Raw genomic sequence first — 141,417 nt, 5'->3', positions numbered from 1 at the left:
GTGGCTGTGGGGGTTGGGGGGGTGGGGGAGATTAAAATGATAGGTAGACCAGCAGATGTGGACAGTAAGGCAGAACAGAAGACAAGCTGACGAAGTGAGGAAATGAGTTAGTCGCTGAATCCAGGCCAGATAATGGAGGCAAACATAAGTGGAGCACAAATCACATTCTGACAATTACAATTAAACCAACGAATTGAACTATAAACCCATTTCAAGATGAACAACTGAATACTGTGATGTATACTGCCATAAGGCGGTTGTAGTGGTAGCGTGGCCGAGCGGTCTAAGGCGCTGGATTTAGGCTCCAGTCTCTTCGGAGGCGTGGGTTCGAATCCCACCGCTGCCAGCCGGCATTTTCTGCAATTACTGTTGTTCTGCAGCTTAGAACTGAAGTTTATTATTTGTATCACTTTTGCGAGAGACACTGTGTCGTATTCATTTTACTTCCATTGAAACTAAAATTAGTTACTGAAACGGCTTCCTTAGCTGTCAATGAACTACTGGTTTGTAACCCCCTGTTCCGATCTGAATTTGCTGCTCTCTGCTGGGGCAGCGACAGTGGTGCTGGAATGATTTCCAAGTTGTCGAGATCGGCCTGGATCTTCATCCTAGTGACTCCCCAGTGGCAACTTACAGGTCAACAATACTTCCTGCTTGGAGAAAGTGAGGACTGCAGATGCTGGAGATCAGAGCTGAAAAAGGGTTGCTGGAAAAGTGCAGCAGATCAGGCAGCATCCAAGGAACAGGAGAATCGACGTTTCGGGGATTCCTGAAGAAGGGCTCATGCCCGAAACGTCGATTCTCCTGCTCCCTGGATGCTGCCTGACCTGCCGTGCATTGCCAGCAACACATTTTCAATACTTCCTGTTTGTCGATTTCTGTCTAAGCCCTAGACCAAATAAAAGGTATTAAATAAAACAAAAAACTGCGAGTGCTTAAGATAAGAAGCAAAAATAGCAATTGCCGGAGGAACTCAGCACCTGCGGAGAGAAGGGAAAGTTGACGTTTGGAGTCACTAACTCGAAAAGTTAACTCTGCTGCCAGACCTAATGAAGGGTTTTTGCTCGAAACGTCGATTCTCCAGCTCCTCGGATGCTGTCTGACCTGCTGTGCTCTTCCAGCACCACTCTGATCTTGACTCTGATCTCCAGCATTTGCAGTCCTCACTTCCGCCCTGCTGCCAGACCTGCTGAGATTCTTCAGCAATTCTGTTTTTGTTCAAACTGGTTGTAGGTACTTCTCCAGCTTGTCTCTATGATCAATGGGTCCAAAGTCAGAAGTCAGGTGACGAAGAAGCAGCTCTTCTTAAAGCTTGTGATTTCACATAAACCTGTTGAACTATAACCTGGTACCGAGTGGCCTCTAACCTTGTCCACCCCAGCCCCAACACTGGCCCCTCGACATTCTCTGCTGGAGTTTAGAAGACAAGAGACGATTTAATTGAATCATGTGAGATCCCGAGGGGTATTAACCAGACGGATATGCAAAGAATGTTTCTACTTGTGGGAGAACGGAGACATAGGGGTCACTGGTCAAAAATAAGGAGTCCACCATTTAAAACAAATGTGACTTTTTTCTCCCTCTTTCGGAGGTCGTGAGTTTCCCTTAGAATGGAATGGATGCAGAATCTTTGAACTTTTAAGGATGAGTTGGATACATTCTTAAACAAGGCATTGAAAGGTATTCAGGGGCATGGAGGGATATGGATTTGAGGTGACAATCAAAACTGCGATTATCCTCAGTGGGCGAGTAGGGTCGAGGGACCTACTTCCTGCTGGTATATTTGAGATCAGCGGTACAAGCTCGGACAATACCTTGAAAGGGGTTGTGTCCCCATTATTTGACCTGAATGTTCTCTGACGTTAAATATGGGGCGCAGCTAATTTCAGCTCAATGTATCCGATCAGGCATATAGCGTGTTTGTAACTAATGTAGGTTTATAATTTTCATGCTGGCTATAATACAAGCTGCTATTTATACCAAGAAAGAGTTTGTGCTTCGAACTGAACGCAAAATATATTTTTCTGAAATCCACGTTCACATTAGGAAAACTCAACACTGGCAGCGGTGGGATTCGAACCCACGCCCCCGAAGAGACTGGAGCCTTAATCCAGCGCCTTAGACCGCTCGGCCACGCTACCGTATAAGAAACAAGAGTATCTGTTTCAACATTGGAGAAATGCATGTTCAGTATCTGTATGGAGACAGACTGACTAGACTGGGATTATCTCCGAGGAGAAACTGAGGACTGCAGATCCTGGAGATCAAAGTCAAGGATGTGGTGTTGGAAAAACACAACAGGTCAGGCAACATCCGAGGGGCAGAAGAATCAACGTTTCGGTCAAAAGCCCTTCATCAAGAAAGAAGCTTGTGAGCCCGGGGTGGAGAGATAAATGGGAGGGGGAATGGGGGCGGTGTTAGCTTAATTGAAGTAACATCAAATATTTCACTTGGCAGGGAATTCCATAGATTAACAACCCTCTGGGTGAAGAAGTTCCTTCTCAATTCAGTCCTAAATTTGCTCCCTCTAATCTTGAGGCTATGCCCTCTTGTCCTAGTTTCACCTGCCAGTGGAAGTATCCTCTCTACTTCTATCTTCTCTATTCCATTCATAATATTATATGTTTCCATACGATCTCCCCTCATTCTTCTAAATTCCAACACATATAATCCCAGTCTAGAGTGTGACGCTGGAAAAGTACAGCAGGTCAGGTGCAAGGGTCAAGAGAATCGACGTTTTGGGCAAAAGCCCTTCATCAGGAATGAGGCTGGTGAGCCCAGGGGGTGGAGAGATAAATGGTAGGAGGGGTGAGTCTGAAGGGAAGGTAGCTGAGAGTGCAATAGGTGGATGGAGTTGGGGGAGCAGATTTAAGACCAAATTGAGAAGGAAGTTCTTCACCCATGGGGTTGTTAAACTATGGAATTCCTTGCCCAGTGAAGTAGTTGGTGCCACTTCAATAAATGTTTTTAAAGCTATGATAGATATTTTTTGAACAATAAAAGAATTAAGGGGTATGGTGAGAGCGTGGGTAAGTGGAGTTGTTGTCCACAAAAAGGTCAGCCATGATCTTATTGAATGGCGGAGCAGGTTCGAAGGGGCTACTCCCGCTCCTAGTTTTTATGTTTTAATGTATATGTTTGAATTACAGTAAAAAGTGGTAGTTGAATCAAACGATTCTCAGTGATTCGTTCCTTCAAACATTACTCCACCATCCCCAGAAAATTACTCGGTTTTGTTCGATGAGGGAAAGGGGACAGGATAGCGAGGAGCAGACAGCAGCAGCATTTTATTTAACATAAGGGTATGGAAGCTGTTAGTTTAGAGCAGAGAGCCTGACACAATCTGTTTGTGGTGCCATCATTGTCACGGCCCTTCTGTAAGGGCGCGTGTGTACCAGATTGATGCCAGCTTTTAAATGTGATATCCATAAAATGTAAGAGCAAAAATAGGCCATTCAGCCCATTGAGTCTGCTCCATCATTCAATAGGATAATGGCTGATCTGATCATCCTCTACTTTCCTGCCTTTTTCCCTACAACCTCGGATTCCCCTTATTGATTAAAAATCTGTCTCTCAGCTTTGAATATACTTGATGACACAGTCTTGACAGCTCTCTGCGGTGAAGAGTTCCACAAACTCACTACTCTCTGACAGAAAAGAAATTATCGCCATCTCTGTTTTAAGTGGGCCATCCCTTATTATGAGAGATTATGTCCCCTAGTCTCATCACCCTGCCTTGCCCCCTAAAAAGTTTGTACTTTTCAATAAGGTCGCTCTTCTAAACTCCAAAGAGTACAGACCAAAATTGCACAACCTCTCCTCAGAAAACACTCCCTTCATATGCAGGATCACCTGAACAAATCTTCTCTGGTCTACCCCCAGTGTCAGTATCATCGTTGCATAGATGGGGGGAGAAAACAAACACCACAATGAGATTTCAGATCATACTCCGAGATCATTAGTCCAGTTTACTAGTTTAGTAACATTATCACCTTTCCCACACAGATGACAAGCAATATCTATTGCCAAAAAGAGAAAATCTAAGTATCGCCCTATGACCTTTCCATCACTAAATTCCCCCACAATCAACATCTAAGGGTTACCATTGACCAGAAAGTGAACTGGACCAGTCACATAAATCCAGTGGCTACAAGAGCAGGTCAGAGGAATCTTGAGCAAGTAACTCACCTCCTGATTTCTCAAATCCTTGACCATTATCTACAAGACATGTGATGGAATAACACACCCCCACCCCTTCTCCCCATGCCCACCAGTTGGTTGCAGTTGCAACCACGCAAGTAGCTCAACACCATCCAGGACAAAGCAACCCACTAGATTAGCACTACATTCACAATCACCCATACCCTCCACCACTGACACAAGGTGGCAGCAGTGTATACTATCTACAAGATGCACTGCAAAGACTCACGAAGCCTCCTTAGTAATACCTTCCAAACCCACAACCATTTCCATCTAGAAGGGACAAGGACAGCATATATATGGAAACACCACCCCCTGCAAGGTCCCCCCAAGCCACGCACCATTCTGATTTGCAAATACATTCCTATTCTTTCAGGGTCTCTGGGTCAAAATCCTGGAACTCATTCTCATAACAGCCTTGTGGATGTATTACACCCCACAGACTGCAGTTGTTCAAAAACCAGTACACTACCACTTTTATAGGGGGCAATTAGGGACAGCAATGAATGCTGCTCCAGCTGGCAACACTGGCATCCCATGAAAGAATGCTAATTGGAGATTTGATCCTATTTGGGGGTAGATTTGGGATTGGCTATATGTCAGACCTGCATTTGGCAGTGATTTCAAGAGCAATAGGACATCGAACCACAGAATTAGGGCAATTAGTCCTTTGTATACCTGCTATGCATGTATTTCAAAAGTCAATTGTGCCAGCATTATACTGTTGTATTGATAAAGAATACTGTCAGAAACAATTCTTTTCAAAGAACAAAAAAACAAAGAAGAAAGAAAATTTACAGCCTAGGAACATGCTCTTCAGCCCTTCAAGCCTATGCCAATCCAAATCCATCATCAAAACCTATCACCCAATTCTTAAGGATCAGCATCCCTTTGCTCCTACCTGCTTATGCATCTGTCCACACATCCCTTAAATGAATCTACCGTGCCTGCCTATACTACCTTGCTGGCAACACGTTCCAGGCACCTACCAACCTCTGTGTAAAGTACTTTCGGCATGTATTCCACCTTAACCTTTTCTCATCGCGACTTGAACACATGATTGAATCCTTCACCCTGGGAGAAACCTTATCTCTACCCACCCTGTCTATACCCTTCATGATTTTGTAAACCTCAATCAGGTCCTCCCTCAATCTCCTTTCTTCTAGTGAAAACAAACCTAACCTACTCAACTTCCCTTCATAGCTAGCATCTTCCATACCAGGCAACATCCTCAAAAACCTTCTCTGCACCCTCTCCAAATTATCCACATCCTTTTGGTAATGTGGCGAACAGAACTGTACACAGTATTCTAAATGCAACCGAACCAAAGCCTTGTACAATTTTAATATGACCTGTCAGCTCTTATACTCAATACCCCATCCGATGAAGGCAAGCATACCATATTCCTTCTTGACCACTCTATCCACCTGTGCAGCCACCTTCAGGATACAATGGACCTGTACTCCCAGATCTCTCTGCTCATTAACTTTTCTCAAGGCTCTTCCATTTACAGAATAGTTTGCTGTAGAATTAGAGCTTCCAACATTCAAATAAAGGCCCGTTCCTCCCTAACAGCTGGAAATCCAATGTCCCAGTGTTTTACTTGTGGGAAAAAAATCACTACATTCATAGTTCTGGGTGTTACTCTACCCAGAGTTCTGCTCAACAGACAGTTCACTGTGATTTAGTCCTTTAACCCTCTCCAGGGTTCCCATAACACCAAAGAAAACTCCCTTCCGTCAGTGACTTTCTTTGTATCACTTTTCATCAAGCCATCTCTTCATTCTTTCTCAAGAACTGGTGACAGACTGTTTCACAAGGACAATAGTACCATGTTGCAATCTTGGAGCTTTGCTCCATTTTCTGAAAGTTGCTGCTTATCTCTTTTTCAATATTGATGAAACCAAGGAATCAGGAAGGGTTACGTGCTACAAGACTGGTTTAATTTGCTGTCTCAAAATCATTTCAAATGCCTCCAAGGCTGGGGGAGTAGGAAAGATGTCAAACTTGAAAGGGTTCAGAAAAGATTTACAAAGATGTTGCCAGGGTTGGAGGGTTTGAGCTACAGGGAGAGGCTGAATGGTCTGGGGCTGTTTCCCTGGAGCATCGGAGGCTGATGGGTTGTTGATTTTATAGAGGTGAGTGAATTTATAGAGGTTTATAAAATCATGAGGGGTAAGGAGAGACAAGGTCTTTCCCCAGTGTAGCAGTGTCCAATCCAGAAGGAAAGAGGGGAAAGATTTTAAAAGGGACCTAAGAAACAACTCTCACACAGACAAGATGTGTGTATGTAGTGAGCTGCCAGAGGAAGTGGTGGAGGTTGATACAATGATAACATTTCAAATACATCTGGATGGAGACATGAATAGGAAGGGTTTAGAGGGATATGGGCCAAGTGCTGGCAAATGGGACTAGATTGGGTTGGGATATCTGGTTGGCATGGACGAGTTATACCGAAGGGTCTGTTTTCCATGTTGTACAACTCTAAAGGTGGGATTTAGTGGTTTCAAACTAAGCTGCTTTCACTCTTTTTCTACAAGGGGGATTGATGGTGTCTGAGTCAGTGTCTCCTGGAAACAGCTCACGGGTGCAGCGTGAGTAGTACATCTTGCTGATGTGACAAGCAGACACTGGACAGCATTGGATTCCAGATCTCGCTCCTGCGTGATGTGGAGCGGGGAATACGTCTGCAGCTGAGACTCCTGTCTTGAATGGGTCAGAAAAATGTATCCAGATGTGGCTGCAAAATGTAAATAGAAGATATGAAGAAAGAAATTTAAAAAGATATGAAGAGAGATAAAATGGAAAGAGAACACGGCAAATAAAAGAACAGAGAAAGAAAACGGAAGATAAAGAGATAGAGGAGGGTGTAAAGAGAGAGAGATAGTGAGAGCTTGGTCCGGGGGGGGGGGGGTGGCTGGCGAATGCCAGTCGGCCCGCCCTATCCGTGATATAACCCATCCCTCTCCAGTTTCCCCACCTCCAACTCCCTGGACTGTTTAGTTCCCTCTGGTTCCGGGCATCCCGCCTATTGTACCAGTTCCTTCTAATTAACGCCATATGTTTTTTTTAAAAGAAAAACCTTTATCATTTTAAAACGGCGCCCTCCCGTTATTAAAATCGCCCAGTTGAGAACGAGCGTTAATTATCAATGGACCACTGATCCGAGTAATCCTCTCCCCGAGAACTGACCGAGATTTACGGGGAGGGGGTGGTGAGGCTTGTCACAAATCAAAGGTGAACTTTTTATAAAGAAAATAAAACAGTAAGAGATTTCGCCAAGATAAACTCTAAACTTTAAACCATTGGGAAGGAGTATCTCTCGGTATTTTCTTCTGAACTGGAACATAACACATTTCAAAGTTACAGGTTCAATTGCGCAGTTTCTAATTGTTCGAGAAATAATATTATTCTAAAAATAATACAGGCCCTTGTTTAAGCGGAAGTTCGCTCCTGGCTAAGCCGGTTGTATACGGAAATGAAACTCTTCCAATTCAGACCCTAATCCTTTCCAATCGCGGTGGTCAGACATCCAGGAAAGTGAGCGAATGCTGCTGCCTCTTTTGTGAGAGGGCGGCAGATTAAAAAAGCAATAAAAGTTAAAAGGAGCCAAATCCGATTCTGGCTCTTTGGAGACTCATTCGACGCGGTTAATCCGTGAGTTTGAAGCAGGAGCACAGACTGTAACTTGGCCCAGGGTCGCCGGCAGCAGGGGGTGGCCGCACCACTGCAGCACCCAGTTATAACATGGGAATTTAATTATATCTCAAAGAGAACTGTCTCGCCTCCCGCCCAGAAGGGACACAGGAGGCTCCTGAAAGCCAGGATTAATTTCAGAGATAACTTTGAGCTCTGCGCAGAGAGGGATAGTGAGTGCTCAACAGTGGTGCATAGGCAGAGCCAGAAATAGAGAGAAGGGCAGACATACATTGAGTGTGAATAGTATATGGAAGGCTAGATGGGATTACAGAGATAAGGAGGGTGTAGGGACTGGAGGAGGTTGCAGAGATAGGGAGGGATGAACGAGTTAGAACATAGAACATTACCATGCAGCCCCCGATGTTGCGCTGACCAGTGGAACCAATGTGAAGCCTACACTATTCCATTTTCATCCATATGTTTATCCAATGACTGTTTAAATGCCCTTAAATGCAAGCAGGGCATTCCTCGCACCCAGTGCTCTCTGAGTAAAGAAACTACCACTGACATTGGTCCTATATCTATCACTCCCCCTTAATTTAAAGGTACGTCCCCTTGTGCTAGCCATCACCATCCGAGGAAAAAGGCTTTCACTGTTCACCCTATCTAACCCTCTGATTATTTTATATGTCTCAATAAAGTTACCTCTCAATCTTCTCTCTAACAAAAACAGCCTCAAGTCCCTCAGCCTTTCCTTGCAAGACTTCCCTCCATACCAGGCAACATCCTGGTAACTCTCCTCTGCACCCTTTCCAAAGCTTCCACATCTTCCTATAATGCAGTGACCAGAAATGTACGCAATACTCCAAGTGCTGCCGCATCAGAGTTTGGTACAGCCGCAACATAACCTCATGGCTCCAAAACTCAATCCTTCTCCCAATAAAAGCTAACACACCGTATACCTTCTAATAACCCTATCAACCTGGATGGCAATTTTCAGGGATCTGTGCACATGGACACTGAGATCTCTCAGCTCATATACACTACCAAGAATCATACCATTAGCCCAGTACTCTGCATTCCTGTTACTCCTTTCAAAGTGAATCACCTCACACTTTTCCACACTAAACTCCATTTGCCATCTCTCGCCCAGCTCTGCAGCTTATCTATGTCCCTCTATAATGTGCAAAATCCACAACTCCACTGACCTTCGTGTCATCCACAAATTTACTAGCCCATCTTTCTACACCCTCATCCAGGTCATTTATAAAAATGACAAACAGCAGTGCCCCCAAAACAGATCCTTGCAGTACACCACTAGTAACTAGACTCCAGGATGAACCCTTCACCCTTTGTCTTCTTACAGTTAGCCAATTTCTGATCCAAACCACTAAATCACCCTCAATCCTATGCCTCCATGATGCAATAGTCTACCATGTGTCACCTTATCAAATGCCTTACTGAAATCCATATACACCACATCAACTGCTTTACCCTCATCCACCTGTTTGGTCACCATCTCAAAGAACTCAATAAGGTTTGTGAGGCATGACCTACCCTTCACAAAACCATGTTGACTTAATCAACTTATTCTTCTCTGGACAATTAGAAACCCTATATCTTATAATCTTTTCCAACACCTTACCCACAGCCGAATTAAGGCTTACTGGTCTATCATTGCCAGGATTGTCTCTACTCCCTTTCTTGAACAAGGGACAACATTTGCTATCCTCCAGTCTTCTGGCTCTATTGACAACATAAAGATCAAAGCCAAAGGCTTTGCGATCTCCTCCCTGGCTTCCCAGGGGATCTTAGGATAAATCCCATCTGGCCCAGGGGACTTAGCTATTTTCACACTTTCCAAAATTGCTAACACCTCCTCCTTGTGAACCTCAATCCTATCTAGTCTAGTAGCCTGTACCTCAGTATTGTCCTTGACAACATTGTCCTTTTCAAGTGTGAATACTGACGTAAAATATTCATTTAGCACATCCCCGATCTCCTCTAACACTATGCACGACTTCCCACTCCTGTCCTTGATTGGCTCTAATCTTTCTCTGGTCATTCTTTTATTCCTGATAATATCTATAGAAAACTTTAGGGTTTTCCTTGATCCTACCTGCCAAAGACTTCTCATGTCATCTTCTGGCTCTTCTTAGCTCTCTCTTTAGGTCTTTCCTGGCTAACTTGTAACTCTCAAGTGCCCTAACTGAGCCTTCACATCTCATCTGGAAATAAGCTTTCTTCTTCCTCTTGACAAAAGATTCAACCTCTTTATGAAACAATGGCTCCCTCGCTTGGCTACTTCCTCCCTGCCTGACAGGTACATACTTATCAAGGAGATGCAGTAGCTGTTCCTTGAATAAGCTCCACATTTCAATTGTGCCCATTCCCTGCAGTTTCCTTCCCCATCCTATGCACCCTAAATCTTGCCTAATCACATCATAATTGCCTTTTCCCCAGCTATAACTCTTGCTCTGTGATATATAACTATCCCTTTCTATCACTAAAGTAAACATAACTAAATTGTGGTCACTATCACCGAAGTGCTCAACTACCTCCAAATCTTAACACCTGGCCAGGTTCATTACCCAATACCAAATCCAATGTGGCCTTGCCCCTTGTTGTCTTATCTGCATACAGTGAGAAAGTGAGGACTTTCAGTTGAGAACACTTCGACTACTCCTCCCACTCCGCCAAGTCCTGGGTCTCCTCCATCACCATCCCCTCACCACCCGATGCCTGGAGGAACAATGCCTCATCTTCTGCCTTGGAACCTTCCAACTACACAGCATCAATGTGAATTTCACCGGTTTCCTCATTTCCCCAGCCCCACTTTATTACAGTTCCAACCTTACAACTTGGCACAACCCTCTTGAACTGTCTGACCTGTCCATCTTCCTTCCCACCCATCTGCTCCACCCTCCTCTCTGACCTATCACCATTGCCCCCACCTTCATCTACCTATTGCACTCTCAGCTACCTTTCCCCCAGCCCCAATCCCCACCTCCATTTATCTCTCCACCCCCTCCACTCACAAGCCTCCTGAAGGGCTCTTGCCCAAAATGTCAATTCTCCTGCTCCTCAGATGCAGCCTGACCTGCTGTGTTTTTCCAGCACCCCACTCTCGATTCTTGTCAGGAAACCATCCTGCACACATTGGACAAAAACTGACCCATCTAAAGTACTCAAATTATAGTATTTCCAGTCAATATTTGGAAAGTTAAAGACCCCCCATAGCAACTACCCTGTTACTCTTGCTCCTATTCAGAGCTGGAGGAGGTTACAGAGGTAGGAAAAATGTCGGGGCTGGAGGAGGTGACTGAGATAGCGAGGGATTAGGGGCTGGAGGAGGTTACAGAGATATGCACGAATTTGGGGGAAAAAGGAATTTTAAACTTGAAAGATTTGTGTTGCCTCAAATTGAGAAAGAATTTGGGAGTGAAATGGAGTGATGTGGAGTAGTCTGCTTTTGGGAATATAACATATATTAAGGGATTGTGTGGAGAATGTGAAGGTATTAAAGTGGTAAAAATTTCTGTTTTAAAACAGATTTTTACTACGTCTTTGTGGAAATAAGGTCAAGAGGGTAAGTGGCACTGTTGATTACAGAAAGTCAATTGATTTTGGAAAGTAGCCAAACAAAACATTTGGTGAAATATGATATGGGGTTTATTGCCCTTAATTGATGGAAATCCTGACTTTGAAAGAGACTAAACTGCCTGTTCTGGTAATCCAGGAATCATTTTTCTGTTTTCTGTTTTGGGAATCTTGGCGATCTAAGAAGGAGGAGGGGTTAGAAAGCTGTTCAAAGCTGCAGAAGCACCGCAACACTGTCCTGTACTCGTCCAGTCTCTTGGGTATTTGGTAACGGGATAAAGTCTCTCTTGACGACCTGGCTGGCAAACCCTGTGAACATTGTCCAAGGGAGTGAACCCAGCTAGCTGCAGCCGCTTCCAGGTTGTCACTCAGCTCATCAGCAGGACAGTCCTCAGTCTGTGTAACATATGAAGGTTTCTCTCAGCTCCAGGTGAGGTACTCATAGATCATCGTCAAAGCCGCCTCTCCAATCAGATTCCACCGGCTCTTTAACTCTGTAAACGGAGTGCGATAAGGCAAGTAAAAGGTAGATAGAATCTCCCGCTGTTTCCGGGGCAACAGGTGGGGGTGAAATATAAATCGGGGAGGATGTTGACTTTATGGGCTTGGCCTTTACAACAGCGTCATTTTGAGTGTTATAAACCGAAAGCCACAGATCACTGGAGTAAATGCGAAATTGCTGGCGATTTTCTGGCTACAAACCAGAAACAATTTTATTTTAAAAAAAGAGATGAGGTTCATAAACGACTCGACAGAGGTCGACTGTAAACCAAGAAAGAGTTTAAGGAGTTGAATTGGAAACGTTCAAAGCGAGACTCGGTGCTGTTGCAGTCAATGGAACAGACCTGGGCAGTTCTCCCCAGTGTCCTGACCAGTATTTATCCCTCAGTACAACATGTTGTACATTCAAATATCATGAACTTTTGATGATCAAAAGTCAAAAGCTATGACAGTGGGTGTTAAACGAAAATCAGATCAGTCACCATCTTATTGAATGACGAAAAACCTCGAGGGACAGAATAGCCGGCTGCTTTCCTTATGATGTTAGGAACTGCACATAAACATAAACATAATTAACCATTAAATGCTTTGAGATATTCTGAGCTGAAGCTGGCTGACATTTTTAAAAATGTACTGAGTGGTCCTTAGACTTACTTGCTGCTTGTGGCTGTCATTAAATCAAAGACTGGCTCATTCCATTTCCCAGAACTAAACTTTATTCATAACATTTAGGAAGATACCTTAACTAACAGTTCAAATTAGACGTGACATACAGTGCAAACTCTGAGTTATCGGAGATTCTTCTCCACACTCACAAGGACAGCCACTATATCCACTTCCAGTGAGACACACTGCCCTGAGCATTTTACGTGCTACCCCACTATACCACAGAAGCATCTTAGACAGCGGATTTTCCCTCTTGAACCTTGCAATGAGCCAGACACATCAAGAGTTTTGTACACCCAAAGAGCAGTGGGTTTCAGATAAGCCAAACCACATCTTTCATTGAGCAGATCTCAATCCAAACTAGTGAATACTACCTGCTCAATGAAAGATGTGGTTTGGCTTATCTGAAACCCACTGCTCTTTGGGTGTACAAAACTCTTGATGTGTCTGGGCAAAAGCCCTTCATCAGGAATAAGGCAGAGTGCCTGAAGGGTGGAGAGATAAATGAGAGGGGGGTGGGGTGGGGAGAAAGTAGCATAGAGTACAATAGGTGAGTGGGGGAGGGGATGAGGGTGATAGGTCAGAGAGGAGAGTGGGGGAAGGTAGCAAAGAGTACAATGGGAGAATGGGGGTGGGAATGAAGGTGATAGGTCAGAGAGGAAGGTGGAGTGGATTGGTGGAAATGAAGATAGACAGGTAGGGCAAGTCATGGGGACAGTGCTGAGCTGGAAGTTTGGAACTGGGGTGAGATGGAGGAAGGGGAAATGAGGAAACTGGTGAAGTCCACACTGATGCCCTGGGGTTGAAGTGTTCCGAGGCGGAAGATGAGGCGTTCTTCCTCCAGCCGTCTGGTGGTGAGGGAGCGGCGGTGAAGGAGGCCCAGGACCTGCATGTCCTCGGCAGAGTGGGAGGGGGAGTTGAAATGTTGGGCCACAGGGCAGTGTGGTTGATTGGTGTGAGTGTCCCAGAGATGTTCCCTAAAGCGCTCTGCTAGAAGGGGTCCAGTCTCCCCAATGTAGAGGAGACTGCATCGGGAGCAACGGTTACAATAAATTATATTGGTGGATGTGCAGGTAAAACTTTGATGGAGGTGGAAGGCTCCTTTGGGGCCTTGGATGGAGGTGAGGGAGGAGGTGTGGGCACAGGTTTTACAGTTCCTGCGGTGGCTGGGGAAGGTGCCAGGAAGGGAGGGTGGGTTGTTGGGGGGTGTGGACCTGATCAGGTAGTCACGGAGGGAACGGTCTTTGCGGAAGGCGGAAAGGGGTGGGGAGGTAACTATATCCCTGGTGTTGGGGTCCGTTTGGAGATGGCAGAAATGTCGTTGGATGGTTTGGTTTATGCGAAGGTTGGTAGGGTGGAAGGTGAGCACCAGGGGGGTTCTGCCCTTGTTACAGTTGGATGGGTGGGGTCTGAGGGCGGAGGTGCAGGATGTGGATGAGATGCATTGGAGGGCATCTTTAACCACATGGGAAGGGAAATTGTGGTCTCTAAAGAAGGAGGCCATCTGGTGTGTTCTGTGGTGGAACTGGTCCTCCTGGGAGCAGATACGGCGGAGGCGGAGGAATTGGGAGTACGGGATGGCATTTTTGCAAGAGGTAGGGTGGGAAGAGGTGTAATCCAGGTAGCTGTGGGAGTCGGTGGGTTTGTAATAAATGTTGGTGTCAAGTCGGTGCGCAATCTCCCCTTGTCTGCGTGGGTTTCCTCCCACAGTCCAAAGATGTGCAGCTTAGGTGAATTGGCCATGCTATGTTGCCCATAGTGTAGGTAGGTGCATTAGCCAGGGGTAAATATAGGATAATAGGGTAGGGGAATGGGTCTGGGCAGGTTACTCTTTTGAGGGTCGGTGTGGACTTGTTAGGCCGAAGGGATTCTAGTCTGTGGTGTCTCCCCTTTGGAAGGCCACACAGAGTCCTGTATGATGGAGCTTTGTTTACTAGACTGACTTTGCAAAAACACAGTGAGGTAGAAGATTGAAAATGCTCTCTTTCCTAGCTAGTGAGGAGACAATGATCACAGTGAGGAAGGATGTGCTTCTCACTGCCTGATGGATTTGTGGTTAGAAGTATTTTTCAGCATTTCATTTACTATCAGCACTGTCTGACTGATTAGTATGTTTAGTAAAACCACAACTGACCTTTCCCTAAAAGGTTACAGGGAGAACGCAGAGGAATGGAGTTGAGAAACTTATCAGCCATGATTGAATGGCAGAGCAAACTCAATGGGCTGAATGGTCTAATTTCTGCTCCTATGTCTTATGGTCTTAAAACTATATTCAAGTTTTTAAAAAGTACATCATATAACCAAAGTTGACATCAGAGAAAGTGCAAAATGAATCAGTTTAATCAGATTATTTATGTAACTGACTACATTTACAATTACAGTCAATACTTGCAATGTTCATTACATGTTAAACATACAACTCAAGAGTTCACAGCTTCCAACCACAACGTACAAGTTCTGAAGGGCTTTAAAGAGTGTTCTTTCCTAATTGTTGTCCCAGACTCCAGTCCATCCCTAAACGTGAAATCCTGGACTTGGGAATGTGCCAGTCAGCAAAATCCAATTGTGGACAGCTCATTACTCTCGGTTTTTGACAGATCACATAGAATAATTCTTGATTTAATAATCATCCATCCGGTCATCTTGATGTCGCCCCCTGGGAATATCCCACATAGCACAGAGCCTTGCATCATGAAGATGATTACAATAAATGAACAGTATTGTACCTTTCTCCAGGCTGGCTTTGCAGAGGCATGTTGCAGAACAATGTGGATAAAGGTTTCTGAATCACCTCAAGGGCAACCTGTAGAGTGAATGGCCTCACATTTGGAAAAATAGGACTTCCTATGTCCAGCCAAACTAGATTCTGGTTCTTGTTTCCAAAATCTGATAAGGCTTTCTGACAAATGACTTTGACTTTCTGCTCACAGAACCATGTTACAGGATCCACCATCTCCTTTAACTCCCAAGATACGGAGAACATGAAATGAAAACTAATGCCTTGTGGATTTGTGGTCAAAGATGTTTTTTTCTCTGCAAGGGTTAGGTGGAATAACACAGTTCAAATTCATGGCTTGTTCTGCTACAACATGGCTAGATTCATCCTTCACAATACTAGGGATGGGTAGCACATGGTGAGACTGAGTGTTTGTAGACTCTGGGTCTATGGCCAGCTTGATGCAAATCCCCCACTTGCACCCAAAGCTGACCATCAGAATGAGGATGACATTTACCTCTTTGTCTGGAGGTAGATGTAGCATCTCCCTGACAGGTTGTCCAGACAAAGTAAAACATGGTGAGGGTGATCCTCAGAATGCTGAAGCCAGATCTGTACCATGTCCAACAACAATTGAGCTTCTTTACCACAATGGAAAGGGACTGCTGTTTCTGCACTGCCCACCTTTCTACTCCCTTGGTGACAGGATAATATGCACTAATCGGGAATGTAGGACCAATCTGAAATGACAAATTAAGAAGGCTAAAAGGAGTCAAGAAATATATTTAGCAAACAGGATTAGGGAAAATCCCAAAGCCTTTTTTTCATATATAAGCAGCAAGAGGGTAACTAGAGAAAGGGTTGACCCACTCAGGGACAAAGGAGGAAAGTTATGCATGGAATCAGAGAAAATGGGTGAGATTCTTAACGAGTACTTTGCATCGGTATTCACCGAGGAGAGGGACATGACGGATGTTGAGATTAGGGATAGATGTTTGATTACTCTAGGTCAAGTCAGCATAAGGAGGGAGGAATAGTTGGTTGTTCTAAAACGCATTAAGATGGACAAGTCCCTAGTCCAGATGGGATCTATCCCAGGTTACTGAGGGAAGTGAGAGTGGAAATAGCTGGGTCATTAACAGATATCTTTGCAGCATCCTTGAACATGGATGAGGTCCCAGACAACTGGAAAATTGCTGATGTCATCCCCTTGTTTAAGAAGGGCAGCAGGGATACTCCAGTTACTTATAGACCAGTGAGCCTGTGGTAGGGAAGCTGCTGGAGAAGATACTGAGGGATAGGATTTATTCCCATCTGGAAGAAAATGGGCTTATCAGTGATAGGCAGCATGACTTTGAGCAGGGAAGGTCATGTCTTACCAACTTAGTAGAATTCTTTGAGGAATTGACAAAGTTGATTGATGAGGGAAGGGCTGTAGATATCATATACATGAACTCCAGTAAGGCTTTTGATAAGGTTCCCTGGCAGACTGATGGAGAAGGTGAAGTTGCATGGGGTTCATGGGGTACTGGTGAGATGGATAGAGAACTGGCATTTAGCAGGAGACAGAGAGTAGTAGTGGAAGGGAGTTTCTCAAAATGAAGTCCTGCGACCAGTGATGTTCCACAGGGATCCGTGCTGGGACCACTGTTGTTTTTGTATACATAAATGATTTGAAGGAAGGCATAGGTGATCTGATTAGCCAGTTTGCAAATGACACTAAGATTGGTGGAGTAACAGATAGTGAAGGGGACTGTTAGTGAATACAGCAGAATATAGATAGATTGGCGAGTTGGGCAGAGTAATGGCTGATAGAGTTCAATCAGAACAAATGCGAGATCATGCATCTTAGAATATCCAATTCAAGAGCGAACTACACAGTAAACGGAAAAGTCTTGGGGTAAAATGATGCACAGAGAGGTCTAAGTGTTCAGATCCATTGTTCCCTGAAGGTGGCAATGCAGATCAATTGAGTGGTCAAGAAGGCATACGGCATGCTTTCCTTCATTGAATGGGGTATCGAGTACAAGAGGAGGTCATGTTACAGTTTTTGATTAGATTAGATTAGATTCCCTACAGTGTGGAAACAGCCCTTCAGCCCAACAAGTCCACACTGATCCTCTGAAGAGTAACCCACCCAGACCCATTTCCCTCTGACTAACACTATGGACAATTTAGCATTGTCAATTCACCTGACCTGCACATCTTTCGACTGTGTGAGGAAACCAGAGCACCCGGGTAAATCCCATGCAGACACAGGGAGAATGTGTAAACTCCACACAGTCACCCAAGGCTGGAATCGAACCTGGGACCCTGGTGGTGTGAGGCAGCAGTGCTAATCACTGAGCCACCGTGCCATCCTCTTTGGTTCAGCCACGTTTGGAAAACTGCGTATAGTTCTGGTGCCACATTACCAAAACAATGTGGATGCATTGGAGAGGGTACAGAGGAGGTTCACCAGGATGTTGCCTGGTATGGACGGCATTTGATTTGAAGAGAGGTTAAACAGATTAGGATTATTTTCATCAGAAAGACAAAGATTGAGGGGGGACCTGATTGAGGCCTATAAAATCATGAAAGGTGTAAACAGGGTGGGATAGCAAGAAGCTTTTTCCCAGAGTGGGTACTCGATTACTAGGGGTCACAAGTTTTAGTGAGAGGGGAAAAGTCTAGAAGAGATATATGTGGAAAATTCTTTATGCAGAGATTGGTGGGTGCCTGGAATGCATTGCCAGCAGAGGTGGGCACGATAGCATCAATTAAGATGTATCTAGACAGATACATGAATGGACAGGGAGCAAAGGGATACAGATCCTTAGAAAATAGGAAACAGGTTTAGATAGAGGATCTGGATCGGTGCAGGCTTGGACAGCTGAAGAGTGTGTTCCTGTGCTGTAATTTTCTTTGTTCTTTATTAACCAGGGGAATATATTATGGGGAACAAAGAAATGGCAGAAGAATTAAATGGGTACTTCAGATCTGTGTTCACTGGGGAAGACACAAGCAATCTCCCTGAGGTAACAGTGGCTGAAGGACCTGAACTTACGGGAATTTATATTTGCCAGGATTTGGTGTTGGAGAGACAGTTAGGTCTGAAGGTTGATAAGTCCTGATGGTCTACATCCCAGGGTACTGAAGGAGGTGGCTCGGGAAATCGTGGATGTGTTGGTGATTATTTTCCAGAGTTCGATAAGATTCTGGGTCGGTTCCTGAGGATTGGAGGGTGGCTAATGTTATACCACTTTTTAAGAAAGGTGGGAGAGAGAAAGCAGGAAATTATAGACCAGTTAGTCTGACCTCAGTGGTGGGAAAGATGCTGGAGTCTATTATAAAGGATGAAAATACAGCACTGAAAGGTCTGTTTCCATGCTGTACATCTCTATGACTCTATGACTCGAAGAAGGTGATGGAATGGGGCTTCTGAGACCAGGGCTGGCTAGTTTTCTTTTGGTTTCCTTTCTTCTTTTTGCCCCTCTTCTTTAAAATCTTTTATTTAATTTCACTTATCTCATGGTGAAGAGCTTGGTCTCAGCATTGACAGCAGTGAGTGGGCCCAGCAGCGCAGATGCATGGCAGCAGTGGAAGGGAGGTTGGGCTCCTGGAGGTTGCTGCTTTGGGAAGACGTTTGGGTTTCTGGTAGTGTCTGCATCCAGCACAAATTCATGGAGGGGGCATTGGAGCCAAGTTTGGGCCCAATACAGGACCTGGCAGCAGCTGCTTTGGTGAGGTGGGCGTGAAGTGAACTCATCATGGGAAGCAGAATAGAGATTGGGCTGGTGCAATATCTGAATTGGTGAGGTTCAGCATGGATTGATAATGGCAGGGTATTGGTGGAGGCAAGATGGCGCCAAAAAGAGCAAACTACTTTCCTTTCCTTCCAGCAACAGCAGCACAGTGAAAGGGAATCTGGCTAGCCTTTGTCTCTCTTGAGGAGAAAGTGAGGAGTGCAGATGCTGGAGATCAGAGCTAAAAATGTGTTGCTGGAAAAGCACAGCAGGTCAGGCAGCATCCAAGGAGCAGGAGAATTGACGTTTCGGGCATCAGCCTTTCTTCAGGAATAAGGAAAGTGTGTCCAGCAGGCTAAGATAAAAGGTAGAGAGGAGAGACTTGGGGGAGTACATCTGGATAGTAGTAACAGGATAGGACAGAGTCGGCATGGATTTATGAAGGGGAAATCATGCTCGACTAATCTTCTTGAATTTTTTGAGGATGTAACTCTGAAGATGGATGAGGGAGATCCAGTAGATGTAGTGTACCTGGACTTTCAGAAAGCATTTGATACAAGTCCCACACAGGAGGTTAGTGAGTAAAATTAGGTTGCATGGTATTGGGGGGCAAAGTACTAGATTGGATTGAAAATTAGTTGGCTGATAGGAAACAAAAGAGTAGTGATAAACGGCTCCATTTCGGAATGGCAGGCAGTGACCAGTGGGGTACTGCAGGGATCCGTGCTGGGACCGCAGCTTTTTACAATATATGTTAATGATATAGAACATAGAACATAGAACATAGAACAATACAGCACAGAACAGGCCCTTCAGCCCACGATGTTGTGCCGAACTTCTAACCTAGATTAAGCACCCATCCAAATGCCGCTTAAAGGTCGCCAATGATTCTGACTCTACCACTCCCACGGGCAGCACATTCCATGCCCCCACCACCCTCTGGGTAAAGAACCCACCCCTGACATCTCCCCTATACCTTCCACCCTTCACCTTAAATTTATGTCCCCTTGTAACACTCTGTTGTACCCGGGGAAAAAGTTTCTGACTGTCTACTCTATCTATTCCTCTGATCATCTTATAAACCTCTATCAAGTCACCCCTCATCCTTCGCCGTTCCAACGAGAAAAGGCCGAGAACTCTCAACCTATCCTCATACGACCTACTCTCCATTCCAGGCAACATCCTGGTAAATCTTCTCTGCACCCTCTCCAAAGCTTCCACATCTTTCCTAAAGTGAGGTGACCAGAACTGTACACAGTACTCCAAATGTGGCCTAACCAAAGTCCTGTACAGCTGCAACATCACTTCACGACTCTTGAATTCAATCCCTCTGCTAATGAACGATAATACTCCATAGGCCTTCTTACAAACTCTATCCACCTGAGTGGCAACCTTCAAAGATATAGAAGATGGTATCAGCAATAACATTAGCAAATTTGCTGATGATACAAAGGATGATACAACCACAAGGGATGAACTCAGATTTCTCGTTTCCTCATTTCCCCTCCCCCCACCTTGTCTCAGTCAAATCCCTCGAACTCAGCACCGCCTTCCTAACCTGCAATCTTCTTCCTGACCTCTCCGCCCCCACCCCACTCCAGCTTATCACCCTCACCTTGACCTTCTTCCACCTATCGCATTCCCAATGCCCCTCCCCCAAGTCCCTCCTCCCTACCTTTTATCTTAGCCTGCTGGACACACTCTCCTCATTCCTGAAGAAGGGCTCATGCCCGAAACGTCGATTCTCCTGCTCCTTGGATGCTGCCTGACCTGCTGCGCTTTTCCAGCAATGCATTTTCAGCTTTGTCTCTCTTGATCCTTGACTACCTCAGCTATCTATATTTACTCTTCAAACCAAAGCCAATATCTTGTCGAGAGACAGACAGAGACAGACAGAGATTCACACCTATGGCTGGGATTCATACCTGGCACTGTGAGGCAGCAATGCTAAACACTGAGCCAGTGTGTCATCCTGGTTGGGGGGTAAGGAGTAAACAGCCAATTATTTGAAACAGATATGATCCACAGTTTTGGGTCAATTTCATCTGACATTTATGAAATATGCATCATTGTTTTATATAATCAGATGTGTGATTGTATAGCCACTGGCATAAAGTTAACAGTGCAACTTACATCTTACAAAAAGAACCATATCTTAATTATATTTTGTAGAACATTTATTTCAAAATGATCAAGTGAAGATAACAGAAAGCAGATTACATTCAGAACACATTTCTTTGTCTGCAAAGGTGCAAAGGCATCTTGATCAATTTTGTACAGTGAATCCAAAAAGACATCATAAAAACATTATTCAGTAAACATGAAAGCTTCAACAGTTGGAGTTATTCTGTCACCAATTCATAATTCTCATCGAAGCATATATTCTGCACAATAACCCCAAACTAAAAATATTAAGTTAAAACATATCAGAAGGAAAGCAGAATGTTTGTGGATCCCCACAATGGCTCAATAGATGTCATTTTACCTACTTTACAAATGATTTTCAAAAGTAATGCCTTTCTGTTTGGACTGAATGAAACATCCATATCTGTTACAGTCACCAGTCCCTCCAAACTGCACTCCAAACTAGAAATAAAACCATGTATCCTTATCCCATCCACTCAAACATAATCTGGTTTAGAAAGTATTTGAGCACCCATTGAAACAATAAGGCACGACTCAGGCCAACTTGCTAACGCAAGTTAATGAATTTCCAAATATCAAACATGACCCTTAATTCAGCTTGATATTGAAATCAGACATTTCCACTTATCATGCTCCCAGTTAAATGAAAGTATCATTTAATTCTAAAGATTTCTTAGAAATCTTAAGGCCAAAACACTCTGAGAACAACATTCACACATTCTTCTCCCAAATTCACATATTGCATTGAGCACCACTCAAAGTCACAGGATGGCCTTCACTGAACAGATCAGCTGATCCAGACTGTTGCATTTCATAAGAACCAAACACTGGTGCAAGTGTCAGATAATCTGGCAAAGATACATCATTTTGTACTGGATTCCAGTTATTTGGGTTCATTTGGAAGTCCTGAGTAGAAACAATCAGTTCTCTCCCAACTGTCCCCATGTTAAAAGAAGATGAAACTTGGTGACATTCTGAGGGAGGGTAACTTGTGGATGTAGCAATGCATTGAATGTCCTCCTTGATTGATGGAGATTGGTGAATTCTGACAGCTGGGAATCCCATTCCTGATCTCGAAATCTGATTCCGGAAACTCAAAGACTGTGTGCCAGGGATCATAAGGCATTCTTTGTGAAAGTTGCCAAAATTGGGGTCTGAGCATTGAGCTGGTGGAAAGTTCTGGAAATATGAAGAAACAGGTGGATATTGAAGATCTCTACGGATTGGAGAAGACTGTACAATGTCCACAATCGGATGCTCCATGGAGGTTCGATGCCTCCTATACGATATAGCTTGGCCACTGGAGAAAACAGACTGTTGCTGGGAGCTGATAAGATGGGGCTTTGTTACAGTAGGTGTTAGTCCTCGAGTCAGGGGGCAGGTCTGGAATGAGAAACAAGACATCAATTGTGTGTCTGTAGAGCTAGTTAAATGCCATAGACAATGGGAAACAGTAGTATAAAGGGAATAGTTTAAGTGAGTTGGGACCCTATAAGAAGTCAATCAATCATCCACTGTAAATAATGGTTCAAGAAAGCAACTCACCACCTTCAAGGCCAAGGGATGGGAATATACATTGGCTGAGCCAATGACACCCATGCCACAAGTGAATAAGAATAAAAAAAAATTATGAACCAACCGTAGGATGTTTAATCATAGAATGGTTGGAACACAAGTCATATTCTGTGTTGGAAGCCACTTCACCTATCTCTGCAAAGGGAACTCACGTAATCTACCCAACCATGCAAATGTTTTGGCATTCAGGTGGTTTTCTCATTCAGTTTTGAAAGCGGAGATTTAAATTGGATCCCCCACCACATACACAGTTGATTCTTGATCCTAAACACCTCGTTGAGTATAGGAGTTGGGAATGTCATTTTGCGGCTAGAGAAAAGTGGTTAGGCCACTTTTGGAATATTGCATGCAATTCTGGTCTCCTTCCTACTGGAAGTTGTGAAACTTAAAAGGGTTCAGAAAATAAAAAAGTTACAAAGATGTTGCCAGGGTTGGAGGATTTGAGCTAGAGGGAGAGGCTGAATAGGCTGGGGCTGTTTTCTGTGGAGCATCAGACCCTGAAGGGTGACCTTAGAGGTTTTTAAAATCATGAGGGGCATGGATAGGATAAATAGACAGTCTTTTTCCAGGGGTGTGGGAATACAAAACTAGAGGTCATAGGTTTAGGGCAAGAGGGGAAAGATATAAGAGGGACCTAAGGACCAACATTTTCACGTAGAGGGTTGTGCATGTATGGTATGAGTTGCCAGAGGAAGTGGTCAAGGCCGGTACAATTACAAGATCCAAAAGCATCTGGATGGGTATATGAATAGGAAGTGTTTAGAGGGACATGGGCCGGGTGTTGGCAAGTGACACTAGATTAGGTTGAGATATCTGCTCGGCGTGGACGGGTTGGACGCTATGACTTGTTATGCAGGCTAGAAGATGAAGGAGCAACCAAATCGCATTGAATCTACTTCATCATTCAATGAGATTGTGGCTGATTGGATAATCTTCAATTTTACTTTCCTGCATTTTCCCCATAACCCTCAATTTTTTTTTAAACTAATTAAAACTCTGAAAATGTTTTGTTCTATATTTACCATAAATAAATTACATCTTTCTCAACACTTCCGCCAACAAGAAGCAGTGACTCTACCCTCCACAATATCCACAACTCCACCAACCTTCATGTCATCGGCAAACTTACTAACTCCCCCCTGCCACTTTCTCAAAGTCATTTTTATAAAGCACAAAGAGCAGAGATCCCAGAACTAATCCCCATGGAACACCACTGGTCACCAAGCTCCAGGCTGAATACTTTCCATCTACCACCACCCTCTGTCTTCTATGGACCAGCCAATTCTGTATCCAGACAGACAAGTTTCCCTGTATCCCAAGCCTCCTTACTTTCTGAATGAACCTACCATGGGGAACCTTATGAAATGCCTTGCTAAAATCCATATACACCACATGCACTGCTCTACCTTCAATGTATTGTCTCATCCTCAAAGAACTCATTAAAAAGGTTTGAGAGACATGACCCACCCCTCAAGGCCATGCTGACTACCTCTAATCAAATAGTTTTCCAAGAAATAGTAAATCCTGTTTCTCAGAATCCTCTTCAATACTTTGCCCACCATGGACACAAGACTGACTGGTCTGTATTCCCAGAATTATCCCTACCCCCTTCCTTGAATAAGGGAACAACAACATTTGCCACCTTCCAATCATCTGGCACTATTCCAGTGGACAATGAGGATGCAAAGATCAGCGCCTTTGGCGCTGCAATCTCTTCCCTCACTTCCTGTAGTAACCTCGGGTATATCCCGTCTGCACAGGAATTTATCTATCCTTACATTTTTCAAACTTTTCGGTACATGGTCCTTCCGAACATCAACCTGTTCGAGTCTGTTTCATGCTGTCCTCAGAAACATCATGGTTCCTCTCAGCAGTGAATACTGAAGCAAAGTATTCATTAACGACCTCACTTAGCTCCTCCGATTCCAGGCACAAGTTCCCTCTACTATCCCTGATTGGCCCGACCCTCACTCTGGCCATCCTCTGGTTTCTCATAGAAGTGTAGAACACCTTGGGATTTTCCTTAATTCTACCTGCTAAAGCTTTTTCCACATTCCCTTCTAGCTCTCCCAAGTCAATTTTCAGTTCCTTCCTGGCTACCTTGTAACCCTCTAAAGCCCTGTCTGATTCTTGCCACCTCAAGCTTACACAAGTTTCCTTCTTCCTCTTGAAGAGATGTTCCACATTCCTGGTCACCCAAGGTTCCTTCAACCTATCATCCCTTCCTTGCCTCAGTGGGACAAACCTATCTAGCACTTGCAGCAAGTGCTCCCAAAACAACCGTCATTTCTATTGTGCATTTTCCTGAGAACATCTGTCCCCAGTTTAGGCACCTCAGTTCCTGCCTAATAGCATTGTAATTCCCCATGCCTCAGTTAAATACTTTCCCATACCATCTGCTCCTAGCCCTCTCCCTGACAATAGTAAAGATCAGGGAGTTGTGATCACTATTATCAAAATGCTCTCCCGATAGATCTGACCTCTGGCATGGTTCATTGCCAAGCGTCAAATCCAATATGGCCTCCTCTCTTGTCAGCCTATTCTATATATCGCATCAGGAACCCTTCCTGGACACACATGACAAAACCTATTCCATCCAAACTATTTGGACTTAATTTAGGAGGAGCCAGTGTTGGACTGGGGTGGACAAAGTTAAAAATCACAATACCTTGTTATATTCCAAACACATTGAAGGCACTAGCTTTCAATGCACTGCTTCATCAGGTGATTGACCAAGAAGCAGCACTTTGAAAGCTAGTACCTTCAAATAGACCTGTTGGACTATAACCTGGTATTGTGTTACTTGAACTAAGTAAGGTCCAATCAATGTTAGGAAAATTAAAGCCACCAGTGACAACAACCCCATTACTTCTGCACCTTTCCAAAATCTGCCTCCCAATCTGCTCCTCCGTGTCTCAGTTGCTATCGGGTGATCTGTAGAAAACACTCAAAGTGACTGCTCCTCTCCCGTTTCTGACTTGCACCCATACGGACTCTGTAGACAAACCCTCCCCAACGACCTCCCTTTCTGCAGCTAGGATACTATCCCTGATTAGCAATGCCACTCCTCCACCTCTTTCCCACCCACCCCCCCCCCCAACTGTTACTTTTGAAACATCTAAACCCTGTACCATTAAAACAACCATTCCTGCCCCTGTGATAGCTAACGTTCTGTAATGACCACAACATTAATAGTTCCAAGTACAGATCCATCCACTTCCTCCCACACCAGCCCTGTAGCCACATGTTTATCTACACTCACTCTCTGTTCCTAGCCTCACTAGCACATGGCACCAGTAGCAATCTTGAGATTATTACTCTGCTTCTCCTACCTTCCTGCTTCCAACCGGACTCCCTATATTCTCTTTTCAGCTCCTCCTCCCTTTCCCTACCTATGCCATTGGTACCAATGTGTACCACGACTTCTGGCTGCTCTCCCTTCCCCTTAAGAATCCTGTAGACTAGAATTTGGATGCAGAGTACAGGGTTAAAGGCAGGATTCTTGACAGTGTGGAGGAACAGAATAGATCTTGGGGTCCATGTCCATAGATCCCTCAAAGTTGCCACCCAAGTTGATACAGTTGTTCAGAATGTTTATTGTGTGTTGCCTTTCATTAACGGGGTTAGGGTTAAGAGCCCTGGTTAGACCATATTTGGAATATTATGTTCTGTTCTGGTCACCTCATTATAAGAAGGGCGTGGAAGATTTGGAGGGTGCAGAGGAGATTTCCCTGGATACTACCTGGATTGGAGGGTGTGTCTTATGAAGAAAGGTTGAGGAAGCTAGGGTTTTTCTCATTGGAACAAAGAATGATGAGAGGTGACTTGATAGAGATGTAGAAGATGTTGAGGCATAGATTGAGTGGATAGCCAGAGACTCTTTCCCTTGGTGGAAATGTCTATCATAAGGGGGCATCATTTTAAAGGTAATTAGAGGAAGGTTTAGGGGAGATGTCAGAGGTAGGATCTTTACACAGAGTGCTGGGTGCATGGATTGCACTGCCAGTAGTGGGAAGAGTCAAGTACGTTAGGGACATTTAAGCAACTCAGATAGGCAATTGGATGATTGTAAAATGAAGCGAATGTGGGTTTGTCTGATCTTAGTAGGATAAAAGACCAGCACAACATAGAGAGTTGAAGGGCCTGTACTGTACTGTGCTGTTCTATGTTGTTCAGACTAGACTGCTAGAATGATTTTGAACACCCATACCAAATCTCCTTTCCAAACAACCTCAGATTCTTTAACCTCTCTCTAGTTTCTCATCATTAGAATAAAATCTTCATATTCTTCCTAAAGTCCAGTGCCCGCAGTTTTGCGCAGAACGCCAGGTGAGTCTGAACCTGATGAAAAAATAGCTAAGGTGCCTCTTATGCTTTGGAATAACCAATAGGAAAGTCATTGCTTTAAACCAATGGCACATGGAAGAAGATTCTGCAGTCTTCTTTTTAAAATAGGAGTTACCAGAATGCAAGGAGACTTGGATCTGCAATGCTGCATTATTTGAGTGTAGGGGTAGAGAAGGGGAATATGCCAGACACCGCAGCTCTGTGGGTGCTGGTCAGGACTGCCTGGCATAGAAAGAACTCTGACTGGTTCCTGGGCAGTAACTTTGAGTTTGGACAATGCAGGAGAAACATTATCTGTGAAAGAGAAAGCAACTAAATCTCTCTCTAGATCTAAATCACAAAATTCTGAGTAGTGCCCCTTCTCCTCTGCAAACCCTTTGTAGAATGAATCTTAACCAGAAATGAATTCTGAGGCAGTTGAGGATGAGTTGTGATGGATAAAAAGAACATTTAAGTAAATCAGTACAGAAAAACACCAGGGTCCATCAGAATCATTTGCTGGATATTCATGAAGATAATGAAAGTAATTGTCAAAGGAACTAGAACAGCTGTATCCAGGGTATGTGGATGGCCAAGAGAATGGCAGATGGATTATACGGTGGGGGAACTATGAAGCTAACAAGCAGAATAGTTTTGGGAAGGGGAGTACCTTTCAATGCTGATGTTTGGATGGACTTTGGTGTACCTGTTCTTTTGGTGGAACACAGAATGAAAAACTATAGAGGGAGTGCATTGAAAGCTTACCAGACTGACGCCTGGTTTAATGAACTTATGTATGAGGAGGGGTTGGATTGGTTAGGAATATATTTGTTAGAGTTTATAAGAATTGGGGGATTGAGGATAGGGGTGGAGAAGGGGAGGATATAAAAATCTATTACATTCTAACAAGAGTAAACAGGGCAAACAGGATGTCTCCAATGACCAGGGACTCCAGAATGAAGGGTCACAATCTATGGGTATGCTATTTAGGACAGAGGAGGAGGAGGAGGAGGAGGAGTAGGAGGAGAAGGGATGTCTTCACCCAGAGTGGTGAGCCTGTGGAATTCAGTACCACAGATGGTACTTGAGGTCAAAACATTGAATGACTTCAAGAAGATATTGGAGATTGTACTTGGGTCAAAAGGGATCAAATAAATAGAGGGAAAAGCAGAAACTGGCTAATCAATGGCAGAAGAGGCTGCAAAAGCTGAATGGCTCCTAATTCCTACATGTTTCGATTGTGATAAATGTCAATGGGAAAATCAGGAAGGGAGTGGGCCTATGTTGTAGAGACATTGGATTACAAGAAATGCTACAGTAATGCAGGGTTTTAATGCAGCCTCATTTGGAAAATTGCATACAGTGGAAGATTATATTTGCATTGCTGTCTGTACAGTGAAGGTTCACTATCTTTAGGAAGTGCAGACAGAGAAGGATTTTTTAAAAATGGGATATTCATGGGATGTGGAAGTCACTGGCTTGGTCCCCCCCCAGCAAGTATTGCCCAGCCCTAATTGCTGGGAGGACAGTTAAGAGACAGATTTTAGGAAGCTTGGTAAGAAATTGAAAAAAGGTAGCAATCTCTGGAATATTCCTGGTCCCGTGCAGTAGTGAGTACAAGAATACAAAGATAGAGCAGACTATATGGGAATATGGTATCATAGTCATGACCAGGATTTGGCTGATGAGTAGAATTGGCAGCTCAATATTTCTAACTTGTAGAATATTATGACCTGACACCAAGGGGGCAGCTGTAATGGAGAGTCCACGATATTGATCAAGAATTCAAAGATAGCTGGGGTGGGGAGGGGGGGGGGGGGTAATCTTGGAAAGACCATCAGATGAGACTATATAGGTAGAAATACGAAGGGGGGCAAACACACATAGGTGTGAACTATAAACCACAAACAACAAACAAGACAAAAATATTATGGTGGAGTACTGCAAAATATAGAAGAAATTAACAGTGAACAAGAATATGTGGAGGGGTTTAACAGCCTTAAAACACTGACCTGGATGAGATGTATCCCAAACTGTTGAGGGAGACCAAGGAAGAGATATCAGAGATATTGGCCATCATTTTCAAGTCTTCCCTGGCCAGAGATGAGGTGCCAGAGGACTAGAAGACAGCGAACTGTCTCATTTAAAAAAAAAAGGGAGGCAGAGATAAACTATACAATTACTGGCCAGAACAACCTAATCTGTGATAGGAAAATCGTTAGAAAGAAGAGAGAAAGTACATCTACACCTGACAGTTATGGAGTATTCAGGAATTTACAAAATGGATTTTTTTAAAATGAATGATCATGTTTGACAAATATGGTCAAATTTCAAGGATGTAACGACAAGTGTTAATCAAGATAGTGCATTGGATGGGATTTAATGATCCCTCCACGGCAGACTGTTCAAGAAAGAAAGATCCCATGGGATGCAAGGCAATGTGGCACATTGGATCTAAAACTTGCTGAGAGACATAGCAGAGGATGATGGCAGAGAGAAGATTTTCTGCCTGGAAACCTGTTTCCAGTGTGGTTCCTCAGAGCTCAGTCTTAGTGTCCATGCAGTTTGAGGTGTACATTAATGATTTGGATTTGAATGTTGGGGTTAATGTTTTTGGGCCTGGATGACATGAAAATTGAAAATAGTAAATAGTGAGGAGGGTAGCTGTAAACTGAGTGGATATCAACAGACTTGTCAGCTGGGCAGAGTGGGAAATGGAATTCAATCTAGAAAACGGAGGAAGTACATTTGGAGAGAATTAACAGGGTAAACTATTATGTCAAAAATCACAACACCAGATTATAATCCAACAGGTTTATTTGGAAGCACTAGCTTTCAGAGCGCCACTCCTTTGTCAGATAGCTGCCTGGCAAAGGAGCTGTGCTCTGAAAACTTGTACTTTAAAATAAATCTGTTGGGACTAGTTGTGTGATTTTTAAACTTTGTTCACCCCAGTCCAACACCAGCACACCCACCTTATGAACAGTTAGGGACCTGGGAAGTAGAGATAATCAGAGAGACACTGATATGCACCCACACCGACCTCTGCAGGTAATAGGACAGGTACATTGGTGTTCAGAAGGCACAAGGGATACTTCATTTATTAAATGAGGCACAGGATCCAACAGCAGGAAGGCTATGAGAGAACTGTATCAGTGTTTTTCTCCTAAGGAAGAAAACATTAATCTACATTTAACAGAATAATCACTACATAAATTTGAGCAAGGCAGTTCAAGACAGGCACGTGGAGAGAACTTAGTATTCCCAGAGTTAGTGCATTCTTACCTGGGATGAAACAGGATTGAAGCTGGGTTGATCCCAAGAGGTTCCTGGGGTTTGGATGCACTGACTGCGTTTCAGCTTCATCCTCCTATTCTGATACCATGTCTTGACCTGAAATGAGAATGACCAAGGGGCTCACCTGGTTGAAATTTCACAACATGTTCATTGCTTTACTTTTTCCAAAACCTGTGCTGGCTTCTTTGAAAGTGCAAACTGTTCCCAATTCCCTTGACCCTGAAACATTTCACTAATACCCCTTTCCAAAGTACAATTAAATCAAGTTCCTCCCTTCCTGCAGATGTTGGAAATCGGAAATGAAATAACAATTGCTGGAGAAACTCAGGAAGTCTAGCAACATTTGTTGAGAGAGAAACAGAGTTAAAAGGTTTCCAAGTGACTCTTGTTTAGAACTACCTTCTTCAAGATTAGGTATCTCCTACCCAATCACCCCTTTCCTTCCTCCTGCCCTACCCTACCCCACCCCACCAACTACCTTTCTTCACCAACACCCCCTTCCCCATTTGTACGATTCTCTTCCTTTAGTTTTAGTGTCTCTGAAACGTGACCTAGAGGAGACTAGAATTTGCAGTCTCTCCAACCAATCACTAAGCTGTCCCTGCAGAAGGAGGCCGTTCAGCCCATCTGTTACCACTAGGAAGTGCCTTCTCCCGAGCCCCCAGTACTTTCGGAGAGAAATCTCACTCGCTGCTCCTGCTGAGCGTGATCAGGACAGTAACCTGGTTGGAGTAAGGTTCCTCTGACCTGTTTACAATTCAGTCCGAGGGCGGTGGCGAGCTCTGTCCTCTCTTGTGGAGAAATATATTTCTGCCTGTGAAACCGTTGCATCAGTTTCCTTTTCTGCTCCTCGCTGAACACTGTTCGCGCTCGGCCCCTGGAGGATTCCGTCTTCTTTGGGTCCTGTGGCTGGTCGGTGCTGGTCACGGGGTTTGGGAGCACTACATGTGAACCGTGCAAACACAGACAGACAGTGAGAATTCAAAACACACACCCACACACAGGCAGACAGTCTCTGTCACACACGCCCACCCACCAGGAATTATCCGTTCCTCGGCTATTCATTTCTCTTCTTGTCTGGGCTGGGCTTCATTTATTAGGAACAGTTTCTCTGGTGAAACTATCCGCGCCACCAAAGAGTCCAACACCGGACATACTCCCGGGTTGGATCTCGGTCACTGCTCACCTGGAGAATTCCAGTCTCCTGCCCTGGAATCTCTGAGGGTCCGGCGAGATCTCACGGTAGTGCCACGACAGGCGTGGAGGACACCAACAGTTACTCACTACATCCCATTCCAATCCTGCTAACAGCGTCTATACAACTGCTGGACATGCCTGTCCCCTTCCACCTCCCTCTTTCCCATTCCTCTCCCTTCCCTCTCCCGGAGGATCTCACTCACACTGAGGATTTGGATATTGTTCCTGCACCTTCTCGCTGCCGGACGGGCCGAACTCATAATCAATCCGGTTGTAAGTGAGGAACTGACTGCTGTAGGCATCCTCCTGTAAATCCTGTAGGAACTGGGTGTATTGCTGCTCCATTGCATTGGGGAGTCTGAGTGCAGGCTCACGGTCCTGCCTGTTTGAGGAGCTCGGGTTTTATCGCCCTGGTTTTCACGCCTCACTGCCCCAGTCCATTCAAATGCAAATGAGCGGCGGCAAAGGTGTGACATCTGCTTCAGGTATCAGGAGGTTCTGAATGTTTACATTAATCTCTTCAAATCTCCAACTCCTTACATTCCAGTTAGTTTTTACCGAAATTTGAAGTGCATAATTAGGCCTTTTGACAGTGAGAAAACGGATTGCATGTACTGTTGCTTTACTGATTGGAAAGACAAGCGGCGAGGTGGAAGGCCACTCTAAACACTGGGTTCCAGCCTTCATTGTTGGTCCTTCTAGGGGCACAGTGGAAAACAAGTAGCAGAGGTAGGCCATTCAGCCCTTCAAGTCTGCACCACCATTCAATGAGATCATGGTTGATCTGATCATCGTTAATTCCACTATCCTGCCTTTCCCCTATGACCCCGATTCCCCTTTCACTGATTAAGGTTCTGTTGCCCTCCAGAAGTTGTTGTTCTTTAGCACTGGCCTGCTGGAGCTAACGTCAGCTCGTGTCTTACACAGACTCACCAACACTCTGGCTGATCTCACACGCTGATGGTAGGAATATGGAGCAAATAACGAGGCCATTCAGCCCACTGCCGTCATGCCGACCAACAAGGTGCCCAACAGGTAATCCTACCTTTTAGTTCTTGGTTCAGTGTGATATGGTACTTGTTATTTATATAATGAAATTACAATACTCTTTCTGGCACAAAAACAGAAATTTCTGAAAATAAACTCAGCAGGTCTGGCAGTGGAGAGAAATCAGAATAAATGTTTCAGATCCAGTGGCCCTATTTCAGGAATACAGACAAGAGCCAATCTTAGCCCCAGCAACCAGTGCCAAAGAATAATTTCTCCATGAGGGAAACAGAAGTTTCATCACTAAGAGGGGAATCAAAGGTTTTGAGAATAGGGCAGGATAGTTGAGTTCAGGATGATCAGATCAACCATGATCTCATTGATTGTGCAGATTTGATGGGCTGAATGGCCAACGTCTGCTCCTTTGTCTTCTGGACTGCCTGCAGGGGGAGGATCTCCAAAAACCCAGTGTTTGGAGAGGGTTCCTCCACATCATTTATTTCTGTAATCTAGGTCAGGATTTTTAAAGCCAAGAATACAATCTGTTTTGTTTCAAAATAAATTTCTTCTTGGCATGTCAAAATGCCAACTTATGCATTTATTAATAAGAGTCACTGGACCCAAAATATTAACTGTTTCTCTCTATGGATGCTGCCAGACCTGCTGAGTTTTTCCACTAATTTCCATTTTTGTTTCTGATTTTCAGCTTCTGCAGTTTAATTAGTGTTGTGATCCTTTTGGTATGTTGTGGTTCTTTCAATGGTGTGTGACTGAGTCATGCTATAGAACATAGAACATAGAACAATACAGCACAGAACAAGCCCTTCAGCCCACGATGCTGTGCTGACCACTGATCCTCATGTATGCACCCTCAAATTTCTGTGACCATATGCATGTCCAGTAGTCTCTTAGATGTCCCCAATGACCTTGCTTCCACAACTGCTGCTGGCAATGAATTCCATGCCCTCACAACTCTCTGTGTAAAGAACCCGCCTCTGACATCCCCTCTATACTTTCCCCCAACCAGCTTAAAACTATGACCCCTCGTGTTAGTCATTTCTGCCCTGGGAAATAGTCTCTGGCTATCGACTCTATCTATGCCTCTTATTATCTTGTATACCTCAATTATGTCCCTTCTCCTCCTCCTTTTCGCCAATGAAAAAAGTCCAAGCTCAGTCAATCTCTGTTCATAAGATAAGCCCTCCAGTCCAGGCAGCATCCTGGTAAACCTCCTCTGAACCCTCTCCAAACCATCCATGTTTTTCGTATAATAGGGTGACCAGAACTGGACGCAGTATTCCAAGTGCTGTCTAACCAAAGTTTTATAGAGTTGCAACAAGATCTCACGACTCTTAAACTCAATCGCCCTGTTAATGAAAGCCAAAACACCATATGCTTTCTTAACAACCCTGTCCACTTGGGTGGCCATTTTAAGGGATCTATGTACCTGCACACCAAGATCCCTCTGTTCCTCCACACTGCCAAGAATCCTATACTTAATCCTGTACTCAGCTTTCAAATTCGACCTTCCAAAATGCATCACCTCACATTTATCCAGGTTGAACTCCATCTGCCACCTTTCAGCCCATCTCTGCATCCTGTCAATGTCCTGCTGCAGCCTACAACAGCCTTCTATACTGTCAACGACACCTCCAACCTTTGTGTTGTCTGCAAACTTGCTGACCCATCCTTCAATCCCCTCATCCAAGTCATTAATAAAAATTACAAACAGTAGAGGCCCAAGGACAGAGCCCTGTGGAACACCACTCACCACTGACTTCCAGGCAGAATATCTTCCTTCTACTACCACTCGCTGTCTTCTGTTGGCCAGCCAATTCTGTATCCAGACAGCTAAGTTCCCCTGTATCCCATTTTTCCTGACCTTCTGAATGAGCCTACCATGGGGAACCTTATCAAATGCCTTGCTGAAGTCCATATACACCACATCCACAGCTCGACCCTCATCAACTTTTCTAGTCACATCCTCAAAGAACTCAATAAGGTTTGTGAGGCATGACCTGCCCCTCACAAAGCCGTGTTGACTGCATTTAATCAAGCCATGCTCTTCCAGATGGTCATAAATCCTATCCCTCAGAATCCTTTCTAACACCTTGCAGACGACAGACGTGAGACTTACTGGTCTGTAATTGCCAGGGATTTCCCTATTTCCTTTCTTGAAGAGAGGAATTACATTTGCCTCTCTCCAGTCCTCAGGTACGACTCCAGTGGAGAGCGAGGATGCAAAGATCTTCGCAAGTGCTGAAGCAATTGCATTTCTCGTTTCCCAAAGCAGCCGTGAACAAATCTGGTCCGGGCCTGGTGACTTGTCAATCTTAATGTTTGACAAAATTTTCAGCACACCAGCTTCCTCTATCTCTATCCATTCCAGCATGCACACCTGGTCTTCAAAGGTTTCATTCACTACAAAGTTTGTTTCTTTCGTAAAGACAGAAGCAAAAAACTCATTTAGGGCTTCCCTTACCTCCTCAGACTCCACACACAAATTCCCTATGCTATTCCTGATCGGCCCTACTCTTTCTTTGACCATTCTCTTATTCCTCACAAAAAGTGTAAAATGCCTTTGTGTTCTCTTTAATCCGTTCTGCCAAGCCTTTCTCGTGCCCCCTCCTGGCTCTCCTCAGACCATTTTTGAGCTCCTTCCTCGCCTGCCTGTAATCCTCTAGAGCTGAGCCTGACCCAAGCTTCCTCCACCTTATGTAAGCTACCTTTTTCCTTTTGGCGAGAAGCTCCACCGCTCTCGTCATCCAAGGTTCCTTTATCTTACCCCTTCTTGCCTGTCTCAGAGGGACATATTTATTCATCACTTGCCACAACTGTTCCTTAAACAGTCTCCACATGTCTATAGTGCCTTTTCCATGGAACAATTGCTCCCAGTAACTTATGTCTAATTGCATCATAGTTTCCTCTTCCCCAATTAAATATCCTCCCATTTTGCCTAATCCTCTCTTTCTCCATAACTGTGTAGAACGTGAGGCAGTTGTGGTCACTATCACCAAAATGTTCTCCCACCACAAGATCTGATACCTGCCCCGGCTCGTTTCCGAGCACCAAGTCTAGAATGGCCTCTCCCCTCATCGGCCTGTCAACGTACTGAGTTAGGAAACCCTCCTGAACACACCTTACAAAAACAGCTCCATTCAAATCTTCTGCTCAATGGAGGTTCCAATCAATATTGGGAAAGTTAAAGTCACCCATTACAACAACCCTACTTTTCCAAAATCTGCCGACCTATGCTTTCTTCCATCTCCCTGCTGCTATTGGGGGGCCTGTAGTAAACCCCTAACGAGGTGACTGCTCCCTTGCTGTTCCTAATTTCCACCCATACTGACTCGGTAGGCAGACCTTCCTCAACAATGGAAGCTTCTGTAGCTGTGATACCCTCTCTGATTAGTATTGCTACACCCCCTCCTCTCTTCCACCCCCCCCCCCCATTCTTTTTAAATGGTCTAAACCCTGGAACATCCAGTAACCATTCCTGCCCCTGAGAAACCCATGTCTCTGTTATGGCCACAACATCATAGCACCAGGTACTGATCCATGCTCTAAGTTCATCACTTTTATTTCTGATACTCCTTGCGTTAAAGCAAACACACTTTAACTGATCCCTTGGTTCCTTCCCAGGAAAATCCTTCCCACTAGCTGGTCTACATCGTGCTATTGCCTCATCTGCATCAACTCTCCCCTCTGGTATACAGCTCAGGTTCCCATCCCCCTGCCATACTAGTTTAAACCCTCTCGAACTACTCGAGCAAACCTTCCACCCAGGACATTGGTCCCCTTCCAGTTCAGATGCAACCCGTCCTTCTTGTACAGGTCCCACCTTCCCCAGAAGGCATCCCAATTATCTACATATCTGAAGCCCTCCCTCCTACATCAGTTGCGCAGCCACGTGTTAAGCTGCGTCTGCTCCCTGTTCCTCGCCTCGCTATCTCGTGGCACTGGTAGTAAACTAGAGAACACTACTTTGTTTGTCCTGCTTTGCAGCTTCCATCCTAACTCCCTGAAATCACTTTTTATACCCTCGATCCTTTTCCTGGCTATATCATTTGTGCTGAAAATGTGTTGCTGGAAAAGCGCAGCAGGTCAGGCAGTATCCAAGGAGCAGGAGAATCGACGTTTCGGACATCAGCCCTTCTTCAGGCTCATGCCCGAAACGTCGATTCTCCTGCTCCTTGGATGCTGCCTGACCTGCTGCGCTTTTCCAGCAACACATTTTCAGCTCTGATCTCCAGCATCTGCAGTCCTCACTTTCTCCTATATCGTTAGTGCCAATATGTAACACTATGGTCAGGGATCTAGCTTGCTCTTTTTCTTCTACCTGTCACTCAAGGTATTTTTCACATTTGGCACTTCTGTCAAATTGTCCTAAACTTGCAGTAAGAAATAAAGCTGGTAAATTCAGCAGATTAGCCAACATCTGCGTAGAGAAAACAAGAGAGCTGGCCTCTTCTGAATCAATATGAATTTACAATAAAAACAAAGAAGGCTGAAAGCACTCAGCTGCTATATTAATATCTGTGAAGGAGGAAACCAGATTCATATTTCTGATCAATCAAGACGGGGGAAAATATTAAGAGTATGAATATTGTAAGTGATGGCTGGTGAAGCTCAGGGTAAGGTTTGTCACAGGATAGAGTCGTTGAATTTGCAGTTGAGATTCTGACAAGCTTAGATTCATTAGAACTGAAAATTATCAGATCATTCTGACTCCCCGGTAAAAAAGTTAAAAGAATACAACACAGGACATCATTCAACCCATGCATGCTCTTTGGAAGATCTGTCTGATTCGTCTGACTGCCTGGTCTTCCCCAAATGAAACATCTCCTCTTTAAGCATTTCATCACTTCCTCTATAGAGGTTACTGTTCAAAAAAAATAACTTTTCTTGTAGGATAACAGAACTCTAATCATTAAGGGAGTCAAGGGTTATAGGGAAAAGGCAGGAAAGTGGAGTACAGGATACCCAGATCACCCCAATCTTACTGAGTGGTGGAGCTGAATCAATGGGCTAAAAGGTCAACTTCTGTTCCTATGTCTTATTGTCTAACCTGCAGCAAAATATTCCCTCGAAGATTCAACATCTTGTCCAAGCATCAGGGTAGGGTTGGTTGTTAGATCCATCATAAACTCCTCACTGAATTGGTTGTGAAGCCAATTACGTGGCACCCTCGATTATCCAAAAATTGGATTATCCAAACAAGACTTCAAAGTCCCAATAGAAGAAAGTGAGGACTGCAGATGCTGGAGATCAGAGCTTAAAAATGTGTTGCTGGAAAAGCGCAGCAGGTCAGGCAGCATCAAGCTGGAAAAGCGCAGGCTGCGCTTTTCCAGCAACGCATTTTTACGCTTCAAGGTCCCAATGCTTAGCTAAACGTTGATCCGAACATAATACTCTCTGCCTGTGTCATTTAGATAATCGTGGTTGTCCTGTAATCAGTCAGCATATGTGCATCCAGTTCTGAAGTTAACCCTGAGCTCATTGAGGTTCATCATTGTAATTCTCCAGCACACTCCATTTCACAGTCTCCTTTATGCTCTTCCAGTGATGCTAATCCCATGCTTTCAGAGCGATGGTCCATCATCGAGTGAAGACTTCACCTGACAAAGGAGCAGCACTCTGAAAGTTTGAGATTTCAAATAAACCTGATCTTGTGACAACTGACTTTTTCCACCCAGTCCAACACCAGTACTTCTACATCATGGCTATCAGAAGCTATTGAAACATCATGTCTTATTTTGAATTAGGCATTTTAGAGCTTCCTTGGCAAGATGAGTTCAATTCTAGATCATAGGTTAGAGTGGTGCTGGAAAAGCACAGGAGTTCAGGCAGTATCCGAGAAGCAGGAAAATCGATGTTTTGGGCAAAAGCCCTTCATCTAGATCATGGCAATTGCTCCAGTACCCTTCAGAGCTATGTTGGAAACATATCCAATGTTTACAGCACCCCCAGACCCATTCCTTTCTCTTCATTTGCTCCATTAACATTGCTTTCTATTGTATATCATCTCTGCAATATCTCTGCCTCCACCACCTCACCAATCTACGTTTTTCTTTCCCAACCTCACTTCCCTGCGTTGCTTAAAACTCAAAATACCTAACTTTTTCCAACTCTGAGGAAATCTTAATTCTGGTTCTCCCTCCATGTACATTGTCGAGAGTCGAGTCTTTACATTTTTTAAATGTTCAAACAGATTGGACAGCTGGGAATTGCAGTTCCTACATTACGTCAAAGTAGTTCATGGGCTGTGAAGCAAATTGGGACATGCTGAGGTAATGGAAGGTGCTACAGCAATGGAAATTTCCAAAGACTCTTTGGTGTTTGACTGTTCAGGCAATTTAATCAGAGTTACACAATGACTCAGATGGAATCTTTCAGCTTTATTGAAGTCTTTAACCACCATTTTGTTAACAAATAATCAAACTCAAGTTGACAATTACAACAGATGCCTCTTGCTGTGCCAGACTGTGCCAAGTGATGATAGGTCAGATTGGAACAATAACACTTTCACAGTCAGTTATAGAAATTCACCTGGAGATGCCATGAAGCCAGTGCCAGTGCCAGCTGATGGGAATTTCCACACTCCCTCCACCCAACACAAAGTTACAAGCTCAGAAGGCCAGACTGGTTGGTGCCAGGAATGAGTGACTATCAGTAGCTCTCAAGTTATAAGCAGCCAAGCAGACCCAGTGAACTCAGTGATCACTGACCAGAGGAATATACTTTAAAAGAAGGACAACTTGATTACAAACTAAATTATCTTTCATAAAAGTTTGCTTTTGGCAATTTTGTTCAGAATGTAAAAATATAATTAGATTAAAACACAAATGAAATCCCTTTCAGAATTGTAGGACTAAGCTTTGAGAAATCTTTGGCATCAGTGTCAAGTATGGCAGGGAACACAGAGCATAGCTCCTGGGGGTCAAGGGAAGAGTCTGTCCATAGAGTCTGCAATGAAAGGAAGCAGGCTGAGTCACAATGTGCAGAGAGAGCTGCTTTCTGGATTGCAAGAATTCACCTCTGCAGCCTATGACTCTGTTTGCTGGGAATGTGGCAATCAAAAGGTTAATTTCTTCAGCCAAATTGCCAATAGCGGCTCTAGGAAATGATAACTTCTTCATAATGAAGTTCATCCCCTGCAGGTTTGTGCATCTCATATGGGAGGCTCTGCTGGAGGTATCGAGGCTTGGGCAAGGCTTGCTGCAGTGAGAAATCAAAGTGTTGCACTGGCATAGCGTGACTGTAGGATGTCACTGGGAGCTTCATTGGTTTCAGCTCTGGCCGAGAAGAGAGTGCAATAGCTTGTTTCTTAATGGAAAAGTTGACAGACTGATTGGTGTACTGCAATTTGCTTTTGATAACTGTGGACTGGAATTTACCCAAATTTGGATACACAGAGCCTGGACTGGACCAGTGCTTGTCAGAAGATGACATCATCTGTCTGGGCAACAGATGTGGCAGGGGATAGCTGTTAAACTGTTGCTTCATGTAATCCTTTGGTTTCCCGTACACCATAGAGTTATTCTGTGAAAAGCAAGAACGAAAACTAGTGTAAATACAACAGACTTCAAATATAATTTGCCTTACTGCACTTTTTAAAATCTATCCTCTAATCTAACTCTGTCCCAGAACTCAATTTGGTTTTGTTCTTGCTTCCAATCTCCCATCTTTCACTTGCTTAATTTTTTTTATTTCAAAAATATAATTTATTCATAAAAATATCTTTATATACATAGTTACTAAAGCAGTTTGATCCAGGACAGTAGCGTATGATGGAACAGACAAACATTGGAGTTTGACTCTCGCTTAAAATCTACACAAACATTTCCCTGGGGCACAGATCTGAAAATGTTATCAGATTCTGCCAGACTAGAGTCATTCAAAGCATTGTCTCTTTTAATTCATGATTACTTGCTTGCTCTTGAGCACACTTGCGAAGAGAGATTTTGGGCTGGTTTGTTAGAATAATTTAAAATTTGAGGAAAGGGTGGTTCATATTTCACAGCTGTTGGGAAAGTCATGATTGAGAAAAAATAGCTGTGAAGGAATTATCAGCTGCTGTTTAGAATAACATTAGGATCTATCAGAAAAAATGCTTTTTATAGTTTCTGGAGTTCATGGAGATTGAATCAAACTGTATCATTCAATACGAAAAGTGCTAGAGATTACAGCCGGTCTTGGCAGCATTCATGGTGAGGAAGCAAGCTAATGTTTTGAATCTAGATGACTCTTCATCAGAGCTAAAGTGAAGAATGGAAGGGTTAGGGGGGTTGCAGTACAGGGGGAAAAAGGATATTGATAGTTCATCCTGTCATTAAAACATTAGCTTGCTTTCTCTCCATGGATACTACCTGACCTGCTGTGATCTTCAACATTTTTTGTGTTCAGTTCAGATTCCAGAATCTACAGTAATTTACTCCCTCTGTATCAGTCAACAGATCGGTGTGGTACAGGATCTGTTTCTCTCGCTGTAAGCCTGACCTGGTAAGTATTTCCTGTTTAGATTCCAATATTTAGTAGTGGGGGTAAATAAAGAAATGTGGGGGCAGGATTTGGAATCAAGACATTTATTTCTGTGGAAGACTAAAACTTGGTGGGACCAACTACTGCATTTCATTGCAATTACTGTGCAATGCTTTCAAATGTGCTACCAGGTTTCACTTTGAACCTTATCGAATACTTGGGCATTATTATTGGATAGACTTTAATATGCACAAGTTTATCTCCGATGTTCACAAACTGCTGAGCAATTTACATTTTTTGGTCACGTTCACAAATTATACAGAAGGAAGATGGGATTGAAAGAGCAAAGACCTGCTCCCCAAAACACAACCTTCCAGTGAAACATAAAGTGCCTGGTGAACTCAGTTAGTGCAGACGAACATACGAATCCATATGCTCATCTCATCTCAATAAGATTACCTGATGACAACAGTGGGATTTAAACTTTCAGCCCCAAGAAAATAGTCTTGATGCAGCAACTTAGAATGCCTGACCATGTTATCACTAACTACTATTATCACCTGAGACAGGTCTGCTTGAAGGAAGCCAATTTGAGGACCAGCAGTTGGTTCCTTAAGAAGACGTTTCACCTTCATGCGACGGTTCTGAAACCAGGTCTTCACCTAAAGAGAAAGATGTATTTTTAAACATAAAGTCTTAGTGCTTCAGAGCACCTCCAGGGGTCAGAAACCCTGTATTAGTTGGTACATAGTCACAGCTCAGTCATCCTAGGGCAGGGAGGAACATTAAAACACTGGTTAAATACCCCCAGTGAGAACAACACCGAGGGGATGCATGTTGCTAAAAAGAACAAGAATTAGAATTAGAATCCCTACAGTGTGGAAACAGGTCCACACCTACACTCCAAAGAGTAGCCTACCCAGACCCATTCCCCTATGATTAACCCCCAACTAATGCACCCAACCTACACATTCCTGAACACTGTGGACAATTTCGCATGGAAATTCACCTAATCTGCACACCTTTGGATTGTGGGATGAAACTGGAGCACCCAGAGGAAATCCATGCAGACACAGGGAGAATGTGCAAACACTACACAGAAGGGAAAACAAAATAACAATAAATACTACACAAGGTAGAGGAAAGCCTGGGCGAGAGGTGCACTCTTACAGTGATACAACAGGCCAAATGGCCTTATTTGTTTGTAGAGAATAAAAGAATGGTTACAACAGAGCACACAAGGGGGAGGCATCTAGAAGGATTAAGGACAGGTATTTTGATATTTCAAGTCTACCTAGCATTCAACAAGATTGTGTCTGAAGTTTGACACGGAGTCGACTTATCCCTCAGGAGAAATCTCAACATCCTGTTTAAATAAACTTAACAGGCAATCAATCATATTCTGAGCGTAGCTAATCACATACACACAAGCCTCTGAGAAAAGAAATGTCTCCTCTTTCCACTTTGGAATGACTAGTCCATTTGAGATGATACTCACCTGCATCCTGATTCTGCCCTCTGCCCAGACTTGATGGGCTGAAGGGCCTTCCTGTGCAGCATAACTCTATGACCCCCACTGCCCCACAGCCAGTTCTTTGACTCCACAGCTGAGAGAACTAGCCCCTCAGCATCTACCCCATTAGGAGAAAGTGAGGACTGCAGATGCTGGACATCAGAGTTAAGATATGTGGCACTGGAAAAACACAGCAGGTCAGGCAGCATCTAAGGGGCAGGACAGTTGATGTTTTGAGCATAAGGTCTTCAGCAGAGCTCATCCTCAAAGTCGACTCTCCTGTTCTTCAGATGCTGCCTGACCAGCTGTGTTTTTCAATTGTTTCAATGAGATTATCCTTCGTTCTCCGACATAGAGCAAATCTCCCTAAAAGTGCTGAGTACTACCACAGATGACAGGCAGCACAACTGAAAGTGTACAGGTCAGACCCACTTGATGAGGAAGTTAACCCTGAACCTTTTGAGCTAACAGACTATTTTCTCACGTGTAAAATTTCTAGAGTCACCCACCTCAGGAGCCATCTAAAACTTGACATTCAATTTCAAAGGTAATTTCAGCTGACGTTCAGCAAAACTTGAGAAAAAACTAGGAATTGAAAACAGCATGATGCACTATTTTTTATAAATCCGCAAGAGGAATTTTATTTTCGGGCTTTATCTGCAAGACAGCATCTCCAGTGATGCAGCACTGAGCTCTAGACTGGAGTAGTGGTTCAATTCTACAGTGGGGTTGGGACTCAAAGCTATTCCTTTTAGGCAGTGGTTTGCAAAGTCTATGGTCAACTCAATCACCTTAAGGAGGGGAAGCTCTCAGTGCAGGCCCCAAGGTCCCCAGCAGTTCATTACCAGAACAAAGGCAGCAGCGGCTCCAGCAGGTCTGGCTGGAGAAAGGTGTGAAAGATTTGAACAGTCACAGCTGCACTATTCACAGGGTTTTGCCATTAACACTCCATTTATACATCTTTAACCTGGAGTACATTACAAAAACAAGTTTTCATGTATCACAGCCTGAGTACAAAGTCCACATAATAATAAGGATGAGTCAGAATAATGCATCAAATCACAAAAAGCCACATTCTAGAAACTTTTGCCTCTTGCTCAGTTACATGGCATTGTTCTCCTTAATGGGCTCAGCATTTTTACAAAAACAGAAAAAATTCAACAAGCCAAGCAGTACCTGCTCATTATGCAAAGGCTACTGGAGGCAAGCAAAATCAAAAGGCTGTGGATTCTGGAAATGAACTGCAAAAAGACGAAGTTGGGTGAGCGAAATAAGCGGGAGATAGAATTTCTTGGAAGTTCAGTCACTCCCAAATAGCCATCATAGGATGGAAAAAGTGCGGACTGCAGATGCTGGAGATCAGACTTGAGATTGTGTGAACTACTGTACTTTTCCAGCACCACACTCTCATCATTGTAAGGAGGTTTACTCGCATGTTGATCAAGAGAAAAGTGGGTCTAAGTCTATCTTAAATAGAGGTAACCAGAGGGCTTGAAAGTGGAGCTAGCTAAAAGAAACTGATCATCCAGGTCAAGGGACAAGCCGAACAGACAAAATGGTGAACATTTTCGGGATTAATTACCATGAAGGAATCTAGTTCTCAACCACTACCCTCACCTGAAGTATGGTAACCCTAAGTTTAAACTCTAACGAGACAGTAACCGTTTGGTCATCCAGGATGATGGCAAATTTTATTTCAGAATGCAGAGAAGATGTCCTGGCAGGATCAGATGTTGCGGAAAGAGATGTGACTGTGGCAGTGAGGAAGGAGTTGTGACTGTGGTAGTGAGGGGAAGGAGATGTGACTGTGGTAGTGAGGGGAAGGAGATGTGACTGTGGTAGCGAGGGGAAGGAGATGTGACTGTGGTAGTGAGGGGAAGGAGATGTGACTGTGGTAACGAGGGGAAGGAGATGTGGCTGTGATAGTGAGGGGAAGGAGATGTGACTGTGGTAGCGAGGGGAAGGAGATGTGACTGTGGTAGTGAGGGGAAGGAGATGTGACTGTGGTAACGAGGGGAAGGAGATGTGGCTGTGATAGTGAGGGGAAGGAGATGTGACTGTGGTAGTGAGGGGAAGGAGATGTGGCTGTGGTAGTGAGGGGAAGGAGATGTGACTGTGGTAGCGAGGGGAAGGAGATGTGACTGTGGTAGCCAGGGGAAGGAGATGTGGCTGTGGTAGCGAGGGGAAGGAGATGTGACTGTGGTAGCGAGGGGAAGGAGATGTGACTGTGGTAGTGAGGGGAAGGAGATGTGGCTGTGATAGTGAGGGGAAGGAGATGTGACTGTGGTAGTGAGGGGAAGGAGATGTGACTGTGGTAGCGAGGTGAAGGAGATGTGACTGTGGTAGCGAGGGGAAGGAGATGTGACTGTGGTAGCGAGGGGAAGGAGATGTGGCTGTAGTAGCCAGGGGAAGGAGATGTGACTGTGGTAGCGAGGGGAAGGAGGTGTGACTGTGGTAGCCTGGGGAAGGAGATGTGACTGTGGTAGTGAGGAAGGAGATGTGACTGTGGTAGCGAGGGGAAGGAGATGTGACTGTGGTAGCGAAGGGAACGAGGTGTGACTGTGGTAGCCTGGGGAAGGAGATGTGACTGTGGTAACGAGGGGAAGGAGATGTGACTGTGGCAGTGAGGAAGGAGATGTGACTGTGGTAGCGAGGTGAAGGAGATGTGACTGTGGTAGCGAGGGGAAGGAGATGTGACTGTGGTAGTGAGGGGAAGGAGATGTGACTGTGGTAGCGAGGGGAAGGAGATGTGACTGTGGTAGTGAGGGGAAGGTGGTGTGAATGTGGTAGCGAGGGGAAGGAGATGTGACTGTGGTAGCGAGGTGAAGGAGATGTGACTGTGGTAACGAGGGGAAGGAGATGTGACTGTGGCAGTGAGGAAGGAGATGTGACTGTGGTAGCGAGGGGAAGGAGATGTGACTGTGGTAGCGAAGGGAACGAGGTGTGACTGTGGTAGCCTGGGGAAGGAGATGTGACTGTGGTAACGAGGGGAAGGAGATGTGACTGTGGCAGTGAGGAAGGAGATGTGACTGTGGTAGCGAGGGGAAGGAGATGTGACTGTGGTAGTGAGGGGAAGGTGGTGTGAATGTGGTAGCGAGGGGAAGGAGATGTGGCTGTGGTCGCAAAGGGAGGGAGATGTAGCTGTGGTAGCGAGGGAAAGGAGATTAGATTAGATTACTTCCAGTGTGGAAACAGGCCCTTCGGCCCAACAAGTCCACACCGCCCCGCCGAAGCGTACCCACCCATACCCCTACATCTACATCAACCCCTTACCTAACACTACAGGACAATTTAGCATGGCCAATTCACCTGACCTGCACATTTTTGGATTGTGGGAGGAAACCGGAGCACCCAGAGGAAACCCACACAGACACGGGGAGAATGTGCAAACTCCACACAGTCAGTCGCCTGAGGTGGGAATTGAACCCGGATCTCCGGCGTTGTGAGTGAGCAGTGCTAACCACTGTGCCACCGTGCCGCCCACAAAGATGTGACTGTGGTAGTGAGGGGAAGGAGATGTGACTGTGGTAGCGAGGTGAAGGAGATGTGACTGTGGTAGCCAGGGGAAGGAGATGTGACTGTGGTAGCCAGGGGAAGGAGATGTGACTGTGGTAGCCAGGGGAAGGAGATGTGACTGTGGTAGCCAGGGGAAGGAGATGTGACTGTGGTAGCCAGGGGAAGGAGATGTGACTGTGGTAGTGAGGGGAAGGAGATGTGACTGTGGTAGTGAGGGGAAGGAGATGTGACTGTGGTAGTGAGGGGAAGGAGATGTGACTGTGGTAGTGAGGGGAAGGAGATGTGACTGTGGTAGCGAGGGGAAGGAGATGTGACTGTGGTAGTGAGGGGAAGGAGATGTGACTGTGGTAGCGAGGGGAAGGAGATGTGACTGTGGTAGCGAGGGGAAGGAGATGTGACTGTGGTAGTGAGGGGAAGGAGATGTGACTGTGGTAGTGAGGGGAAGGAGATGTGACTGTGGTAGTGAGGGGAAGGAGATGTGACTGTGGTAGAGAGGGGAAGGAGATGTGACTGTGGTAGTGAGGGGAAGGAGATGTGACTGTGGTAGTGAGGGGAAGGAGATGTGACTGTGGTAACGAGGGGAAGGAGATGTGACTGTGGTAGCCATGGGAAGGAGATGTGACTGTGGTAGCCATGGGAAGGAGATGTGACTGTGGTAGTGAGGGGAAGGAGATGTGACTGTGGTAACGAGGGGAAGGAGATGTGACTGTGGTAGTGAGGGGAAGGAGATGTGACTGTGGTAGTGAGGGGAAGGAGATGTGACTGTGGTAACGAGGGGAAGGAGATGTGACTGTGGTACCGAAGGGAAGGAGATGTGACTGTGGTAGCCATGGGAAGGAGATGTGACTGTGGTAGTGAGGGGAAGGAGATGTGACTGTGGTAACGAGGGGAAGGAGATGTGACTGTGGTACCGAAGGGAAGGAGATGTGACTGTGGTAGCCAGGGGAAGGAGATGTGACTGTGGTAGTGAGGGGAAGGAGATGTGACTGTGGTAGCGAGGGGAAGGAGATGTGACTGTGGTAGTGAGGGGAAAGAGATGTGACTGTGGTAACGAGGGGAAGGAGATGTGACTGTGGTACCGAAGGGAAGGAGATGTGACTGTGGTAGCCATGGGAAGGAGATGTGACTGTGGTAGCCATGGGAAGGAGATGTGACTGTGGTAGTGAGGGGAAGGAGATGTGACTGTGGTAGTGAGGGGAAGGAGATGTGGCTGTGGTAGTGAGGGGAAGGAGATGTGACTGTGGTAGTGAGGGGAAGGAGATGTGACTGTGGTAGTGAGGTGAAGGAGATGTGACTGTGGTAGTGAGGGGAAGGAGATGTGACTGTGGTAACGAGGGGAAGGAGATGTGACTGTGGTAGCCAGGGGAAGGAGATGTGACTGTGGTACCGAAGGGAAGGAGATGTGACTGTGGTACCGAAGGGAAGGAGATGTGACTGTGGTAGCGAGGGGAAGGAGATGTGACTGTGGTAGCGAGGGGAAGGAGATGTGACTGTGGTAGCCAGGGGAAGGAGATGTGACTGTGGTAGCGAGGGGAAGGAGATGTGACTGTGGTAGCGAGGGGAAGGAGATGTGACTGTGGTAGTGAGGGGAAGGAGATGTGACTGTGGTAGCGAGGGGAAGGAGATGTGACTGTGGTAGTGAGGGGAAGGAGATGTGACTGTGGTAGTGAGGGGAAGGAGATGTGACTGTGGTAGCGAGGGGAAAGAGATGTGACTGTGGTAGTGAGGGGAAGGAGATGTGACTGTGGTAGCGAGGGGAAGGAGATGTGACTGTGGTAGTGAGGGGATGGAGATGTGACTGTGGTAGTGAGGGGAAGGAGATGTGACTGTGGTAGCGAGGGGAAAGAGATGTGACTGTGGTAGTGAGGGGAAGGAGATGTGACTGTGGTCGCGAGGGGAAGGAGATGTGACTGTGGTCGCGAGGGGAAGGAGATGTGACTGTGGTAGTGAGGGGAAGGAGATGTGACTGTGGTAGTGAGGGGAAGGAGATGTGACTGTGGTAGTGAGGTGAAGGAGATGTGACTGTGGTAACGAGGGGAAGGAGATGTGACTGTGGTAGTGAGGGGAAGGAGATGTGACTGTGGTACCGAAGGGAAGGAGATGTGACTGTGGTAACGAGGGGAAGGAGATGTGACTGTGGTAGCGAGGGGAAGGAGATGTGACTGTGGTCGCGAGGGGAAGGAGATGTGACTGTGGTAGTGAGGGGAAGGAGATGTGACTGTGGTAGTGAGGGGAAGGAGATGTGTCTGTGGTAGTGAGGGGAAAGAGATGTGACTGTGGTAGTGAGGGGAAGGAGATGTGACTGTGGTAGTGAGGGGAAGGAGATGTGACTGTGGTAGTGAGGGGAAGGAGATGTGACTGTGGTAGTGAGGGGAAGGAGATGTGACTGTGGTAGTGAGGGGAAGGAGATGTGACTGTGGTAGTGAGGGGAAGGAGATGTGACTGTGGTAGTGAGGGGAAGGAGATGTGACTGTGGTAGTGAGGGGAAGGAGATGTGACTGTGGTAACGAGGGGAAGGAGATGTGACTGTGGTAGGGAGAGGAAGGAGATGTGACTGTGGTAGTGAGGGGAAGGAGATGTGACTGTGGTAGTGAGGGGAAGGAGATGTGACTGTGGTAGCGAGGGGAAGGAGATGTGACTGTGGTAGTGAGGGGAAGGAGATGTGACTGTGGTAGTGAGGGGAAGGAGATGTGACTGTGGTAGCGAGGGGAAGGAGATGTGACTCTGGTAACGAGGGGAAAGAGATGTGACTGTGGTAACGAGGGGAAAGAGATGTGACTGTGGTAACGAGGGGAAGGAGATGTGACTGTGGTAACGAGGGGAAAGAGATGTGACTGTGGTAACGAGGGGAAGGAGATGTGACTGTGGTAGCGAGGGGATGGAGATGTGACTGTGGTAGCGAGGGGATGGAGATGTGACTGTGGTAGTGAGGGGAAGGAGATGTGACTGTGGTAGTGAGGGGATGGAGATGTGACTGTGGTAGTGAGGGGAAGGAGATGTGACTGTGGTAGTGAGGGGATGGAGATGTGACTGTGGTAGCGAGGGGAAGGAGATGTGACTGTGGTAGTGAGGTGAAGGAGATGTGACTGTGGTAACGAGGGGAAAGAGATGTGACTGTGGTAGCGAGGGGAAGGAGATGTGGCTGTGGTAACGAGGGGAAAGAGATGTGACTGTGGTAGTGAGGGGAAGGAGATGTGACTGTGGTAGTGAGGGGAAGGAGATGTGACTGTGGTAGTGAGGGGAAGGAGATGTGACTGTGGTAGTGAGGGGAAGGAGATGTGACTGTGGTAGTGAGGGGAAGGAGATGTGACTGTGGTAGTGAGGGGAAGGAGATGTGACTGTGGTAGTGAGGGGAAGGAGATGTGACTGTGGTAGTGAGGGGAAGGAGATGTGACTGTGGTAACGAGGGGAAGGAGATGTGACTGTGGTAGGGAGAGGAAGGAGATGTGACTGTGGTAGTGAGGGGAAGGAGATGTGACTGTGGTAGTGAGGGGAAGGAGATGTGACTGTGGTAGCGAGGGGAAGGAGATGTGACTGTGGTAGTGAGGGGAAGGAGATGTGACTGTGGTAGTGAGGGGAAGGAGATGTGACTGTGGTAGTGAGGGGAAGGAGATGTGACTGTGGTAGTGAGGTGAAGGAGATGTGACTGTGGTAGTGAGGGGAAGGAGATGTGACTGTGGTAGTGAGGGGAAGGAGATGTGACTGTGGTAGTGAGGGGAAGGAGATGTGGCTGTGGTAGGGAGAGGAAGGAGATGTGACTGTGGTAGTGAGGGGAAGGAGATGTGACTGTGGTAACGAGGTGAAGGAGATGTGACTGTGGTAGCGAAGGGAAGGAGATGTGGCTGTGGTAGTGAGGGGAAGGAGATGTGACTGTGGTAGTGAGGGGAAGGAGATGTGACTGTGGTAGCGAGGTGAAGGAGATGTGACTGTGGTAGTGAGGGGAAGGAGATGTGACTGTGGTAGTGAGGGGAAGGAGATGTGACTGTGGTAGCGAGGGGAAGGAGATGTGACTGTGGTAGTGAGGGGAAGGAGATGTGACTGTGGTAGTGAGTGGAAGGAGATGTGACTGTGGTAGTGAGGGGAAGGAGATGTGACTGTGGTAGCGAGGGGAGGGAGATGTGACTGTGGTAGCCAGGGGAAGGAGATGTGACTGTGGTAACGAGGGGAAGGAGATGTGACTGTGGTAGTGAGGGGAAGGAGATGTGACTGTGGTAGTGAGGGGAAGGAGATGTGACTGTGGTAGTGAGGGGAAGGAGATGTGACTGTGGTAACGAGGGGAAGGAGATGTGACTGTGGTAGTGAGGGGAAGGAGATGTGACTGTGGTAGTGAGGGGAAGGAGATGTGACTGTGGTAACGAGGGGAAGGAGATGTGACTGTGGTAACGAGGGGAAAGAGATGTGACTGTGGTAGTGAGGGGAAGGAGATGTGACTGTGGTAGCCAGGGGAAGGAGATGTGACTGTGGTAGCCAGGGGAAGGAGATGTGACTGTGGTAGCGAGGGGAAGGAGATGTGACTGTGGTAGTGAGGGGAAGGAGATGTGGCTGTGGTAGGGAGAGGAAGGAGATGTGACTGTGGTAGTGAGGGGAAAGAGATGTGACTGTGGTAGTGAGGGGAAGGAGATGTGACTGTGGTAACGAGGGGAAGGAGATGTGACTGTGGTAGTGAGGGGAAGGAGATGTGACTGTGGTAGTGAGGGGAAGGAGATGTGACTGTGGTAGTGAGGGGAAAGAGATGTGACTGTGGTAGTGAGGTGAAGGAGATGTGACTGTGGTAGGGAGAGGAAGGAGATGTGACTGTGGTAGTGAGGGGAAGGAGATGTGACTGTGGTAGTGAGGTGAAGGAGATGTGACTGTGGTAGTGAGGGGAAGGAGATGTGACTGTGGTAGTGAGGGGAAGGAGATGTGGCTGTGGTAACGAGGGGAAGGAGATGTGACTGTGGTAGTGAGGGGAAGGAGATGTGACTGTGGTAACGAGGGGAAGGAGATGTGACTGTGGTAGTGAGGGGAAGGAGATGTGACTGTGGTAGTGAGGGGAAGGAGATGTGACTGTGGTAGTGAGGGGAAAGAGATGTGACTGTGGTAGTGAGGTGAAGGAGATGTGACTGTGGTAGGGAGAGGAAGGAGATGTGACTGTGGTAGCGAGGGGAAGGAGATGTGACTGTGGTAGTGAGGGGAAGGAGATGTGACTGTGGTAGCGAGGGGAGGGAGATGTGACTGTGGTAGTGAGGGGAAGGAGATGTGACTGTGGTAGTGAGGGGAAGGAGATGTGACTGTGGTAGTGAGGTGAAGGAGATGTGACTGTGGTAGTGAGGTGAAGGAGATGTGACTGTGGTAGCGAGGGGAAGGAGATGTGACTGTGGTAGTGAGGGGAAGGAGATGTGACTGTGGTAGTGAGGAAGGAGATGTGACTGTGGTAGCGAGGGGAAGGAGATGTGACTGTGGTAACGAGGGGAAGGAGATGTGACTGTGGTAGCGAAGGGAAGGAGATGTGACTGTGGTAACGAGGGGAAGGAGATGTGACTGTGGTAGTGAGGGGAAGGAGATGTGACTGTGGTAGTGAGGGGAAGGAGATGTGACTGTGGTAGTGAGGGGAAGGAGATGTGACTGTGGTAGTGAGGGGAAGGAGATGTGACTGTGGTAGTGAGGGGAAGGAGATGTGGCTGTGGTAACGAGGGGAAGGAGATGTGACTGTGGTAGCGAAGGGAAGGAGATGTGACTGTGGTAACGAGGGGAAGGAGATGTGACTGTGGTAGTGAGGGGAAGGAGATGTGACTGTGGTAGTGAGGGGAAGGAGATGTGACTGTGGTAGTGAGGGGAAGGAGATGTGACTGTGGTAGTGAGGGGAAGGAGATGTGACTGTGGTAACGAGGGGAGGGAGATGTGACTGTGGTAGTGAGGGGAAGGAGATGTGACTGTGGTAGCGAGGGGAAGGAGATGTGACTGTGGTAGCGAGGTGAAGGAGATGTGACTGTGGTAACGAGGGGAAAGAGATGTGACTGTGGTAGCGAGGGGAAGGAGATGTGACTGTGGTAACGAGGGGAAGGAGATGTGACTGTGGTAACGAGGGGAAGGAGATGTGGCTGTGGTAACGAGGTGAAGGAGATGTGACTGTGGTAGCGAATGGAAGGAGATGTGACTGTGGTAACGAGGTGAAGGAGATGTGACTGTGGTAGTGAGGGGAAGGAGATGTGACTGTGGTAGCGAGGGGAAGGAGATGTGACTGTGGTAGTGAGGGGAAGGAGATGTGACTGTGGTAACGAGGGGAAGGAGATGTGACTGTGGTAGTGAGCGGAAGGAGATGTGACTGTGGTAGTGAGGGGAAGGAGATGTGACTGTGGTAGCGAGGGGAAGGAGATGTGACTGTGGTAGTGAGGTGAAGGAGATGTGACTGTGGTAACGAGGGGAAGGAGATGTGACTGTGGTAGTGAGGGGAAGGAGATGTGACTGTGGTAACGAGGGGAAGGAGATGTGACTGTGGTAGCCAGGGGAAGGAGATGTGACTGTGGTAGTGAGGGGAAGGAGATGTGACTGTGGTAGTGAGGGGAAGGAGATGTGACTGTGGTAACGAGGGGAAGGAGATGTGACTGTGGTAGTGAGGGGAAGGAGATGTGACTGTGGTAGTGAGGGGAAGGAGATGTGACTGTGGTAGCGAGGGGAAGGAGATGTGACTGTGGTAGTGAGGGGAAGGAGATGTGACTGTGGTAGTGAGGGGAAGGAGATGTGACTGTGGTAGTGAGGGGAAGGAGATGTGACTGTGGTAGCGAGGGGAAGGAGATGTGACTGTGGTAGTGAGGGGAAGGAGATGTGACTGTGGTAGTGAGGGGAAGGAGATGTGACTGTGGTAACGAGGGGAAGGAGATGTGACTGTGGTAGCCAGGGGAAGGAGATGTGACTGTGGTAGTGAGGGGAAGGAGATGTGACTGTGGTAGTGAGGGGAAGGAGATGTGACTGTGGTAGTGAGGGGAAGGAGATGTGACTGTGGTAGCGAGGGGAAGGAGATGTGACTGTGGTAGCGAGGGGAAGGAGATGTGACTGTGGTAGTGAGGGGAAGGAGATGTGACTGTGGTAACGAGGTGAAGGAGATGTGACTGTGGTAGCGAGGGGAAGGAGATGTGACTGTGGTAACGAGGTGAAGGAGATGTGACTGTGGTAGTGAGGGGAAGGAGATGTGACTGTGGTAGCGAGGGGAAGGAGATGTGACTGTGGTAGCGAGGGGATGGAGATGTGACTGTGGTAGTGAGGGGAAGGAGATGTGACTGTGGTAGCGAGGGGAAGGAGATGTGACTGTGGTAGCGAGGGGAAGGAGATGTGACTGTGGTAGTGAGGGGAAGGAGATGTGACTGTGGTAGTGAGGGGAAGGAGATGTGACTGTGGTAGCGAGGGGAAGGAGATGTGACTGTGGTAGCGAGGGGAAGGAGATGTGACTGTGATAGTGAGGGGAAGGAGATGTGGCTGTGGTAGTGAGGGGAAGGAGATGTGACTGTGGTAGCGAGGTGAAGGAGATGTGACTGTGGTAGCGAGGGGAAGGAGATGTGACTGTGGTAGTGAGGGGAAGGAGATGTGACTGTGGTAGCCAGGGGAAGGAGATGTGACTGTGGTAGCCAGGGGAGGGAGATGTGACTGTGGTAGCCAGGGGAAGGAGATGTGACTGTGGTAGCGAGGGGAAGGAGATGTGACTGTGGTAGCCAGGGGAAGGAGATGTGACTGTGGTAGCCAGGGGAAGGAGATGTGACTGTGGTAGCGAGGGGAAGGAGATGTGACTGTGGTAGCGAGGGGAAGGAGATGTGGCTGTAGTAGCGAGGGGAAGGAGATGTGACTGTGGTAGCGAGGTGAAGGAGATGTGACTGTGGTAGCGAGGGGAAGGAGATGTGACTGTGGTAGTGAGGGGAAGGAGATGTGGCTGTAGTAGCGAGGGGAAGGAGATGTGACTGTGGTAGCCAGGGGAAGGAGATGTGACTGTGGTAGCGAGGGGAAGGAGATGTGACTGTGGTAGCCAGGGGAAGGAGATGTGACTGTGGTAGCGAGGGGAAGGAGATGTGACTGTGGTAGCGAGGGGAAGGAGATGTGACTGTGGTAGTGAGGGGAAGGAGATGTGACTGTGGTAGCGAGGGGAAGGAGATGTGACTGTGGTAGTGAGGAAGGAGATGTGGCTGTAGTAGCGAGGGGAAGGAGATGTGACTGTGGTAGTGAGGGGAAGGAGATGTGACTGTGGTAGTGAGGGGAAGGAGATGTGACTGTGGTAACGAGGGGAAGGAGATGTGACTGTGGTAGCGAGGGGAAGGAGATGTGACTGTGGTAGTGAGGGGAAGGAGATGTGACTGTGGTAACGAGGTGAAGGAGATGTGACTGTGGTAGCGAGGGGAAGGAGATGTGACTGTGATAGTGAGGGGAAGGAGATGTGGCTGTGGTAGTGAGGGGAAGGAGATGTGACTGTGGTAACGAGGGGAAGGAGATGTGACTGTGGTAGTGAGGAAGGAGATGTGGCTGTAGTAGCGAGGGGAAGGAGATGTGACTGTGGTAGCGAGGTGAAGGAGATGTGACTGTGGTAGTGAGGGGAAAGAGATGTGACTGTGGTAGCGAGGTGAAGGAGATGTGACTGTGGTAGTGAGGGGAAGGAGATGTGACTGTGGTAGCGAGGGGAAGGAGATGTGGCTGTGGTAGCGAGGGGAAGGAGATGTGGCTGTAGTAGCGAGGGGAAGGAGATGTGACTGTGGTAGCGAGGTGAAGGAGATGTGACTGTGGTAGCGAGGGGAAGGAGATGTGGCTGTAGTAGCGAGGGGAAGGAGATGTGACTGTGGTAGCGAGGGGAAGGAGATGTGACTGTGGTAGCGAGGGGAAGGAGATGTGACTGTGGTAGTGAGGGGAAGGAGATGTGACTGTCGTAGCCAGGGGAAGGAGATGTGACTGTGGTAGCGAGGTGAAGGAGATGTGACTGTGGTAGCGAGGGGAAGGAGATGTGGCTGTAGTAGCGAGGGGAAGGAGATGTGACTGTGGTAGCGAGGTGAAGGAGATGTGACTGTGGTAGCGAGGGGAAGGAGATGTGACTGTGGTAGTGAGGGGAAGGAGATGTGACTGTGGTAGCGAGGGGAAGGAGATGTGACTGTGGTAGCGAGGGGAAGGAGATGTGACTGTGGTAGTGAGGGGAAAGAGATGTGACTGTGGTAGCCAGGGGAAAGAGATGTGACTGTGGTAGCCAGGGGAAGGAGATGTGACTGTGGTAACGAGGGGAAAGAGATGTGACTGTGGTAACGAGGGGAAAGAGATGTGACTGTGGTAGCGAGGGGAAGGAGATGTGACTGTGGTAGTGAGGGGAAGGAGATGTGACTGTGGTAACGAGGGGAAAGAGATGTGACTGTGGTAACGAGGGGAAGGAGATGTGACTGTGGTAACGAGGGGAAGGAGATGTGACTGTGGTAGCGAGGGGAAGGAGATGTGACTGTGGTAGTGAGGGGAAGGAGATGTGACTGTGGTAACGAGGGGAAGGAGATGTGACTGTGGTAACGAGGGGAAGGAGATGTGACTGTGGTAGCGAGGGGAAGGAGATGTGACTGTGGTAGTGAGGGGAAGGAGATGTGACTGTGGTAACGAGGGGAAAGAGATGTGACTGTGGTAGCCAGGGGAAGGAGATGTGACTGTGGTAGTGAGGGGAAGGAGATGTGACTGTGGTAACGAGGGGAAAGAGATGTGACTGTGGTAGCGAGGTGAAGGAGATGTGACTGTGGTAGTGAGGGGAAGGAGATGTGACTGTGGTAGCGAGGGGAAGGAGATGTGGCTGTGGTAGCGAGGGGAAGGAGATGTGACTGTGGTAGTGAGGGGAAGGAGATGTGACTGTGATAGTGAGGGGAAGGAGATGTGACTGTGGTAGCGAGGGGAAGGAGATGTGACTGTGGTAGTGAGGGGAAGGAGATGTGACTGTGGTAGCGAGGTGAAGGAGATGTGACTGTGGTAGCGAGGGGAAGGAGATGTGGCTGTGGTAGTGAGGGGAAGGAGATGTGACTGTGGTAGTGAGGGGAAGGAGATGTGACTGTGGTAGTGAGGGGACGGAGATGTGACTGTGGTAGTGAGGGGAAGGAGATGTGACTGTGGTAGGGAGAGGAAGGAGATGTGACTGTGGTAGCGAAGGGAAGGAGATGTGGCTGTGGTAACGAGGTGAAGGAGATGTGACTGTGGTAGTGAGGGGAAGGAGATGTGACTGTGGTAGCGAAGGGAAGGAGATGTGGCTGTGGTAACGAGGGGAAGGAGATGTGGCTGTGGTAACGAGGGGAAGGAGATGTGGCTGTGGTAACGAGGGGAAGGAGATGTGACTGTGGTAGTGAGGGGAAGGAGATGTGACTGTGGTAGCGAAGGGAAGGAGATGTGGCTGTGGTAACGAGGGGAAGGAGATGTGACTGTGGTAACGAGGTGAAGGAGATGTGACTGTGGTAGTGAGGGGAAGGAGATGTGACTGTGGTAGCGAGGGGAAGGAGATGTGACTGTGGTAGCGAGGTGAAGGAGATGTGACTGTGGTAGTGAGGGGAAGGAGATGTGACTGTGGTAGTGAGGTGAAGGAGATGTGACTGTGGTAGTGAGGGGAAGGAGATGTGACTGTGGTAGTGAGGGGAAGGAGATGTGACTGTGGTAGCGAGGGGAAGGAGATGTGACTGTGGTAGTGAGGGGAAGGAGATGTGACTGTGGTAGCGAGGGGAAGGAGATGTGACTGTGGTAGTGAGGGGAAGGAGATGTGACTGTGGTAGCGAGGGGAAGGAGATGTGACTGTGGTAGTGAGGGGAAGGAGATGTGACTGTGGTAGCGAGGGGAAGGAGATGTGACTGTGGTAGTGAGGGGAAGGAGATGTGACTGTGGTAGCGAGGGGAAGGAGATGTGACTGTGGTAGTGAGGGGAAGGAGATGTGACTGTGGTAGCGAGGGGAAGGAGATGTGGCTGTGGTAGCGAGGGGAAGGAGATGTGGCTGTGGTAGTGAGGGGAAGGAGATGTGACTGTGGTAGCGAGGGGAAGGAGATGTGGCTGTGGTAACGAGGGGAAGGAGATGTGACTGTGGTAACGAGGGGAAGGAGATGTGACTGTGGTAGTGAGGGGAAGGAGATGTGACTGTGGTAGTGAGGGGAAGGAGATGTGACTGTGGTAGTGAGGGGAAGGAGATGTGACTGTGGTAGTGAGGGGAAGGAGATGTGACTGTGGTAACGAGGGGAAGGAGATGTGACTGTGGTAGTGAGGGGAAGGAGATGTGACTGTGGTAGTGAGGGGAAGGAGATGTGACTGTGGTAGCCAGGGGAAGGAGATGTGACTGTGGTAGTGAGGGGAAGGAGATGTGACTGTGGTAGCCAGGGGAAGGAGATGTGACTGTGGTAGTGAGGGGAAGGAGATGTGACTGTGGTAGCCAGGGGAAGGAGATGTGACTGTGGTAGCGAGGGGAAGGAGATGTGACTGTGGTAGCGAGGGGAAGGAGATGTGACTGTGGTAGTGAGGGGAAGGAGATGTGACTGTGGTAGCCAGGGGAAGGAGATGTGACTGTGGTAGCCAGGGGAAGGAGATGTGACTGTGGTAGCCAGGGGAAGGAGATGTGACTGTGGTAGCGAGGGGAAGGAGATGTGACTGTGGTAGCCAGGGGAAGGAGATGTGACTGTGGTAGTGAGGGGAAGGAGATGTGACTGTGGTAGTGAGGGGAAGGAGATGTGACTGTGGTAGCGAGGGGAAGGAGATGTGACTGTGGTAGTGAGGGGAAGGAGATGTGACTGTGGTAGCCAGGGGAAGGAGATGTGACTGTGGTAGTGAGGGGAAGGAGATGTGACTGTGGTAGTGAGGGGAAGGAGATGTGACTGTGGTAGCGAGGGGAAGGAGATGTGACTGTGGTAGTGAGGAAGGAGATGTGGCTGTAGTAGCGAGGGGAAGGAGATGTGACTGTGGTAACGAGGGGAAGGAGATGTGACTGTGGTAGCGAGGGGAAGGAGATGTGACTGTGGTAGTGAGGGGAAGGAGATGTGACTGTGGTAACGAGGTGAAGGAGATGTGACTGTGGTAGCGAGGGGAAGGAGATGTGACTGTGGTAGCCAGGGGAAGGAGATGTGACTGTGGTAGCGAGGGGAAGGAGATGTGACTGTGGTAGCGAGGGGAAGGAGATGTGACTGTGGTAGTGAGGGGAAGGAGATGTGACTGTGGTAACGAGGTGAAGGAGATGTGACTGTGGTAGCGAGGGGAAGGAGATGTGACTGTGATAGTGAGGGGAAGGAGATGTGGCTGTGGTAGTGAGGGGAAGGAGATGTGACTGTGGTAACGAGGGGAAGGAGATGTGACTGTGGTAGTGAGGAAGGAGATGTGGCTGTAGTAGCGAGGGGAAGGAGATGTGACTGTGGTAGCCAGGGGAAGGAGATGTGACTGTGGTAGCCAGGGGAAGGAGATGTGACTGTGGTAGCGAGGGGAAGGAGATGTGACTGTGGTAGTGAGGGGAAGGAGATGTGACTGTGGTAGCGAGGGGAAGGAGATGTGACTGTGGTAGTGAGGAAGGAGATGTGGCTGTAGTAGCGAGGGGAAGGAGATGTGACTGTGGTAACGAGGGGAAGGAGATGTGACTGTGGTAGCGAGGGGAAGGAGATGTGACTGTGGTAGTGAGGGGAAGGAGATGTGACTGTGGTAACGAGGTGAAGGAGATGTGACTGTGGTAGCGAGGGGAAGGAGATGTGACTGTGATAGTGAGGGGAAGGAGATGTGGCTGTGGTAGTGAGGGGAAGGAGATGTGACTGTGGTAACGAGGGGAAGGAGATGTGACTGTGGTAGTGAGGAAGGAGATGTGGCTGTAGTAGCGAGGGGAAGGAGATGTGACTGTGGTAGTGAGGGGAAGGAGATGTGACTGTGGTAGTGAGGGGAAAGAGATGTGACTGTGGTAGCGAGGTGAAGGAGATGTGACTGTGGTAGTGAGGGGAAGGAGATGTGACTGTGGTAGCGAGGGGAAGGAGATGTGGCTGTGGTAGCGAGGGGAAGGAGATGTGGCTGTAGTAGCGAGGGGAAGGAGATGTGACTGTGGTAGCGAGGTGAAGGAGATGTGACTGTGGTAGCGAGGGGAAGGAGATGTGGCTGTAGTAGCGAGGGGAAGGAGATGTGACTGTGGTAGCGAGGTGAAGGAGATGTGACTGTGGTAGCGAGGGGAAGGAGATGTGACTGTGGTAGCGAGGGGAAGGAGATGTGACTGTGGTAGTGAGGGGAAGGAGATGTGACTGTGGTAGCGAGGGGATGGAGATGTGACTGTGGTAGTGAGGGGAAGGAGATGTGACTGTGGTAGTGAGGGGAAGGAGATGTGACTGTGGTAGTGAGGGGAAGGAGATGTGACTGTGGTAGCCAGGGGAAGGAGATGTGACTGTGGTAGTGAGGGGAAGGGGATGTGACTGTGGTAGTGAGGGGAAGGAGATGTGACTGTGGTAGTGAGGGGAAGGAGATGTGACTGTGGTAGCCAGGGGAAGGAGATGTGACTGTGGTAGCGAGGTGAAGGAGATGTGACTGTGGTAGCGAGGGGAAGGAGATGTGGCTGTAGTAGCCAGGGGAAGGAGATGTGACTGTGGTAGCGAGGTGAAGGAGATGTGACTGTGGTAGCCAGGGGAAGGAGATGTGACTGTGGTAGCGAGGGGAAGGAGATGTGACTGTCGTAGCCAGGGGAAGGAGATGTGACTGTGGTAGCGAGGTGAAGGAGATGTGACTGTGGTAGCGAGGGGAAGGAGATGTGGCTGTAGTAGCGAGGGGAAGGAGATGTGACTGTGGTAGCGAGGTGAAGGAGATGTGACTGTGGTAGCGAGGGGAAGGAGATGTGACTGTGGTAGCGAGGGGAAGGAGATGTGACTGTGGTAGTGAGGGGAAGGAGATGTGACTGTGGTAACGAGGGGAAAGAGATGTGACTGTGGTAGCCAGGGGAAGGAGATGTGACTGTGGTAACGAGGGGAAAGAGATGTGACTGTGGTAGCGAGGTGAAGGAGATGTGACTGTGGTAGTGAGGGGAAGGAGATGTGACTGTGGTAGCGAGGGGAAGGAGATGTGGCTGTGGTAGCGAGGGGAAGGAGATGTGACTGTGGTAGTGAGGGGAAGGAGATGTGACTGTGATAGTGAGGGGAAGGAGATGTGACTGTGGTAGCGAGGGGAAGGAGATGTGACTGTGGTAGTGAGGGGAAGGAGATGTGACTGTGGTAGCGAGGTGAAGGAGATGTGACTGTGGTAGCGAGGGGAAGGAGATGTGGCTGTGGTAGTGAGGGGAAGGAGATGTGACTGTGGTAGTGAGGGGAAGGAGATGTGACTGTGGTAGTGAGGGGACGGAGATGTGACTGTGGTAGTGAGGGGAAGGAGATGTGACTGTGGTAGCCAGGGGAAGGAGATGTGACTGTGGTAGCCAGGGGAAGGAGATGTGACTGTGGTAGCGAGGGGAAGGAGATGTGACTGTGGTAGCCAGGGGAAGGAGATGTGACTGTGGTAGCCAGGGGAAGGAGATGTGACTGTGGTAATGAGGGGAAGGAGATGTGACTGTGGTAATGAGGGGAAGGAGATGTGACTGTGGTAGCGAGGGGAAGGAGATGTGACTGTGGTAACGAGGGGAAGGAGATGTGACTGTGGTAGTGAGGTGAAGGAGATGTGACTGTGGTAGTGAGGGGAAGGAGATGTGACTGTGGTAGTGAGGGGAAGGAGATGTGGCTGTGGTAGCGAGGGGAAGGAGATGTGACTGTGGTAGCGAGGGGAAGGAGATGTGACTGTGGTAGTGAGGGGAAGGAGATGTGACTGTGGTAGTGAGGGGAAGGAGATGTGACTGTGGTAGCGAGGGGAAAGAGATGTGACTGTGGTAGTGAGGGGAAGGAGATGTGACTGTGGTAACGAGGGGAAGGAGATGTGACTGTGGTAGCGAGGGGAAGGAGATGTGACTGTGGTAGTGAGGGGAAGGAGATGTGACTGTGGTAGTGAGGGGAAGGAGATGTGACTGTGGTAGTGAGGGGAAGGAGATGTGACTGTGGTAACGAGGGGAAGGAGATGTGACTGTGGTAACGAGGGGAAGGAGATGTGACTGTGGTAGTGAGGGGAAAGAGATGTGACTGTGGTAGTGAGGGGAAGGAGATGTGGCTGTGGTAACGAGGTGAAGGAGATGTGACTGTGGTAGCGAATGGAAGGAGATGTGACTGTGGTAGTGAGGTGAAGGAGATGTGACTGTGGTAACGAGGTGAAGGAGATGTGACTGTGGTAGTGAGGTGAAGGAGATGTGACTGTGGTAACGAGGTGAAGGAGATGTGACTGTGGTAGTGAGGGGAAGGAGATGTGACTGTGGTAACGAGGTGAAGGAGATGTGACTGTGGTAGTGAGGGGAAGGAGATGTGACTGTGGTAGCGAGGGGAAGGAGATGTGACTGTGGTAGCGAGGGGAAGGAGATGTGACTGTGGTAGCGAGGGGAAAGAGATGTGACTGTGGTAGCGAGGGGAAGGAGATGTGACTGTGGTAGTGAGGGGAAGGAGATGTGACTGTGGTAACGAGGGGAAGGAGATGTGACTGTGGTAGTGAGCGGAAGGAGATGTGACTGTGGTAGTGAGGGGAAGGAGATGTGACTGTGGTAGTGAGGGGAAGGAGATGTGACTGTGGTAGTGAGGGGAAGGAGATGTGACTGTGGTAACGAGGGGAAGGAGATGTGACTGTGGTAGTGAGGGGAAGGAGATGTGACTGTGGTAGTGAGGGGAAGGAGATGTGACTGTGGTAGCGAGGGGAAGGAGATGTGACTGTGGTAGTGAGGGGAAGGAGATGTGACTGTGGTAGTGAGGGGAAGGAGATGTGACTGTGGTAGTGAGGGGAAGGAGATGTGACTGTGGTAACGAGGGGAAGGAGATGTGACTGTGGTAGCCAGGGGAAGGAGATGTGACTGTGGTAGTGAGGGGAAGGAGATGTGACTGTGGTAGTGAGGGGAAGGAGATGTGACTGTGGTAGCGAGGGGAAGGAGATGTGACTGTGGTAGCGAGGGGAAGGAGATATGACTGTGGTAGCGAGGGGAAGGAGATGTCACTGTGGTAGCGAGGGGAAGGAGATGTGACTGTGGTAGTGAGGGGAAGGAGATGTGACTGTGGTAACGAGGTGAAGGAGATGTGACTGTGGTAGCGAGGGGAAGGAGATGTGACTGTGGTAGCGAGGGGAAGGAGATATGACTGTGGTAGCGAGGGGAAGGAGATGTGACTGTGGTAGCGAGGGGAAGGAGATGTGACTGTGGTAGTGAGGGGAAGGAGATGTGACTGTGGTAACGAGGTGAAGGAGATGTGACTGTGGTAGTGAGGGGAAGGAGATGTGACTGTGGTAACGAGGTGAAGGAGATGTGACTGTGGTAGCGAATGGAAGGAGATGTGACTGTGGTAGTGAGGTGAAGGAGATGTGACTGTGGTAACGAGGTGAAGGAGATGTGACTGTGGTAGTGAGGTGAAGGAGATGTGACTGTGGTAACGAGGTGAAGGAGATGTGACTGTGGTAGTGAGGGGAAGGAGATGTGACTGTGGTAACGAGGTGAAGGAGATGTGACTGTGGTAGTGAGGGGAAGGAGATGTGGCTGTGGTAACGAGGGGAAGGAGATGTGGCTGTGGTAACGAGGGGAAGGAGATGTGACTGTGGTAGTGAGGGGAAGGAGATGTGACTGTGGTAGCGAAGGGAAGGAGATGTGGCTGTGGTAACGAGGGGAAGGAGATGTGACTGTGGTAACGAGGTGAAGGAGATGTGACTGTGGTAGTGAGGGGAAGGAGATGTGGCTGTGGTAGCGAGGGGAAGGAGATGTGACTGTGGTAGCGAGGTGAAGGAGATGTGACTGTGGTAGTGAGGGGAAGGAGATGTGACTGTGGTAGTGAGGTGAAGGAGATGTGACTGTGGTAGTGAGGGGAAGGAGATGTGACTGTGGTAGTGAGGGGAAGGAGATGTGACTGTGGTAGCGAGGGGAAGGAGATGTGACTGTGGTAGTGAGGGGAAGGAGATGTGACTGTGGTAGCGAGGGGAAGGAGATGTGACTGTGGTAGTGAGGGGAAGGAGATGTGACTGTGGTAGCGAGGGGAAGGAGATGTGACTGTGGTAGTGAGGGGAAGGAGATGTGACTGTGGTAGCGAGGGGAAGGAGATGTGACTGTGGTAGTGAGGGGAAGGAGATGTGACTGTGGTAGCGAGGGGAAGGAGATGTGACTGTGGTAGTGAGGGGAAGGAGATGTGACTGTGGTAGCGAGGGGAAGGAGATGTGGCTGTGGTAGCGAGGGGAAGGAGATGTGGCTGTGGTAGTGAGGGGAAGGAGATGTGACTGTGGTAGCGAGGGGAAGGAGATGTGGCTGTGGTAACGAGGGGAAGGAGATGTGACTGTGGTAACGAGGGGAAGGAGATGTGACTGTGGTAGTGAGGGGAAGGAGATGTGACTGTGGTAGTGAGGGGAAGGAGATGTGACTGTGGTAGTGAGGGGAAGGAGATGTGACTGTGGTAGTGAGGGGAAGGAGATGTGACTGTGGTAACGAGGGGAAGGAGATGTGACTGTGGTAGTGAGGGGAAGGAGATGTGACTGTGGTAGTGAGGGGAAGGAGATGTGACTGTGGTAACGAGGGGAAGGAGATGTGGCTGTGGTAGTGAGGGGAAGGAGATGTGACTGTGGTAGCCAGGGGAAGGAGATGTGACTGTGGTAGTGAGGGGAAGGAGATGTGACTGTGGTAGCCAGGGGAAGGAGATGTGACTGTGGTAGTGAGGGGAAGGAGATGTGACTGTGGTAGCCAGGGGAAGGAGATGTGACTGTGGTAGCGAGGGGAAGGAGATGTGACTGTGGTAGCGAGGGGAAGGAGATGTGACTGTGGTAGTGAGGGGAAGGAGATGTGACTGTGGTAGCCAGGGGAAGGAGATGTGACTGTGGTAGCCAGGGGAAGGAGATGTGACTGTGGTAGCCAGGGGAAGGAGATGTGACTGTGGTAGCGAGGGGAAGGAGATGTGACTGTGGTAGCCAGGGGAAGGAGATGTGACTGTGGTAGTGAGGGGAAGGAGATGTGACTGTGGTAGTGAGGGGAAGGAGATGTGACTGTGGTAGCGAGGGGAAGGAGATGTGACTGTGGTAGTGAGGGGAAGGAGATGTGACTGTGGTAGCCAGGGGAAGGAGATGTGACTGTGGTAGTGAGGGGAAGGAGATGTGACTGTGGTAGTGAGGGGAAGGAGATGTGACTGTGGTAGCGAGGGGAAGGAGATGTGACTGTGGTAGTGAGGAAGGAGATGTGGCTGTAGTAGCGAGGGGAAGGAGATGTGACTGTGGTAACGAGGGGAAGGAGATGTGACTGTGGTAGCGAGGGGAAGGAGATGTGACTGTGGTAGTGAGGGGAAGGAGATGTGACTGTGGTAACGAGGTGAAGGAGATGTGACTGTGGTAGCGAGGGGAAGGAGATGTGACTGTGGTAGCCAGGGGAAGGAGATGTGACTGTGGTAGCGAGGGGAAGGAGATGTGACTGTGGTAGCGAGGGGAAGGAGATGTGACTGTGGTAGTGAGGGGAAGGAGATGTGACTGTGGTAACGAGGTGAAGGAGATGTGACTGTGGTAGCGAGGGGAAGGAGATGTGACTGTGATAGTGAGGGGAAGGAGATGTGGCTGTGGTAGTGAGGGGAAGGAGATGTGACTGTGGTAACGAGGGGAAGGAGATGTGACTGTGGTAGTGAGGAAGGAGATGTGGCTGTAGTAGCGAGGGGAAGGAGATGTGACTGTGGTAGCCAGGGGAAGGAGATGTGACTGTGGTAGCCAGGGGAAGGAGATGTGACTGTGGTAGCGAGGGGAAGGAGATGTGACTGTGGTAGTGAGGGGAAGGAGATGTGACTGTGGTAGCGAGGGGAAGGAGATGTGACTGTGGTAGTGAGGAAGGAGATGTGGCTGTAGTAGCGAGGGGAAGGAGATGTGACTGTGGTAACGAGGGGAAGGAGATGTGACTGTGGTAGCGAGGGGAAGGAGATGTGACTGTGATAGTGAGGGGAAGGAGATGTGGCTGTGGTAGTGAGGGGAAGGAGATGTGACTATGGTAACGAGGTGAAGGAGATGTGACTGTGGTAGCGAGGGGAAGGAGATGTGACTGTGATAGTGAGGGGAAGGAGATGTGGCTGTGGTAGTGAGGGGAAGGAGATGTGACTGTGGTAACGAGGGGAAGGAGATGTGACTGTGGTAGTGAGGAAGGAGATGTGGCTGTAGTAGCGAGGGGAAGGAGATGTGACTGTGGTAGTGAGGGGAAGGAGATGTGACTGTGGTAGTGAGGGGAAAGAGATGTGACTGTGGTAGCGAGGTGAAGGAGATGTGACTGTGGTAGTGAGGGGAAGGAGATGTGACTGTGGTAGCGAGGGGAAGGAGATGTGGCTGTGGTAGCGAGGGGAAGGAGATGTGGCTGTAGTAGCGAGGGGAAGGAGATGTGACTGTGGTAGCGAGGTGAAGGAGATGTGACTGTGGTAGCGAGGGGAAGGAGATGTGGCTGTAGTAGCGAGGGGAAGGAGATGTGACTGTGGTAGCGAGGTGAAGGAGATGTGACTGTGGTAGCGAGGGGAAGGAGATGTGACTGTGGTAGCGAGGGGAAGGAGATGTGACTGTGGTAGTGAGGGGAAGGAGATGTGACTGTGGTAGCGAGGGGATGGAGATGTGACTGTGGTAGTGAGGGGAAGGAGATGTGACTGTGGTAGTGAGGGGAAGGAGATGTGACTGTGGTAGTGAGGGGAAGGAGATGTGACTGTGGTAGCCAGGGGAAGGAGATGTGACTGTGGTAGTGAGGGGAAGGGGATGTGACTGTGGTAGTGAGGGGAAGGAGATGTGACTGTGGTAGTGAGGGGAAGGAGATGTGACTGTGGTAGCCAGGGGAAGGAGATGTGACTGTGGTAGCGAGGTGAAGGAGATGTGACTGTGGTAGCGAGGGGAAGGAGATGTGGCTGTAGTAGCCAGGGGAAGGAGATGTGACTGTGGTAGCGAGGTGAAGGAGATGTGACTGTGGTAGCCAGGGGAAGGAGATGTGACTGTGGTAGCGAGGGGAAGGAGATGTGACTGTCGTAGCCAGGGGAAGGAGATGTGACTGTGGTAGCGAGGTGAAGGAGATGTGACTGTGGTAGCGAGGGGAAGGAGATGTGGCTGTAGTAGCGAGGGGAAGGAGATGTGACTGTGGTAGCGAGGTGAAGGAGATGTGACTGTGGTAGCGAGGGGAAGGAGATGTGACTGTGGTAGCGAGGGGAAGGAGATGTGACTGTGGTAGTGAGGGGAAGGAGATGTGACTGTGGTAACGAGGGGAAAGAGATGTGACTGTGGTAGCCAGGGGAAGGAGATGTGACTGTGGTAACGAGGGGAAAGAGATGTGACTGTGGTAGCGAGGTGAAGGAGATGTGACTGTGGTAGTGAGGGGAAGGAGATGTGACTGTGGTAGCGAGGGGAAGGAGATGTGGCTGTGGTAGCGAGGGGAAGGAGATGTGACTGTGGTAGTGAGGGGAAGGAGATGTGACTGTGATAGTGAGGGGAAGGAGATGTGACTGTGGTAGCGAGGGGAAGGAGATGTGACTGTGGTAGTGAGGGGAAGGAGATGTGACTGTGGTAGCGAGGTGAAGGAGATGTGACTGTGGTAGCGAGGGGAAGGAGATGTGGCTGTGGTAGTGAGGGGAAGGAGATGTGACTGTGGTAGTGAGGGGAAGGAGATGTGACTGTGGTAGTGAGGGGACGGAGATGTGACTGTGGTAGTGAGGGGAAGGAGATGTGACTGTGGTAGCCAGGGGAAGGAGATGTGACTGTGGTAGCCAGGGGAAGGAGATGTGACTGTGGTAGCGAGGGGAAGGAGATGTGACTGTGGTAGCCAGGGGAAGGAGATGTGACTGTGGTAGCCAGGGGAAGGAGATGTGACTGTGGTAATGAGGGGAAGGAGATGTGACTGTGGTAATGAGGGGAAGGAGATGTGACTGTGGTAGCGAGGGGAAGGAGATGTGACTGTGGTAACGAGGGGAAGGAGATGTGACTGTGGTAGTGAGGTGAAGGAGATGTGACTGTGGTAGTGAGGGGAAGGAGATGTGACTGTGGTAGTGAGGGGAAGGAGATGTGGCTGTGGTAGCGAGGGGAAGGAGATGTGACTGTGGTAGCGAGGGGAAGGAGATGTGACTGTGGTAGTGAGGGGAAGGAGATGTGACTGTGGTAGTGAGGGGAAGGAGATGTGACTGTGGTAGCGAGGGGAAAGAGATGTGACTGTGGTAGTGAGGGGAAGGAGATGTGACTGTGGTAACGAGGGGAAGGAGATGTGACTGTGGTAGCGAGGGGAAGGAGATGTGACTGTGGTAGTGAGGGGAAGGAGATGTGACTGTGGTAGTGAGGGGAAGGAGATGTGACTGTGGTAGTGAGGGGAAGGAGATGTGACTGTGGTAACGAGGGGAAGGAGATGTGACTGTGGTAACGAGGGGAAGGAGATGTGACTGTGGTAGTGAGGGGAAAGAGATGTGACTGTGGTAGTGAGGGGAAGGAGATGTGGCTGTGGTAACGAGGTGAAGGAGATGTGACTGTGGTAGCGAATGGAAGGAGATGTGACTGTGGTAGTGAGGTGAAGGAGATGTGACTGTGGTAACGAGGTGAAGGAGATGTGACTGTGGTAGTGAGGTGAAGGAGATGTGACTGTGGTAACGAGGTGAAGGAGATGTGACTGTGGTAGTGAGGGGAAGGAGATGTGACTGTGGTAACGAGGTGAAGGAGATGTGACTGTGGTAGTGAGGGGAAGGAGATGTGACTGTGGTAGCGAGGGGAAGGAGATGTGACTGTGGTAGCGAGGGGAAGGAGATGTGACTGTGGTAGCGAGGGGAAAGAGATGTGACTGTGGTAGCGAGGGGAAGGAGATGTGACTGTGGTAGTGAGGGGAAGGAGATGTGACTGTGGTAACGAGGGGAAGGAGATGTGACTGTGGTAGTGAGCGGAAGGAGATGTGACTGTGGTAGTGAGGGGAAGGAGATGTGACTGTGGTAGTGAGGGGAAGGAGATGTGACTGTGGTAGTGAGGGGAAGGAGATGTGACTGTGGTAACGAGGGGAAGGAGATGTGACTGTGGTAGTGAGGGGAAGGAGATGTGACTGTGGTAGTGAGGGGAAGGAGATGTGACTGTGGTAGCGAGGGGAAGGAGATGTGACTGTGGTAGTGAGGGGAAGGAGATGTGACTGTGGTAGTGAGGGGAAGGAGATGTGACTGTGGTAGTGAGGGGAAGGAGATGTGACTGTGGTAACGAGGGGAAGGAGATGTGACTGTGGTAGCCAGGGGAAGGAGATGTGACTGTGGTAGTGAGGGGAAGGAGATGTGACTGTGGTAGTGAGGGGAAGGAGATGTGACTGTGGTAGCGAGGGGAAGGAGATGTGACTGTGGTAGCGAGGGGAAGGAGATATGACTGTGGTAGCGAGGGGAAGGAGATGTCACTGTGGTAGCGAGGGGAAGGAGATGTGACTGTGGTAGTGAGGGGAAGGAGATGTGACTGTGGTAACGAGGTGAAGGAGATGTGACTGTGGTAGCGAGGGGAAGGAGATGTGACTGTGGTAGCGAGGGGAAGGAGATATGACTGTGGTAGCGAGGGGAAGGAGATGTGACTGTGGTAGCGAGGGGAAGGAGATGTGACTGTGGTAGTGAGGGGAAGGAGATGTGACTGTGGTAACGAGGTGAAGGAGATGTGACTGTGGTAGTGAGGGGAAGGAGATGTGACTGTGGTAACGAGGTGAAGGAGATGTGACTGTGGTAGTGAGGGGAAGGAGATGTGACTGTGGTAGTGAGGGGAAGGAGATGTGACTGTGGTAGCGAGGGGAAGGAGATGTGACTGTGGTAGCGAGGGGAAGGAGATGTGACTGTGGTAGCGAGGGGAAGGAGATGTGACTGTGGTAGTGAGGGGAAGGAGATGTGACTGTGGTAGTGAGGGGAAGGAGATGTGACTGTGGTAGCGAGGTGAAGGAGATGTGACTGTGGTAGCGAGGGGAAGGAGATGTGACTGTGGTAGTGAGGGGAAGGAGATGTGACTGTGGTAGCCAGGGGAAGGAGATGTGACTGTGGTAGTGAGGGGAAGGAGATGTGACTGTGGTAGCCAGGGGAAGGAGATGTGACTGTGGTAGCGAGGGGAAGGAGATGTGACTGTGGTAGCGAGGGGAAGGAGATGTGACTGTGGTAGTGAGGGGAAGGAGATGTGACTGTGGTAGCCAGGGGAAGGAGATGTGACTGTGGTAGCCAGGGGAAGGAGATGTGACTGTGGTAGCCAGGGGAAGGAGATGTGACTGTGGTAGCGAGGGGAAGGAGATGTGACTGTGGTAGCCAGGGGAAGGAGATGTGACTGTGGTAGCGAGGGGAAGGAGATGTGACTGTGGTAGCGAGGGGAAGGAGATGTGACTGTGGTAGTGAGGGGAAGGAGATGTGACTGTGGTAGCCAGGGGAAGGAGATGTGACTGTGGTAGCCAGGGGAAGGAGATGTGACTGTGGTAGCCAGGGGAAGGAGATGTGACTGTGGTCGCGAGGGGAAGGAGATGTGACTGTGGTAGTGAGGGGAAGGAGATGTGACTGTGGTAGCGAGGGGAAGGAGATGTGACTGTGGTAGTGAGGAAGGAGATGTGGCTGTAGTAGCGAGGGGAAGGAGATGTGACTGTGGTAACGAGGGGAAGGAGATGTGACTGTGGTAGCGAGGGGAAGGAGATGTGACTGTGGTAGTGAGGGGAAGGAGATGTGACTGTGGTAACGAGGTGAAGGAGATGTGACTGTGGTAGCGAGGGGAAGGAGATGTGACTGTGATAGTGAGGGGAAGGAGATGTGGCTGTGGTAGTGAGGGGAAGGAGATGTGACTGTGGTAACGAGGGGAAGGAGATGTGACTGTGGTAGTGAGGAAGGAGATGTGGCTGTAGTAGCGAGGGGAAGGAGATGTGACTGTGGTAGTGAGGGGAAGGAGATGTGACTGTGGTAGTGAGGGGAAAGAGATGTGACTGTGGTAGCGAGGTGAAGGAGATGTGACTGTGGTAGTGAGGGGAAGGAGATGTGACTGTGGTAGCGAGGGGAAGGAGATGTGGCTGTGGTAGCGAGGGGAAGGAGATGTGGCTGTAGTAGCGAGGGGAAGGAGATGTGACTGTGGTAGCGAGGTGAAGGAGATGTGACTGTGGTAGTGAGGGGAAGGAGATGTGACTGTGGTAGCCAGGGGAAGGAGATGTGGCTGTGGTAGTGAGGGGAAGGAGATGTGGCTGTGGTAGCGAGGGGAAGGAGATGTGGCTGTAGTAGCGAGGGGAAGGAGATGTGACTGTGGTAGCGAGGTGAAGGAGATGTGACTGTGGTAGCGAGGGGAAGGAGATGTGACTGTGGTAGCGAGGGGAAGGAGATGTGACTGTGGTAGTGAGGGGAAGGAGATGTGACTGTGGTAGCGAGGGGATGGAGATGTGACTGTGGTAGTGAGGGGAAGGAGATGTGACTGTGGTAGTGAGGGGAAGGAGATGTGACTGTGGTAGTGAGGGGAAGGAGATGTGACTGTGGTAGCCAGGGGAAGGAGATGTGACTGTGGTAGTGAGGGGAAGGGGATGTGACTGTGGTAGTGAGGGGAAGGAGATGTGACTGTGGTAGTGAGGGGAAGGAGATGTGACTGTGGTAGCCAGGGGAAGGAGATGTGACTGTGGTAGCGAGGTGAAGGAGATGTGACTGTGGTAGCGAGGGGAAGGAGATGTGGCTGTAGTAGCCAGGGGAAGGAGATGTGACTGTGGTAGCGAGGTGAAGGAGATGTGACTGTGGTAGCCAGGGGAAGGAGATGTGACTGTGGTAGCGAGGGGAAGGAGATGTGACTGTCGTAGCCAGGGGAAGGAGATGTGACTGTGGTAGCGAGGTGAAGGAGATGTGACTGTGGTAGCGAGGGGAAGGAGATGTGGCTGTAGTAGCGAGGGGAAGGAGATGTGACTGTGGTAGCGAGGTGAAGGAGATGTGACTGTGGTAGCGAGGGGAAGGAGATGTGACTGTGGTAGCGAGGGGAAGGAGATGTGACTGTGGTAGTGAGGGGAAGGAGATGTGACTGTGGTAACGAGGGGAAAGAGATGTGACTGTGGTAGCCAGGGGAAGGAGATGTGACTGTGGTAACGAGGGGAAAGAGATGTGACTGTGGTAGCGAGGTGAAGGAGATGTGACTGTGGTAGTGAGGGGAAGGAGATGTGACTGTGGTAGCGAGGGGAAGGAGATGTGGCTGTGGTAGCGAGGGGAAGGAGATGTGACTGTGGTAGTGAGGGGAAGGAGATGTGACTGTGATAGTGAGGGGAAGGAGATGTGACTGTGGTAGCGAGGGGAAGGAGATGTGACTGTGGTAGTGAGGGGAAGGAGATGTGACTGTGGTAGCGAGGTGAAGGAGATGTGACTGTGGTAGCGAGGGGAAGGAGATGTGGCTGTGGTAGTGAGGGGAAGGAGATGTGACTGTGGTAGTGAGGGGAAGGAGATGTGACTGTGGTAGTGAGGGGACGGAGATGTGACTGTGGTAGTGAGGGGAAGGAGATGTGACTGTGGTAGCCAGGGGAAGGAGATGTGACTGTGGTAGCCAGGGGAAGGAGATGTGACTGTGGTAGCGAGGGGAAGGAGATGTGACTGTGGTAGCCAGGGGAAGGAGATGTGACTGTGGTAGCCAGGGGAAGGAGATGTGACTGTGGTAATGAGGGGAAGGAGATGTGACTGTGGTAATGAGGGGAAGGAGATGTGACTGTGGTAGCGAGGGGAAGGAGATGTGACTGTGGTAACGAGGGGAAGGAGATGTGACTGTGGTAGTGAGGGGAAGGAGATGTGACTGTGGTAGTGAGGGGAAGGAGATGTGGCTGTGGTAGCGAGGGGAAGGAGATGTGACTGTGGTAGCGAGGGGAAGGAGATGTGACTGTGGTAGTGAGGGGAAGGAGATGTGACTGTGGTAGTGAGGGGAAGGAGATGTGACTGTGGTAGCGAGGGGAAAGAGATGTGACTGTGGTAGTGAGGGGAAGGAGATGTGACTGTGGTAACGAGGGGAAGGAGATGTGACTGTGGTAGCGAGGGGAAGGAGATGTGACTGTGGTAGTGAGGGGAAGGAGATGTGACTGTGGTAGTGAGGGGAAGGAGATGTGACTGTGGTAGTGAGGGGAAGGAGATGTGACTGTGGTAGTGAGGTGAAGGAGATGTGACTGTGGTAGTGAGGGGAAGGAGATGTGACTGTGGTAGTGAGGGGAAGGAGATGTGACTGTGGTAGTGAGGTGAAGGAGATGTGACTGTGGTAGTGAGGGGAAGGAGATGTGACTGTGGTAGCGAGGGGATGGAGATGTGGCTGTGGTAGTGAGGGGAAGGAGATGTGACTGTGGTAGTGAGGGGAAAGAGATGTGTCTGTGGTAGCGAGGAAGGAGATGTGGCTGTGGTAGCGAGGGGAAGGAGATGTGACGGTGGTAGCGAGGGGAAGGAGATGTGACTGTGGTAGCGAGGGGAAAGAGATGTCACGGTGGTAGCGAGGGGAAGGAGATGTGACTGTGGTAGCGAGGGGAGGGAGATGTGGCTGTGGTAGCGAGGGGATGGAGATGTGACTGTGGTAGTGAGGGGAAGGAGATGTGACTGTGGTAGCGAGGGGAAGGAGATGTGACTGTGGTAGCGAGGGGAAGGAGTTGTGACTGTGGTAGCGAGGGGAAGGAGATGTGACTGTGGTAGCGAGGGGAAGGAGATGTGACTGTGGTAGCGAGGGGAAGGAGATGTGACTGTGGTAGTGAGGGGAAGGAGATGTGACTGTGGTAGCGAGGGGAAGGAGATGTGACTGTGGTAGTGAGGGGAAGGAGATGTGACTGTGGTAGCGAGGGGAAGGAGATGTGACTGTGGTAGTGAGGTGAAGGAGATGTGACTGTGGTAGCGAGGGGATGGAGATGTGACTGTGGTAGTGAGGGGAAGGAGATGTGACTGTGGTAGTGAGGTGAAGGAGATGTGACTGTGGTAGTGAGAGGAAGGAGATGTGGCTGTAGTAGCGAGGGGAAGGAGATGTGACTGTGGTAACGAGGGGAAGGAGATGTGACTGTGGTAGCGAGGGGAAGGAGATGTGGCTGTGGTAGTGAGGGGAAGGAGATGTGACTGTGGTAGCGAGGGGAAAGAGATGTGACTGTGGTAGCGAGGGGATGGAGATGTGACTGTGGTAGTGAGGGGAAGGAGATGTGACTGTGGTAGCGAGGGGATGGAGATGTGACTGTGGTAGCGAGGGGATGGAGATGTGACTGTGGTAGTGAGGGGAAGGAGATGTGACTGTGGTAGCGAGGGGATGGAGATGTGACTGTGGTAGCGAGGGGATGGAGATGTGACTGTGGTAGTGAGGGGAAGGAGATGTGACTGTGGTAGTGAGGGGAAGGAGATGTGACTGTGGTAGCGAGGGGATGGAGATGTGACTGTGGTAGTGAGGGGAAGGAGATGTGACTGTGGTAGTGAGGGGAAGGAGATGTGACTGTGGTAGTGAGGGGAAGGAGATGTGACTGTGGTAGCGAGGGGATGGAGATGTGACTGTGGTAGTGAGGGGAAGGAGATGTGACTGTGGTAGCGAGGGGAAGGAGATGTGACTGTGGTAGTGAGGGGAAGGAGATGTGACTGTCGTAGTGAGGGGAAGGAGATGTGGCTGTGGTAGCCAGGGGAAGGAGATGTGGCTGTGGTAGCGAGGGGAAGGAGATGTGACTGTGGTAGCGAGGGGAAGGAGATGTGACTGTGGTAACGAGGGGAAGGAGATGTGACTGTGGTAACGAGGGGAAGGAGATGTGGCTGTGGTAGCGAGGGGAAGGAGATGTGACTGTGGTAGTGAGGGGAAGGGGATGTGACTGTGGTAACGAGGGGAAGGAGATGTGGCTGTGGTAGCGAGGGGAAGGAGATGTGACTGTGGTAGCGAGGGGAAGGAGATGTGACTGTGGTAGTGAGGGGAAGGAGATGTGACTGTGGTAGTGAGGGGAAGGAGATGTGACTGTGGTAACGAGGGGAAGGAGATGTGACTGTGGTAGCGAGGGGAAGGAGATGTGACTGTGGTAGTGAGGGGAAGGAGATGTGACTGTGGTAACGAGGGGAAGGAGATGTGACTGTGGTAGCGAGGTGAAGGAGATGTGACTGTGGTAACGAGGGGAAGGAGATGTGACTGTGGTAGCCAGGGGAAGGAGATGTGGCTGTGGTAGCGAGGGGAAGGAGATGTGGCTGTGGTAGCGAGGGGAAGGAGATGTGACTGTGGTAGCGAGGGGAAGGAGATGTGACTGTGGTAGCGAGGGGAAGGAGATGTGACTGTGGTAGTGAGGGGAAGGAGATGTGACTGTGGTAACGAGGGGAAGGAGATGTGGCTGTGGTAGCGAGGGGAAGGAGATGTGACTGTGGTAGCGAGGGGAAGGAGATGTGACTGTGGTAGTGAGGGGAAGGAGATGTGACTGTGGTAGCGAGGTGAAGGAGATGTGACTGTGGTAACGAGGGGAAGGAGATGTGACTGTGGTAGCGAGGGGAAGGAGATGTGACTGTGGTAACGAGGGGAAGGAGATGTGACTGTGGTAACGAGGGGAAGGAGATGTGGCTGTGGTAGTGAGGGGAAGGGGATGTGACTGTGGTAACGAGGGGAAGGAGATGTGGCTGTGGTAGCGAGGGGAAGGAGATGTGACTGTGGTAGTGAGGGGAAGGGGATGTGACTGTGGTAACGAGGGGAAGGAGATGTGGCTGTGGTAGCGAGGGGAAGGAGATGTGACTGTGGTAGCGAGGGGAAGGAGATGTGACTGTGGTAGTGAGGGGAAGGGGATGTGACTGTGGTAGTGAGGGGAAGGAGATGTGACTGTGGTAGTGAGGGGAAGGAGATGTGACTGTGGTAGCGAGGGGAGGGCGATGTGACTGTGGTAACGAGGGGAAGGAGATGTGACTGTGGTAGTGAGGGGAAGGAGATGTGACTGTGGTAGCCAGGGGAAGGAGATGTGACTGTGGTAGCGAGGGGAGGGAGATGTGACTGTGGTAGCGAGGGGAAGGAGATGTGACTGTGGTAGTGAGGGGAAGGAGATGTGACTGTGGTAGTGAGGGGAAGGAGATGTGACTGTGGTAGCCAGGGGAAGGAGATGTGGCTGTGGTAGCGAGGGGAGGGAGATGTGACTGTGGTAGTGAGGGGAAGGAGATGTGACTGTGGTAGCCAGGGGAAGGAGATGTGACTGTGGTAGCGAGGGGAAGGAGATGTGACTGTGGTAGCGAGGGGAAGGAGATGTGACTGTGGTAGTGAGGGGAAGGAGATGTGACTGTGGTAACGAGGGGAAGGAGATGTGACTGTGGTAGCGAGGGGAAGGAGATGTGACTGTGGTAGCCAGGGGAAGGAGATGTGACTGTGGTAGTGAGGGGAAGGAGATGTGACTGTGGTAGTGAGGGGAAGGAGATGTGACTGTGGTAGTGAGGGGAAGGAGATGTGACTGTGGTAGCGAGGGGAAGGAGATGTGACTGTGGTAGTGAGGGGAAGGAGATGTGACTGTGGTAACGAGGGGAAGGAGATGTGACTGTGGTAGTGAGGGGAAGGAGATGTGACTGTGGTAACGAGGGGAAGGAGATGTGACTGTGGTAGCGAGGGGAAGGAGATGTGACTGTGGTAACGAGGGGAAGGAGATGTGACTGTGGTAGTGAGGGGAAGGAGATGTGACTGTGGTAACGAGGGGAAGGAGATGTGACTGTGGAAGTGAGGGGAAGGAGATGTGACTGTGGTAGTGAGGGGAAGGAGATGTGACTGTGGTAACGAGGGGAAGGAGATGTGACTGTGGTAGTGAGGGGAAGGAGATGTGACTGTGGTAACGAGGGGAAGGAGATGTGTCTGTGGTAGTGAGGGGAAGGAGATGTGACTGTGGTAGTGAGGGGAAGGAGATGTGACTGTGGTAGTGAGGGGAAGGAGATGTGACTGTGGTAGTGAGGGGAAGGAGATGTGACTGTGGTAGCGAGGGGAAAGAGATGTGACTGTGGTAGCGAGGTGAAGGAGATGTGACTGTGGTAGTGAGGGGAAGGAGATGTGACTGTGGTAACGAGGGGAAGGAGATGTGACTGTGGTAGTGAGGGGAAGGAGATGTGACTGTGGTAGTGAGGGGAAGGAGATGTGACTGTGGTAGCGAGGGGATGGAGATGTGACTGTGGTAGCGAGGTGAAGGAGATGTGACTGTGGTAGCGGGGGGAAGGAGATGTGACTGTGGTAGCCAGGGGAAGGAGATGTGACTGTGGTAGCGAGGGGATGGAGATGTGACTGTGGTAGCGAGGGGAAGGAGATGTGACTGTGGTAACGAGGGGAAGGAGATGTGACTGTGGTAGTGAGGGGAAAGAGATGTGACTGTGGTAGCGAGGGGAAGGAGATGTGACTGTGGTAGCGAGGTGAAGGAGATGTGACTGTGGTAGCGAGGGGATGGAGATGTGACTGTAGTAGCGAGGGGATGGAGATGTGACTGTGGTAGCGAGGTGAAGGAGATGTGACTGTGGTAGCGAGGGGAAGGAGATGTGGCTGTGGTAGTGAGGGGAAGGAGATGTGACTGTGGTAGCCAGGGGAAGGAGATGTGGCTGTGGTAGCGAGGTGAAGGAGATGTGACTGTGGTAGTGAGGGGAAGGAGATGTGGCTGTAGTAGCGAGGTGAAGGAGATGTGACTGTGGTAGCGAGGGGAAGGAGATGTGACTGTGGTAGTGAGGGGAAGGAGATGTGACTGTGGTAGCCAGGGGAAGGAGATGTGACTGTGGTAGTGAGGGGAAGGAGATGTGACTGTGGTAGTGAGGGGAAGGAGATGTGACTGTGGTAACGAGGGGAAGGAGATGTGACTGTGGTAACGAGGGGAAGGAGATGTGACTGTGGTAACGAGGTGAAGGAGATGTGACTGTGGTAGTGAGGGGAAGGAGATGTGACTGTGGTAGCGAGGGGAAGGAGATGTGACTGTGGTAGCGAGGTGAAGGAGATGTGACTGTGGTAGCGAGGGGAAGGAGATGTGACTGTGGTAGTGAGGGGAAAGAGATGTGACTGTGGTAGCGAGGGGAAGGAGATGTGACTGTGGTAACGAGGGGAAGGAGATGTGACTGTGGTAACGAGGTGAAGGAGATGTGACTGTGGTAGCGAGGTGAAGGAGATGTGACTGTGGTAGCGAGGGGAAGGAGATGTGACTGTGGTAGTGAGGGGAAGGAGATGTGACTGTGGTAGTGAGGGGAAGGAGATGTGACTGTGGTAGTGAGGGGAAGGAGATGTGACTGTGGTAGTGAGGGGAAGGAGATGTGACTGTGGTAGTGAGGGGAAGGAGATGTGACTGTGGTAACGAGGGGAAGGAGATGTGACTGTGGTAGCGAGGGGAAGGAGATGTGACTGTGGTAGTGAGGGGAAGGAGATGTGACTGTGGTAGCGAGGGGAAGGAGATGTGACTGTGGTAGTGAGGTGAAGGAGATGTGACTGTGGTAACGAGGGGAAGGAGATGTGACTGTGGTAGTGAGGGGAAGGAGATGTGACTGTGGTAACGAGGTGAAGGAGATGTGACTGTGGTAGTGAGGGGAAGGAGATGTGGCTGTGGTAACGAGGTGAAGGAGATGTGGCTGTGGTAACGAGGTGAAGGAGATGTGACTGTGGTAGTGAGGGGAAGGAGATGTGACTGTGGTAGCGAGGGGAAGGAGATGTGACTGTGGTAGTGAGGGGAAGGAGATGTGACTGTGGTAGTGAGGGGAAGGAGATGTGACTGTGGTAGTGAGGGGAAGGAGATGTGACTGTGGTAACGAGGGGAAAGAGATGTGACTGTGGTAACGAGGGGAAGGAGATGTGACTGTGGTAGCGAGGGGAAGGAGATGTGACTGTGGTAGCGAGGGGAAGGAGATGTGACTGTGGTAGTGAGGGGATGGAGATGTGACTGTGGTAGCGAGGGGAAGGAGATGTGACTGTGGTAGTGAGGTGAAGGAGATGTGACTGTGGTAGTGAGGGGATGGAGATGTGACTGTGGTAGCGAGGGGAAGGAGATGTGACTGTGGTAGTGAGGTGAAGGAGATGTGACTGTGGTAGTGAGGGGAAGGAGATGTGGCTGTGGTAACGAGGGGAAGGAGATGTGACTGTGGTAGTGAGGGGAAGGAGATGTGACTGTGGTAGTGAGGGGAAGGAGATGTGACTGTGGTAGTGAGGGGAAGGAGATGTGACTGTGGTAGCGAGGGGAAGGAGATGTGACTGTGGTAGTGAGGTGAAGGAGATGTGACTGTGGTAACGAGGGGAAGGAGATGTGACTGTGGTAGTGAGGTGAAGGAGATGTGACTGTGGTAACGAGGGGAAGGAGATGTGACTGTGGTAGCCAGGGGAAGGAGATGTGACTGTGGTAGTGAGGGGAAGGAGATGTGGCTGTGGTAGCGAGGGGAAGGAGATGTGACTGTGGTAGTGAGGGGAAGGAGATGTGACTGTGGTAGCGAGGGGAAGGAGATGTGACTGTGGTAGTGAGGGGAAGGAGATGTGACTGTGGTAACGAGGGGAAGGAGATGTGACTGTGGTAGTGAGGGGAAGGAGATGTGACTGTGGTAACGAGGGGAAGGAGATGTGACTGTGGTAGTGAGGGGAAGGAGATGTGGCTGTGGTAGTGAGGGGAAGGAGATGTGACTGTGGTAGCGAGGGGAAGGAGATGTGACTGTGGTAGCGAGGGGAAGGAGATGTGACTGTGGTAGTGAGGGGAAGGAGATGTGACTGTGGTAGTGAGGGGAAGGAGATGTGACTGTGGTAGTGAGGGGAAGGAGATGTGACTGTGGTAGTGAGGGGAAGGAGATGTGACTGTGGTAGTGAGGGGAAAGAGATGTGACTGTGGTAGTGAGGGGAAGGAGATGTGACTGTGGTAGTGAGGGGAAGGAGATGTGACTGTGGTAGTGAGGGGAAGGAGATGTGACTGTGGTAGCGAGGGGAAAGAGATGTGACTGTGGTAGTGAGGGGAAGGAGATGTGACTGTGGTAGTGAGGGGAAGGAGATGTGACTGTGGTAGTGAGGGGAAGGAGATGTGACTGTGGTAGTGAGGGGAAGGAGATGTGACTGTGGTAGCGAGGGGATGGAGATGTGGCTGTGGTAGCGAGGGGAAGGAGATGTGGCTGTGGTAGTGAGGGGAAGGAGATGTGACTGTGGTAGTGAGGGGAAAGAGATGTGACGGTGGTAGCGAGGGGAAGGAGATGTGACTGTGGTAGTGAGGGGAAGGAGATGTGACTGTGGTAGCGAGGGGAAGGAGATGTGACTGTGGTAGTGAGGGGAAGGAGATGTGACTGTGGTAACGAGGGGAAGGAGATGTGACTGTGGTAGTGAGGGGAAGGAGATGTGACTGTGGTAGTGAGGGGAAGGAGATGTGACTGTGGTAGTGAGGGGAGGGAGATGTGGCTGTGGTAGCGAGGGGAAAGAGATGTGACTGTGGTAGTGAGGGGAGGGAGATGTGGCTGTGGTAGTGAGGTGAACGAGATGTGGCTGTGGTAGTGAGGGGAAGGAGATGTGACTGTGGTAGTGAGGGGAAGGAGATGTGACTGTGGTAGCGAGGGGAAGGAGATGTGACTGTGGTAGCGAGGGGAAGGAGATGTGACTGTGGTAGCGAGGGGAAGGAGATGTGACTGTGGTAGTGAGGGGAAGGAGATGTGACTGTGGTAGCGAGGGGAAGGAGATGTGACTGTGGTAGTGAGGGGAAGGAGATGTGACTGTGGTAGTGAGGGGAGGGAGATGTGGCTGTGGTAGCGAGGGGAAAGAGATGTGACTGTGGTAGTGAGGGGAGGGAGATGTGGCTGTGGTAGTGAGGGGAGGGAGATGTGGCTGTGGTAACGAGGGGAAAGAGATGTGACTGTGGTAGTGAGGAAGGAGATGTGACTCTGGTAGCGAGGGGAAAGAGATGTGACTGTGGTAGTGAGGGGAAGGAGATGTGACTGTGGTAGTGAGGGGAGGGAGATGTGGCTGTGGTAACGAGGGGAAAGAGATGTGACTGTGGTAACGAGGGGAAAGAGATGTGACTGTGGTAGTGAGGAAGGAGATGTGACTGTGGTAGTGAGGGGAAGGAGATGTGACTGTGGTAGTGAGGGGAAGGAGATGTGACTGTGGTAGTGAGGGGAAGGAGATGTGACTGTGGTAGTGAGGGGAAGGAGATGTGACTGTGGTAGTGAGGGGAAGGAGATGTGACTGTGGTAGCGAGGGGAAGGAGATGTGACTGTGGTAGTGAGGGGAAGGAGATGTGACTGTGGTAGTGAGGGGAAGGAGATGTGGCTGTGGTAGTGAGGGGAAGGAGATGTGACTGTGGTAGTGAGGGGAAGGAGATGTGACTGTGGTAGCGAGGGGAAGGAGATGTGACTGTGGTAGTGAGGGGAAGGAGATGTGACTGTGGTAGCGAGGGGAAAGAGATGTGACTGTGGTAGCGAGGGGAAAGAGATGTGACTGTGGTAGTGAGGGGAAGGAGATGTGACTGTGGTAGTGAGGGGAAGGAGATGTGACTGTGGTAGTGAGGGGAAGGAGATGTGACTGTGGTAGTGAGGGGAAGGAGATGTGACTGTGGTAGCGAGGGGAAAGAGATGTGACTGTGGTAGCGAGGGGAAGGAGATGTGACTGTGGTAGTGAGGGGAAGGAGATGTGACTGTGGTAGCGAGGGGAAGGAGATGTGACTGTGGTAACGAGGGGAAGGAGATGTGGCTGTGGTAGTGAGGGGAAGGAGATGTGACTGTGGTAGTGAGGGGAAGGAGATGTGACTGTGGTAGTGAGGGGAAGGAGATGTGACTGTGGTAACGAGGGGAAGGAGATGTGGCTGTGGTAGTGAGGGGAAGGAGATGTGACTGTGGTAACGAGGGGAAGGAGATGTGACTGTGGTAGTGAGGGGAAGGAGATGTGACTGTGGTAGTGAGGGGAAGGAGATGTGACTGTGGTAGTGAGGGGAAGGAGATGTGACTGTGGTAACGAGGGGAAAGAGATGTGACTGTGGTAGTGAGGGGATGGAGATGTGACTGTGGTAGTGAGGTGAAGGAGATGTGACTGTGGTAGCCAGGGGAAGGAGATGTGACTGTGGTAGCGAGGGGAAAGAGATGTGACTGTGGTAGCGAGGGGATGGAGATGTGACTGTGGTAGTGAGGGGAAGGAGATGTGACTGTGGTAGTGAGGTGAAGGAGATGTGACTGTGGTAGTGAGGGGAAGGAGATGTGACTGTGGTAGTGAGGGGAAGGAGATGTGACTGTGGTAGTGAGGGGAAGGAGATGTGACTGTGGTAGTGAGGGGAAGGAGATGTGACTGTGGTAGTGAGGGGAAGGAGATGTGACTGTGGTAGTGAGGGGAGGGAGATGTGGCTGTGGTAGTGAGGGGAAGGAGATGTGACTGTGGTAGCGAGGGGAAGGAGATGTGACTGTGGTAGTGAGGTGAAGGAGATGTGACTGTGGTAGTGAGGGGAAAGAGATGTGACTGTGGTAGTGAGGTGAAGGAGATGTGACTGTGGCAGCGAGGGGAAGGAGATGTGACTGTGGTAGTGAGGGGAAAGAGATGTGACTGTGGTAGTGAGGTGAAGGAGATGTGACTGTGGTAGTGAGGGGAAGGAGATGTGACTGTGGTAGTGAGGTGAAGGAGATGTGACTGTGGTAGCGAGGGGAAGGAGATGTGACTGTGGTAGCGAGGGGAAAGAGATGTGACTGTGGTAACGAGGGGAAGGAGATGTGACTGTGGTAGCCAGGGGAAGGAGATGTGGCTGTGTTAGTGAGGGGAAGGAGATGTGGCTGTGGTAGTGAGGGGAAGGAGATGTGACTGTGGTAGTGAGGGGAAGGAGATGTGGCTGTGGTAGCGAGGGGAAGGAGATGTGACTGTGGTAGCGAGGGGAAGGAGATGTGACTGTGGTAGCGAGGGGAAGGAGATGTGACTGTGGTAGCGAGGGGAAGGAGATGTGACTTTGGTAGCGAGGGGAAGGAGATGTGACTGTGGTAGCGAGGGGAAGGAGATGTGACTGTGGTAGCGAGGGGAAGGAGATGTGACTGTGGTAGCGAGGGGAAGGAGATGTGACTGTGGTAGTGAGGGGAAGGAGATGTGGCTGTGGTAGCGAGGTGAAGGAGATGTGACTGTGGTAGTGAGGGGAAGGAGATGTGACTGTGGTAGTGAGGGGAAGGAGATGTGACTGTGGTAGTGAGGGGAAGGAGATGTGACTGTGGTAGTGAGGGGAAGGAGATGTGACTGTGGTAGCGAGGGGAAGGAGATGTGACTGTGGTAGCGAGGGGAAGGAGATGTGACTGTGGTAGTGAGGGGAAGGAGATGTGACTGTGGTAGTGAGGGGAAGGAGATGTGACTGTGGTAACGAGGGGAAGGAGATGTGACTGTGGTAACGAGGGGAAGGAGATGTGACTGTGGTAGTGAGGGGAAGGAGATGTGACTGTGGTAACGAGGGGAAGGAGATGTGACTGTGGTAGCGAGGGGAAGGAGATGTGACTGTGGTAACGAGGGGAAGGAGATGTGACTGTGGTAGCGAGGGGAAGGAGATGTGACTGTGGTAACGAGGGGAAGGAGATGTGACTGTGGTAGTGAGGTGAAGGAGATGTGGCTGTGGTAGTGAGGTGAAGGAGATGTGGCTGTGGTAGTGAGGGGAAGGAGATGTGACTGTGGTAGTGAGGGGAAGGAGATGTGACTGTGGTAGTGAGGGGAAGGAGATGTGACTGTGGTAGCGAGGGGAAGGAGATGTGACTGTGGTAGCGAGGGGAAGGAGATGTGACTGTGGTAGCGAGGGGAAGGAGATGTGACTGTGGTAGTGAGGGGAAGGAGATGTGACTGTGGTAGCGAGGGGAAGGAGATGTGACTGTGGTAGTGAGGGGAAGGAGATGTGACTGTGGTAGCGAGGGGAAGGAGATGTGACTGTGGTAACGAGGGGAAGGAGATGTGACTGTGGTAGTGAGGGGAAGGAGATGTGACTGTGGTAGTGAGGGGAAGGAGATGTGACTGTGGTAGTGAGGGGAGGGAGATGTGGCTGTGGTAGCGAGGGGAAGGAGATGTGACTGTGGTAACGAGGTGAAGGAGATGTGACTGTGGTAGTGAGGTGAAGGAGATGTGACTGTGGTAGTGAGGGGAAGGAGATGTGACTGTGGTAGTGAGGGGAAGGAGATGTGACTGTGGTAGTGAGGGGAGGGAGATGTGGCTGTGGTAACGAGGGGAAAGAGATGTGACTGTGGTAACGAGGGGAAAGAGATGTGACTGTGGTAGTGAGGGGAAGGAGATGTGACTGTGGTAGTGAGGGGAGGGAGATGTGGCTGTGGTAACGAGGGGAAGGAGATGTGACTGTGGTAACGAGGGGAAAGAGATGTGGCTGTGGTAACGAGGGGAAAGAGATGTGACTGTGGTAGTGATGAAGGAGATGTGACTCTGGTAGCGAGGGGAAAGAGATGTGACTGTGGTAGTGAGGGGAAGGAGATGTGACTGTGGTAGTGAGGGGAAGGAGATGTGACTGTGGTAGTGAGGGGAAGGAGATGTGACTGTGGTAGTGAGGGGAAGGAGATGTGACTGTGGTAGTGAGGGGAGGGAGATGTGGCTGTGGTAACGAGGGGAAAGAGATGTGACTGTGGTAGTGAGGAAGGAGATGTGACTCTGGTAGCGAGCGGAAAGAGATGTGACTGTGGTAGTGAGGGGAAGGAGATGTGACTGTGGTAGTGAGGGGAAGGAGATGTGACTGTGGTAGTGAGGGGAAGGAGATGTGACTGTGGTAGCGAGGGGAAGGAGATGTGACTGTGGTAGTGAGGGGAAGGAGATGTGACTGTGGTAACGAGGGGAAGGAGATGTGGCTGTGGTAGTGAGGGGAAGGAGATGTGACTGTGGTAACGAGGGGAAGGAGATGTGACTGTGGTAGTGAGGGGAAGGAGTTGTGACTGTGGTAGTGAGGGGAAGGAGATGTGACTGTGGTAGCGAGGTGAAGGAGATGTGACTGTGGTAGCGAGGGGATGGAGATGTGACTGTGGTAGTGAGGGGAAGGAGATGTGACTGTGGTAGTGAGGTGAAGGAGATGTGACTGTGGTAGCGAGGGGAAGGAGATGTGACTGTGGTAACGAGGGGAAAGAGATGTGACTGTGGTAACGAGGGGAAGGAGATGTGACTGTGGTAGCCAGGGGAAGGAGATGTGGCTGTGGTAGTGAGGGGAAGGAGATGTGACTGTGGTAGTGAGGGGAAGGAGATGTGACTGTGGTAGTGAGGGGAAGGAGATGTGACTGTGGTAGCCAGGGGAAGGAGATGTGACTGTGGTAACGAGGGGAAGGAGATGTGGCTGTGGTAACGAGGGGAAGGAGATGTGGCTGTGGTAGTGAGGGGAAGGAGATGTGACTGTGGTAGCGAGGGGAAGGAGATGTGACTGTGGTAGCGAGGGGAAGGAGATGTGGCTGTGGTAGCGAGGTGAAGGAGATGTGACTGTGGTAGTGAGGGGAAGGAGATGTGACTGTGGTAGCGAGGGGAAGGAGATGTGGCTGTGGTAGCGAGGTGAAGGAGATGTGACTGTGGTAGCGAGGGGAAGGAGATGTGACTGTGGTAGTGAGGGGAAGGAGATGTGGCTGTGGTAGCGAGGTGAAGGAGATGTGACTGTGGTAGTGAGGGGAAGGAGATGTGACTGTGGTAACGAGGGGAAGGAGATGTGACTGTGGTAGTGAGGGGAAGGAGATGTGACTGTGGTAGTGAGGGGAAGGAGATGTGACTGTGGTAGTGAGGGGAAGGAGATGTGACTGTGGTAGCGAGGGGAAGGAGATGTCACTGTGGTAGCGAGGGGAAGGAGATGTGACTGTGGTAGTGAGGGGAAGGAGATGTGACTGTGGTAGTGAGGGGAAGGAGATGTGACTGTGGTAGTGAGGGGAAGGAGATGTGACTGTGGTAGTGAGGGGAAGGAGATGTGACTGTGGTAGTGAGGGGAAGGAGATGTGACTGTGGTAGCGAGGGGAAGGAGATGTGACTGTGGTAGCGAGGGGAAGGAGATGTGACTGTGGTAGTGAGGGGAAGGAGATGTGACTGTGGTAGCGAGGTGAAGGAGATGTGACTGTGGTAACGAGGGGAAGGAGATGTGACTGTGGTAGCCAGGGGAAGGAGATGTGGCTGTGGTAGTGAGGGGAAGGAGATGTGACTGTGGTAGTGAGGGGAAGGAGATGTGACTGTGGTAGTGAGGGGAAGGAGATGTGACTGTGGCAGTGAGGGGAAGGAGATGTGACTGTGGTAGCGAGGGGAAGGAGATGTGACTGTGGTAGCGAGGGGATGGAGATGTGACTGTGGTAGTGAGGTGAAGGAGATGTGACTGTGGTAGCGAGGGGAAGGAGATGTGACTGTGGTAGCGAGGGGAAGGAGATGTGACTGTGGTAGTGAGGGGAAGGAGATGTGACTGTGGTAGTGAGGGGAAGGAGATGTGACTGTGGTAGCGAGGGGAAGGAGATGTGACTGTGGTAGCGAGGGGAAGGAGATGTGACTGTGGTAGTGAGGGGAAGGAGATGTGACTGTGGTAACGAGGTGAAGGAGATGTGACTGTGGTAGCGAGGTGAAGGAGATGTGACTGTGGTAACGAGGGGAAGGAGATGTGACTGTGGTAGCCAGGGGAAGGAGATGTGGCTGTGGTAGTGAGGGGAAGGAGATGTGGCTGTGGTAGTGAGGGGAAGGAGATGTGACTGTGGTAGTGAGGGGAAGGAGATGTGACTGTGGTAGTGAGGGGAAGGAGATGTGACTGTGGTAGTGAGGGGAAGGAGATGTGACTGTGGTAGTGAGGGGAAGGAGATGTGACTGTGGTAGTGAGGGGAAGGAGATGTGACTGTGGTAGCGAGGGGAAGGAGATGTGACTGTGGTAGCGAGGGGAAGGAGATGTGACTGTGGTAGTGAGGGGAAGGAGATGTGACTGTGGTAACGAGGGGAAGGAGATGTGACTGTGGTAGTGAGGGGAAGGAGATGTGACTGTGGTAGTGAGGGGAAGGAGATGTGACTGTGGTAACGAGGGGAAGGAGATGTGACTGTGGAAGTGAGGGGAAGGAGATGTGACTGTGGTAACGAGGGGAAGGAGATGTGACTGTGGTAACGAGGGGAAGGAGATGTGACTGTGGTAGTGAGGGGAAGGAGATGTGACTGTGGTAACGAGGGGAAGGAGATGTGACTGTGGTAGTGAGGGGAAGGAGATGTGACTGTGGTAGTGAGGGGAAGGAGATGTGACTGTGGTAGTGAGGGGAAGGAGATGTGACTGTGGTAGCGAGGGGAAGGAGATGTGACTGTGGTAACGAGGGGAAGGAGATGTGACTGTGGTAGCGAGGGGAAGGAGATGTGACTGTGGTAACGAGGGGAAGGAGATGTGACTGTGGTAGTGAGGGGAAGGAGATGTGACTGTGGTAGTGAGGGGAAGGAGATGTGACTGTGGTAGTGAGGGGAAGGAGATGTGACTGTGGTAGTGAGGGGAAGGAGATGTGACTGTGGTAGCGAGGGGAAAGAGATGTGACTGTGGTAGTGAGGGGAAGGAGATGTGACTGTGGTAGTGAGGGGAAGGAGATGTGACTGTGGTAGTGAGGGGAAGGAGATGTGACTGTGGTAGGGAGAGGAAAGAGATGTGACTGTGGTAGCGAGGTGAAGGAGATGTGACTGTGGTAGTGAGGGGAAGGAGATGTGACTGTGGTAACGAGGGGAAGGAGATGTGACTGTGGTAGTGAGGGGAAGGAGATGTGACTGTGGTAGTGAGGGGAAGGAGATGTGACTGTGGTAGTGAGGGGAAGGAGATGTGACTGTGGTAGTGAGGGGAAGGAGATGTGACTGTGGTAGTGAGGGGAAGGAGATGTGACTGTGGTAACGAGGGGAAGGAGATGTGACTGTGGTAGCCAGGGGAAAGAGATGTGACTGTGGTAGCGAGGGGAAGGAGATGTGGCTGTAGTAGCGAGGGGAAGGAGATGTGACTGTGGTAGCGAGGTGAAGGAGATGTGACTGTGGTAACGAGGGGAAGGAGATGTGACTGTGGTAGCGAGGGGAAGGAGATGTGGCTGTGGTAGCGAGGGGAAGGAGATGTGACTGTGGTAGTGAGGGGAAGGAGATGTGACTGTGGTAGCCAGGGGAAGGAGATGTGACTGTGGTAGTGAAGGGAAGGAGATGTGACTGTGGTAGCGAGGGGAAGGAGATGTGACTGTGGTAGCCAGGGGAAGGAGATGTGACTGTGGTAGCCAGGGGAAGGAGATGTGACTGTGGTAGCGAGGGGAAAGAGATGTGACTGTGGTAGTGAGGGGAAGGAGATGTGACTGTGGTAGTGAGGGGAAGGAGATGTGACTGTGGTAACGAGGGGATGGAGATGTGACTGTGGTAGCGAGGGGAAGGAGATGTGACTGTGGTAGTGAGGGGAAGGAGATGTGACTGTGGTAGTGAGGGGAAGGAGATGTGACTGTGGTAGTGAGGGGAAGGAGATGTGACTGTGGTAGCCAGGGGAAGGAGATGTGACTGTGGTAGTGAGGGGAAGGAGATGTGACTGTGGTAGCGAGGGGAAGGAGATGTGACTGTGGTAGCCAGGGGAAGGAGATGTGACTGTGGTAGCGAGGGGAAGGAGATGTGACTGTGGTAGCGAGTGGAAAGAGATGTGACTGTGGTAGTGAGGGGAAGGAGATGTGACTGTGGTAGTGAGGGGAAGGAGATGTGACTGTGGTAACGAGGGGATGGAGATGTGACTGTGGTAGCGAGGGGAAGGAGATGTGACTGTGGTAACGAGGGGAAGGAGATGTGACTGTGGTAGTGAGGGGAAGGAGATGTGACTGTGGTAGCGAGGTGATGGAGATGTGACTGTGGTAGCGAGGTGAAGGAGATGTGACTGTGGTAGCGAGGGGAAGGAGATGTGGCTGTGGTAGCGAGGGGAAGGAGATGTGACTGTGGTAGTGAGGGGAGGGAGATGTGACTGTGGTAGTGAGGGGAAGGAGATGTGACTGTGGTAACGAGGGGAAGGAGATGTGACTGTGGTAGTGAGGGGAAGGAGATGTGACTGTGGTAGTGAGGGGAAGGAGATGTGACTGTGGTAGTGAGGGGAAGGAGATGTGACTGTGGTAGTGAGGGGAAGGAGATGTGACTGTGGTAGTGAGGGGAAGGAGATGTGACTGTGGTAGTGAGGGGAAGGAGATGTGACTGTGGTAACGAGGGGAAGGAGATGTGACTGTGGTAGTGAGGGGAAGGAGATGTGACTGTGGTAGTGAGGGGAAGGAGATGTGACTGTGGTAGTGAGGGGAAGGAGATGTGACTGTGGTAACGAGGGGATGGAGATGTGACTGTGGTAGCGAGGGGAAGGAGATGTGACTGTGGTAACGAGGGGAAGGAGATGTGGCTGTGGTAGCGAGGGGAAGGAGATGTGACTGTGGTAGTGAGGGGAAGGAGATGTGACTGTGGTAGCGGGGGGAAGGAGATGTGACTGTGGTAGCCAGGGGAAGGAGATGTGACTGTGGTAGCGAGGTGAAGGAGATGTGACTGTGGTAGCGAGGGGATGGAGATGTGACTGTAGTAGCGAGGGGATGGAGATGTGACTGTGGTAGCGAGGGGAAGGAGATGAGGCTGTGGTAGCGAGGGGATGGAGATGTGACTGTGGTAGCGAGGTGAAGGAGATGTGACTGTGGTAGCGAGGGGATGGAGATGTGACTGTAGTAGCGAGGGGATGGAGATGTGACTGTGGTAGCGAGGTGAAGGAGATGTGACTGTGGTAGCGAGGGGAAGGAGATGTGGCTGTGGTAGTGAGGGGAAGGAGATGTGACTGTGGTAGCCAGGGGAAGGAGATGTGGCTGTGGTAGCGAGGTGAAGGAGATGTGACTGTGGTAGTGAGGGGAAGGAGATGTGGCTGTAGTAGCGAGGTGAAGGAGATGTGACTGTGGTAGCGAGGGGAAGGAGATGTGACTGTGGTAGTGAGGGGAATGAGATGTGACTGTGGTAGCCAGGGGAAGGAGATGTGACTGTGGTAGTGAGGGGAAGGAGATGTGACTGTGGTAGTGAGGGGAAGGAGATGTGACTGTGGTAACGAGGGGAAGGAGATGTGACTGTGGTAACGAGGGGAAGGAGATGTGACTGTGGTAACGAGGTGAAGGAGATGTGACTGTGGTAGTGAGGGGAAGGAGATGTGACTGTGGTAGCGAGGGGAAGGAGATGTGACTGTGGTAGCGAGGTGAAGGAGATGTGACTGTGGTAACGAGGGGAAGGAGATGTGACTGTGGTAGTGAGGGGAAAGAGATGTGACTGTGGTAGCGAGGGGAAGGAGATGTGACTGTGGTAACGAGGGGAAGGAGATGTGACTGTGGTAACGAGGTGAAGGAGATGTGACTGTGGTAGCGAGGTGAAGGAGATGTGACTGTGGTAGTGAGGTGAAGGAGATGTGACTGTGGTAGCGAGGGGAAGGAGATGTGACTGTGGTAGTGAGGGGAAGGAGATGTGACTGTGGTAGTGAGGGGAAGGAGATGTGACTGTGGTAGTGAGGGGAAGGAGATGTGACTGTGGTAGTGAGGGGAAGGAGATGTGACTGTGGTAGTGAGGGGAAGGAGATGTGACTGTGGTAACGAGGGGAAGGAGATGTGACTGTGGTAGCGAGGGGAAGGAGATGTGACTGTGGTAGTGAGGGGAAGGAGATGTGACTGTGGTAGCGAGGGGAAGGAGATGTGACTGTGGTAGTGAGGTGAAGGAGATGTGACTGTGGTAACGAGGGGAAGGAGATGTGACTGTGGTAGTGAGGGGAAGGAGATGTGACTGTGGTAACGAGGTGAAGGAGATGTGACTGTGGTAGTGAGGGGAAGGAGATGTGGCTGTGGTAACGAGGTGAAGGAGATGTGGCTGTGGTAACGAGGTGAAGGAGATGTGACTGTGGTAGTGAGGGGAAGGAGATGTGACTGTGGTAGCGAGGGGAAGGAGATGTGACTGTGGTAGTGAGGGGAAGGAGATGTGACTGTGGTAGTGAGGGGAAGGAGATGTGACTGTGGTAGTGAGGGGAAGGAGATGTGACTGTGGTAACGAGGGGAAAGAGATGTGACTGTGGTAACGAGGGGAAGGAGATGTGACTGTGGTAGCGAGGGGAAGGAGATGTGACTGTGGTAGCGAGGGGAAGGAAATGTGACTGTGGTAGTGAGGGGATGGAGATGTGACTGTGGTAGCGAGGGGAAGGAGATGTGACTGTGGTAGTGAGGTGAAGGAGATGTGACTGTGGTAACGAGGGGAAGGAGATGTGACTGTGGTAGTGAGGGGAAGGAGATGTGACTGTGGTAGTGAGGGGAAGGGGATGTGACTGTGGTAGTGAGGGGAAGGAGATGTGACTGTGGTAGCGAGGGGAAGGAGATGTGACTGTGGTAGTGAGGTGAAGGAGATGTGACTGTGGTAACGAGGGGAAGGAGATGTGACTGTGGTAGTGAGGTGAAGGAGATGTGACTGTGGTAACGAGGGGAAGGAGATGTGACTGTGGTAGCCAGGGGAAGGAGATGTGACTGTGGTAGTGAGGGGAAGGAGATGTGGCTGTGGTAGCGAGGGGAAGGAGATGTGACTGTGGTAGTGAGGGGAAGGAGATGTGACTGTGGTAGCGAGGGGAAGGAGATGTGACTGTGGTAGTGAGGGGAAGGAGATGTGACTGTGGTAACGAGGGGAAGGAGATGTGACTGTGGTAGTGAGGGGAAGGAGATGTGACTGTGGTAACGAGGGGAAGGAGATGTGACTGTGGTAGTGAGGGGAAGGAGATGTGGCTGTGGTAGTGAGGGGAAGGAGATGTGACTGTGGTAGCGAGGGGAAGGAGATGTGACTGTGGTAGCGAGGGGAAGGAGATGTGACTGTGGTAGTGAGGGGAAGGAGATGTGACTGTGGTAGTGAGGGGAAGGAGATGTGACTGTGGTAGTGAGGGGAAGGAGATGTGACTGTGGTAGTGAGGGGAAGGAGATGTGACTGTGGTAGTGAGGGGAAAGAGATGTGACTGTGGTAGTGAGGGGAAGGAGATGTGACTGTGGTAGTGAGGGGAAGGAGATGTGACTGTGGTAGTGAGGGGAAGGAGATGTGACTGTGGTAGCGAGGGGAAAGAGATGTGACTGTGGTAGTGAGGGGAAGGAGATGTGACTGTGGTAGTGAGGGGAAGGAGATGTGACTGTGGTAGTGAGGGGAAGGAGATGTGACTGTGGTAGCGAGGGGATGGAGATGTGGCTGTGGTAGCGAGGGGAAGGAGATGTGGCTGTGGTAGCGAGGGGAAGGAGATGTGACTGTGGTAGTGAGGGGAAGGAGATGTGACTGTGGTAGTGAGGGGAAGGAGATGTGACTGTGGTAGTGAGGGGAAGGAGATGTGACTGTGGTAGTGAGGGGAAGGAGATGTGACTGTGGTAGTGAGGGGAAGGAGATGTGACTGTGGTAGTGAGGGGAAGGAGATGTGACTGTGGTAGCGAGGGGATGGAGATGTGGCTGTGGTAGCGAGGGGAAGGAGATGTGACTGTGGTAGCGAGGAAGGAGATGTGGCTGTGGTAGCGAGGGGAAAGAGATGTGACGGTGGTAGCGAGGGGAAGGAGATGTGACTGTGGTAGTGAGGGGAAGGAGATGTGACTGTGGTAGCGAGGGGAAGGAGATGTGACTGTGGTAGTGAGGGGAAGGAGATGTGACTGTGGTAGCGAGGAAGGAGATGTGGCTGTGGTAGCGAGGGGAAAGAGATGTGACGGTGGTAGCGAGGGGAAGGAGATGTGACTGTGGTAGTGAGGGGAAGGAGATGTGACTGTGGTAGCGAGGGGAAGGAGATGTGACTGTGGTAGTGAGGGGAAGGAGATGTGACTGTGGTAACGAGGGGAAGGAGATGTGACTGTGGTAGTGAGGGGAAGGAGATGTGACTGTGGTAGTGAGGGGAGGGAGATGTGGCTGTGGTAGCGAGGGGAAAGAGATGTGACTGTGGTAGTGAGGGGAGGGAGATGTGGCTGTGGTAGTGAGGTGAACGAGATGTGGCTGTGGTAGTGAGGGGAAGGAGATGTGACTGTGGTAGTGAGGGGAAGGAGATGTGACTGTGGTAGCGAGGGGAAGGAGATGTGACTGTGGTAGCGAGGGGAAGGAGATGTGACTGTGGTAGCGAGGGGAAGGAGATGTGACTGTGGTAACGAGGGGATGGAGATGTGACTGTGGTAGCGAGGGGAAGGAGATGTGACTGTGGTAGTGAGGGGAAGGAGATGTGACTGTGGTAACGAGGGGAAGGAGATGTGACTGTGGTAGTGAGGGGAAGGAGATGTGACTGTGGTAGTGAGGGGAAGGAGATGTGACTGTGGTAGTGAGGGGAGGGAGATGTGGCTGTGGTAGCGAGGGGAAAGAGATGTGACTGTGGTAGTGAGGGGAGGGAGATGTGGCTGTGGTAGTGAGGGGAGGGAGATGTGGCTGTGGTAACGAGGGGAAAGAGATGTGACTGTGGTAGTGAGGAAGGAGATGTGACTCTGGTAGCGAGGGGAAAGAGATGTGACTGTGGTAGTGAGGGGAAGGAGATGTGACTGTGGTAGTGAGGGGAGGGAGATGTGGCTGTGGTAACGAGGGGAAAGAGATGTGACTGTGGTAACGAGGGGAAAGAGATGTGACTGTGGTAGTGAGGAAGGAGATGTGACTGTGGTAGTGAGGGGAAGGAGATGTGACTGTGGTAGTGAGGGGAAGGAGATGTGACTGTGGTAGTGAGGGGAAGGAGATGTGACTGTGGTAGTGAGGGGAAGGAGATGTGACTGTGGTAGTGAGGGGAAGGAGATGTGACTGTGGTAGCGAGGGGAAGGAGATGTGACTGTGGTAGTGAGGGGAAGGAGATGTGACTGTGGTAGTGAGGGGAAGGAGATGTGGCTGTGGTAGTGAGGGGAAGGAGATGTGACTGTGGTAGTGAGGGGAAGGAGATGTGACTGTGGTAGCGAGGGGAAGGAGATGTGACTGTGGTAGTGAGGGGAAGGAGATGTGACTGTGGTAGCGAGGGGAAAGAGATGTGACTGTGGTAGCGAGGGGAAAGAGATGTGACTGTGGTAGTGAGGGGAAGGAGATGTGACTGTGGTAGTGAGGGGAAGGAGATGTGACTGTGGTAGTGAGGGGAAGGAGATGTGACTGTGGTAGTGAGGGGAAGGAGATGTGACTGTGGTAGCGAGGGGAAAGAGATGTGACTGTGGTAGCGAGGGGAAGGAGATGTGACTGTGGTAGTGAGGGGAAGGAGATGTGACTGTGGTAGCGAGGGGAAGGAGATGTGACTGTGGTAACGAGGGGAAGGAGATGTGGCTGTGGTAGTGAGGGGAAGGAGATGTGACTGTGGTAGTGAGGGGAAGGAGATGTGACTGTGGTAGTGAGGGGAAGGAGATGTGACTGTGGTAACGAGGGGAAGGAGATGTGGCTGTGGTAGTGAGGGGAAGGAGATGTGACTGTGGTAACGAGGGGAAGGAGATGTGACTGTGGTAGTGAGGGGAAGGAGATGTGACTGTGGTAGTGAGGGGAAGGAGATGTGACTGTGGTAGTGAGGGGAAGGAGATGTGACTGTGGTAACGAGGGGAAAGAGATGTGACTGTGGTAGTGAGGGGATGGAGATGTGACTGTGGTAGTGAGGTGAAGGAGATGTGACTGTGGTAGCCAGGGGAAGGAGATGTGACTGTGGTAGCGAGGGGAAAGAGATGTGACTGTGGTAGCGAGGGGATGGAGATGTGACTGTGGTAGTGAGGGGAAGGAGATGTGACTGTGGTAGTGAGGTGAAGGAGATGTGACTGTGGTAGTGAGGGGAAGGAGATGTGACTGTGGTAGTGAGGGGAAGGAGATGTGACTGTGGTAGTGAGGGGAAGGAGATGTGACTGTGGTAGTGAGGGGAAGGAGATGTGACTGTGGTAGTGAGGGGAAGGAGATGTGACTGTGGTAGTGAGGGGAGGGAGATGTGGCTGTGGTAGTGAGGGGAAGGAGATGTGACTGTGGTAGCGAGGGGAAGGAGATGTGACTGTGGTAGTGAGGTGAAGGAGATGTGACTGTGGTAGTGAGGGGAAAGAGATGTGACTGTGGTAGTGAGGTGAAGGAGATGTGACTGTGGCAGCGAGGGGAAGGAGATGTGACTGTGGTAGTGAGGGGAAAGAGATGTGACTGTGGTAGTGAGGTGAAGGAGATGTGACTGTGGTAGTGAGGGGAAGGAGATGTGACTGTGGTAGTGAGGGGAAGGAGATGTGACTGTGGTAGCGAGGGGAAGGAGATGTGACTGTGGTAGCGAGGGGAAAGAGATGTGACTGTGGTAGCGAGGGGAAAGAGATGTGACTGTGGTAACGAGGGGAAGGAGATGTGACTGTGGTAGCCAGGGGAAGGAGATGTGGCTGTGGTAGTGAGGGGAAGGAGATGTGGCTGTGGTAGTGAGGGGAAGGAGATGTGACTGTGGTAGTGAGGGGAAGGAGATGTGGCTGTGGTAGCGAGGGGAAGGAGATGTGACTGTGGTAGCGAGGGGAAGGAGATGTGACTGTGGTAGCGAGGGGAAGGAGATGTGACTGTGGTAGCGAGGGGAAGGAGATGTGACTTTGGTAGCGAGGGGAAGGAGATGTGACTGTGGTAGCGAGGGGAAGGAGATGTGACTGTGGTAGCGAGGGGAAGGAGATGTGACTGTGGTAGCGAGGGGAAGGAGATGTGACTGTGGTAGTGAGGGGAAGGAGATGTGGCTGTGGTAGCGAGGTGAAGGAGATGTGACTGTGGTAGTGAGGGGAAGGAGATGTGACTGTGGTAGTGAGGGGAAGGAGATGTGACTGTGGTAGTGAGGGGAAGGAGATGTGACTGTGGTAGCGAGGGGAAGGAGATGTGACTGTGGTAGCGAGGGGAAGGAGATGTGACTGTGGTAGTGAGGGGAAGGAGATGTGACTGTGGTAGTGAGGGGAAGGAGATGTGACTGTGGTAACGAGGGGAAGGAGATGTGACTGTGGTAGTGAGGGGAAGGAGATGTGACTGTGGTAGCGAGGGGAAGGAGATGTGACTGTGGTAGTGAGGGGAAGGAGATGTGACTGTGGTAGTGAGGGGAAGGAGATGTGACTGTGGTAACGAGGGGAAGGAGATGTGACTGTGGTAACGAGGGGAAGGAGATGTGACTGTGGTAGTGAGGGGAAGGAGATGTGACTGTGGTAACGAGGGGAAGGAGATGTGACTGTGGTAGCGAGGGGAAGGAGATGTGACTGTGGTAACGAGGGGAAGGAGATGTGACTGTGGTAGCGAGGGGAAGGAGATGTGACTGTGGTAACGAGGGGAAGGAGATGTGACTGTGGTAGTGAGGTGAAGGAGATGTGGCTGTGGTAGTGAGGTGAAGGAGATGTGGCTGTGGTAGTGAGGGGAAGGAGATGTGACTGTGGTAGTGAGGGGAAGGAGATGTGACTGTGGTAGTGAGGGGAAGGAGATGTGACTGTGGTAGCGAGGGGAAGGAGATGTGACTGTGGTAGCGAGGGGAAGGAGATGTGACTGTGGTAGCGAGGGGAAGGAGATGTGACTGTGGTAGTGAGGGGAAGGAGATGTGACTGTGGTAGCGAGGGGAAGGAGATGTGACTGTGGTAGTGAGGGGAAGGAGATGTGACTGTGGTAGCGAGGGGAAGGAGATGTGACTGTGGTAACGAGGGGAAGGAGATGTGACTGTGGTAGTGAGGGGAAGGAGATGTGACTGTGGTAGTGAGGGGAAGGAGATGTGACTGTGGTAGTGAGGGGAGGGAGATGTGGCTGTGGTAGCGAGGGGAAGGAGATGTGACTGTGGTAACGAGGTGAAGGAGATGTGACTGTGGTAGTGAGGTGAAGGAGATGTGACTGTGGTAGTGAGGGGAAGGAGATGTGACTGTGGTAGTGAGGGGAAGGAGATGTGACTGTGGTAGTGAGGGGAGGGAGATGTGGCTGTGGTAACGAGGGGAAAGAGATGTGACTGTGGTAACGAGGGGAAAGAGATGTGACTGTGGTAGTGAGGGGAAGGAGATGTGACTGTGGTAGTGAGGGGAGGGAGATGTGGCTGTGGTAACGAGGGGAAGGAGATGTGACTGTGGTAACGAGGGGAAAGAGATGTGACTGTGGTAACGAGGGGAAAGAGATGTGACTGTGGTAGTGAGGAAGGAGATGTGACTCTGGTAGCGAGGGGAAAGAGATGTGACTGTGGTAGTGAGGGGAAGGAGATGTGACTGTGGTAGTGAGGGGAAGGAGATGTGACTGTGGTAGTGAGGGGAAGGAGATGTGACTGTGGTAGTGAGGGGAAGGAGATGTGACTGTGGTAGTGAGGGGAGGGAGATGTGGCTGTGGTAACGAGGGGAAAGAGATGTGACTGTGGTAACGAGGGGAAGGAGATGTGGCTGTGGTAGTGAGGGGAAGGAGATGTGACTGTGGTAACGAGGGGAAGGAGATGTGACTGTGGTAGTGAGGGGAAGGAGTTGTGACTGTGGTAGTGAGGGGAAGGAGATGTGACTGTGGTAGCGAGGTGAAGGAGATGTGACTGTGGTAGCGAGGGGATGGAGATGTGACTGTGGTAGTGAGGGGAAGGAGATGTGACTGTGGTAGTGAGGTGAAGGAGATGTGACTGTGGTAGCGAGGGGAAGGAGATGTGACTGTGGTAACGAGGGGAAAGAGATGTGACTGTGGTAACGAGGGGAAGGAGATGTGACTGTGGTAGCCAGGGGAAGGAGATGTGGCTGTGGTAGTGAGGGGAAGGAGATGTGACTGTGGTAGTGAGGGGAAGGAGATGTGACTGTGGTAGCCAGGGGAAGGAGATGTGACTGTGGTAACGAGGGGAAGGAGATGTGGCTGTGGTAACGAGGGGAAGGAGATGTGGCTGTGGTAGTGAGGGGAAGGAGATGTGACTGTGGTAGCGAGGGGAAGGAGATGTGACTGTGGTAGCGAGGGGAAGGAGATGTGACTGTGGTAGTGAGGGGAAGGAGATGTGGCTGTGGTAGCGAGGGGAAGGAGATGTGACTGTGGTAGTGAGGGGAAGGAGATGTGGCTGTGGTAGCGAGGGGAAGGAGATGTGACTGTGGTAGCGAGGGGAAGGAGATGTGACTGTGGTAACGAGGGGAAGGAGATGTGACTGTGGTAGCCAGGGGAAGGAGATGTGGCTGTGGTAGTGAGGGGAAGGAGATGTGGCTGTGGTAGCGAGGTGAAGGAGATGTGACTGTGGTAGTGAGGGGAAGGAGATGTGACTGTGGTAACGAGGGGAAGGAGATGTGACTGTGGTAGTGAGGGGAAGGAGATGTGACTGTGGTAGTGAGGGGAAGGAGATGTGACTGTGGTAGTGAGGGGAAGGAGATGTGACTGTGGTAGCGAGGGGAAGGAGATGTCACTGTGGTAGCGAGGGGAAGGAGATGTGACTGTGGTAGTGAGGGGAAGGAGATGTGACTGTGGTAGTGAGGGGAAGGAGATGTGACTGTGGTAGTGAGGGGAAGGAGATGTGACTGTGGTAGTGAGGGGAAGGAGATGTGACTGTGGTAGTGAGGGGAAGGAGATGTGACTGTGGTAGCGAGGGGAAGGAGATGTGACTGTGGTAGCGAGGGGAAGGAGATGTGACTGTGGTAGTGAGGGGAAGGAGATGTGGCTGTGGTAGCGAGGGGAAGGAGATGTGACTGTGGTAGTGAGGGGAAGGAGATGTGACTGTGGTAACGAGGTGAAGGAGATGTGACTGTGGTAGCGAGGTGAAGGAGATGTGACTGTGGTAACGAGGGGAAGGAGATGTGACTGTGGTAGCCAGGGGAAGGAGATGTGGCTGTGGTAGTGAGGGGAAGGAGATGTGACTGTGGTAGTGAGGGGAAGGAGATGTGACTGTGGTAGTGAGGGGAAGGAGATGTGACTGTGGCAGTGAGGGGAAGGAGATGTGACTGTGGTAGCGAGGGGAAGGAGATGTGACTGTGGTAGCGAGGGGATGGAGATGTGACTGTGGTAACGAGGTGAAGGAGATGTGACTGTGGTAGTGAGGGGAAGGAGATGTGACTGTGGTAACGAGGTGAAGGAGATGTGACTGTGGTAGCGAGGGGAAGGAGATGTGACTGTGGTAGTGAGGGGAAGGAGATGTGACTGTGGTAGTGAGGGGAAGGAGATGTGACTGTGGTAGCGAGGGGAAGGAGATGTGACTGTGGTAGCGAGGGGAAGGAGATGTGACTGTGGTAGTGAGGGGAAGGAGATGTGACTGTGGTAACGAGGTGAAGGAGATGTGACTGTGGTAGTGAGGGGAAGGAGATGTGACTGTGGTAACGAGGGGAAGGAGATGTGACTGTGGTAGCCAGGGGAAGGAGATGTGGCTGTGGTAGTGAGGGGAAGGAGATGTGGCTGTGGTAGTGAGGGGAAGGAGATGTGACTGTGGTAGTGAGGGGAAGGAGATGTGACTGTGGTAGTGAGGGGAAGGAGATGTGACTGTGGTAGTGAGGGGAAGGAGATGTGACTGTGGTAGTGAGGGGAAGGAGATGTGACTGTGGTAGTGAGGGGAAGGAGATGTGACTGTGGTAGTGAGGGGAAGGAGATGTGACTGTGGTAGTGAGGGGAAGGAGATGTGACTGTGGAAGCGAGGGGAAGGAGATGTGACTGTGGTAGCGAGGGGAAGGAGATGTGACTGTGGTAGTGAGGGGAAGGAGATGTGACTGTGGTAACGAGGGGAAGGAGATGTGACTGTGGTAGTGAGGGGAAGGAGATGTGACTGTGGTAGTGAGGGGAAGGAGATGTGACTGTGGTAACGAGGGGAAGGAGATGTGACTGTGGAAGTGAGGGGAAGGAGATGTGACTGTGGTAACGAGGGGAAGGAGATGTGACTGTGGTAACGAGGGGAAGGAGATGTGACTGTGGTAGTGAGGGGAAGGAGATGTGACTGTGGTAACGAGGGGAAGGAGATGTGACTGTGGTAGCGAGGGGAAGGAGATGTGACTGTGGTAGCGAGGGGAAGGAGATGTGACTGTGGTAACGAGGGGAAGGAGATGTGACTGTGGTAGTGAGGGGAAGGAGATGTGACTGTGGTAGTGAGGGGAAGGAGATGTGACTGTGGTAGTGAGGGGAAGGAGATGTGACTGTGGTAGTGAGGGGAAGGAGATGTGACTGTGGTAGCGAGGGGAAAGAGATGTGACTGTGGTAGTGAGGGGAAGGAGATGTGACTGTGGTAGTGAGGGGAAGGAGATGTGACTGTGGTAGTGAGGGGAAGGAGATGTGACTGTGGTAGGGAGAGGAAAGAGATGTGACTGTGGTAGCGAGGTGAAGGAGATGTGACTGTGGTAGTGAGGGGAAGGAGATGTGACTGTGGTAACGAGGGGAAGGAGATGTGACTGTGGTAGTGAGGGGAAGGAGATGTGACTGTGGTAGTGAGGGGAAGGAGATGTGACTGTGGTAGTGAGGGGAAGGAGATGTGACTGTGGTAGTGAGGGGAAGGAGATGTGACTGTGGTAGTGAGGGGAAGGAGATGTGACTGTGGTAGTGAGGGGAAGGAGATGTGACTGTGGTAACGAGGGGAAGGAGATGTGACTGTGGTAGCCAGGGGAAAGAGATGTGACTGTGGTAGCGAGGGGAAGGAGATGTGGCTGTAGTAGCGAGGGGAAGGAGATGTGACTGTGGTAGCGAGGTGAAGGAGATGTGACTGTGGTAACGAGGGGAAGGAGATGTGACTGTGGTAGCGAGGGGAAGGAGATGTGGCTGTGGTAGCGAGGGGAAGGAGATGTGACTGTGGTAGTGAGGTGAAGGAGATGTGACTGTGGTAGCCAGGGGAAGGAGATGTGACTGTGGTAGTGAGGGGAAGGAGATGTGACTGTGGTAGCGAGGGGAAAGAGATGTGACTGTGGTAGTGAGGGGAAGGAGATGTGACTGTGGTAGTGAGGGGAAGGAGATGTGACTGTGGTAACGAGGGGATGGAGATGTGACTGTGGTAGCGAGGGGAAGGAGATGTGACTGTGGTAGTGAGGGGAAGGAGATGTGACTGTGGTAGTGAGGGGAAGGAGATGTGACTGTGGTAGTGAGGGGAAGGAGATGTGACTGTGGTAGCCAGGGGAAGGAGATGTGACTGTGGTAGTGAGGGGAAGGAGATGTGACTGTGGTAGCGAGGGGAAGGAGATGTGACTGTGGTAGCCAGGGGAAGGAGATGTGACTGTGGTAGCGAGGGGAAGGAGATGTGACTGTGGTAGCGAGTGGAAAGAGATGTGACTGTGGTAGTGAGGGGAAGGAGATGTGACTGTGGTAGTGAGGGGAAGGAGATGTGACTGTGGTAACGAGGGGATGGAGATGTGACTGTGGTAGCGAGGGGAAGGAGATGTGACTGTGGTAACGAGGGGAAGGAGATGTGACTGTGGTAGTGTGGGGAAGGAGATGTGACTGTGGTAGCGAGGTGATGGAGATGTGACTGTGGTAGCGAGGTGAAGGAGATGTGACTGTGGTAGCGAGGGGAAGGAGATGTGGCTGTGGTAGCGAGGGGAAGGAGATGTGACTGTGGTAGTGAGGGGAAGGAGATGTGACTGTGGTAACGAGGGGAAGGAGATGTGACTGTGGTAGTGAGGGGAAGGAGATGTGACTGTGGTAGTGAGGGGAAGGAGATGTGACTGTGGTAGTGAGGGGAAGGAGATGTGACTGTGGTAACGAGGGGATGGAGATGTGACTGTGGTAGCGAGGGGAAGGAGATGTGACTGTGGTAACGAGGGGAAGGAGATGTGGCTGTGGTAGCGAGGGGAAGGAGATGTGACTGTGGTAGTGAGGGGAAGGAGATGTGACTGTGGTAACGAGGGGAAGGAGATGTGACTGTGGTAGTGAGGGGAAGGAGATGTGACTGTGGTAACGAGGGGAAGGAGATGTGACTGTGGTAGTGAGGGGAAGGAGATGTGACTGTGGTAACGAGGGGAAGGAGATGTGACTGTGGTAGTGAGGGGAAGGAGATGTGACTGTGGGAGTGAGGGGAAGGAGATGTGACTGTGGTAGTGAGGGGAAGGAGATGTGACTGTGGTAACGAGGGGATGGAGATGTGACTGTGGTAGCGAGGGGAAGGAGATGTGACTGTGGTAACGAGGGGATGGAGATGTGACTGTGGTAGCGAGGTGAAGGAGATGTGACTGTGGTAACGAGGTGAAGGAGATGTGACTGTGGTAGCGAGGGGAAGGAGATGTGACTGTGGTAACGAGGGGAAGGAGATGTGACTGTGGTAGTGAGGGGAAGGAGATGTGACTGTGGTAACGAGGGGAAGGAGATGTGACTGTGGTAGTGAGGGGAAAGAGATGTGACTGTGGTAGTGAGGGGAAGGAGATGTGACTGTGGTAACGAGGGGAAGGAGATGTGGCTGTGGTAGTGAGGGGAAGGAGATGTGACTGTGGTAACGAGGGGATGGAGATGTGACTGTGGTAGCGAGGGGAAGGAGATGTGACTGTGGTAACGAGGGGAAGGAGATGTGACTGTGGTAGTGAGGGGAAGGAGATGTGGCTGTGGTAGTGAGGGGAAGGAGATGTGACTGTGGTAGTGAGGGGAAGGAGATGTGACTGTGGTAACGAGGGGAAGGAGATGTGACTGTGGTAGTGAGGGGAAAGAGATGTGACTGTGGTAGTGAGGGGAAGGAGATGTGACTGTGGCAGTGAGGGGAAGGAGATGTGACTGTGGTAACGAGGGTAAGGAGATGTGACTGTGGTAGTGAGGGGAAGGAGATGTGACTGTGGTAGTGAGGGGAAGGAGATGTGACTGTGGTAGCGAGGGGAAGGAGATGTGACTGTGGTAGCGAGGGGAAGGAGATGTGACTGTGGTAACGAGGGGAAGGAGATGTGACTGTGGTAGTGAGGGGAAGGAGATGTGACTGTGGTAGTGAGGGGAAGGAGATGTGCCTGTGGTAACGAGGGGAAGGAGATGTGGCTGTGGTAGCGAGGGGAAGGAGATGTGACTGTGGTAACGAGGGGAAGGAGATGTGGCTGTGGTAGCGAGGGGAAGGAGATGTGACTGTGGTAGCGAGGGGAAGGAGATGTGACTGTGGTAACGAGGGGAAGGAGATGTGACTGTGGTAGTGAGGGGAAGGAGATGTGACTGTGGTAACGAGGGGAAGGAGATGTGACTGTGGTAACGAGGGGAAGGAGATGTGGCTGTGGTAGCGAGGGGAAGGAGATGTGACTGTGGTAGCGAGGGGAAGGAGATGTGACTGTGGTAACGAGAGGAAGGAGATGTGACTGTGGTAGTGAGGGGAAGGAGATGTGACTGTGGTAACGAGGGGAAGGAGATGTGACTGTGGTAGTGAGGGGAAGGAGATGTGACTGTGGTAACGAGGGGAAGGAGATGTGACTGTGGTAGTGAGGGGAAGGAGATGTGACTGTGGTAGCGAGGGGAAGGAGATGTGACTGTGGTAACGAGGGGAAGGAGATGTGACTGTGGTAGCCAGGGGAAGGAGATGTGACTGTGGTAGCGAGGGGATGGAGATGTGACTGTGGTAGCGAGGGGATGGAGATGTGACTGTGGTAGCCAGGGGAAGGAGATGTGACTGTGGTAGCGAGGGGAAGGAGATGTGACTGTGGTAGTGAGGGGAAGGAGATGTGGCTGTGGTAGCGAGGGGAAGGAGATGTGACTGTGGTAGCGAGGGGATGGAGATGTGACTGTGGTAGTGAGGGGAAGGAGATGTGACTGTGGTAGTGAGGGGAAGGAGATGTGACTGTGGTAGCGAGGGGAAGGAGATGTGACTGTAGTAGCGAGGTGGAGGAGATGTGACTGTGGTAGCGAGGGGAAGGAGATGTGACTGTGGTAGCGAGGTGAAGGAGATGTGACTGTGGTAGGGAGGGGAAGGAGATGTGACTGTGGTAGCGAGGGGAAGGAGATGTGACTGTGGTAGCGAGGTGAAGGAGATGTGACTGTGGTAGCGAGGTGAAGGAGATGTGACTGTGGTAGCGAGGGGAGGGAGATGTGACTGTGGTAACGAGGGGAAAGAGATGTGACTGTGGTAGTGAGGGGAAGGAGATGTGGCTGTGGTAATGAGGGGAAGGAGATGTGGCTGTGGTAGTGAGGGGAAGGAGATGTGACTGTGGTAGTGAGGGGAAGGAGATGTGACTGTGGTAACGAGGGGAAGGAGATGTGACTGTGGTAGTGAGGGGAAGGAGATGTGACTGTGGTAACGAGGGGAAAGAGATGTGACTGTGGTAGTGAGGGGAAGGAGATGTGGCTGTGGTAGTGAGGGGAAGGAGATGTGGCTGTGGTAGCGAGGGGAAGGAGATGTGACTGTGGTAGCGAGGGGAAGGAGATGTGACTGTGGTAGCGAGGGGAAGGAGATGTGACTGTGGTAACGAGGGGAAGGAGATGTGACTGTGGTAGCGAGGGGAAGGAGATGTGACTGTGGTAGTGAGGGGAAGGAGATGTGACTGTGGTAGTGAGGGGAAGGAGATGTGACTGTGGTAGCGAGGGGAAGGAGATGTGACTGTGGTAGTGAGGGGAAGGAGATGTGACTGTGGTAGCGAGGGGAAGGAGATGTGACTGTGGTAGCGAGGGGAAGGAGATGTGACTGTGGTAGTGAGGGGAAGGAGATGTGACTGTGGTAGTGAGGGGAAGGAGATGTGACTGTGGTAGCGAGGTGAAGGAGATGTGACTGTGGTAGTGAGGGGAAGGAGATGTGACTGTGGTAACGAGGGGAAAGAGATGTGACTGTGGTAGTGAGGGGAAGGAGATGTGGCTGTGGTAGTGAGGGGAAGGAGATGTGGCTGTGGTAGCGAGGGGAAGGAGATGTGACTGTGGTAGCGAGGGGAAGGAGATGTGACTGTGGTAGCGAGGGGAAGGAGATGTGAGTGTGGTAGTGAGGGGAAGGAGATGTGGCTGTAGTAGCGAGGGGAGGGCGATGTGACTGTGGTAGCGAGGGGAAGGAGATGTGACTGTGGTAGCGAGGTGAAGGAGATGTGACTGTGGTAGCGAGGTGAAGGAGATGTGTCTGTGGTAGTGAGGGGAAGGAGATGTGACTGTGGTAGTGAGGGGAAGGAGATGTGACTGTGGTAGTGAGGGGAAGGAGATGTGGCTGTGGTAGCGAGGGGAAGGAGATGTGACTGTGGTAGTGAGGGGACGGAGATGTGACTGTGGTAGTGAGGGGACGGAGATGTGACTGTGGTAGTGAGGGGACGGAGATGTGACTGTGGTAGCGAGGGGAAGGAGATGTGACTGTGGTAACGAGGGGAAAGAGATGTGACTGTGGTAGTGAGGGGAAGGAGATGTGACTGTGGTAGCGAGGGGAAGGAGATGTGACTGTGGTAGCGAGGGGAAGGAGATGTGACTGTGGTAGCGAGGGGAAGGAGATGTGACTGTGGTAGCGAGGGGAAGGAGATGTGACTGTGGTAGTGAGGGGAAGGAGATGTGACTGTGGTAGTGAGGGGAAGGAGATGTGACTGTGGTAGTGAGGGGAAGGAGATGTGACTGTGGTAGCGAGGGGAGGGAGATGTGACTGTGGTAGCGAGGTGAAGGAGATGTGACTGTGGTAGCGAGGTGAAGGAGATGTGACTGTGGTAGTGAGGGGAAGGAGATGTGAGTGTGGTAGCGAGGGGAGGGAGATGTGACTGTGGTAGCGAGGGGACGGAGATGTGACTGTGGTAGTGAGGGGAAGGAGATGTGACTGTGGTAGCGAGGGGAGGGAGATGTGACTGTGGTAACGAGGGGAAAGAGATGTGACTGTGGTAGTGAGGGGAAGGAGATGTGACTGTGGTAACGAGGGGAAAGAGATGTGACTGTGGTAGTGAGGGGAAGGAGATGTGACTGTGGTAGCGAGGGGAGGGAGATGTGACTGTGGTAGCGAGGGGAAGGAGATGTGACTGTGGTAGCGAGGGGACGGAGATGTGACTGTGGTAACGAGGGGAAAGAGATGTGACTGTGGTAGCGAGGGGAAGGAGATGTGACTGTGGTAGCGAGGTGAAGGAGATGTGACTGTGGTAACGAGGGGAAAGAGATGTGACTGTGGTAGTGAGGGGAAGGAGATGTGACTGTGGTAGCGAGGGGAGGGAGATGTGACTGTGGTAGCGAGGGGAAGGAGATGTGACTGTGGTAGCGAGGGGAGGGAGATGTGACTGTGGTAGCGAGGGGACGGAGATGTGACTGTGGTAACGAGGGGAAAGAGATGTGACTGTGGTAGTGAGGGGAAGGAGATGTGGCTGTGGTAACGAGGTGAAGGAGATGTGACTGTGGTAACGAGGGGAGGGAGATGTGACTGTGGTAACGAGGGGAGGGAGATGTGACTGTGGTAACGAGGGGAGGGAGATGTGACTGTGGTAACGAGGGGAAAGAGATGTGACTGTGGTAGTGAGGGGAAGGAGATGTGACTGTGGTAGCGAGGGGAGGGAGATGTGACTGTGGTAACGAGGGGAGGGAGATGTGACTGTGGTAACGAGGGGAAAGAGATGTGACTGTAGTAGCGAGGGGAAGGAGATGTGACTGTGGTAGCGAGGGGAAGGAGATGTGACTGTGGTAACGAGGGGAGGGAGATGTGACTGTGGTAACGAGGGGAAAGAGATGTGACTGTGGTAGTGAGGGGAAGGAGATGTGACTGTGGTAACGAGGGGAAGGAGATGTGACTGTGGTAGTGAGGGGAAGGAGATGTGGCTGTAGTAGCGAGGGGAAGGAGATGTGACTGTGGTAGCGAGGTGAAGGAGATGTGACTGTGGTAACGAGGGGAAGGAGATGTGACTGTGGTAGCGAGGGGAAGGAGATGTGGCTGTGGTAGCGAGGGGAGGGAGATGTGACTGTGGTAGTGAGGGGAAGGAGATGTGACTGTGGTAACGAGGGGAAAGAGATGTGACTGTGGTAGCCAGGGGAAGGAGATGTGACTGTGGTAGCGAGGGGAAGGAGATGTGACTGTGGTAGCGAGGGGAAGGAGATGTGGCTGTGGTAGCGAGGTGAAGGAGATGTGACTGTGGTAGCGAGGTGAAGGAGATGTGACTGTGGTAGCGAGGGGAAGGAGATGTGGCTGTGGTAGCGAGGGGAAGGAGATGTGACTGTGGTAGTGAGGGGAAGGAGATGTGACTGTGGTAGCCAGGGGAAGGAGATGTGACTGTGGTAGCCAGGGGAAGGAGATGTGACTGTGGTAGCGAGGTGAAGGAGATGTGACTGTGGTAGTGAGGGGAAGGAGATGTGACTGTGGTAGTGAGGGGAAGGAGATGTGACTGTGGTAACGAGGGGAAGGAGATGTGACTGTGGTAGTGAGGGGAAGGAGATGTGACTGTGGTAGCGAGGGGAAGGAGATGTGGCTATGGTAGCGAGGGGAGGGCGATGTGACTGTGGTACCGAAGGGAAGGAGATGTGACTGTGGTAGCGAGGGGAAGGAGATGTGACTGTGGTAGCGAGGTGAAGGAGATGTGGCTGTGGTAGCCAGGGGATGGAGATGTGGCTATGGTAGCCAGGGGAAGGAGATGTGGCTGTGGTAGCCAGGGGAAGGAGATGTGACTGTGGTAGCCAGGGGATGGAGATGTGGCTATGGTAGCCAGGGGAAGGAGATGTGGCTGTGGTAGCGAGGGGAAGGAGATGTGGCTATGGTAGCGAGGGGAGGGCGATGTGACTGTGGTACCGAAGGGAAGGAGATGTGACTGTGGTAGCCAGGGGATCGAGATGTGACTGTGGTAGCCAGGGGAAGGAGATGTGACTGTGGTAGTGAGGGGAAGGAGATGTGGCTGTGGTAGTGAGGGGAAGGAGATGTGGCTGTGGTAGCGAGGGGAGGGCGATGTGACTGTGGTACCGAAGGGAAGGAGATGTGACTGTGGTAGCGAGGGGAAGGAGATGTGACTGTGGTAGCCAGGGGAAGGAGATGTGACTGTGGTACCGAAGGGAAGGAGATGTGACTGTGGTAGCGAGGGGAAGGAGATGTGGCTGTGGTAGCGAGGGGAAGGAGATGTGACTGTGGTAGCCAGGGGAAGGAGATGTGGCTGTGGTAGCCAGGGAAGGAGATTGACTACAGTAGCCAGACGAGGGAGATCTGACTGTGGTAGCCAGAGGAAGGAGATGTGACTGTGGTAACGAGGGGAAGGAGATGTGACTGTGGTAGCGAGGTGAAGGAGATGTGACTGTGGTAGCGAGGGGAAGGAGATGTGACTGTGGTAGCGAGGGGAAGGAGATGTGACTGTGGTAGCCAGGGGAAGGAGATGTGACTGTGGTACCGAAGGGAAGGAGATGTGACTGTGGTAGCGAGGGGAAGGAGATGTGACTGTGGTACCGAAGGGAAGGAGATGTGACTGTGGTAGCCAGGGGAAGGAGATGTGACTGTGGTACCGAAGGGAAGGAGATGTGACTGTGGTAACGAGGGGAAGGAGATGTGACTGTGGTAGCCAGGGGAAGGAGATGTGACTGTGGTACCGAAGGGAAGGAGATGTGACTGTGGTAACGAGGGGAAGGAGATGTGACTGTGGTAGCGAGGGGAAGGAGATGTGACTGTGGTAGCGAGGTGAAGGAGATGTGACTGTGGTAGCGAGGGGAAGGAGATGTGACTGTGGTAGCCAGGGGAAGGAGATGTGACTGTGGTAGCCAGGGGAAGGAGATGTGACTGTGGTAGCCAGGGGAAGGAGATGTGACTGTGGTAACGAGGGGAAGGAGATGTGACTGTGGTACCGAAGGGAAGGAGATGTGACTGTGGTAACGAGGGGAAGGAGATGTGACTGTGGTACCGAAGGGAAGGAGATGTGACTGTGGTAGCGAGGGGAAGGAGATGTGACTGTGGTACCGAAGGGAAGGAGATGTGACTGTGGTAGCGAGGGGAAGGAGATGTGACTGTGGTAGCCAGGGGAAGGAGATGTGACTGTGGTACCGAAGGGAAGGAGATGTGACTGTGGTAACGAGGGGAAGGAGATGTGACTGTGGTAGCGAGGGGAAGGAGATGTGACTGTGGTAGCCAGGGGAAGGAGATGTGACTGTGGTAGCCAGGGGAAGGAGATGTGACTGTGGTAGCGAGGGGAAGGAGATGTGACTGTGGTAACGAGGGGAAGGAGATGTGACTGTGGTAGCGAGGTGAAGGAGATGTGACTGTGGTAGCGAGGGGAAGGAGATGTGACTGTGGTAGCCAGGGGAAGGAGATGTGACTGTGGCAGTGAGGGGAAGGAGATGTGACTGTGGTAGTGAGGGGAAGGAGATGTGACTGTGGTAGTGAGGGGAAGGAGATGTGACTGTGGTAGTGAGGGGAAGGAGATGTGACTGTGGTAGTGAGGGGAAGGAGATGTGACTGTGGTAGTGAGGGGAAGGAGATGTGACTGTGGTAGTGAGGGGAAGGAGATGTGACTGTGGTAGCGAGGGGATGGAGATGTGACTGTGGTAGTGAGGGGAAGGAGATGTGACTGTGGTAGCGAGGGGAGGGCGATGTGACTGTGGTACCGAAGGGAAGGAGATGTGACTGTGGTAGCGAGGGGAAGGAGATGTGGATGTGGTAGTGAGTGGAAGGAGATGTGACTGTGGTAGCCAGGGGAAGGAGATGTGACTGTGGTAACGAGGTGAAGGAGATGTGACTGTGGTAGCGAGGGGAAGGAGATGTGACTGTGGTAGCCAGGGGAAGGAGATGTGACTGTGGTAGCCAGGGGAAGGAGATGTGACTGTGGTAGCGAGGTGAAGGAGATGTGACTGTGGTAGCGAGGGGAAGGAGATGTGACTGTGGTAGTGAGGGGAAGGAGATGTGACTGTGGTAGTGAGGGGAAGGAGATGTGACTGTGGTAGTGAGGGGAAGGAGATGTGACTGTGGTAGTGAGGGGAAGGAGATGTGACTGTGGTAGCGAGGGAAGGCGATGTGACTGTGGTAGTGAGGGGAAGGAGATGTGACTGTGGTAGCGAGGTGAAGGAGATGTGACTGTGGTAGCGAGGGGAAGGAGATGTGACTGTGGTAACGAGGGGAAGGAGATGTGACTGTGGTAGTGAGGGGAAGGAGATGTGGCTGTGGTAACGAGGGGAAGGAGATGTGACTGTGGTAGCGAGGGGAAGGAGATGTGACTGTGGTAGTGAGGGGAAGGAGATGTGACTGGTAGTGAGGAAGGAGATGTGACTGTGATAGCGAGGGGAAGGAGATGTGACTGTGGTAGCGAGGTGAAGGAGATGTGACTGTGGTAGCGAGGTGAAGGAGATGTGACTGTGGTAGCGAGGTGAAGGAGATGTGACTGTGGTAGCGAGGTGAAGGAGATGTGACTGTGGTAACGAGGGGAAGGAGATGTGACTGTGGTAGTGAGGGGAAGGAGATGTGACTGTGGTAGTGAGGGGAAGGAGATGTGACTGTGGTAGTGAGGGGAAGGAGATGTGACTGTGGTAACGAGGGGAAGGAGATGTGACTGTGGTAGTGAGGGGAAGGAGATGTGACTGTGGTAGTGAGGGGAAGGAGATGTGACTGTGGTAGCCATGGGTAGGAGATGTGACTGTGGTAGTGAGGGGAAGGAGATGTGACTGTGGTACCGAAGGGAAGGAGATATGACTGTGGTAACGAGGGGAAGGAGATGTGACTGTGGTAGCGAGGTGAAGGAGATGTGACTGTGGTAGCGAGGTGAAGGAGATGTGGCTGTGGTAGCGAGGGGAAGGAGATGTGACTGTGGTAGCCAGGGGAAGGAGATGTGACTGTGGTAGTGAGGGGAAGGAGATGTGACTGTGGTAGCGAGGGGAAGGAGATGTGGCTATGGTAGCGAGGGGAGGGCGATGTGACTGTGGTACCGAAGGGAAGGAGATGTGACTGTGGTAGCGAGGGGAAGGAGATGTGACTGTGGTAGCCAGGGGAAGGAGATGTGACTGTGGTAGCCAGGGGAAGGAGATGTGACTGTGGTAGCCAGACGAGGGAGATCTGACTGTGGTAGCCAGAGGAAGGAGATATCACAGTGGTAGTGAGGCGAAGGGGATGTAATTGTGGTAGCGAGGGGAAGGAGATGTGGCTGTGGTAGCGAGGGGAAGGAGATGTGACTGTGGTAGTGAGGAAGGAGATGTGACTGTGGTAGCCAGGGGAAGGAGATGTGACTGTGGTAGCCAGGGGAAGGAGATGTGACTGTGGTAACGAGGGGAAGGAGATGTGACTGTGGTAGCCAGAGGAAGGAGATGTGACTGTGGTAGCGAGGGGAAGGAGATGTGACTGTGGTAGTGAGGGGAAGGAGATGTGACTGTGGTAGCGAGGGGAAGGAGATGTGACTGTGGTAGCCAGGGGAAGGAGATGTGACTGTGGTAGTGAGGGGAAGGAGATGTGACTGTGGTAGCGAGGGGAAGGAGATGTGACTGTGGTAGTGAGGTGAAGGAGATGTGACTGTGGTAGTGAGGGGAAGGAGATGTGACTGTGGTAGCGAGGGAAGGCGATGTGACTGTGGTAGCGAGGTGAAGGAGATGTGACTGTGGTAGCGAGGTGAAGGAGATGTGACTGTGGTAGTGAGGGGAAGGAGATGTGACTGTGGTAGTGAGGGGAAGGAGATGTGACTGTGGTAGTGAGGGGAAGGAGATGTGACTGTGGTAGTGAGGGGAAGGAGATGTGACTGTGGTAGTGAGGGGAAGGAGATGTGACTGTGGTAGTGAGGGGAAGGAGATGTGACTGTGGTAGCGAGGGGAAGGAGATGTGACTGTGGTAGTGAGGGGAAGGAGATGTGACTGTGGTAGTGAGGGGAAGGAGATGTGACTGTGGTAGTGAGGGGAAGGAGATGTGACTGTGGTAGTGAGGGGAAGGAGATGTGACTGTGGTAGCCAGGGGAAGGAGATGTGACTGTGGTAGTGAGGGGAAGGAGATGTGACTGTGGTAGTGAGGGGAAGGAGATGTGACTGTGGTAGCGAGGGAAGGCGATGTGACTGTGGTAGCGAGGTGAAGGAGATGTGACTGTGGTAGCGAGGGGAAGGAGGTGTGGCTGTGGTAGTGAGGTGAAGGAGATGTGACTGTGGTAGCGAGGTGAAGGAGATGTGACTGTGGTAGTGAGGGGAAGGAGATGTGACTGTGGTAGCGAGGGGAAGGAGATGTGGCTGTGGTAGTGAGGTGAAGGAGATGTGACTGTGGTAGTGAGGGGAAGGAGATGTGACTGTGGTAGTGAGGTGAAGGAGATGTGACTGTGGTAGTGAGGGGAAGGAGATGTGACTGTGGTAGTGAGGGGAAGGAGATGTGACTGTGGTAGCCAGGGGAAGGAGATGTGACTGTGGTAGTGAGGGGAAGGAGATGTGACTGTGGTAGCGAGGGGAAGGAGATGTGACTGTGGTAGTGAGGTGAAGGAGATGTGACTGTGGTAGTGAGGGGAAGGAGATGTGACTGTGGTAGCGAGGGAAGGCGATGTGACTGTGGTAGCGAGGTGAAGGAGATGTGACTGTGGTAGTGAGGGGAAGGAGATGTGACTGTGGTAGTGAGGGGAAGGAGATGTGGCTGTGGTAGTGAGGTGAAGGAGATGTGACTGTGGTAGTGAGGGGAAGGAGATGTGACTGTGGTAGTGAGGGGATGGAGATGTGACTGTGGTAGTGAGGGGAAGGAGATGTGACTGTGGTAACGAGGGGAATGAGGTGTGACTGTGGTAGCGAGGTGAAGGAGATGTGACTGTGGTAGCGAGGGGAAGGAGATGTGACTGTGGTAGCCATGGGAAGGAGATGTGACTGTGGTACCGAAGGGAAGGAGATGTGACTGTGGTACCGAAGGGAAGGAGATGTGACTGTGGTAGTGAGGGGAAGGAGATGTGACTGTGGTAGTGAGGGGAAGGAGATGTGACTGTGGTAGCGAGGGGAAGGAGATGTGACTGTGGTAGCGAGGGGAAGGAGATGTGACTGTGGTAGCCAGGGGAAGGAGATGTGACTGTGGTAGCGAGGGGAAGGAGATGTGGCTATGGTAGCGAGGGGAGGGCGAAGTGACTGTGGTACCGAAGGGAAGGAGATGTGACTGTGGTAGCGAGGGGAAGGAGATGTGACTGTGGTAGTGAGGGGAATGAGATGTGACTGTGGTAGCCAGGGGAAGGAGATGTGACTGTGGTAGTGAGGGGAATGAGATGTGACTGTGGTAGCCAGGGGAAGGAGATGTGACTGTGGTAGTGAGGGGAATGAGATGTGACTGTGGTAGCCAGGGGAAGGAGATGTGACTGTGGTAGTGAGGGGAAGGAGATGTGACTGTGGTAGCGAGGGGAAGGAGATGTGGCTGTGGTAGTGAGGGGAAGGAGATGTGACTGTGGTAGTGAGGGGAAGGAGATGTGACTGTGGTAGCGAGGGGAAGGAGATGTGGCTATGGTAGCGAGGGGAGGGCGATGTGACTGTGGTACCGAAGGGAAGGAGATGTGACTGTGGTAGCGAGGGGAAGGAGATGTGACTGTGGTAGCGAGGGGAAGGAGATGTGACTGTGGTACCGAAGGGAAGGAGATGTGACTGTGGTAGCCATGGGAAGGAGATGTGACTGTGGTAGCCAGGGGAAGGAGATGTGACTGTGGTAGCCAGGGGAAGGAGATGTGACTGTGGTAGCGAGGGGAAGGAGATGTGACTGTGGTAGCCATGGGAAGGAGATGTGACTGTGGTAGCCAGGGGAAGGAGATGTGACTGTGGTAGCCAGGGGAAGGAGATGTGACTGTGGTAGCCAGGGGAAGGAGATGTGACTGTGGTAACGAGGGGAAGGAGATGTGACTGTGGTAGCGAGGGGAAGGAGATGTGACTGTGGTAGCGAGGGGAAGGAGATGTGACTGTGGTAGCGAGGGGAAGGAGATGTGACTGTGGTAACGAGGGGAAGGAGATGTGACTGTGGTAGCCAGGGGAAGGAGATGTGACTGTGGTAGTGAGGGGAAGGAGATGTGACTGTGGTAGCGAGGGGAAGGAGATGTGACTGTGGCAGCGAGGGGAAGGAGATGTGACTGTGGTAGCGAGGGGAAGGAGATGTGACTGTGGTAGCGAGGGGAAGGAGATGTGACTGTGGTAACGAGGGGAATGAGATGTGGCTGTGGTAACGAGGGGAAGGAGATGTGACTGTGGTAGCGAGGGGAGGGCGATGTGACTGTGGTACCGAAGGGAAGGAGATGTGACTGTGGTAGCCATGGGAAGGAGATGTGACTGTGGTAGCCAGGGGAAGGAGATGTGACTGTGGTAGCCAGGGGAAGGAGATGTGACTGTGGTAGTGAGGGGAAGGAGATGTGACTGTGGTAGCGAGGGGAAGGAGATGTGACTGTGGTAGCGAGGGGAAGGAGATGTGACTGTGGTAGCGAGGGGAAGGAGATGTGACTTTGGTAGTGAGGGGAAGGAGATGTGACTGTGGTAGCGAGGGGAAGGAGATGTGGCTGTGGTAACGAGGGGAAGGAGATGTGACTGTGGTAGCGAGGGGAGGGCGATGTGACTGTGGTACCGAAGGGAAGGAGATGTGACTGTGGTAGCGAGGGGAAGGAGATGTGGCTGTGGTAACGAGGGGAAGGAGATGTGACTGTGGTAGCGAGGGGAGGGCGATGTGACTGTGGTACCGAAGGGAAGGAGATGTGACTGTGGTAGCGAGGGGAAGGAGATATCACAGTGGTAGTGAGGCGAAGGGGATGTAATTGTGGTAGCGAGGGGAAGGAGATGTGGCTGTGGTAGCGAGGGGAAGGAGATGTGACTGTGGTAGCCAGGGGAAGGAGATGTGACTGTGGTAGCCAGGGGAAGGAGATGTGACTGTGGTAACGAGGGGAAGGAGATGTGACTGTGGTAGCGAGGTGAAGGAGATGTGACTGTGGTAGTGAGGGGAAGGATATGTGACTGTGGTAGCCAGGGGAAGGAGATGTGACTGTGGCAGTGAGGGGAAGGAGATGTGACTGTGGTAGCGAGGTGAAGGAGATGTGACTGTGGCAGTGAGGGGAAGGAGATGTGACTGTGGTAGTGAGGGGAAGGAGATGTGACTGTGGTAACGAGGGGAAGGAGATGTGACTGTGGTAGTGAGGGGAAGGAGATGTGACTGTGGTAGTGAGGGGAAGGAGATGTGACTGTGGTAGTGAGGGGAAGGAGATGTGACTGTGGTAACGAGGGGAAGGAGATGTGACTGTGGTAGCGAGGTGAAGGAGATGTGACTGTGGTAGTGAGGGGAAGGAGATGTGACTGTGGTAGCGAGGTGAAGGAGATGTGACTGTGGTAGTGAGGGGAAGGAGATGTGACTGTGGTAGTGAGGGGAAGGAGATGTGACTGTGGTAGTGAGGGGAAGGAGATGTGACTGTGGTAGTGAGGTGAAGGAGATGTGACTGTGGTAGCCAGGGGAAGGAGATGTGACTGTGGTAGTGAGGTGAAGGAGATGTGACTGTGGTACCGAGGGGAAGGAGATGTGACTGTGGCAGTGAGGGGAAGGAGATGTGACTGTGGTAGCGAGGGGAAGGAGATGTGGCTGTGGTAGTGAGGGGAAGGAGATGTGGCTGTGGTACCGAAGGGAAGGAGATGTGACTGTGGTAGCGAGGGGAAGGAGACGTGACTGTGGTAGCCAGGGGAAGGAGATGTGACTGTGGTAGCGAGGGGAAGGAGATGTGGCTGTGGTAGCGAGGGGAAGGAGATGTGACTGTGGTAGTGAGGCGAAGGGGATGTAATTGTGGTAGCGAGGGGAAGGAGATGTGACTCTGGTAACGAGGGGATGGAGATGTGACTGTGGTAACGAGGGGAAGGAGATGTGACTGTGGTAGTGAGGGGAAGGAGATGTGACTGTGGTAGTGAGGGGAAGGAGATGTGACTGTGGTAGTGAGGGGAAGGAGATGTGACTGTGGTAGTGAGGGGAAGGAGATGTGACTGTGGTAACGAGGGGAAGGAGATGTGACTGTGGTAGTGAGGGGAAGGAGATGTGACTGTGGTAACGAGGGGAAGGAGATGTGACTGTGGTAGTGAGGGGAAGGAGATGTGACTGTGGTAGTGAGGGGAAGGAGATGTGGCTGTGGTAGCCAGGGGAAGGAGATGTGACTGTGGTAGTGAGGGGAAGGAGATGTGACTGTGGTAGTGAGGGGAAGGAGATGTGACTGTGGTAGTGAGGGGAAGGAGATGTGACTGTGGTAGCGAGGGGAAGGAGATGTGACTGTGGTAGCGAGGGGAAGGAGATGTGACTGTGGTAGTGAGGGGAAGGAGATGTGACTGTGGTAGTGAGGGGAAGGAGATGTGACTGTGGTAGTGAGGGGAAGGAGATGTGACTGTGGTAGTGAGGGGAAGGAGATGTGACTGTGGTAGCGAGGGGAAGGAGATGTGACTGTGGTAACGAGGGGAAGGAGATGTGACTGTGGTAGCGAGGGGAAGGAGATGTGACTGTGGTAGTGAGGGGAAAGAGATGTGACTGTGGTAGTGAGGGGAAGGAGATGTGACTGTGGTAGCGAGGGGAAGGAGATGTGACTGTGGTAGCGAGGGGAAGGAGATGTGACTGTGGTAGTGAGGGGAAGGAGATGTGACTGTGGTAACGAGGGGAAGGAGATGTGACTGTGGTAGTGAGGGGAAAGAGATGTGACTGTGGTAGTGAGGGGAAGGAGATGTGACTGTGGTAGCGAGGGGAAGGAGATGTGACTGTGGTAGCGAGGGGAAGGAGATGTGACTGTGGTAGTGAGGGGAAGGAGATGTGACTGTGGTAGTGAGGGGAAGGAGATGTGACTGTGGTAGTGAGGGGAAGGAGATGTGACTGTGGTAGTGAGGTGAAGGAGATGTGACTGTGGTAGTGAGGGGAAGGAGATGTGACTGTGGTAACGAGGGGAAGGAGATGTGACTGTGGTAGTGAGGTGAAGGAGATGTGACTGTGGTAGTGAGGGGAAGGAGATGTGACTGTGGTAGCGAGGGGAAGGAGATGTGACTGTGGTAGCGAGGGGAAGGAGATGTGACTGTGGTAGTGAGGGGAAGGAGATGTGACTGTGGTACCGAAGGGAAGGAGATGTGACTGTGGTAGTGAGGGGAAGGGGATGTGACTGTGGTAACGAGGGGAAGGAGATGTGACTGTGGTAGTGAGGGGAAGGAGATGTGACTGTGGTAGTGAGGGGAAGGAGATGTGACTGTGGTAACGAGGGGAAGGAGATGTGACTGTGGTAGTGAGGGGAAGGAGATGTGACTGTGGTAGTGAGGGGAAGGAGATGTGACTGTGGTAGTGAGGGGAAGGAGATGTGACTGTGGTAGCCAGGGGAAGGAGATGTGACTGTGGTAGCGAGGGGAAGGAGATGTGACTGTGGTAACGAGGGGAAGGAGATGTGACTGTGGTAGTGAGGGGAAGGAGATGTGGCTGTAGTAGCGAGGGGAAGGAGATGTGTCTGTGGTAGTGAGGGGAAGGAGATGTGACTGTGGTAGCGAGGGGAAGGAGATGTGACTGTGGTAGTGAGGGGAAGGAGATGTGACTGTGGTAGCGAGGGGAAGGAGATGTGACTGTGGTAGCGAGGGGAAGGAGATGTGACTGTGGTAGCGAGGGGAAGGAGATGTGACTGTGGTAGTGAGGGGAAGGAGATGTGACTGTGGTAGGGAGGGGAAGGAGATGTGACTGTGGTAGTGAGGGGAAGGAGATGTGACTGTGGTAACGAGGGGAAGGAGATGTGACTGTGGTAGTGAGGGGAAGGAGATGTGACTGTGGTAGTGAGGGGAAGGAGATGTGACTGTGGTACCGAAGGGAAGGAGATGTGACTGTGGTAGTGAGGGGAAGGGGATGTGACTGTGGTACCGAAGGGAAGGAGATGTGACTGTAGTAGTGAGGGGAAGGAGATGTGACTGTGGTAACGAGGGGAAGGAGATGTGACTGTGGTAGTGAGGGGAAGGAGATGTGACTGTGGTTGTGAGGGGAAGGCGATGTGGCTGTGGTAGTGAGGGGAAGGAGATGTGACTGTGGTAGTGAGGGGAAGGAGATGTGACTGTGGTAGTGAGGGGAAGGAGATGTGACTGTGGTACCGAAGGGAAGGAGATGTGACTGTGGTAGCCATGGGAAGGAGATGTGACTGTGGTAGTGAGGGGAAGGAGATGTGACTGTGGTAGTGAGGGGAAGGAGATGTGACTGTGGTAACGAGGGGAAGGAGATGTGACTGTGGTAGCGAGGGGAAGGAGATGTGGCTGTGGTAGTGAGGGGAAGGAGATGTGACTGTGGTAGTGAGGGGAAGGAGATGTGACTGTGGTAACGAGGGGAAGGAGATGTGACTGTGGTAGCCAGGGGAAGGAGATGTGACTGTGGTAGTGAGGGGAAGGAGATGTGACTGTGGTAGTGAGGGGAAGGAGATGTGACTGTGGTAACGAGGGGAAGGAGATGTGACTGTGGTAGTGAGGGGAAGGAGATGTGACTGTGGTAGTGAGGGGAGGGCGATGTGACTGTGGTACCGAAGGGAAGGAGATGTGACTGTGGTAGCGAGGGGAAGGAGATGTGACTGTGGTAGCGAGGGGAAGGAGATGTGACTGTGGTACCGAAGGGAAGGAGATGTGACTGTGGTAGCCATGGGAAGGAGATGTGACTGTGGTAGCGAGGGGAAGGAGATGTGGCTGTGGTACCGAAGGGAAGGAGATGTGACTGTGGTAGCGAGGGGAAGGAGATGTGACTGTGGTACCGAAGGGAAGGAGATGTGACTGTGGTAGCCATGGGAAGGAGATGTGACTGTGGTAGTGAGGCGAAGGGGATGTAATTGTGGTAGCGAGGGGAAGGAGATGTGGCTGTGGTAGCGAGGTGAAGGAGATGTGACTGTGGTAGCGAGGGGAAGGAGATGTGACTGTGGTAGCGAGGTGAAGGAGATGTGACTGTGGTAGCGAGGGGAAGGAGATGTGACTGTGGTAGCGAGGGGAAAGAGATGTGACTGTGGTAGTGAGGGGAAGGAGATGTGACTGTGGTAGCGAGGGGAAAGAGATGTGACTGTGGTAGTGAGGGGAAGGAGATGTGACTGTGGTAGTGAGGGGAAGGAGATGTGACTGTGGTAACGAGGGGAAGGAGATGTGACTGTGGTAGTGAGGGGAAGGAGATGTGACTGTGGTAGTGAGGGGAAGGAGATGTGACTGTGGTAACGAGGGGAAGGAGATGTGACTGTGGTAGTGAGGTGAAGGAGATGTGACTGTGGTAGTGAGGGGAAGGAGATGTGACTGTGGTAGTGAGGGGAAAGAGATGTGACTGTGGTAGCGAGGGGAAGGAGATGTGACTGTGGTAGCGAGGGGAAGGAGATGTGACTGTGGTAGCGAGGGGAAGGAGATGTGACTGTGGTAACGAGGGGAAGGAGATGTGACTGTGGTAACGAGGGGAAGGAGATGTGGCTGTGGTAGTGAGGGGAAGGAGATGTGACTGTGGTAGCGAGGGGAAGGAGATGTGACTGTAGTAGCGAGGGGAAGGAGATGTGACTGTGGTAGCGAGGGGAAGGAGATGTGACTGTGGTAACGAGGGGAAGGAGATGTGGCTGTGGTAGTGAGGGGAAGGAGATGTGACTGTGGTAGCGAGGGGAAGGAGATGTGACTGTGGTAGTGAGGGGAAGGAGATGTGACTGTGGTAGTGAGGGGAAGGAGATGTGACTGTGGTAACGAGGGGATGGAGATGTGGCTGTGGTAGCGAGGGGAAGGAGATGTGACTGTGGTAACGAGGGGAAGGAGATGTGGCTGTGGTAGCGAGGGGAAGGAGATGTGACTGTGGTAGCGAGGGGAAGGAGATGTGACTGTGGTAACGAGGGGAAGGAGATGTGACTGTGGTAGTGAGGGGAAGGAGATGTGACTGTGGTAGTGAGGGGAAGGAGATGTGACTGTGGTAGCGAGGTGAAGGAGATGTGACTGTGGTAGCGAGGGGAAGGAGATGTGACTGTGGTAGCGAGGGGAAGGAGATGTGACTGTGGTAGCGAGGGGAACGAGATGTGACTGTGGTAACGAGGGGAAGGAGATGTGACTGTGGTAGTGAGGGGAAGGAGATGTGACTGTGGTAGCGAGGGGAAGGAGATGTGACTGTGGTAGCGAGGTGAAGGAGATGTGACTGTGGTAGCGAGGGGAAGGAGATGTGACTGTGGTAACGAGGGGAAGGAGATGTGACAGTGGTAGTGAGGGGAAGGAGATGTGACTGTGGTAGCCAGGGGAAGGAGATGTGACTGTGGTAGTGAGGGGAAGGAGATGTGACTGTGGTAGCGAGGGAAGGCGATGTGACTGTGGTAGCGAGGTGAAGGAGATGTGACTGTGGTAGCGAGGGGAAGGAGGTGTGGCTGTGGTAGCGAGGGGAAGGAGATGTGACTGTGGTAGTGAGGGGAAGGAGATGTGACTGTGATAGTGAGGGGAAGGAGATGTGACTGTGGTAGTGAGGGGAAGGAGATGTGACTGTGGTAGTGAGGTGAAGGAGATGTGACTGTGGTAGTGAGGGGAAGGAGATGTGACTGTGGTAGTGAGGGGAGGAGATGTGACTGTGGTAACGAGGGGAAGGAGATGTGACTGTGATAGTGAGGGGAAGGAGATGTGACTGTGGTAGTGAGGGGAAGGAGATGTGACTGTGGTAGTGAGGTGAAGGAGATGTGACTGTGGTAGTGAGGGGAAGGAGATGTGACTGTGGTAGTGAGGGGAGGAGATGTGACTGTGGTAGTGAGGGGAAGGAGATGTGACTGTGGTAGTGAGGGGAAGGAGATGTGACTGTGGTAGTGAGGGGAAGGAGATGTGACTGTGGTAGTGAGGGGAAGGAGATGTGACTGTGGTAGTGAGGGGAAGGAGATGTGACTGTGGTAGTGAGGGGAAGGAGATGTGACTGTGGTAGTGAGGTGAAGGAGATGTGACTGTGGTAGTGAGGGGAAGGAGATGTGACTGTGGTAGTGAGGGGAAGGAGATGTGACTGTGGTAGTGAGGGGAAGGAGATGTGACTGTGGTAGCGAGGGGAAGGAGATGTGACTGTGGTAGCGAGGGGAAGGAGATGTGACTGTGGTAACGAGGGGAAGGAGATGTGGCTGTGGTAGTGAGGTGAAGGAGATGTGACTGTGGTAGTGAGGGGAAGGAGATGTGACTGTGGTAACGAGGGGAAGGAGATGTGACTGTGGTAGCGAGGGGAAGGAGATGTGACTGTGGTAACGAGGGGAATGAGGTGTGACTGTGGTAGTGAGGGGAAGGAGATGTGACTGTGGTAACGAGGGGAATGAGGTGTGACTGTGGTAGTGAGGGGAAGGAGATGTGGCTGTGGTAGCGAGGGGAAGGAGATGTGACTGTGGTAGTGAGGGGAAGGAGATGTGACTGTGGTAGCGAGGGGAAGGAGATGTGACTGTGGTAGTGAGGGGAAGGAGATGTGACTGTGGTAGTGAGGGGAAGGAGATGTGACTGTGGTACCGAAGGGAAGGAGATGTGACTGTGGTACCGAAGGGAAGGAGATGTGACTGTGGTAGCCAGGGGAAGGAGATGTGACTGTGGTAGCGAGGTGAAGGAGATGTGACTGTGGTAGTGAGGGGAAGGAGATGTGACTGTGGTAACGAGGGGAAGGAGATGTGACTGTGGTAGCCAGGGGAAGGAGATGTGACTGTGGTAGTGAGGGGAATGAGATGTGACTGTGGTAGCGAGGGGAGGGCGATGTGACTGTGGTAGCGAGGGGAGGGCGATGTGACTGTGGTACCGAAGGGAAGGAGATGTGACTGTGGTAGCGAGGGGAAGGAGATGTGGCTGTGGTAGCGAGGAAGGAGATGTGACTGTGGTAGCGAGGAAGGAGATGTGACTGTGGTAGCGAGGGGAAGGAGATGTGTCTGTGGTAGTGAGGGGAAGGAGATGTGACTGTGGTAGCGAGGGGAACGAGGTGTGACTGTGGTAGCGAGGGGAACGAGGTGTGACTGTGGTAGTGAGGGGAAGGAGATGTGGCTGTGGTAGCGAGGGGAAGGAGATGTGACTGTGGTAGCCAGGGGAAGGAGATGTGACTGTGGTAGCGAGGTGAAGGAGATGTGACTGTGGTAGCGAGGGGAAGGAGATGTGACTGTGGTAGCCAGGGGAAGGAGATGTGACTGTGGTAGCCAGGGGAAGGAGATGTGGCTGTGGTAGCCAGAGGAAGGAGATATCACAGTGGTAGTGAGGCGAAGGGGATGTAATTGTGGTAGCCAGGGGAAAGAGATGTGTCTGTAGTAGCGAGTGGAAGGAGATGCAGCTGTGGTAGCGAGGAGGGAGGTGTGGCTCTGGTAGAGAGAGGAAGACGATGTGACTGTGGTAGTGAGGGGACTGAGATGTGTCTGTGGTCGTGAGGGGACGGAGATGTGACTTTGGTAGCGAGAGGTTGGAGGTGTGACTATGGTAGCGAGGAAGGAGATGTGGCTCTGACAGGCAGGGGAAAGAGGTATGACTGTGGCAGCGAGGGGACTGAGATGTGACTGTGATCGTGAGGAAGGAGATGTGACTGTGGTAGCCAGGGGAAGGAGATGTGACTGTGGTAGCGAGGAAGGAGATGTGACTGTGGTAGCGAGGAATGAGATGCGACTGTGGCAAAGAGGGGACAGAGATGTGACTGTGGTAGGGAGGGGAAGGAGATGTGACAGTGGTAGCCAGGGGAAGGAGATGTGACAGTGGTAGCCAGGGGAAGGAGATGTGACAGTGGTATCCAGGGGAAAGAGATGTGACTATGGTAGCGAGGAACTAGATGCGAGTGTGGTATCCAGGGGTGGGAGATGTGACTGTGGTAGCGAGGGGACGGAGATGTGACTGTGGTAGCGAGAGGAATGAGGAATAGGGAGAGAGAGGAGTTGAACATGTGGCTGCAAGGATGGTGCGGGCGGGAGTGTTTTGCATTCTTGGATAATTGGGGCTCTTTCTGGGGCAGGTGGGACCTCTATAAGCAGGTTGGACTTCATCTGAACCAGAGGGTTACCAATATCCTGGGGAGGGGGCCTTCGCTAAGGCTATTGGGGTGGGTTTAAACTAATCCAGCGGGGGGATGGGAACCAAAATTGTAGTTCGTGTATAGAAAAGGTTGAGAGTAGGGAGGTCCGAAATCAAGTTTCAGGGACACAAGATGGCACTGGCAAGCAAGAAGTTGATTTGAAGTGCATCCAGAATAAGGTAGGTGAACTTGCAGTATGGGTTGGTACCCGGGACTTTGTTGTGGCCGTTTTGGAGACATGGATAGAGCAGGGACAGGGATAGTTGTTGCAGGTTCCAGGATTTAGATGTTTCAGTAAGAACAGAGAAGATGCTAAAAGAGGGGGAGGTGTGGCATTGTTGGTCAAGGACAGTATTACAGTGGCAGGAAGGATGTTTAGGGACTCATCAACTGAGGTAGTATGGGCTGAGGTTAGAAACAGGAAAGGAGAGGTCACCCTGTTGGGAGTTTTCTATAGGCCTCGGAATAGTTCCAGAGATGTAGAGGAAAGGATAGCAAAGATGATTCTCGACAGGAGTGAGAGAGACAGGGTAGTTGTCAAGGGGGACTTCAACTTTCCAAATATTGACTGGAAACACTATAGTACGAGTATTATAGATGGGTCAGTTTTTATCCAGTGTGTGCAGGAGGGCTTCCTGACACAGTATGTAGACAGGCCAACAAGGGGTGAAGCCACATTAGATTTGATACTGGGTAATGAGCCTGGCCAGGTGTTAGACTTGGAAGTAGGTGAGCACTTAGGTGATAGCGATCACAATTCTGTTATGTTTACTTTAGTGATAAAAAGGGATAGGTGTATACCACTGGGCAAGAGTTACAGCTGGGGGAAAGGCAATTCTGATGCGATTCGGCAAGATTTAGGAAGCATGGGATGGGGAAGGAAACTGCAGGGGATAGGCACATTAGAAATGTGGAGCTTATTCAAGGAAAGGTGTCCTAGATAAGTATGTACCTGTCAGGCAGGGAGGAAGCTGTAGAGCACGGGAGTCGTGGTTTACGAAGGTAGTGGAATCTCTGGTCAAGAGGAAGAAGAAGGCTTATGTTAGGATGAGATATGAAAACTCAGTTAGGGCGCTTGAGGGTTACAAGGAAGCCAGGAACGACCTAAAGAGAGAGCTCAGAAGAGCCAGGAGGAGACACGAGAAGTTGTTGGCGGATAGGATCAGGGTAAATTCTAAGGCTTTCTATAGGTATTTAAGGAATAAAAGAATGACGAGAGTAAGATTAGGGCCAATCAAGGATAGTAGTGGGAAGTTGTGTGTGGAGTCAGAGGAGATAGAGGAAGCACTAAATGAATATTTTTCGACAGTATTCACTCTAGAAAACGACAATGTTGTTGAGGAGAATACTGAGATACAGGCTACTAGACTAGGTGTGATTGAGATTCACAAGGAGGAGGTATTAGAAATCCTGCAGAGTGTGAAAATAGATATGTCCCCTGGGCCGGATGGGATTTATCCTAGGATCCTCTGGGAAGCCAGGGAGGAGATTGCCAAACCTTTGGCATTGATCTTTAAATCATCATTGTCTACAGGAATTGTGCCAGAAGACTGGAGGATAGCAAATGTGGTTCCCCTGTTCAAGAAAGGGAGTAGAGACAACCCTGGTAATTATAGACCAGTGAGTCTTACTTCAGGTGTTGGAAAAGGTTATAAGAGATAGGATTTATAATCATCTAGAAAAGAATAATTTGATTAGGGATAGTCAGCATGGTTTTGTGAAGGGTAGGTCGTGCCTCACAAATCTTATTGAGTTCTTTGAGAAGGTGACCAAACAGGTAGATGAGAGTAAACCGGTTGATGTGGTGTATATGGATTTCAGCAAGGCGTTCGATAAGGTTCCCCACAATAGACTATTGTACAAAATGCGGAGAATGGGATTGTGAGAGATACAGCAGTTTGGATCAGTAATTGGCTTGCTGAAGGAAGAAGGGTGGTGATTTATGGGAAATGTTCATCTGGTGCCCGGTTACCAGTGGTGTACCGCAAGGGTCGGTGTTGGGTCCACTGCTGTTCATCATTTTTATAAATGACCTGGATGAGGGCGTAGAAGGGTGGGTTAGTAAATTTACGGATGACACTAAGGTTGGTGGAGTTGTGGATAGTGGCGAAGGATGTAGTAGGTTGCAGAGAGACATAGATAGGATGCAGAGCTGGGCTGAGAGGTGGCAAATGGAGTTCAATGTGGACAAGTGTGAGGTGATACACTTTGGTCGGAGTAACCAGATTGCAGAGTACTGGGCTAATGGTAAGATTCTTGATACTGTAGATGAGCAGAGAGATCTCGGTGTCCAGGTACACAGATCCTTGAAAGTTGCCACCCAGGTTGACAGGGTTTAAGAAGGCATACAGTGTTTTGGCCTTTATTAATAGAGGGATTGAGTTCCGGAACAAGGAGGTTATGCTGCAGCTGTACAAAGCTCTGGTACGGCCGCACTTGGAGTATTGTGTACAGTTCTGGTCACCGCATTATAAGAAGGATGTGGAAGCTTTGGAAAGGGTGCAGAGGAGATTTACGAGGATGTTGCCTGGTCTGGAGGGAAGGTCTTATGAGGAAAGGCTGAGGAACTTGAGGTTGTTTTCATTGGAGAGAAGAAGGTTGAGAGGTGACTTAATAGAGACATATAAGATAATCAGAGGGTTAGATAGGGTGGACAGGGAGAGCCTTTTTCCAAGTATGGGGACGGCGAGCACGATGGGGCATAGCTTTAAATTGAGGGGTGATAGATATAGGACAGATGTCAGAGGTAGTTTCTTTACTCAGAGAGTAGTAAGGATATAGAATGCTTTGCCTGCAACATTAGTAGATTCGCCAACTTTAAGTACATTTAAGTTGTCATTGGACAAGCATATGGACGAACATGGAATAGTGTAGGTTAGATGGGCTTCAGATTGGTATGACAGGGTGGCGCAACATCGAGGGCTGAAGGCCTGTACTGTGCTGTAATGTTCTATGTGATTGCGGTAGCCAGGGGAGGGAGATGTGACTGTGGTAGCGAGGAAGGAGATGTGACTGTGGTAGCGAGGGGAAGGAGATGTGACTGTGGTAGCGAGGGGAAGGAGATGTGACTGTGGTAGCGAGGGGAAGGAGATGTGACTGTGGTAACGAGGGGAAGGAGATGTGACTGTGGTAGCGAGGGGAGGGAGATGTGACTGTGGTAACGAGGGGAAGGAGATGTGACTGTGGCAGTGAGGAAGGAGATGTGACTGTGGTAGTGAGGGGAAGGAGATGTGACTGTGGTAGTGAGGGGAAGGAGATGTGACTGTGGTAGCGAGGGGAAGGAGATGTGACTGTGGTAGCGAGGGGAAGGAGATGTGACTGTGGTAGTGAGGGGAAGGAGATGTGACTGTGGTAGTGAGGGGAAGGAGATGTGACTGTGGTAGTGAGGGGAAGGAGATGTGACTGTGGTAACGAGGGGAAGGAGATGTGACTGTGGTAACGAGGGGAAGGAGATGTGACTGTGGTAGTGAGGGGAAGGAGATGTGACTGTGGTAACGAGGGGAAGGAGATGTGACTGTGGTAACGAGGGGAAGGAGATGTGACTGTGGTAGCGAGGGGAAGGAGATGTGACTGTGGTAGTGAGAGGAAGGAGATGTGACTGTGGTAGTGAGGGGAAGGAGATGTGACTGTGGTAGCGAGGGGAAGGAGATGTGACTGTGGTAGTGAGGGGAAGGAGATGTGACTGTGGTAGCGAGGGGAAGGAGATGTGACTGTGGTAGCGAGGTGAAGGAGATGTGACTGTGGTAGTGAGGGGAAGGAGATGTGACTGTGGTAGCGAGGGGAAGGAGATGTGACTGTGGTAGCGAGGGGAAGGAGATGTGACTGTGGTAGTGAGGGGAAGGAGATGTGACTGTGGTAGTGAGGAAGGAGATGTGACTCTGGTAGCGAGGGGAAAGAGATGTGACTGTGGTAGTGAGGGGAAGGAGATGTGACTGTGGTAGCGAGGGGAAGGAGATGTGACTGTGGTAGTGAGGGGAAGGAGATGTGACTGTGGTAGCGAGGGGAAGGAGATGTGACTGTGGTAGTGAGGGGAAGGAGATGTGACTGTGGTAGTGAGGGGAAGGAGATGTGACTGTGGTAGCGAGGGGAAGGAGATGTGACTGTGGTAGCGAGGGGAAGGAGATGTGACTGTGGTAGTGAGGGGAAGGAGATGTGACTGTGGTAGCGAGGGGAAGGAGATGTGACTGTGGTAGCGAGGGGAAGGAGATGTGACTGTGGTAGTGAGGGGAAGGAGATGTGACTGTGGTAGCGAGGGGATGGAGATGTGACTGTGGTAGTGAGGGGAAGGAGATGTGACTGTGGTAGCGAGGGGAAGGAGATGTGACTGTGGTAGCGAGGGGAAGGAGATGTGACTGTGGTAGCGAGGGGAAGGAGATGTGACTGTGGTAGCGAGGGGAAGGAGATGTGACTGTGGTAGTGAGGGGAAGGAGATGTGACTGTGGTAGCGAGGGGATGGAGATGTGACTGTGGTAGTGAGGGGAAGGAGATGTGACTGTGGTAGCGAGGTGAAGGAGATGTGACTGTGGTAGTGAGGGGAAGGAGATGTGACTGTGGTAGCCAGGGGAAGGAGATGTGACTGTGGTAGTGAGGGGAAGGAGATGTGACTGTGGTAGTGAGGGGAAGGAGATGTGACTGTGGTAGCGAGGTGAAGGAGATGTGACTGTGGTAGTGAGGGGAAGGAGATGTGACTGTGGTAGCCAGGGGAAGGAGATGTGACTGTGGTAGCCAGGGGAGGGAGATGTGACTGTGGTAGCGAGGGGAAGGAGATGTGACTGTGGTAGCGAGGGGAAGGAGATGTGACTGTGGTAGTGAGGTGAAGGAGATGTGACTGTGGTAACGAGGGGAAGGAGATGTGACTGTGGTAGCGAGGAAGGAGATGTGGCTGTGGTAGCGAGGGGAGGGAGATGTGACTGTGGTAGTGAGGGGAAGGAGATGTGACTGTGGTAGCCAGGGGAGGGAGATGTGACTGTGGTAGCCAGAGGATGAAGAGCTTATGCCCTAAACGTCGATCCTTCTGCCCCTCGAATACTGCCTGACCGGCTGTGCTTTTCCAGCACCAAACTCTCCGACACAGAATAGATGCATTCAAACAAGAAAGATGCCAATGGGAGGAACCCAATATTGCGTGTAATTCTGGTCTCCTTCCTATAGAAAGGATGTTGTGAAACTTGAAATGGTTCAACAAAGATTTACAAGGATGTTGCCAGGGTTGAAGGACTTGAGCTACAGGGAGAGACTGAATAGGCTCAGGCTGCTTTCCTTGGAGTGTCAGAGGCTGAGGGGTGCCCTTATAGAGGTTTACAAAATCATGAGGGACATAGGGTAAATAAACATGTTCTTTTCCATGGGATGGGGTGTCCAACACTAGAGGGCACGGGTTTAGCGTGAGAGGGGAAACATTTAAAAAGGACCCAAGGGCAATTTTTTACACAAAGGGTGGTGCATGAATAGAATGAGCTGCCAGAGGATGTGGTGGAGGCTGGTACAGTTACAGCATTTAAGAGGCATCTGGATGGGTATGTGAATAGGAAGGGTTTGGAGGGATATGGGCAGGTGGGACTAGATTAAATTAGGATATCTGGTCAGCATGGACGGGTTGGGCCGAAGGGTCTGTTTCTGTGCTGTACATCTCTATGACTGTATAACCCATCATCCATGATCAACTCAAAATGTTAAAATATAAACTGGCTGGGAGTCAGACGATTGGACAATTTTTTTTAAAAGGAAAGATTGTCTCAAAGGCTGGTGTGGAAAGGGAAAGGAGTGTTGTAAAAGCTGAATCAATGTAATCATGACAGGAAACCCCAGCTTCTACAGCCATTTAAAACAAAAGGAAAAAACAATTTAAAAGTGAGTCTTGATCCAATAAAAAATGAACCTGAAAAGTAAGGAATGAAAAGCAAATGAATTGAACTGATATTTTGGGTCAGCCTTCAACGTACATGATATAAGTAACATCCCAGAAATTGAAAAGGAGGGCAATAAGACTATCAGATACAGGGGCAGAATTACGCCATTTAGAGTCATCGAGATGTACAGCACTGAAAAAGACACTTTGATCCATGTCAATCAGATATCCTTGAATTAATCATAGAATCCCTATAGTGTGGAAACAGGCCATTCGAACCTATCGAGTCTACAGTGACCCTCCGAAAAGCATCTCATCCAGACCTCTTGCCCTCACCCCCCGCCCCCATCCCCCCCCCCCCCCCCCCAGCCCAACCATATCCCTGTGACTAATATTCTCCACCCGCTCGCCCCCCCCCCCCCCCCCCAATCCCCATCCCGACCATATTCCCTGTGACTAACCCACTTCCTTGCACGTCCCTGGACAATATATGCAATTTCGTATGGCCAATCTTTCTAACCTGCACATCCTAGGACTGTGGGAGAAAATTTGCCAGCACTTGGCCCATATCTCTCTCAAGTCTTCCTATTCATTTGGCTCAGAGAATCCTCACGCACAAATCACAAAACGGTAGTATCGAAGTCCAGCAAGGAATTAGGGAAGGTAATAGAATATTATTTATTGAAAGTTGGATGAAATACAGAAATAGGGAGGGTATGTTCCAGCTATAGAGGGCACTGTTGAGACTATGTCTGGCGTACTGTGGACGATCTGGACTAACATGACTGGTCACCTTACAAAGGTATGGATATAAACATGTTACAGGCTCTTCAGAGAAGGCTGATTGAAGTAAAATGTGAAATGGGGAGGGTGGATTCTTATGAGGAAAGATTGCAGAAATGGAATATAATGTGGAGAAATGTGAGGTTATGCACTTTAGGAGGAAGAATAGAAGAGCCAAATATTATTTAAATAAAGACAGACTGTAAAAATCCCTAAAGAACAGGGATTTGGAATCACAAGAATGAATCACAAAAAGAATCATCCAAGATTAATAGGCAATAAGGAAGGCAAATGGAACATTGGAGAAAGTGAGGACTACAGATGGTGTAGATCAGAGTCAAAGAGTGTGGTGATGGGAAAGCACAGCCGGTCAGGTCGCACCCAAGGAGCAGGAGAATCGACGTTTCAGGCTCAAACCCGAGGGTCGATTCTCCTACTTCTTGGATGCTGCCTGACCGGCTGTGCTTTCCCATCACCACACTCTTTGAAATGGAATGTTGGCCTTTATTTCAAAAGGAATGGCACAAGAGAATGGTGAGGTTTTGCCAAACTATGCAACTATTTGGAATGCACCTGGATTACTGAGATCAGCTCTGGGCCTCTTATTTAAGAAAAGATACGCTGGCATTGGAGATAGTCCAGAGGAGGATCACTAGGGCTGATCTCAGGTATGGAGAGACCATCTTACAAGGAGAGGTTGGGTAGAGTAGTCTGTATTAATTGGAGTTTAGAAAAACAAGAGGCAAGCTTATCGAACTTACAAGATTCTTAGGTTGGAAGTGGGAACGCTGTTTGCTGTTGTGAGAGAGTCTAGGAGTCTATAATCTCGGAGTAAGAGGATGCCTATGTAAAACAGAGATGAGGAGGAATTCCTTCTCTCAGACGGTAGCAAATCTGTGGGATTCTTTATGACAATAGACTGTCACGGTTGGGTTATTAAGCATATTCAAGGCTGAGAGACAGATTTTTAATCAGTAAGGGAATCAAGAGTTATGGGAAATGCAGGAAAATGGAATTGAGGTTTATCAGGTTAGCAATGATCTCAATAGTGGAGCAGACATGGAGTTTAAAAGGTGACTTGATTGAAACATACAAATCTTTACATGATCAGTCTACATACAAGTCCAGACCCACAGCAAAGTGGTTGACTCTTTAATTGCCTGATGAAAGCTATTTTGTCCATTGTATTTGTGCCAGCTCTCTGCAGGATTGAATCATCTAGTAATGTCTTTTCCACATCACAGCTCCCACACAAAACGTTGCTGACCAATTACCAGTTATCTTTAACTTTCTATGAAGTGATCACATGTCTGCATAGTTAAAAATAATTTAAAAATCTAAATGAAGCCCCCACACAAGACAGACATTTAGGATCAGCAGCAAAATCTCAATGCTTTTTTAACAAAAAAAAATCACATTTGAGGTAAAGTTAAAAATCACACAATACCAGGTTATAGTCTTCAAGGAGAAAGTGAGGACTGCAGATGCTGGAGATCAGAGCTGAAAATGTGTTGCTGGAAAAGCGCAGCAGGTCAGGCAGCATCCAAGGAACAGGAGAATCGACATTTCGGGCATGAGCCCTTCTTCAGGAATGAGGAAAGTGTGTCCAGCAGGCTAAGATAAAAGGTAGGGAGGAGGGACTTGGGGGAGGGGCGTTGGAAATGAGATAGGTGGAAGGAGGTTAAGGTGAGGGTGATAGGCCAGAGTGGGGTGGGGGCGGAGAGGTCAGGAAGAAGATTGCAGGTTAGGAAGGCGGTGCTGAGTTCGAGGGATTTGACTGAGACAAGGTGGAGGGAGGGGAAATGAGGAAACTGGAGAAATCTGAGTTCATCCCTTGTGGTTGGAGGGTTCCTAGGCGGAAGATGAGGCGCTCTTCCTTCAACTATGGTGTTGCTATGGTCTGGCGATGGAGGAGTCCAAGGACCTGCATATCCTTGGTGGGGTGGGAGGGGGAGTTGAAGAGTTGGGCTACGGGGTGGTTGGGTTGGTTGGTCCGGGTGTCCCAGAGGTGTTCTCTGAAACGTTCCGCAAGTAGGCAGCCTGTCTCCCCAATATAGAGGGGGCCACATCGGGTACAGCGGATGCAATAGATTATGTGTGTGGAGGTGCAGGTGAATTTGTGGCGGATATGGAAGTATCCCTTGGGGCCTTGGAGGGAAGTAAGGGGGGAGGTGTGGGCGCAAGTTTTGCATTTCTTGCGGTTGCAGGGGAAGGTGCCGGGAGTGGAGGTTGGGTTGGTGGGGGGTGTGGACCTGACGAGGGAGTCACGGAGGGAGTGGTCTTTTCGGAACGCTGATAGGGGAGGGAAGGGAAATATATCCCTGGTGGTGGGGTCCGTTTAGAGGTGGCGGAAATGACGGAGGATGATACGCTGTACATGGAGGTTGGTGGGGTGGTAGGTGAGGACCAGTGGGGTTCTATCCTGGTGGCGGTTGGAGGGGCAGGGCTCAAGCGCGGAGGAGCGGGACGTGGAAGAGATGCGGTGGAGGGCATCGTCGACCACGTCTGGGGGGAAATTGCGGTTATAGTCCAGTAGGTTTATTTGGAAGCACTAGCTTTCAGAGTCCTGCTCCTTCATCAGGTATCTAGCATGGCAGGATCATAAGACATAAGAATTTATAGCAAAAGATCACAGTGTCATGCAATTAAAACGACATATTGAACAAATCTAGATTGTTGTTAAGTCTTTCATTTTTAAAAATGGGTTGCAGGTTTTGGTTCATTAAAATGTAAATCACATTCTCAAAATAACTTAAGATTTTATATAAAAAAAGGTGACACCTCAGCTCAGACAATGTATTAAAGGGGTGAGGTTAGAGTTTGTCTATATTCCATCTTGAGTCAGACTGATTCTGTTTCCGAAGTAGGAATTTATAAAATGTTATATGGATTGACTGCCTGCAGGTTGTGTGCTTTTTCAGCAAAAATAAAATGTAACTATAAATACAATTCTGAAAATGCAAATTCACCCGATAGACTTATGTGTGTGCTTGTGAGGGCGAGAGAGAGAAAGTGTGAGTGTGTATGTTTGCATATGTGAATGCTTGATAGAATGTGTGCATGAGTGTGAGAGTATAAGTCTGTGAGAGGGTGTGTGCATGGATCACACTGTGATCTTTTGTTATAAATTGTGTTTTAAGATCCTGCCCCAACAGTTGCCTGATGAAGGAGCAGCGCTCTGAAAACTAGTACTTTCAAATAAACCTGTTGGACTATAACCTGGTGTTGTGTGATTTTTAACTTAGTCCACCCCAGTTCAACACTGGCACCTCCACATTTGAGGTAGTTCACTTGATTGGGAGTAGAGGATTGTGGGCCAATGGTCCCTCTAGGATGTGTAACCACTGGGAGGTTCCTTACAAGCTGATCAATGTGTCACACATTGGCTTCTGTTTGCATATGCCATTATCATGGTGGAAAGGTATTGTAGTAGTGAGTGGGGAGGGTATGGGGTAGGGAGCAAGGGGTAGATGGGGGCATGGAGTGGGGTCTTTTTTCGATTAACAGTGGGACAAGCTGGGTCCATTATCACTTGAGAGTTTGCAATCACAAGAGGTTATTTTATTGAACCATACAAGATCCTGAAGGGATTTGATAGGTTGGACACAGAGGATGTGGAGGGGCCAGCACTAGGCAATGCAGTTTGAAAAAAATAACGTGACGCCAATAAGACAAAGTGAAAATAAATTGTTTCTTTGAGTCTTTGAAACTCTCTCCTCTAGAAAGTGGAGGCAGATTCATCATTTTTTTAAAGAAAGATATATCTAGGCACTTGACCAATAAGACAGTTAAAGGGTATTAGAGGTTGGGCAGGACAAACATGACTTTGTCAAATGCTAGGGCAGGCCTGAGGGGCTGAACAGCTTATTCCAGCATCTGCAGTCATTATTTTTACCTAGCTTGTTTTTCTGCCAATTCATATATTCACATGATGTAAAGAATGAGAAGTTTGGTTCCTCTGAGGGTACACATTACCTGCTGACTGGTCAGTCCTATTGCATTTCCCAGTTCTTGTTGCTGGGAAGCAGTGAGATATCGCTGCAGCTGGAAACGTTGTTGGAGAACCCGCAGCTGCTCAGCACTGAAGATTGTCCGACCTTTGTATTTCTTTGATATGGATTCCTCAGTCAATTCTCTCTCCTCTACAGAATCTAACCAGGAGTCTCCATGGGCCTTGAGCCTTTCCAAATTATCCTGGGAATCTGCCTCAGATAGGGTAGTGTTGGAGGCTGGAATCAACAAAGATAAACTCTTTGAAAACTGTTTCTAAATTGAAGCAGAGAACGCACCTTCAAAGTTAAATGCAAGGTTCTTTCCCATCTGCTCTGAACTGTTGAGCTGCTTGTTCAACATCCATTACTGGACAAGCGATACAAAAACTATGAGCAGTAAATGTTGGAAAAGCTGCATGCTTCAGTGTCATAAAGCACAGAAACAGGCCCTTCGGTTCAACTCATCCATGCCAGCCAAGGTTCCAAAATTGAACTAGACTGAATTATGATTTGGTTCTGAACCCTCTAAGCCTTTCCTATTCATCTACCTAGCCAAATGTATTTTAAATGTTGTCATTGTACCTGTCTCCACCACTGCCTGTGGCATATACACTCCACTCTCTGTGTGAAAAAGTTGCCACACAGGACCCTTTTAAATTTTACCCCGTCACCTTAAAACTATGCTCTCAACCTTCAGCTTCCTATGGTCCAGGGAAAAAAGTCTCAGTTTCTCCAGACTCTTCTTACAAGCTTCTAATCTCAGCCACATCCTTGTTAATGTTTTTTCACATCCTTTCCAATTTAATATCATCCTTCCCATCGCAGAGCAATCAGACTGTACGCAGTACTCCACATGTGGCCATACCAATGTCTGAGGTAAAAACAATGACTGCAGATGCTGGAAACCAGATTCTGGATTAGTGGTGCTGGAAGAGCACAGCAGTTCAGGCAGCATCCGAGGAGCAGCGAAATCGACATTTCGGGCAAAAGCCGAAACGTCAATTTTACTGCTCAGATGCTGCCTGAACTGCTGTGCTCTTCCAGCACCACTAATCCAGAATACCAATGTCTTGTACAGCTTTAACAACTCCTGCACTCAATGCTTTGACTGATGAAGGTAAGCAGTCAGATGTCTTCTTCACCACTCTACCTTTAAAGCCACCTTCCAGGAATTATGTACCTGCATCTCTAGGTCTCTCTGTTCAATAACACTCTCTAGGTCCCTACGATTAATTGTGTAAGTCCTGCTGTAGTTTGTCTTATAAAAATGCAACACCTTAGATTTACCTGAATTAAGCTCCACCTGCCATTTCTCAGCTTGCTGGCCCTAGTCGATCAAGGTCCTGTATTATTCAGAAGTAACCTTCTTCACTGAGAGACTCCAACTCTCTCTCACGAGAATTATCTTGAGGATGATCCAGGCTGTTTATTATTGGGTGTCAAATGTTCATAAGCCAATTTCCTAACCCTATATTCACTTCATCACCAAGTATGCCTTCAATCAGTTCCATAACATCCCCTGTCTTTGGATCTGTTTCAGTTCTTTCTCTAGCTGAAACCCTCATTCACTTGCTTCCCATGTTACCTCTCCACTCGACATTTCCAATATTTTGCACAGGAGATTTTGTACCATTCTATCTACCCTCTTTCCATCTGCACTCAAGCAAAATACTGCTGCCCATAGCTGAGTCCATGCCAAGGCCTGTTTACACACTTTATCTCCACCAGCTGCACTTGCCAACCTAAACTGAAATTATGATTAACTTCATTCTCAGATCACAAATTTTATAACAAAAGTAGGGAGATCAAAAGTGATGGCTTCTAAAATTGAGTAGCCTTACTCTCAATGTAGGGTCATTGAGCAAGGCAGGAACCTGGGACCACACTGTAGTTAATCACTGTCCTTGGGACAGAATTGAGAAAACTGAAGGAAGGTAGCAAAAAAAACCTTGCACCTGAGTTAAAAACCTACAAGGTTATATGCCAAGTGCTGGAACATGGGATTAGAGTAGATGAATGTTCAATGACCAGTGCAGAAATAATGGGCTAAAAGGTAACTGTTCTGTTAGAAACATTTGTGACTCTAGTACTACAATCTTCAAGTTTTCAGCAGAATGGTGTTTTCAGATTTACTAGCCTTGGCCCGTGGTATCTTTCTGATCAGACCTGCTCTCAAAAGCAGTGCAGTCCAGAATATACAATGTGCAGAACTCAGGTTCATGGATTTCATATGTTCCTTACCCACAGATGCAAAGGTTCCTGTCATTACTTCTTTCACCACAAAACCCATGTCACTGGTCTCAGCAAAGTCTCTTTGTACTGAAGAATATTCGTATCCATAACCTCCAACAGATCCAGGAAATGCACCAGCTGCACAAAACATAACATACATTTGTCTTGATCTAACATACTTAGGCAGCAATATCAAAATTCCCGAATGCTGCCCAACACATGGGTCCTTTTGTATCTCTACCTCATTTTCATTCAGGCAAATATTTTAACTACTACTGTAATTTGCTCTTTTTCTTCTGGCAATGAGAAGTGGGGTTGGGCAATGAGTGAGGTAGCTGGGTTGAAGGACCTTGAGATATTTAATATGGTTACAAAGATTAGATATGTATAATTTGTTGTCGTCTGGTCACTCAAAGTGACAATGAGAGTCAGCAAGATAATAAGTCTACACACTCTGTGGTAGAGGCAACCAGATAGCAACATTTAATAACTTGTCCTCATTACCCTTGGGCACCAAGTCATACAGGGGAAAAGCCCATCGAGTTTGCACCTACCTACTACTTTCTGCCCAGATTACACTTGGAGGTTGTGATCAGTGTGTTAAAGACCCAGTGCTTCACCATCAACTTATTTTACAATGCAATGATACAATTGTGGGATTTGGGGGTTCCTTCAGCTAATTATTTTGTCATCAACAGGAAAATTTCACAGTGGAGAAAAATAATAAGTACCCAATGGTGCTCCTCAGTGGCTTGATTGGAAATGCCTCAAACTATCCAACTCCTAACCCCTTGGATCAAGCAAAGTTTTGCAGATGCTGGAGTTATGAAACAAAAACAAACAAAAATTGCTGGGGAAACTGCAAACTCGCTAGTTTTTCTAACAATTTCTGTTTATGTTCCTAACCCTTTGCCCTGCAGGGTGGCTTGAATCCAGGCAAATTAAGGAAGTGCTGCACTATTAGGTGTTATCTTTTATGAGAGATGTTGATAGTTCATGGCACCATTGGAAAAATAGGACAGGATCTTCACCAACAATTAATAAAGAATGTCCGATAGATCTACTTAGATTTTCAGGATACATTTTCATTATGTATCCCAAGAATAAAAAGTCAGGTAGAAGGTTGAAGAGAAAATTGAGCAGCGTATTCAAAAAGGAAAACAGCCTTGTAATTATGGTGCTGGTTCCCCAAGACCTTTCTTAGAGTGCAATGGGAGAAGGATTCAAACATTCACTTCCCTACAGATACTTAAACATGTAAGATCAGTGCTTACAATTTAGAAATAAAGAAAGTATTGAGGCCAGTTATTGTACTGGATACGGTTTTAATTAAAACCCAACATCAAAACTAACAGATAGTATGGGATTATTCCGGGATGATGCTGCTAACGAGAAACAATAGCTATAAAGGGCAATGAAGAAGGCCAGGAGATGTTTGTTAATTATTTGTTGACAGAATGGACAGAGAAAGACCACTGGCAAGTCAGTGACTAAGGGCCAAATTGGAATTGTAATTAAACTTGAATAGAGTGTCAGGAAAATTATTGCATTATTGGAAATGTTTCTTGTTGGTCATGGTACATCAGCATCAAATGGTCTGAAGCAGTATTTATTGCCAATCCCTTTTTGTCCTGATCAGCTAGCAAAGCCACTTCAGAGGGCAGTTATGGGTCAGCAATATTGCTGTGGTTCTGGAGTCACATCTAGATGAGCAGATCCACTTTCCTAAAGAGCATTAGTGAACCAGATAGGTTTTTATGATTGACTGTGGTTACACCATGGTCACCATTAGAAGCAGCTTTTAATTCCCGATTTTATTTTTACTGAATTCAAATTTCATTATCTGACATGCTGGGTTTCAAAGTCATGTCCCAACAACATTAGAACTCTTAATGACCAATCTAGTGATGTGGTGACCTCTTCTGACCTCTTTCCACACCATGACTATCTTGGATTCTATCAGTAGTCAGCTCGACAGTGCTATTCTTTAAAGAGAGAACTACCAGGATTTGAAATAGAGACCAGACATGGTAAATGATGATAGTGCCTTTGTAACTGGAAAACTATTTCCAGTGGGATATTTGTAGACAACACAAAACCTTGCTGCTTAGTTAGTCATAAAAATGGCCGGAGACTGCTGCAAGATGTCAATGAATCAGTCATATGGGTAGAAAAGTGACACATTGAATTAATCTGATGAAGTGGGAGGGGAGAGGTGCATTAGGGGAGGTCAAACAAGGCTAATGGAACACAATTAATGGGAAAATCAGTCATTGTACATTGAGGGGACATGATGACTTCATCATATTATCACTAGACTATTAACCAGAGACTGAGATAATGTTCTGGGGACCTGAGTTTGAATCCAGCTGTAGCAGTGAAATTTGAATTCATTTGGGAGTGGCACAGTGTCTGAGTGGTTAGCACTGCCTCACATCTCCAGGGACCCACGTTCGATTCCAACTTGGGTGACTGTGGAGTTGCACGTTCTCCCCGTGTCTGCATGGGTTTCCTCCGGGTGCTCTTGTTTCCTTCCACAATCCAAAGATGTGCAGGTTAAGGTGGATTAGCCATGAGAAATTGTCCCATAGTGTTCAGGGATGTGCAGGTTAGGATGGATTAGCCATGAGAAATTCATGAAGGGCTTTTGTCCGAAATGTTGATTTTCTTGCTCCTTGGATGCTGCCTGACTGACTGTGCTTTACCAGTAACACACTCTTGGCTCTAATCTCCAGCATCTGCAGTACTCACTTTCGCCATGAGAAATTGTCCCATAGTGTCCAGGTATGTGTAGGTTAGGGTGGATTGCTCAGGGGCAAATATAGGATATTAGGGTAGGGGAATGGGTCTGGGTGGGTTACTGTTTGGAAGGTTGGTGGGGACTTGTTGGGCCAAAGGGTCTGTTTCCAAACTATAGGGATTCTATGAAATGAAGGATCTTGTTATGGTTCTGTTAACTGAGCTGGGAATTTGTGTTGCAAACGTTTCATCCCCTGTCTAGGTGACATCCTCAGTGTTTGGGAGCCTCCTGTGAAGCGCTTCTGTGATCTTTCCTCCGGCATTTATAGTGGTTTGTCTCTGCTGCTTCCGGTTGTCAGTTCCAGACCTAATGGGCAGAGTGGCCTCTTTCTGCACCATAACTTTGACTCTAATGGCTATGGAGACCAAGAAGATCCAACGGACAGCTGGAACTGACAACCGGAAGCGGCAGAGACAAACCACTATAAATGCCGGAGGAAAGATCACAGAAGCGCTTCACAGGAGGCTCCCAAGCACTGAGGATGTCACCTAGACAGGGGACGAAATGTCTGCAACACAAATTCCCAGCTCGGCGAACAGAACCACAACAACGAGCACCCGAGCTACAAATCTCCTCCCAAACAATGAAGGATCTTCCTTTGAGTCTGAGTCATACAGCATGGTAGGAGCCTGTGAAGTACTGAGGATTGAAGGAAATTTGGTGTGTATGTCTATAGGTCCTCGACGACAACAAGGAAGGTTGATAGGGCGATTAAGAAAGCTACGGGATAGTTACCTTTATTAGTTGAGGCATAGAATACAAGAGCCGGAGGTTATGATGGATCTGAATATAACATTAGTAAGGCCACTGCTGCAATACAGTTTCAGGTGCCACACCAAAGGAAATGTGTGATTGCATTAGACAAGATGCAGAGGAGATTGGCCAGGATGTAACCTGAGTTGGAGTGACTCAACTACAAACAGCAAGTGACAGTTGTTTGCGTTAAAGTAGAAAAACCTGAGGGGGATCCAATTGAGGTTTACAAAATTGAGGGTAATACATAGAGTAAATAGGAAGAAATTTCTCCCTATAATATGGACTTCAATAACCAGGGCCATAGATTCAAGGTAAAGGGCAGGCAGTTTAGCGAAGAAAGAACTTTTAAAAAATGCACAGGTTGGTGAATATCCAGAGCTCATTGTCTGAAAGAGTGACAGAGACAAAAACCATTACAACAGTCAATTGGTTAGATGAACAGTTGAAATGCTGCAGCATACAATGCTGGAAAATGGGACTAGGTTGGTTGGATACTTGTGACTGGCACAGACATGATATGCCAATGGGCCTCTTTGCATGTCACATAGCTGAGAAAAATGCGACAGGCTGAGGGTCTTCCCTTGGGAAGAGAGAGGCAGATGGCCGGATTGATTGAGATGTGCAAAAGTGTCAGGGGCATGGACAGAGTGGATGGGGAAGGCACTGTTTCCCCCTAGCAGAGGGCTCAGTGACTGGGGAGGGAGAGAAGCACAGATTTGAAAGTGACCAATGAGGAACACGTTTTGAATTCAGAGGGTGTTCAGCAGCTGGAACTCTGTGCATGAAATGGCTGCAGGGTCTGAAATCAATTTAAAAAGGCATCAGGACATGACCCTTGAACCCTGTAACCTGCAGGGAGAAGTGGGATCAGGCTGCTCTGTCAGCTAGTACAGACCCAATGGGCAGAGTGGCCTCTTTCTGCACCATAACTTTGACTCTAATGGCTATGGAGACCAAGAAGATCCAACAGACAAAATGACATATCTCTGATGGAGCTGTGGAAGCATGTATTGCCTATTACTTTCTCCAAATTGTCAAAGTTAAAAATCACACTAGACCAGGTTACAGTGCAACAAGTTTATTCGGGAACATTAGCTTTCGGAGCACTGCTCCTTCATCAGGTGGTTTGCTCTGAAAGCTAGTGCTTCCAAATAAACCTGTTGGACTATAACCTGATGTTGTGTGATTTTTAACTTTGTCCATCCCAGTCCAACACTGGCCCGTCTCTCCCCAATTAGCAGTGCCTTCATTCAGAGGGTCTCCTTCCTATTGGAAAGTTGTTGTGAAACTTGAAAGGGTTCAGAAAAGATTTACAAGGATGTTGCCAGGGTTGGAGGATTTGAGCGACAGGGAGAGGCTGAACAGGCTGGGGCTGTTTTCCCTGGAGTGTCGGAGGCTGAGGGGTGACCTTATAGTGGTTTATAAAATTATGAGGGGCACAGATAGGATAAATAGATAAAGTCTTTTCCCTGGGATCGCGGAGTCCAGAACTAGAGGTTTAATGTGAGAGTGGAAAGATATAAAAGAGACCGAAGGGGCAACTTTTTCACCCAGAGGGTGGTGTGTGTATGGAATGAGCTGCCAGAGGAAGTGGTGGAGGCTGGTACAATTACAACATTTAAAAGGCATCAGGATGGGTTTATGAATAGGAAGGGTTTGGAGGGATATGGGCCGGGTGCTGGCAGATGGGACTAGATTGGGTTAAGATATCTGGTTGGTACGGATGGGTTGGACCAAAGGGTCTGTTTCCGTGCTGTACATCTCTATGACTCTATGAGAGAAATGTGTGCGAAACAGCATCTTTATTCTAACCAGTGAGATCATTACATCTTTTGAACATGTGGAAGTCCGAGTTCTCTGAATGTAGAGATTGCTGTGTGGTTCAGAAGTTCGTCACCAAAGTTCGCACACACACACACACACAGGGTCCCTATGAATTCTGTCCACACTGACTCTCAGCAATAGGAGTTAGACACCGAGAGCCGCCAGTGTACTGCCCAGCCAGTCTGCTACAATTCAGAGAAAGTGAGATCTGAAGAAGCTGGAAATCAGAGTCAAAAAGGGTGGCGCTGGAAAAACACAGACGGTGAGGCAGCATCTGAAGAGCTTGTGCTTCTCCAGCGCCACACTTCTTGAATCTGCTACAATTCGCAGCTCCCTCCGTGCTCAGGCCCAACATGTCAGCAGCAGGGGATTGAGCTGTGCCCAATACAGGGACGAGCCGGCAGGGGTTAGGGTGGGGATGGGAGCAGCAGGAAGCTGTTCTCGGTTTGATCCAGGTAAAGCCCAGTAAATTCCAGCAGGACAACAGAGGTATTATTTACCAGACTAACACATCCAACCGCATCCTCATATCCACAGAATACAGCTATTCGGCCCATCGTGACTATGCCGTCCCCTTTCAAACAGCCGAGGCAGCTGGAAGAGGAGGTTCATTTTTCCGAACCCCCTTTTTGAAAGTACCTGCTTCCAGTCGGGAGCCGTGTTGTGTGGGGCACCCCCCTGGATCCAGGGTTTCAGCCTCCGAGCCCGGTTATCACTCTGCCCCTTACCTGGGTTCCAAGGCTCGCCCTCCACGTGTTGGCGTGGACTTTCCAAGAAGTCTCTCGGGGTGACGGGAGCCTGGTCACAGCTGAAGGCACCCTTCCTTCGGTAACCGAAGCAGCAATCCTCCATCTTCTCAGATGGCTTGGTTTGGAAGTGGAAATTCAGAGAAAGTTGGTCCATGCAGCGGTCTTGGACAACAGAGAAAGAAGCAGGAATTCTCCCTGTGCAGTTAAACTCCCCATTCCCCAGCCTCCTGTGGCGATGGACTCGGACGATGTGTGAATTAGACGCTAATTACAGCTTTAGTCATGGAAATCTGTTTGGGCATTCCATGGGCAACGGTATCGTCAATTTACAGCGAAACTGCCATCCTACATTTGCGAGATAATTCATTAATTATTCGATCCCAAGGAAGGTTTAAATCACAGCAGACTGTTTCTCAGCAAGTGTCAGAGCGACTGGAAAACCATTTCCGGCCAAGACTGGGTGGAGGAGCCTGTGGCAATCTCTGCCCCAGAGAGTGTCAGGATTAATGTTAATGATTTAGACGAAGGAACTGAATGTAATATTTCCAAGTGTGCAGGTGACACACAGCTGGTGGAAGGGTGAACCATGAGGAGGATGCAGAGAGTTTTCAGTGTGATTTGGACCGGCTGAGTGAGGGGGCAAATGTATGACCACACGAGGATAGGCGAAAGTGAAGACTGCAAATGCTGGATCAGGATGGAGGGCTTTTGCCCGAAACGTCGATTTTCCTGGTCCCTGGATGCTACCTGACCTGCTGTGCTTTTTCAGCACTGCTCTAATCTAGACTCTGGTTTCCAGTATCTGCAGTCCTCACTTTCGCCTAGTTGATTTTAACCTTACTGTGAATCCTCTTACAAGGATGCCTACCATACAAGTGTAGACCATTCAGCCCATAAAGCCGGTTCCATCATTCAATGAGATCATGGCTGGTCTGTGGCCTAACTCCACATAACTACCTTTGGTCCATACCCCTTAATACTTTTGCTTAACAAAAATCTATCTCAG

The 141,417-nt window shown here is 50.1% G+C and overlaps 2 protein-coding genes and 2 non-coding genes across 4 annotated transcripts; 1 reads left to right on the top strand and 3 right to left on the bottom strand.

The window, feature by feature from the left end:
• Nucleotides 1-264: 264 nt before the first annotated feature.
• trnal-uag (transfer RNA leucine (anticodon UAG)) lies at nt 265-346 on the top strand. Its single transcript has one exon. It is a non-coding gene; the product is annotated as a tRNA-Leu (tRNA).
• Nucleotides 347-2,059: 1,713 nt separating this feature from the next.
• On the bottom strand, nt 2,060-2,141 carry trnal-aag (transfer RNA leucine (anticodon AAG)). The gene has a single exon. It is a non-coding gene; the product is annotated as a tRNA-Leu (tRNA).
• Nucleotides 2,142-21,302: 19,161 nt separating this feature from the next.
• LOC140492486 (uncharacterized) lies at nt 21,303-31,932 on the bottom strand. Its single transcript, XM_072591373.1, has 4 exons — nt 31,791-31,932; nt 31,138-31,331; nt 30,379-30,486; nt 21,303-22,575 (listed from the first exon to the last, which is right to left on the bottom strand). The coding sequence occupies exons 1-4, from the start codon at nt 31,930-31,932 to the stop codon at nt 21,925-21,927; spliced, it is 1,095 nt and encodes a 364-aa protein (XP_072447474.1). The 3' UTR covers nt 21,303-21,924.
• A 7,043-nt stretch (nt 31,933-38,975) lies between these two features.
• LOC140492660 (uncharacterized) lies at nt 38,976-140,823 on the bottom strand. The gene is made up of 5 exons (XM_072591698.1): nt 140,391-140,823; nt 134,292-134,420; nt 132,034-132,287; nt 41,616-41,717; nt 38,976-40,116 (listed from the first exon to the last, which is right to left on the bottom strand). The coding sequence occupies exons 1-5, from the start codon at nt 140,563-140,565 to the stop codon at nt 39,691-39,693; spliced, it is 1,086 nt and encodes a 361-aa protein (XP_072447799.1). The 5' UTR covers nt 140,566-140,823; the 3' UTR covers nt 38,976-39,690.
• Nucleotides 140,824-141,417: the final 594 nt, after the last annotated feature.

The sequence above is a fragment of the Chiloscyllium punctatum genome, chromosome 21, assembly GCF_047496795.1.
Source record: "Chiloscyllium punctatum isolate Juve2018m chromosome 21, sChiPun1.3, whole genome shotgun sequence".
NCBI lineage: Eukaryota > Metazoa > Chordata > Chondrichthyes > Orectolobiformes > Hemiscylliidae > Chiloscyllium > Chiloscyllium punctatum.
Note: the sequence above shows the minus strand (reverse complement) of the source record. Positions and strands in the feature narration are given on the sequence as shown.

Excerpts from the sequence above, each read along its gene's own strand:
- LOC140492486 (XM_072591373.1), bottom strand. The coding sequence starts at position 31,932 with ATGGAGCAGCAATACACCCAGTTCCTACAGGATTTACAGGAGGATGCC. Across the intron at positions 31,332-31,790 it reads ACAATATCCAAATCCTCAGT|TGCTCCCAAACCCCGTGACC; the intron begins GTGAGTGAGATC and ends GTTCACATGTAG. Across the intron at positions 22,576-30,378 it reads TCAATCCTGTTTCATCCCAG|ACCTGCCCCCTGACTCGAGG; the intron begins GTAAGAATGCAC and ends TTCTCATTCCAG.
- LOC140492660 (XM_072591698.1), bottom strand. The coding sequence starts at position 140,565 with ATGGACCAACTTTCTCTGAATTTCCACTTCCAAACCAAGCCATCTGAG. Across the intron at positions 134,421-140,390 it reads GGGCGAGCCTTGGAACCCAG|CTGGTGCATTTCCTGGATCT; the intron begins GTAAGGGGCAGA and ends TGTTTTGTGCAG. Across the intron at positions 40,117-41,615 it reads TTCAAGCAGACCTGTCTCAG|AATAACTCTATGGTGTACGG; the intron begins GTGATAATAGTA and ends TGCTTTTCACAG.